Source organism: Monodelphis domestica, chromosome 2 (assembly GCF_027887165.1).
Source record: "Monodelphis domestica isolate mMonDom1 chromosome 2, mMonDom1.pri, whole genome shotgun sequence".
Taxonomy (NCBI): domain Eukaryota; kingdom Metazoa; phylum Chordata; class Mammalia; order Didelphimorphia; family Didelphidae; genus Monodelphis; species Monodelphis domestica.
The window spans coordinates 258,770,156-258,892,051 of NC_077228.1; the positions used below are offsets into that span (position 1 = coordinate 258,770,156).

The 121,896-nt window shown below is 41.7% G+C and overlaps 8 protein-coding genes and 2 non-coding genes across 15 annotated transcripts; 2 read left to right on the forward strand and 8 right to left on the reverse strand.

Moving 5' to 3' along the window:
- The first annotated feature begins 38,091 nt into the window (after window positions 1-38,091).
- On the forward strand, window positions 38,092-51,619 carry FXR2 (FMR1 autosomal homolog 2). 2 transcript variants are annotated; one of them, XM_001369597.3, is made up of 17 exons: window positions 38,092-38,551; window positions 43,998-44,050; window positions 44,393-44,486; window positions 45,000-45,071; window positions 45,197-45,345; window positions 45,535-45,628; window positions 46,261-46,377; window positions 48,045-48,215; window positions 48,413-48,491; window positions 48,843-48,952; window positions 49,146-49,232; window positions 49,503-49,713; window positions 49,843-50,040; window positions 50,156-50,356; window positions 50,442-50,537; window positions 50,628-50,731; window positions 50,931-51,619. In XM_001369597.3, exons 1-17 carry the CDS (start codon window positions 38,471-38,473, stop codon window positions 51,018-51,020), a joined length of 2,007 nt encoding a protein of 668 aa, XP_001369634.2. In that variant the 5' UTR covers window positions 38,092-38,470; the 3' UTR covers window positions 51,021-51,619. The 2 variants fall into 2 exon arrangements, with proteins under 2 accessions (XP_001369634.2, XP_007483237.1); XM_007483175.3 differs by lacking the exon at window positions 38,092-38,551 and adding an exon at window positions 39,559-39,613.
- Window positions 51,620-52,957: 1,338 nt separating this feature from the next.
- Window positions 52,958-61,092, reverse strand: MPDU1 (mannose-P-dolichol utilization defect 1). The gene is made up of 7 exons (XM_001369657.5): window positions 60,901-61,092; window positions 57,320-57,385; window positions 57,016-57,148; window positions 56,555-56,640; window positions 56,241-56,359; window positions 55,905-56,015; window positions 52,958-55,648 (listed from the first exon to the last, which is right to left on the reverse strand). Exons 1-7 carry the CDS (start codon window positions 61,061-61,063, stop codon window positions 55,520-55,522), a joined length of 807 nt encoding a protein of 268 aa, XP_001369694.4. The 5' UTR covers window positions 61,064-61,092; the 3' UTR covers window positions 52,958-55,519.
- SOX15 (SRY-box transcription factor 15) lies at window positions 53,070-53,634 on the forward strand (the record flags this gene model as incomplete). The annotated part of the gene is given in 2 exon segments (XM_056817595.1): window positions 53,070-53,458; window positions 53,460-53,634. Coding segments are annotated over 2 exon segments (564 nt in total), but the record flags the coding sequence as incomplete, so codon positions are not given.
- Window positions 61,093-63,500: 2,408 nt separating the features above from the next.
- CD68 (CD68 molecule) lies at window positions 63,501-66,230 on the reverse strand. Its single transcript, XM_001369724.4, has 6 exons — window positions 65,870-66,230; window positions 65,350-65,774; window positions 65,079-65,198; window positions 64,670-64,742; window positions 64,385-64,555; window positions 63,501-63,902 (listed from the first exon to the last, which is right to left on the reverse strand). Exons 1-6 carry the CDS (start codon window positions 65,916-65,918, stop codon window positions 63,769-63,771), a joined length of 972 nt encoding a protein of 323 aa, XP_001369761.1. The 5' UTR covers window positions 65,919-66,230; the 3' UTR covers window positions 63,501-63,768.
- Window positions 66,231-66,749: 519 nt separating this feature from the next.
- On the reverse strand, window positions 66,750-73,755 carry EIF4A1 (eukaryotic translation initiation factor 4A1). Its single transcript, XM_001369762.5, has 11 exons — window positions 73,543-73,755; window positions 72,009-72,057; window positions 71,492-71,624; window positions 71,052-71,191; window positions 69,977-70,145; window positions 69,583-69,692; window positions 69,024-69,167; window positions 68,789-68,926; window positions 68,110-68,199; window positions 67,753-67,832; window positions 66,750-67,435 (listed from the first exon to the last, which is right to left on the reverse strand). Exons 1-11 carry the CDS (start codon window positions 73,638-73,640, stop codon window positions 67,291-67,293), a joined length of 1,296 nt encoding a protein of 431 aa, XP_001369799.3. The 5' UTR covers window positions 73,641-73,755; the 3' UTR covers window positions 66,750-67,290.
- LOC130457827 (small nucleolar RNA SNORD10) lies at window positions 69,775-69,911 on the reverse strand. Its single transcript, XR_008917096.1, has one exon. It is a non-coding gene; the product is annotated as a small nucleolar RNA SNORD10 (small nucleolar RNA).
- On the reverse strand, window positions 70,565-70,708 carry LOC130457797 (small nucleolar RNA SNORA48). Its single transcript, XR_008917071.1, has one exon. It is a non-coding gene; the product is annotated as a small nucleolar RNA SNORA48 (small nucleolar RNA).
- An 839-nt stretch (window positions 73,756-74,594) lies between the features above and the next one.
- On the reverse strand, window positions 74,595-85,106 carry SENP3 (SUMO specific peptidase 3). 2 transcript variants are annotated; one of them, XM_007483179.2, is made up of 11 exons: window positions 84,841-85,106; window positions 82,041-82,763; window positions 80,942-81,181; window positions 80,698-80,809; window positions 79,447-79,594; window positions 79,097-79,144; window positions 76,679-76,756; window positions 76,075-76,212; window positions 75,639-75,722; window positions 75,501-75,551; window positions 74,595-75,190 (listed from the first exon to the last, which is right to left on the reverse strand). In XM_007483179.2, exons 1-11 carry the CDS (start codon window positions 84,878-84,880, stop codon window positions 75,080-75,082), a joined length of 1,773 nt encoding a protein of 590 aa, XP_007483241.1. In that variant the 5' UTR covers window positions 84,881-85,106; the 3' UTR covers window positions 74,595-75,079. The 2 variants fall into 2 exon arrangements, with proteins under 2 accessions (XP_007483241.1, XP_007483239.1); XM_007483177.3 differs by lacking the exon at window positions 84,841-85,106 and adding an exon at window positions 84,293-84,810.
- A 466-nt stretch (window positions 85,107-85,572) lies between these two features.
- On the reverse strand, window positions 85,573-90,494 carry TNFSF13 (TNF superfamily member 13). 2 transcript variants are annotated; one of them, XM_056814081.1, is made up of 6 exons: window positions 88,810-90,494; window positions 88,361-88,448; window positions 88,176-88,223; window positions 87,883-88,001; window positions 87,175-87,310; window positions 85,573-86,842 (listed from the first exon to the last, which is right to left on the reverse strand). In XM_056814081.1, the coding sequence occupies exons 1-6, from the start codon at window positions 89,053-89,055 to the stop codon at window positions 86,733-86,735; spliced, it is 747 nt and encodes a 248-aa protein (XP_056670059.1). In that variant the 5' UTR covers window positions 89,056-90,494; the 3' UTR covers window positions 85,573-86,732. The 2 variants fall into 2 exon arrangements, with proteins under 2 accessions (XP_056670059.1, NP_001192071.1); NM_001205142.1 differs by having other exon boundaries at window positions 86,733-86,842; window positions 88,361-88,445; window positions 88,810-89,062.
- Window positions 90,495-90,635: 141 nt separating this feature from the next.
- Window positions 90,636-101,657, reverse strand: TNFSF12 (TNF superfamily member 12). Of its 3 annotated transcripts, NM_001205141.1 has the most exons (8): window positions 101,404-101,562; window positions 101,157-101,195; window positions 100,964-100,984; window positions 100,485-100,554; window positions 100,180-100,233; window positions 100,044-100,079; window positions 91,858-91,982; window positions 91,395-91,643 (listed from the first exon to the last, which is right to left on the reverse strand). In NM_001205141.1, the coding sequence occupies exons 1-8, from the start codon at window positions 101,560-101,562 to the stop codon at window positions 91,395-91,397; spliced, it is 753 nt and encodes a 250-aa protein (NP_001192070.1). The 3 variants fall into 3 exon arrangements, with proteins under 3 accessions (XP_007483108.1, XP_056670058.1, NP_001192070.1); XM_007483046.3 differs by lacking the exon at window positions 100,964-100,984 and having other exon boundaries at window positions 90,636-91,643; window positions 100,491-100,554; window positions 101,151-101,195; window positions 101,404-101,654; XM_056814080.1 differs by lacking the exons at window positions 100,044-100,079; window positions 100,964-100,984 and having other exon boundaries at window positions 90,636-91,643; window positions 100,491-100,554; window positions 101,151-101,195; window positions 101,404-101,657.
- Between the last annotated feature and the right edge of the window lie 20,239 nt (window positions 101,658-121,896).

A 121,896-nucleotide genomic window follows, 5' to 3' on the forward strand; every position in this document is an offset into this window, starting at 1 on the left:
AGAGAGAGAAAGGGGAGAGAAGGGAATAGGGCTTAAATACCCCCTCTGTTTAGGCTGGGCCAAAAGGCCCAAGCCCTTAGATAGCTGAGGCAAAGAATAGAGATCAGTCCCTATCACTCACGTGACCAAAATGGAGAAAGAGTCTCAGGGGCCTCCACCTCCAGCCTCCTTCAGAGCAAGCTTCTCAGAGCACAACCTCTCAGAGCAAAACTTCTCCAACCACCTTCAGTCCTCAGACCCTGCTATCTTTAAGGACACCATCTCAGTTCCCTCCCCTCAGTTCTCATATCTACCAATCACTGTCTATGTCTTCCCTGTGCCAATGGTGGCTCTAGCTTAACCCAGGACCACCCAGAGGTCTGCCCCTTTGCACATGTCTGTTGAACATCATATTCTCAAATAATTAAATTTTGATCTATGCTGCAGCCCTTCCTAAATCCTGTTAGGACTGAGTAGGGTGGAGATTGTAAGTTCCAAGACCTGGTTCTGTCATTCCAAGTATCTCTATTGTATCAATTCTAAAATCAATCATGACTCAAAGAAATTCCTGTTTTATGCTTAAGCATAGGCCAAAGCCCTTTCCATTGTTCAGCAAAAGGTTTCTGTCCTAAAGTAATCTTAAGTAGGGAGGAGAAGGACCCTCCCATGCCAAGGGGGTTCACATTCCAATAGACTATCAGTAGGAAATTTTTCAAGTATGAAATTTCCCAATGGTGAAATTTCCAACATTTATAAGTCTAAGAAATTTTAAGGTTTACAATCCCCCCTGATGATCATTGGGAGACTAGTCTCCCCATTGATCATTTAACATAATCATTTTGTAGTTCTAAATGCACTTCTAACTATAGATATACACAATATTCAATTTTCTAAGAGAAATTAGAATAGTGAGAGAGGAAATAGAAAAGAAAAGAAAGCAAAACCAATGTTTTGCTAGGTGCATTGACAGAAAGCCAAGTTAGGGGCAGTCTCTTTTGGCATAAATGTGTACAATTACAATATATTTTCAATCAAAAGTTCAGTCCAATCAATCATATCCAAAGTTCATTATTGATCTTCTTGATGAAGTGTAGGTTTTTGGCATCTTTCTGCAACAGTTCATTCTCTGGATATAAAAGTTTCAAGCTTCTTTCTTGAAGATCTTTTCTCGAACAAAATAAAAATCTTTGATTTTTTATAATAGTAAAATCTTAAACAAAATTCAAAATTCTTGGATTTTTATAAAAATCCAATCTCAAACCAAAAAAAATTCAAAAATAAAAAAAATTCTTAGATTTTAAATTAAAATACAATCCCCCCTGAAGTAAGTATTAAAAAAAATCAAGTTTAGCTCAGAATGCAATGTTCAGTTATGGGGGTGTATGTGTCAATTATCAAAAGAATAGAAAAATAATCAAAAACATAAGAAAAATTCAAAATACGCCTTGTATAGGTCCAGTTTAAAGTAATTTCTATCCCACAAGTATGTAGGACAGAATGCAGTAATATTTCACTTAGCCATTTGTAGCCAAGACTACAGGAAGTTGCCATAATATAAGAAGAAAAGAATTAGAATTCTATTTTGATGGGGAAATGTCATTCCCTCGTCTGATTTTTTTTTTCATCAGGGATATAGGGAGCCAGCATGATAGTCAAGCTTTGTACTTGTTTGAGTACTTCGTAAAGAGTGTAGATACAAGGAAGTCCTACGACTTAAACATAAGTTAAGCGTCGCAACCTCGAGTCTCACTTTAATATTTCTTGTGTGCTCTATTGGCACTATTCAGGTTTAGTCTGTGCTCCTTGTTTTTATCCCTTTTCCTGGAATCAGACACAAACATTAATCACAGTCCTATAATATTTTATCAATAAATGGCAGGTTCCCATAGTTTAAAGCTTTTAGGCATATATTGATATTATAGCAAGAGTATATATATTAACTTGTATTACTGCAGGAAAAAAATAATATTAATATTAATTATGTGTACCTTCAGTACAAAAAATGAGAAAAAAATCAAATATTCTGATAAAAAAATAAAAGAAAAGAAATAAGAAAAATAAGGAAAAATCAGTAATTCAATATATTCTTGAAAAAACAGCATCCATTTGTCTATGGATTATTATCTCCAATTCATATGATAAGATATAGTCACAATTCATATGATAGGATACAGTCAATCAGTCTCAGTAGAAGATGCTTTCTTCATATGTGAGCAGTGAATCCAAGAGTCCCTTTCTCCAATCTTTATAGATGTTGGAGTAGTTAATAATATTCGGAATGGTCCTTCCCATGAAGGTTGAGTTGCTCCAGTTCGCTTGAAATTCTTGATATAAACTTTATCTCCTGGGTTCAGGTCATGCAGAGAAAAGTCTAATGGTCCGGCTTGTACTGCAGCTCCGGATTCATGAAGTTCACGTAGTGTGTGCTGTAACTCCTGTATATAGGAAGCAATAGTAATATCTCCCCCTAATAGCGATGTATAAGCCGGGGAGAAAGGCTTAGCCTGTATAGGCGGATGTCCAAAAAGCATCTCAAATGGTGAAATATGTAAGTCTCCTCTAGGCCTGCTTCTAAGATAAAATAGGGCCAGAGGGAGAATTTCAGGCCATTTTAAATGGGTCTCAGTACATAATTTGCCAATCATAGTCTTAAGTTCTTTATTCATCCTCTCCATTTGGCCTGAGCTCTGGGAGTGATATGGAACATGGAATTTTGGAGTTATCCCCAAGTAAGAATATATTTGGTTTAAGACAGAATCGGTAAAATGACTCCCTCTATCTGAGTCAATACATGCTGGCAGGCCAAAACGAGGAATAATTTCCTTTAAAAGTATCTTTGCAACAAAATCTGCTGTGGCTCGGGTTGTAGGAAATGCTTCTGGACATCTGGTTAGTTGATCTACAATTACTAGACAAAATTTATAACGTCCAGCCTTTGGCATCGTTATGAAATCTATCTGTAGATGTTCAAAAGGTGTGTAAGCCAGAGGACGTCCCCCAAAGGCTTTTCCACGATATGCATGTTGGTTATATGCCTGGCAAATGGAGCAGGCTGAACATACTTTAGAGGCTATAGTAGTTATACCAGGGGCTATCCATACTCTCTTGACAGAGTCCACGATGCCCTGAGTGCCAAAATGACCATTTTTATGAATAGATTGGCAAATTTCGTTATAGAAACTTCTAGGGAGCAGGGGTTTTCCTTCAGATGACACCCATACTCCATTAATCTGTTTTGCTTTAAATTTTTGTTTCCATTTTTCTACTTTATTTTCATTATAGGAAAGTGATAAATTTAAATTATCAGTGGTTGTTAATGTTAAAATTAATCCAGGTCCTTCTATGGCTGCTATTTTTGCAGCGGCATCTGCTCGGTCATTTCCTCTAGAGACAGGGTCAGAGCCACCTGTATGGACAGAGCAATGAACTACAGCTAGGGCTTTAGGCAGTTTGAGAGCAGAAAGAACTTCATTAATAATTTCTGCATTAGTTATGGATTTTCCAGGTGAGGTTAAAAATTCTCTCTGGAGCCATAGCATCCCGACTGAGTGACAAATGCCAAAAGCATATCTAGAATCCGTATAAATTGTTGCCTTTTTATCCTTGGCAATTATACAAGCATGCTTCAGAGCTATGAGTTCTGCTCCTTGAGCGCTAATGTTAGAAGGTAGTGAAGCTGACCATTCAGTGGCAAATTCTGAGACTACGGCAGCTCCAGTGTAACGTATGCCATCCCTCATAAAAGAGGAACCATCGGTAAATAAAATCAGATCTGCATTGTCTAAGGGAGTGTCCAAGAGATCATCTCGAGGCTTTTCTGCCATGGACACTAATGTTTCACAGTTATGTAATGGTTCTCCTGAAGTTGGTAAATCTGTAAGCAAGGTGGCAGGGTTAAGAGTTGAACAGCGTTTCAAGGTAATATTTTCACTATTTAATAAGGTTATTTCATACCTTGTAATTCTCTGATCCGAGAATGCCTGTGTTCTATGTTTTATCAATAATGCTTCTATCTCATGTGGGCACATTATTGTTAATGGACATCCCAATACTAAATCAACGGTTTTTGTTATTAGTAAGGCTGTAGCAGCTACTCCTCTAAGGCATGGTGGTGCTCCTGCTGCTACTGGGTCTAGTTGGGCAGAATAATAAGCAATTGGGCGCTGAGAAGGTCCCAAAGTCTGAGTTAACACGCCAGAGGCTACTCCTTTTCGCTCATGCACATATAAAGTAAATGGCTTGTTACAATCTGGGATGCCTAGAGCAGGGGCAGACATGATAGCCTTTTTTAGATCTGATAGAGCTGACAAGTGTTCTGGCTCTAATTTGAGGGGTTCAGGAACCGAATCCTTTGTTAATGCTATAAGGGGTTTAGTAATTTCCCCATAGCAAGGAATCCATTGTCTGCAAAACCCTGTTGCTCCTAAAATTGCTCTCAGCTGTTTCTTAGTGGTAGGAGCACTCAATTTTTGAATATTCTCAATTCGTTTTGGAGAAATATAAGGAGCACCCACAGTCAAGATGAATCCCAAATATTCTACTTTTTGGAGACACCACTGAACTTTATCCTTAGAGATTTTATAGTCCTCTTTTGTGCAATTCCAAAAGAAGGTGTTTGCTATCTTCTTGACATGTTTTTGCATCTGTTGAAGCTAAGAGTAGATCATCTACATATTTGATTAATTTGCTATTTTTAAATGTTATATTGTCTGTGTCTTGGCTCAAAATTTGCTCAAATAAGCTTAGACTTTCGACATAACCCTGTGGCAGCCAACTCCATGAATATTGTGAGCCCTTCCAGGTAAAAGCAAAAATATGCCTGGAGTTCTCATGTATTGGTATGGAAAAGAAAGCTGAACACAAGTCTACTACTGTAAAGTATGTAGCTGTGCTAGGAATAGATGAAATAATAGTATGTATGTTAGAAACTACGGAGTGCCTCTTTATAACGTGATTATTCACTGCCCTTAGATCCTGTACGAATCTATAGAGGTGCTTGCCATCGGGCCCTCTTTTTGGTTTTTTAATTGCAGGATGGGCGTGTTGTATTCAGATTTGCAAGGGATTATTATTCCCTGTTCTATTAATGAGTTAATAACTGGTGTAATACCCTCAATTGCCTCCTTTGAGAGGGGATACTGAGGGATAGAAGGAGGTGGGCTAGATTTAGTTTTTATCTGCACAGGAACAGCCGACTTAAGTAAACCTACATCGGAAGAAGATGTGGCCCAAAGAGACTCCGGTATAGCTTTAGGTATTGCAAAGACGGGATGCTCTTTTTTCTCCTGGCTCTCTGAGAGAAGAACAGGGAGTAAATTTAAAGATTCCTCTGGTACTTCTAATGATAATGAGCCATTTGGGGAGCAGGTTATTGTGGCTCTGAGTTTGCATAGAAGGTCCCTCCCCAGCAAATTTAAAGGGGAGTCAGGCATCAAAAGGAAGGAGTGTTGTACCTCTAGGGGTCCTACAGACACCATTCTAGGAGGAAGTCTTTTAACTCTTTGGGTTATTCCTGATACTCCCATTACATTCTCTGAGCCAACAGAATAACATTGTAAATCAGGTGTTCTCTTTAATACAGACCAGGAAGCTCCGGTGTCTAATAGACAATCATAATAGGTGTTACCCACCTTTAAGGTAACATGGGGTTCATTAGTATGGGGGTGCAGTGGATAGGGACAACGGGTAGTAGGACACCAGGGTCCGGGAAATCAAAGGTTGTATCCTCTGATTCCTGTGCCCCAGCCCTCCCCGGACACCATCATTGTGTTTGGGATATTCCTTGGGCACCCCCCTGAGGGTCATTAGTACCTCGAGTAATTTTTGGACGAGCGCCATTTCTCATATATTGTTGTTGTTCATTATCATTATAATTTTCTTCATTTGGAGCATTGTCATTATTTTCCCAATTCCTATTTCTATAATTCTGGTTTCTAAAGTTTTTATTTCTATATTCATTATAGTTATTTCCATAGTCATTATAATTTCTAGAATTCTGGTTTCTATAACCATTATCATCATTTCTATAGTTATTATTTCTAAAGCTATTATTAAACTGTGTATTCCTTCCAATCATCTTAAGAAAGGTTCTACATTCCATCATTTTGTGGCCCTTCTTCTCACAGAAGTGGCAAGTAATGGATTGATAATTGGATTTCTGGAGAGGGGCAATTGTCGTTGGTTCATTATCATGCCCACTTTCTAATTTAGTTATCCTATCTATTAAATATCTCATTTTTTTCTTCATTTCCTCCATGTCATCATTATTTTCTTCCTCCTTTTCTTTGTTTCCCTTTAAAACATATATAGCTGTTTTTCGTAATTCTTCAAGGTCCATGTCTGACCATCTTGGGCATTGTGTTCTAAAATAATTCTTAATTGCTTTGCAAGAGTTATTTACAAAGATCCTTTTAACTTGTCTTAAGCTACTCTCTTTAGTTAGGTCCCAATCTAAGTATCTGTCCCCAAACTTGATTATTCTATCCATAAATCTGGAGGGTGTTTCTTCTTCCTTTTGCTTAATTTTTTAAAGTTCCATCCACTTATCTGTTCTGTCTGCACATTCCTTCATTGCCGTGAGGATGGCCTCTCTACAACATTATAGTTGTAGATAATCCTCAGGATTGTTATAGTCCCATTCGGGATCCTGAGATGGCCAATGTGCTGCATTACGTCCCTGGGTTTTGTTGACATGAGCAATTATTTTATTTTTTTCACGTTCAATTAAAAAAGCCTGTAGCAAGTTCTCAACGTCCTTGTAAGATGGATTATACTGAAAAAATATGTCTCCCATCTTTTTTGCTACTAGAAAAGGATCTTGTTCATATGTGGGGATATTTCGTGTAAATTCATTTATTTCTTGGGGAGTAAATGGTATCCTATGTCTTAAAGTCACCACATCCTCATTCTGTCCTATTTCAGGTACTTCTCTTAGAGGAAACAGGCCTCTAGTTGAATTTTGTACCTGTGGGTCAGTTTGACAAGGACAAGTTTCTTTAGGAGGACAAGATCTCCTTTGTGTTGGAATTTGGTTTTCTATAGGAGAAGTAACATGAGAAACTGGGATTGCAGGGGAAGGGTTTTGGGGATTAAATTCAGTCAAGATTTGCACTGCACGAGAGAAGCAGTCTGTTAACTGGGCTATAGGGAAGGTGTTTTCCATCTCTATTTCAGGGAAGGAAATTTCCTCATTCAAAGGTTCAGAAACAGATCTGTTTCTGGTAGAGTGGGTGTTTGCCAATTGATCCTGTAAGAAACATTTTAGATCTTCTAATTGGGCTTGCATTTTATCCTCAATTTTTTCTATTTTATCCTCAATATTTTTTATTTTAGCATCTCTAAATATAGTATTGAGGAGTACAAAAATGACAGTACCTATTAATATAAAAATTTGGAGGTATCCTGCATTTCTCAATGCCCCTAATTCTTTAGCTGCCATATAAATGTCAAAGAATGTAGTACTCATTTATATATATATATATATATATATATATATACATATATGTATATATATATATATATATATATTTTGAAATTATTTCTCTAACAGTCTTCACAAAACACGTGGGGAGCAGGGCAAAGCAACAAACTTTCCACAGGGTTTTTTTTTTGTTTGTTTGTTTTTTTCTAATCTAGGAAGTTGTTCCTTAAGGGAAAGGATATTTAGAAACAGCTCTTCCAGCCAGGATTTTAGGGTCCTGTTGCTGAGATTTAAAACAGTTGTTTTCTATCTAACTATCAGAGTCACACAGCTAGGAAGTATCCGAGGTCTGATTTGAACCCAGGACCTTCTGTCTCTAGGCCTGGCTCTCAATCTACTGTCCCTTAAGATTAAAGGGAAGAAAAAGAAAAACTGCTGATTCCAATTTAACTTAAGGAGAAAAGAGAAGAGAGAAAAAGTTTTTTATACTCATGTGTTCTAGCAGCTGTGTCTTTAAGCCAAGTTTGCTGTTAAAAGGGACTAAGTGGTGAGAAGGTAGAGTAAAAAGGCAAGGAATTTCAGAAGTTTATTGAGAGAATTCTTTAGACTCCCGTGTGGTCAGCCACAATGTGACAAGGAAATCACTTTAAAAGACTGATATATATTAATTTAAGGTCGCCAAGGAATTCAGCTATGTAATTCCTAAATGAAAACTCAAGTCAGCAGTCAACCTTTTTATGGAGTTTAATTACAAACAGGAGGATGAAAGGTATTGAGAGAGAGAGAGAGAGAGAGAGAGAGAGAGAGAGAGAGAGAGAGGAGAGAGAGAAAGAGAGAGAGAGAGAGAGAAAGGGGAGAGAAGGGAATAGGGCTTAAATACCCCCTCTGTTTAGGCTGGGCCAAAAGGCCCAAGCCCTTAGATAGCTGAGGCAAAGAAAAGAGATCAGTCCCTATCACTCACGTGACCAAAATGGAGAAAGAGTCTCAGGGGCCTCCACCTCCAGCCTCCTTCAGAGCAAGCTTCTCAGAGCACAACCTCTCAGAGCAAAACCTCTCCAACCACCTTCAGTCCTCAGACCCTGCTATCTTTAAGGACACCATCTCAGTTCCCTCCCCTCAGTTCTCATATCTACCAATCACTGTCTATGTCTTCCCTGTGCCAATGGTGGCTCTAGCTTAACCCAGGACCGCCCAGAGGTCTGCCCCTTTGCACATGTCTATTGAACGTCATATTCTCAAATAATTAAATTTTGATCTATGCTGCAGCCCTTCCTAAATCCTGTTAGGACTGAGTAGGGTGGAGATTGTAAGTTCCAAGACCTGGTTCTGTCATTCCAAGCATCTCTATTGTATCAATTCTAAAATCAATCATGACTCAAAGAAATTCCTGTTTTATGCTTAAGCATAGGCCAAAGCCCTTTCCATTGTTCAGCAAAAGGTTTCTGTCCTAAAGTAATCTTAAGTAGGGAGGAGAAGGACCCTCCCATGCCAAGGGGGTTCACATTCCAATAGACTATCAGTAGGAAATTTTTCAAGTATGAAATTTCCCAATGGTGAAATTTCCAACATTTATAAGTCTAAGAAAATTTTAAGGTTTACAAAAATCATCTCCAAACCATTGTGGACAGGTTCTCCACCACAACAAAACTGTTTGGCCTGACTATCAGCCTCAGCAAAACAGAGGTGCTGTTCCAACCTGCACCAGGGAGGCCAACTAACCAGCCGTGCATTACAATCAACAGCACGCAGCTTTCTAACATCAACACTTTCAAGTACCTGGGCAGCACCATCGCCAATGACAGATCCGTAGACCATGAGATCAATGCCAGGATCCAAAAGGCCAGCCAGGCACTCGGGCGGCTGCGCTCCAAAGTCCTCCAACACAGAGGTGTAAGCACTGCGATGAAGCTCAAAGTGTATAACACAGTGGTCCTCAGCTCACTCCTGTACGGTTGTGAAACATGGACACTGTACCAGAAGCACATGAAACAGCTGGAGCAATTCCACCAACGCTCTCTCCAGTCAATCATGAGGATCTGATGGCAGGACCGAATCACCAATCAGGAAGTCCACGACAGAACCAACTCCACCAGCATCGAAGTCATGATCCTCAAAACCCAGCTACGATGGTCTGGACACGTCATCCGCATGGACCCATAGCGAATACCAAGACAGGTATTCTATGGTGAACTCTCAGCTGGACTCAGGAAAGAAGGCTGACCAAAGAAAAGATTCAAGGATCAGCTAAAGTCCAACTTGAAGTGGGCTGGCATTACACCAAAGCAACTAGAACTCGCTGCCTCTGACAGAAGCAGCTGGTGAACCTACATTAACCATGCCGCTGCCACCTTTGAAGATAAGTGATGTCGACGTCTTGCCGCTGCACGTGAATGCCGACACCAGGCCACAACCGCACCTCCCGTAACAACTGGCGTCCCATGCCCCATGTGCCACAAACTCTGTGCCTCAGTCTTTGGACTTCAAAGCCACATGAGGGTACATCAATAGATGATAATGCACAAAGACAATAGTCATTCTCAATCACCGAGAGACTACCACTATACTATACTATTGCTATCACTAGCATTTTTAATATTGCGTTAAATAATATTGGTGATAGTAGGCATTGGTGATAGAAGGCATGGCACTTCTGATCTTATTAAGAAGGTGTTTAGCTTATCACTGTTATAAATAATCCGTATGTAGGGTTTAAGGTAGATGTTTTTCTCTGTTGCTATAGAGAATATCCTCCTTCTCCCAGTCTTTCAGGTTCACAACCTGGAGTCTTTCTTGAATCCTTATGCTCTCCCTGTCATTTCCTACCCCAATTCAATCTGTTGCCAAGGCCTGTCCATTTTACCTTCACAACATCTCTTATATTCCCTCCCTTCTTTTCTTTGACACTACCACTACCCAGCTGCAGACCCTATCAACTCAGACCTGGATTGATCAATAAATAGCCCACTGGTTGGTCTACCTATCACAAGAACCCTACCCCCCAGTTCATTCTCCAAAATGAGCTGTCAAAGTGATCTAACCAAAATACAGGTCTTTTATGACCAAACAAGAGATAGAGAATATTATGAGATACAAAATGAATAATTTTTATTAAATTAAATATAAAAGTTTTGGTATAAGTAAAAACAACACAACCAAGATTAGAAGGGAAATAACAAACTGTTTAAAAATTTTTTTCAGCAAATTTCTCTAACAAAGTCTTCATTTCTCAAAAATATACAGCATTGAGTCAAATTTATAACATATCATTCCCCAATTGGCAAATAGTCAAAGGATATGAATAGTTTTCAGATAAAGAAATCAAAGCTATCAATAATCACATGAAAAAATGTTCTGAATCACTCTTGATTAGAAAAATGCAAATTAAACAACTCTGAGGGAACACTGCATATCTATCAGATTGGTTAATATACCAGTAAAGGAAAATTATAAATGTTGGCGGGAATGTAGCAAAATTGGGATATTAATGTTTTGTTGGTTGTGTTGTCAATTAATCCAACAATTCTGGAGGATAATTTGGAATTATGCCTAAAAGGCTATAAAACTGTGCAAACCCTTTGGTCCAATAATACCACTAATGGGTCTGTATCCCAAAGAGATTTTTAAAAATGGGAAAGGGACTGTTTGTACAAAAATATTTATAGCTGCTCTTTTTGTGGTGGCAAAGAATTGGAAACTAAAGGAATGTCCCTCAATTGGGGAATGGCTGAAAAAATTATGGATGGAATACTACTGTGTTGTAAGAAACAATGAAAAAGATGATTTCAAAAAGAGCTGGAGAGACCTACATGAGCTGATGCAGAGTGAAATAAGCAGAACCAGGAGAACTTTGTACATAGTAACAACAATATTGTGGAATGATCTCTCAAGCTATACAATGCTCCTGGACAATTCTGAGGGACTTATGAAAAAGAATACTATCTACCCCAGAGAAAGAACTGTTGGAGTAGGAATGCAGATCAAAACATACCTTTAAAAGAAAAAATACAGATCTAATCATGTCATCTCTCTATTCAATAAACTCTAGAGGCTCACTATCTGCTCCAGGATCAAATATAAAATCTTCAGGTTAGTGTTCAAAAGCCTTTTATAACCTGTCATTTAGCACATCATTTGTCATTTTCTGTCATTTTCCACATCACCCCTCTCCATATACTCCTTGATCCAATGACATAGGCTCATTGCTTTTTGAATTAGCATGTGAAGACTTCTCTGTGAACTTTAGATTACTCCACTTTACTTAGTCTAACAAAATCAGGAATGTCTACACCCATACTTAAGGACTAACTATCTAAGAGGATGGCCTATGACAGACATGTGCTAGCAAATGACAAATCAAAAACAGCTGACAGACCCTTCACCTGTCCTAAGTCAAGCTTAAGCTACCATTGGTACAGGTGAGATGCAGTAAAGTGATATAAAACTGTCTATATATTCCGCATCACTTCCTCTCTTTGGCCTTTTTTGCTGTGGAGAGGTGGCTGGTGGCAGCTATTGTCCAGTTTAGCGGTGAGTTTCCCCTGATACCATACTGGAAGAACCCTTGTAACCTAGTACAGGTGAGGCATCTTCTCTGAGCTCTCTTGGAGTTTAGGCTGATTTTTCCTCCTTTACCTTCCAAACACTATCCACTTAGAAGCCTCTAATCTTCTTCAGAAACGTTGTGGTGAAGGTCTTTGAACTCCCCCTGGCACAGGTCAGGCGGGTGAAATCCTATGCCCTTTCCGTCTCTCTTCTCCTTGATCTCTTCCCTCTATATTGATTAAACCACCATAGATTTCCAATCTGACTTGGGTATTTTATTTGGGATATCCCCTGGCGACCAAAAATGAAACTTAAATTAGGTCACAACCCTAAATTATCCTTACATCTCCCAGAGGAAGGGGTAGATGAAAACAATTTGTTCCAATGATCTGCTAAAGAAAGCACTGTGGAGTGCTTAGAGTTTGGTCAGACACTGAAGACACCAAAATAGTCCACTGCATCCTGGGTCATTTTCAGTTGTCCTGTCTTTTGTCTTGTTACTAAACTTTAATGACTCTGGAAGATAGTGAGGCTGGTGACTTTATTCAACTCTGTCTCACTTAAACACAACTCATGAGTAAATCAAGACATCATCTTTTGATGTCATTGGTCCTCTTTGATTTTTTTTTCTATATTGTTCATTTTTGTAAGTGAGTAATCTTGTAAAAACCAAAACCCCCAAATATAAACCCAAATAAACAATTGAAAAATCATATGGTTTCATCTATATTCTGACTTCAATAGTTCTTTCTCTGGAGGTGGATAAACATTCTTTGTTGTAAGTCCTTCAGAATTGTCCTGGATCATTATATTCCTATTATCATCTTTCCATAATATTGCTGTTACTGTGTACAATATTCTCCTGGTTTTGCTTATTTCACTCTGCATCAGTTCATGTAGGCCTTTTTAGCTCTTTCTGAAATCATCCTGTTCATCATTCCTTCAGCACAATAGTATTTCATCAACATTATATACCACAATTTGTTCAGTAATTCCCCAATTGATGGACGCCCCTTCAATTTTCATTGGTTCTCTTTGAAAGAAAGAATGTACAATGAAGCCCATCTCCTAAATCAGGGCATTTTTATTAATTGTCTCCCATGCTTGGGATACTTTCTACCTATCAAGTTCCTTCAAGTTATAGCTAAAATTCTACCTTTTATAGACCCCCTTAATTCTGGTCCTTTCTCTCTATTATTTCCTATTTATCCTGTATATGGTTTATTTATATATAGTTATTTACATGTTGTCTCCCATATTAAACTGTAACTCCCAGAGGGCAAAGGCTATCTTTTACCTTTCTTTGTATCACCAGTGCTTAGAACAATGCCTGGCACATGTTGTTATTTAGTGGTTTCAGTTGTGTCCTACTTTTCATGACCCCATTTGTAGTCTCTTGGCAAAGATCTGGAGTCATTTGACATTTTCTTCTCCATTTCATTTTACAGTTGAGGAAACTATAGCAAACAATGTTAAGTGACTTACCCAGGGTCACATAGCCATATGTCTGAGGCCAAATTTGAACTCAGGAAGATGAGTCCTCCTGACTCTAGGCCTGGCACTTTATCTACTGTACCACCTGGCTGTCTCTTCCTGGCACACAGTAAGTGCTAAATATATGTTTCTTGTCTGATGGACTTGGGCCACCACGGGGGTGGTATGGGATAGGATCAATACCTTCCAAGGTTCCCTCTGTTGTCCCCCCCCCCCACTATGGGCTAGGAAACTGTTGCAAAAACAGGGTTTGATTGCAAGGCCCAACCTATGCCTCCTTTAAGGCAGCTTCCTGGTGACCCCCTGGCAATTGTGAACCTTAAAAAAATTCTCATACCCTACTTCATAAGGTTTGGTTAAGGTCATCCCCCATTTAAACAATGAAGAGACTTAGATCAGGAATGTGAGACCTCTACTCCACCCCTACTTAAGCATACTTTAGGGGAAGAATCTCCTTGCTGAACAATGAAAAATACTTAAACCCATACTTATAGTAAGGCAAAAGTTCTTAAGCTGTGCCTATTTTTAGATCTAATACAAAAGGGTGCTAAGTACCTATAAAGGTCAGGCAACTTGTGAATTTACAAGGAGCAAAGAGGTGAGAACTTACGCAGAGGTTTTTTCAGGTGTGAATTTAATCAAAAGTTTAAGCCTACTTAGGTGTGAATTAAGAATGGTCTGTCCTTTGGAAAACGTCTACTGTGATTGGTAGATGTGAGAACTTAGGGGAAGTGCCATAGGAGAAAATTCCCTTTAAAAGGAGATGAAAAGCTGAGAGAAGGGACTGTCTCAAAAGTACTCTCTCTGGAGATGGAGCTGGCAAAGCTGAACTGGTGTCTCTCTGAACACTAGAATTTGAGCTGGCAGAGCTGAACTGGTGTCTCTCTGAACACTAGAATTTTGCTTGGGACAAATTTTGTGGTGAGTGGATTGAAGACTGACTGATCTCTCTCTCTTAAGGCTGGCCTAAGCTGGCCTAGCCTTTTTTCCTCATTATTCCCTTTTTTTTCCTCTCTCTCTCTCTCTCTCTCTCTCTCTCTCTCTCTCTCTCTCTCTCTCTCTCTCTCTCTTTCTTTAATTCCTCATTTGTATTAATTAAAATCTCTATAAAACCCAGCTGACTTGGGTATATTTCATATTTGGGAATTTTTCCCTGGTGACCACTTTATATTTTGATTTAAAACAAGACACTGTCTTGAAACCATATTTCTGCGGTCAAAATTTAAGCCAAACACTCTTTTATCTGCCACAGTTTATAACTCCCACTATTTTAATCATCACAGTTTATGGCAGACCACGAAGTTGGTGAGAAAACCCTCAAAAAGTTTCTGTGAAATCTCTTTCCTTTCTCTCTTTATTACTTGCTCTATCAGTCAGTTTTGTTTTTTTTTAACTTGGCTTGAAGAACACAGCTGCAAGAGCGGGTGAGTAAAAAACCTTTTTGATTCTCCTTAAATTAAATAGAATACAGCTGTTTTAGATCTTAGCAACAGGGCCCTAAGGTCCTGGCTAGGAGAGCTGACAACTGCCTAAATTAAGATTAAGACAAACCTAGGGAAAGTTTTGGCCTTGTCCTGCTCCCCACGTGTTTACTTTAGAAATATGTGGTTACAGCCAGTTCACAACATACTTAACAACTGGCTATTCAGCTCCATGACCAACCTTGTAAAATTCGCATTCATTGTCTCTCTGAAATTTCTCATACCATGGGGCTTATGGCAAAGTATTATCGACACAGTACTCCCCCTTGGAATTTTGATTGTTATAGCTGTAATATTGTATTTCCTTAAAAAACCCACTTCTCAGTCAAACCAACCGAATGTTCCTTCTACTACTCAACAAAATGTAGAACTAAATACTCGGCTTGAGCTTATAGAGGAAAGTCAGGGAGAGATTGTAGCTTTCATGAGAAACATTAAAAGAGAGTTAAGAACATTATCAGAATCTCTGTCCCAACTTGCTCTGGACAATAACCCTTCTAGTCAACCCACTGCTCCTCCTGCCAACTCTGCCTTGGAACCCCCTGCTCTTAACCAACCCACCCCTTCCCCTGCCCCATCAGCCTCAGAAAACCCTAAATCTAACCAAACCACCCCTCCCCCTGCCCCACCAGCCTCAGAAAACCCTAGTTCCAACCAACCCACTCCTCCCACTACTCATGCTTCTGACGCCACACCCTCTACTCTAAGTACACACCACACCCATGCTTCCAAACCTACACAATCCACTCTAAGTACACACCCCACCCATGCTTCTGATCCTAATGCCTCCACTTCACACCTTACTGATTCCTCCAATCCTAACACCTCTGTATCCTTTCACACATCTTCCTTTGCTCCTCCTTCCCACCCTGCTCAATTCAATTCTCAGATCTTTCCTACCTCTGATCTTTCTGGCACTATGGGACAACAACAAACCCTCTCCCTCAGTGTGCCCAACTCTTCTCTTTCTCATACTTACCCCATTGAGAATGGAGCAAGAAGCCTAGAAACAGGAATAGGAGTACCAACTAATTCACATGGGTTATTTCCTTTAAGGGAAGTACCCACTTGTAATAAAAACGGAAACTTGGTATCTGTAAGATATCATACACCTTTTAGCCCTGAGGATTTAAATAAATTTAAGGAAGATATGCCATCATTTGAGGAAGAACCAATATTAATTATAAAAAAATTAGAGAACATATTCAGGACTTTTGACCCCACTTGGATGGATGTTGAGAATTTATTAGAAGCATTATTGACAAAGAGAGAGAAAAATAATATCATCTCTCTGGCTAATCAAAAGCGAGGTAGAAGAGGACATTATTGGCCAACTGAAGATCCACATTGGAACCCCAATGTTGAACTAGATCACACAAAACTAAACCAGGCCAGAGAAGCATTATTGACAGCCATGAGAGCTTGCTCTGATAGACCTGAAAAATGGTCAAAATTTGAAAGAACCCGACAAGATATTGATGAAACACCCTCCCAGTTTATGGACAGACTTATTGACGTAGGGAATACATATATGGACCTTGATTTATCCAGAGAAAGAGACATTAGGCAAATACGTAGGCAATTCATTGAGAATTGTTGTTCAGTGGTAAAAAACTACTTTACAACTAGCTGTCCTAATTGGGACTCTATGGACCTTGAAGAATTGAGGAGAGTAGCAACCTATGTTTATAAGGGTCTTGTAAAAAGACCTGAGGAAGGCAATACATTAGTGGAAGATTTAAAGAAAGAAATTGAAATGTTAAAGAGACAATTGAAAAATAAGGGAGAGACTATAGCCCCTTTGTGAGAATTCACAAATAAATCAGTAACTTGCCACTTCTGTGAGTAGAAGGGCCACAAAATGATGGAATGTAGAACCTTTCTTAAGATGATTGGAAGGAATACACAGTTTAGTAACAACTTTTAAAATAATAACTATAGAAATTATGATAATGGTCATAGAAACCAAAATTTTAGAAATTATAATAATGATTATGGAAATAACTATAATGAATATATAAATAAGAACTTTAGAAACCAGAATTTTAGAAATAGGAATTGGGAAAATGATGACAATGCTCAAAATGAAGAAAATGATAATGGCCAACAACAATATATAAGAAATGGTGCTCGTCCAAAAAATAGTCGAGGTGCTAATGACCCTCAGAGGGGTGCCCTTCGGGGGGTGCCCAAGGAACATCCCAAACACAATGAAGGTGTCTGGGGGAGGCTGGGGCACAGGTATCAGAGGATACAACCTTTGATTTTCCGGACCCTGATGTCCTAGTACCCGTTGTCTCTATCCCTGCCCTCCCCATACTAATGAACCCCATGTTACCTGAAAGATGGGTAACACTTATTATGATTGTCTCTTAGACACTGGAGCTACCAGGTCTGTATTGAAGAATGTACCAGATTTAAATTGTTATTCCGTTGACTCACAAAGTATAGTGGGAGTATCAGGAATACCCCAAAGAGTTAAAAAACTTCCCCCTAGAATGGTGTCTGTAGGACCTCTAGAGGTACAACATTCTTTTCTTTTGATGCCTGACTCCCCTCTAAATTTACTGGGGAGAGACCTTCTATGCAAACTCAGAGCCACAATAACTTGCTCCCCAGATGGCTCCTTAACATTGGAAGTACCAGAGGAATCTTTAAATTTACTCCATGTTCTTCTCTCAGAGAGCCAGGAGGCAAAAGAGCCTTCCACTTTTGAAATACCTAAGGATATACTGGAGTCTCTTTGGGCCACATCTTCTTCCGATGTAGGCTTACTTAAATCTGCTGTTCCTGTGCAGATAAAAACTAAATCTAGCCCACCTCCTTCCATTCCTTAGTATCCCCTCTCAAAGGAGGCAATTGAGGGTATTACACCAGTTATTAACTCATTAATAGATCAAGGAATAATAATCCCTTGCAAATATGAATACAACACACCCATCCTGCCAATTAAAAAACCAAAAAGAGGACCTGATGGCAAGCACCTCTATAGATTTGTTCAGGATCTGAGGGTGGTGAATAATCACGTTATAAAGAGATACTCCATAGTTTCCAACATAAATACTATTATTTCCTCTATTCCTAGCACAGCTACATACTTTACAGTAGTAGACTTGTGTTCAGCTTTCTTTTCCATACCAATACATGAGAACTCCAGGCATATTTTTGCTTTTACCTGGAAGGGCTCACAATATTCATGGAGTTGGCTGCCACAGGGTTATGTCGAAAGTCTGAGCTTATTTGAGCAAATTTTGAGCCAAGACACAGACAATATAACATTTAAAAATAGCAAATTAATCAAATATGTAGATGATCTACTCTTGGCTTCAACAGACACAGAAACATGTCAAGAAGATAGTAAACACCTTCTTTTGGAATTGCACAAAAGAGGACATAAAATCTCAAAGGATAAGGTTCAGTGGTGTCTCCGTAAAGTTGAATATTTGGGATTCATCCTGACTGTGGGTGCTCGTTATATTTCTCCAAAAATAATTGAGAATATTCAAAATTTAAGCGCTCCTACTACTAAGAAACAGTTGAGAGCAATTTTAGGAGCAACAGAGTTTTGCAGACAATGGATCCCTTGCTATGGGGAAATTACTAAACCCCTTATAGCATTAACAAAGGATTCGGTTCCTGAACCCCTCAAATTAGAGCCTGAACACATGTCAACTCTATCAGATCTAAAAAAGGCTATCATGTCTGCCCCTGCTCTAGGCATCCCAGATTACAACAAGCCATTTACTTTGTATGTGCATGAGCGAAAAGGAGTAGCTTCTGGTGTTTTAACTCAGACTTTGGGACCTTCTCAGTGCCCAATTGCTTATTATTCTGCTCAACTGGACCCAGTAGCAGCAGGAGCACCACCATGTCTTAGAGGAGTAGCTTCTACAGCCTTACTAGTGACAAAAACTGTTAATCTAGTATTGGGATGTCCATTAACAATTATGTTCCCACATGAGGTAGAAGCATTGTTGATAAAGCATAGAACACAGGCATTCTCAGATTAGAGAATTACAAGATATGAAATAACATTGTTAAATAGCGAAAACATTACCTTAAAACACTGTACAACCCTTAACCCTGCCACCTTGCTTCCAGATTTACCAACTTCAGGAGAACCATTACATAATTGTGAAACATTAGTGTCCATGGCAGAAAAGCTTCGAGATAATCTCTTGGACACTCCCTTAGACAATGCAAATCTGATTTTATTTACCAATGGTTCCTCTTTTATGAGGGATGGCATACGCTACACTGGAGCTGCCGTAGTCTCAGAATTTGCCACTGAGTGGTCAGCTTCACTACCTTCTAACATTAGCGCTCAAGAAGCAGAACTCATAGCTCTGAAGCATGCTTGTATAATTGCCAAGGATAAAAAGGCAACAATTTATACGGATTCTAGATATGCTTTTGGCATTTGTCATTCAGTCGGAATGCTAGGGCTCCAAAGAGGATTTTTAACCTCAGCTGGAAAATCTATAGCTAATGCAGAAATTATTAATGAAGTTCTTTCTGCTCTACAGCTGCCTGAAGCCCTAGCTGTAGTTAATTGCTCTGCCCATACAGGTGGCACTGACCCTGTCTCTAGAGGAATTAGAATTTTGCTTGGGACAAATCTTATGGTGAGTGGATTGAAGACTGACTGATCTCTCTCTCTTAAGGCTGGCCTAAGCTGGCCTAGTCTTTTTTTCTCATTATTCCCATTCTCTCTCTCTCTCTCTCTCTCTCTCTCTCTCTCTCTCTCTCTCTCTCTCTCTCTCTCTCTCTCTCTCTCTCTCTCTCTCTCTCTGTTTTTCTTTAATTCTTCATTTGTATTAATTAAAATCTCTATAAAACCCAGCTGACTTGGGTATATTTCATATTTGGGAATTTTTCCCTGGTGACCACTTTATATTTTGATTTAAAACAAGACACTGTCTTGAAACCATATTTCTGTGGTCACAATTTAAGCCAAACACTCTTTTATCTGCCACAGTTTATAACTCCCACTATTTTAATCATCATACTATGCTGATGTAGTTTTCTGGTCACCAAGGAGCATAAAAGTTTCCTTACCAAGGGGAAAGTAGTAGGGTCAGATCCCTTCCAACCTGGTGGATGTCTGAATACTAGGAATTTGCTAACCCCACTAAACAAATATATCTTTCTATGGAAATGAGAGGCTGCCACAGCTACAGCAATTAAAAGCTACAATAACTTTGTTGTCTTTCTTTGATAAATTAGGGCTAAGTGAATTTTCTTTTGTTAACTATTAAATGGCATTTAAGTACCTTATCTGCTGTGTATTGGTTCTAAGACAGAAAAGTAGTAAGGGCTAGGCAATGGGGGTTAAGTGACTTGCCCAGGGTCACACAGCTGGGAAGTGTTTGAGGCCAGATTTGAGGCCAGGCCCTCCTGTCTCTAGACCTAGAGCTCTCAATCCACTGAGCTACCCAGCTGCCCCCTTCCTCCCATTATTGAACTAACCTCCCATTATTGAATTAACAGGCTTCCAATATCAGACCTCTCCTAACATCTCTCTTTGACCTGTGAATCTTGAAAATTTTCAAACTTGTAAACTTACAAGGAGCAAAGAGGAAAAAACTTACATGGGACTATTCCCCATTTTAAACAGTGAAGCTACTTAGATCTACAATGTGAGAACTCTACTTAGATCAGAAATGGGAAGACCTCTACTCCACCCATACTTAAGACTGCTTTAGGGGAGAAAACTCCTTGCTAAACAATGAAAGTACTTAAACCCATACTTATAATGAGGCAAAAAGTTCTTTAAGCCATGCCTATTTTTAGAATTAATACAATGCGGTGCTAAGTACCTATTAAAGGTCAGACAACTTGTAAACTTGCCAGGACAAAAAGGTGAAAAACTTACTAAAAGGATTAGTTGACTCAGCTGTGTTTTTTCTGGTTCAAACTTACTAAAGGGATTAGTCGACTCAGCTGTGAATTCAGAATGGTCTGTCCTTTGGAAAACGTCTACTGTGATTGGTAGATGGAAGAACTTAGGGGAGGTGACATAGGAGAAAACCCCCTATATAAGAAAAAGGAATCTCTTGAGAGAAGGATCTCTTGAGAAGGAGCTCTTGAGAGACAGGCTCTTTTGAGGACAATCTCTTGGAGAGAGCTCTTGAGGTCAATCTCTTGAAGATGATCTCTTGAGAAGAAGTCCCTTGGGACTGACTCTGGATGGAACTCCCTCTGGGGAAACTCTGTCCCCTTGAATCCTTGCTTGAACAGATCTTATGGTGAGTGATAACTGACTGACTGGTCTTTTCTTTTAGGACTTAGGCCTGAGTTGGCCAGGACTGCCCTGGGCCGGTCTATTCCTTTCTCATTTATTTCCTTATTCTCTCTCTCTCTCTTTCTTTAATTCCTCATTGTATTATTAATTAAATTAAAATCTCTATAAAACCCAGTTGACTTGGGTATATTCATAATTGGGAATATTTCCCTGGTGACCACCTTATATTTGATTTAAAACAAAACACTGTGGTGAAAACATATTTTCTGCGGTCACAATTTACTCACCCACTCTTATATCTATCACAATTTATATCTTCCACTATTTTAATCACTACAGTTTACAACCTCAACCATTTTAATTATTACAGTTTATGGCATCCACTCTTTTAAATGCTACAGACCCCTACCTGGAATTGCTGCAGGAAAATTTCTAAAAAGTTTTACAACTATCTTTTGTCTAGGTGAGTAACTGGGAACTCAGGGTGGCACATTCAGGATATACAATAGCTTTTATATCACCTCATAGAAAACACAGATGTTAGATGAAGCCCATCAACTCTCCTTACAAGGTGTGTGTGTGTGTGTGTGTGTGTGTGTGTGTGTTAATAAACCCTTACCTTCTGTCTTTGAATTAATACTAAGGATTCATTCCAAAATAGAAAAGTGGAAAGGGCCAGGCAACTGGGATTAAGTGACTTGCTCAGTGTCACACAGCTAGAAAATGTCTGAAGTCACATTTGAACCCAAGACTTCCCATCTCTGGATCTGCTGCTCCTTATAAGGTTTTAAACTTTGAGATGTCATTTGAGTAACCCATTCACATTTCATGGAGTCGCTCTTTTCCACAGTCCACTTAAGATTTGATACCACCTATCGGTTTAGACTTCCATCAATCAATAAGTACTTATTAAGGACCTCCAAATATGGCAGACACTGTCCTAAGCACTGTAAAAATGGAGACTTGAATCCAGGACTCCATTCCCCAGAAGTCCTTGCTCACTTCCCAAAATGCCTTGTAACTTCACCTGGGCCGAGAGCGAGATGGAGTATTTAACCTCGTTGTGCTCTCTTTCCTACTTCTGCTTCGGAGCAGATGAGTCTTTTCATGATGTAGGTGAGGTTGTCTAGGCCTCTCTGGGCCAAGACACGTGTTTTCTTATTCTGTATTTTTCTTTAATCCTTAACCTTTAATAAACCTCTAAAAATATAATACTCCTTGCAAAGAGAAACTAATTTCTACCTGCCTCAGTTCCTAAATTTTAATCATAACAGCACTGTGGATTGAAAAACAACCATTCCATAGACTCTGCCTTCAAGGAGCTTACATTCGAATAGAGAAGACAACATGTATATATGTAAGTGTAATTAAACACTTCCCATAGATCAGTCTCAGAATTGCCATTTCTGGTCCCAGGTGACCACATAGAATCTGGGAGCATGTGTGTGAGGGAGGGAGATGAGGGGCTTGCTTCTTGCCATGTAAGGCTCACTCATAGTTTTAGATTCATAAGAGCTTATGACCCAGTAGATGTACAAAAGTATTTGGTCCACTTCATCATTTTTTCTCTTCCTTTTTGGATTCTTTTTTCCTGTTCTTTTTATTTTATTTTTCTGGGTTATACATATATTACCATGCAAAATATATGCCCACATTACTAATTTTTATAAGTGAATCATCTTCTAAAATCAAAACCCCAAAGCACATACCCAAATAAAGAAGTGATAAATCATATTTTCATCCACATTCCTACTCCAACAGTTCTTTCTCTGGAGGTGGATAGCACTATTTGTCCTAAGTCCTTCAGAATGGTCCTGAATCATTGTATTGCTAAGAGTAGCTAAGTCTATCACATTTGATCATTCCACAATATTGCTGTTACTGTGTATAACTTTCACCTGGTTCTGCTTATTTCACTCTGTATCAGTTCATGTAGGTCTTTCCAGCTTTTTCTGAAATCATCCTATTCATCATTCCTTATAGTATAATAGTATTCCATCACCATTATATACCAATATTTTTTCAGCCATTCCCAAATTGAAGAATATCTCTTTAGTTTCCAATTCTTTGCCACCACAAAAAGTCCAGCTATAAATATTTTTGTACAAACAGGCCCTTTCTGATTTTTTTTATGTCTTTGGGATACAGATGTAGTAATGGTATTACTAGTGGAATATTTATAGGGAAAGATGGGGGGATTGAAGAAACAGGAGATACAGAAGATTTGTAGCAGGGAATGGAGGAGTTGAAGGGAGAGAGGGAATATGGCTGCTGGTGAGGCAAAGGAAAGAGATGCCCCCTGCCAATAGGCTATTTTTGAACAAAATGGGGTGTCCAAGAAATGAGCCTCTTATGATAGTCTGCTGGGATGTCTTCTCTATGGATTGATGCCAAAGATGCCCCAGAGCAGGTAAACATGGACCCTCCTGAGAGGCAAGCCTTTCCCCAGACTTTGGTTGCCCAGCAGGGGTCCAATAAGGACCATTTGTAGTTGGATGATTTAACTGAGGTTCAGCTCTCTCTATGCCCCAAAAAAGATAGTCCACTTATCTGACTGCAATATTCAAATAAGAGAAATTTTAATAATCAGTTTGGATTGGAGAGGTATCAGGGAAAAGGGAAGAGGGATGTCCCTAAATAAGGTTGGAGTCTTTCTCAGCTTTGGATCTGAGGCCAGGCCTCACAGGCTGGTGGAGGGTTTCTCTTATTCCTGTCTATACTATATCTGTGCTAGTTTTCTTAATTTCAAAATATTAGGAGTAGACAGCAAGCAACAAGAAAAGTTCTGACTTTCAGAGCTGGTTGGGCCTATCTCTTTGGGCTGAAGTAAATAGAGGCACTTCCATCCAGAGACTGGGAAGGACAAACTCCTCCCACTTCCCATGCCAGGAAGGAAGTGCCAGTCACAAGACCCACTGCCACTCCCAGTTACCCCTTCCCCCACCAACTATCAGTCTTGTCAATTTCTTCTCTCTCTAATAGTCCCACTGTTGCTTGTTTCAACACAGTGGCAGAAAGTCCAGAACTTGTTTTAGTTTCCTTTCCACACTGGATCAAAATGTAGGCATTCCTTTATAACCTTTCAGGCATAATTCCAAATTGCCCTCCAGAATGGTTGGATCAGTTCACAACTCCTCCCGCAATGTATTAGTGTCCGATTTTGCCACATTCCCTCTAATATTTATAATTTTCCTTTATTGTCATATTGGCCAATCTGATGGGTGTGAGGTGGTACCTCAGAGGTATTTTTCCTTTTTGGAATCTAATTATGCAGGACTGTTTCAAAATGTTTCCCAAGAGCCCAGTTAAAAAGGCGCATCTAATTCCACAAAGAAAGGGATTATTGGAATAAGATTGGAAGCAGATCCCACAAAGCTTTAGGAATCAGATCTCCAAGATCAGGAATGGAACTCTGAGCATACACCTCACTACATATATAGAAAGTATATAGAAAATAAACACAAAATGATTCTAGGGTAGTTTTGGGAGGGAAGGCCCTAGCGTGTGAGTGAATCAGGAAAAAGGCTTCATGTAGATGGTGGCATTTCATCTGACTATGGATATTACAATATAGAATTGGATCTGGTGGCCTGAATGGAATAGGGATCTATAGATAGTCCCAGCCCATATCTCAGCCAGATTGAAGTTACACTTTTGTGGGGAAGTGTAAACCTTAAAATTTCTTAGACTTATAAATGTTGGAAATTTCACCATTGGGAAATTTCATACTTGAAAAATTTCCTATTGATAGTGGGAACTCTATTGGAATGTGAACCCCATTGGCATGGGAGGTTCCTCCTCCTCCCTTCTTAAATTACTTTAGGACAGAAACCTTTTGCTGAACAATGGAAAGGGCTTTGACCTATGCTTAAGCATAGAACAGGAATTTCTTTGAGTCATGATTGATTTTAGAATTGATACAATAGAGGTACTTGGAATGACAGAACCAGGTCTTGGAAAATACAATTTCCACCCCACTCAGTCCTAACCGGATTTAGGAAGGGCTGCAGCAAAGGATCAAGATTTAATTATTTGAGAATATGACGTTCAACAGACATGTGCAAAGGGGCAGACCTCTGGGCGGTCCTGGGTTAAGCTAGAGCCACCATTGGCACAGGGAAGACATGGACAGTGATTGGTAGATGTGAGAACTGAGGGGAGGGAACTTGGATGGTTTCCTTAAAGATAGAGGGGTCTGAGGACTGGGGGTGGTTGGAGAGGTTTTTGCTCTGAGAGGTGGTGCTTTGAGAGTTGGCTCTGAAGGAAGCTGGAGGTGGAGGCCCCTGAGACTCTTTCTCCATTTTGGTCACATGAGTAATAGGGACTGATCTCTTTTCTTTGCCTCAGCTATCTAAGGGCTTGGGCCTTTTGGCCCAGCCTAAACAGAAGGGGTATTTAAGCCCTATTTCCCTTCTCTCTCCCTCTCTCTCTCTATCTCTAATTCCTTTCTTCCTCCTGTTTGTAATTAAACTGTATAAAAGGTTGACTGCTGACTTGAGTTTTCATTTAGGAATTACATAGCTGAATTCCTTGGCGACCTTAAATTAATATATATATCAGTCTTTTAAAGTGATTTCCTTGTCACAGAAGTAAGAGGATAGCTGTGGCTGGGTGATCATGACTTTGCTCTTCTGTCTTCTAAGAGGGGTACTGGGCTAGAATAGCAGAATCTGGGATACAGGAAAGAGAAGAAATTAAAACACTCAATGAGTTCATTCTTAGTCTCTGAAGTGTAAAGATGAATTTAGAGTTGTGACTTAAAATCTAGATTTAATTGGTCGCCAGAGGAAATCCCAAATAAAACCCCCAAAGTCAGTCTGGTATTTTATGGTAATTTAATTAATATAGAGGGAAAGAATTAAGGATAGGGAAAGAAGGGAATATAGGATTTCTCCCACCTGTCCTATGACGGGGGGGATTTAAAAATCCCTGCCTCTAGGTCTCTGAAGAAGATTAGAGGCTTCTAAGAGGATAAAGTTGGAAAGTAAAGGAGGAAAACTCAGCCAGAAACTCACCACCAAACCAGACAATAGCTTGTAGCCATGCTAAGATGCTGAAAGGCTCAGCATGCTCCTCTCAGTTAACTCTCCTCAGCCAATAAGGGGAAAGAAAGTGATTCCAATCAAGATCCTCTTGGAGACAGCAAGGGAGTCAAATATATAGACCTTTCACCCTTGTGTCTCCTCCTCTAAATGCCCATTCCTAGTTCTCGTCTTCTTTTGATTAGATTAATATCTTTAGAGCTACTTCACACTTCTTTGTTAAGTTCACCTTTTGTTAGTTACTTGACCTTTTTGTGATTAATTTAACCTTTATAGTTACTTAACACCTTTTTGTATTAGGATACTAAAAATAGACTTAGCTTAAAGTTCTAGCTTCACTATAAGGTGAGAACTAAGTACCTTCATTGTTCAATCAGGAGATTACAACACTATCTTCCCCTAAAGTAAGGTTTAAGTAAGGTGGAGTAATTTAAAGTTTACAGAGCATAGAGGCTCTAAGAACCAAGGGATATATATGTTTAACTGTCAGCTTTTCCCAACATGCCTGTGTTTGGGATTTACAATTGTAGTAGATAATTTTACTAGGGGAATTATGGTAATGGGGAAATGTTAGAGAGGTAACACCAGGAAGCAAGCCAGGGAAAAGACTGGATCTTGAGCCCCTCCCCTACACTACTGCCTGTTCCCTTTCAACTGTCTTAGAAATGTTCTTCTCACCAATGGTAAGCTTGAAAATTTCCCCTAATAACCAAATCCCACAATCAAATCCTTCAACTAAAAGGTCTTTTATTCTTTTGGGTTGAAGAGGTAAGGAGAAGGGGGAATAAAGAGGAAAATCATGACTCCCTAAATTTTCTAAGTTATCCTATTTATTGAAGATCTGAAAATATATTCAATTCAGGAAACAAAATTATCTTTCCCCAAGGGGAGATATTGACTGCAATGCTGACAGGTTTCTTCTGGGCTAAAACCCAAATGTCTTTTCAGCTCACAGTCTTATGAATAAGGCAATGGCTAGAGAATAGTCTATCTTCCATCTTCTGGTCAAACAGACAGACAAGGAATCCCTCTCAGCCAGTTGAAGCTTCTTAACTGCTTTTTCCCAAGGTTCCATGGGAACTGTCTCCCCATCTCAGTTGATTGGCATTTCACAAAGTTCTGAGCTCCTTTTCTTTTTGCAGATGCATTTGTCATTGCCCAATATCTTCATTTAACCATCCAAACTTTTGACCTTATGGAATATATAAAATACTTGAGAGCGTATGTGCTAAAATATGTAGGAACCATACAACTACAAAACACTCTGTATAGAAAAATATACCTAAATAATTGGAGAAATATTAATCATTAATGTGTAATAAACTGAGCCAATATAATTAAATGACCATACCAACTAAATTAATTTACTTATTCATTGTCATACCAAAGGATTAATTTCTACAACTAGAAAAAAATAAAAAATTAATAAGAAGGACCAAAAAAGTCAAGAATCTCAAAGGAAATAAGGGAAAAAAGGAGGAAGGAAGGGGACTTAGCAGTACTGTCTCAAACTTTACTACAAAACTATAATCATTAAAACAATTTTGTATTGGTTAATAAATAGAGAGATCAATCAGAGGAACAGATTGGACAATCAGAGGAACAGGACAAACACCATAGCCTTGTGTTCAACAACTCCAAAGACCCCAATTATTGGAGTAAGAACTCACTAATGAACAAAATCGTCTAGGAAAACTAGAAATAGTCTGGTAGAAATTAGGTCTAGACTAACACCTCACCCCTATACCAAGATTACTTCCAAATATATAGCTGATACAAAAAAGGGTGGACATCATAAAAACAAACAACAGCAAAAACCCATAGAATCAGAAAAAAAATTTTCATTCAAATAAAATTTTAGCAAGTTTTTCTGATAATGGTTTCATTTCCAAGACATATGAGGAACTCATTCAAATTTGTAGAATAAAATTCATTCTTCAAATGATAAATGATCAAAGAACAGTTTTCAAAGAAAGAAATTCAACCTATCTATAGCCAATAAGAAAGTGCTCTAAATCACTAATAATATACAGAACTACATAATCAAATTGAAGGTTCTCTCTTTTGGAGTCAGGGTCAAGGAAGGAATTTTTGCCAGTGTTCTACTTCATACCCATCTTTAGTAAAGTGACAAAAAAGGGAAATGACAAATTTTGGAAGAGCTAAGAGAAAACAGGCATATTGATGCACTATTGATGAAGCTGTGAATTACTATTTTGGAAGGCAGTTTGAAACTATGCTCCAAAAGTAACTAAAATATCTATGCCCTTTGACCCAGTGACACTAGGCCTACAGCCAAAAGAGATAAAAGAAAGCAAAAAAGATATCATATATATATATATATATTTTTTTTTTTTTTTAATTAGAGCAGCTCTTTTTGTAGTAGCAAAGAACAGGAAACCAAGGAGGTATCTACCAATTGGAGAATGGCTTAACAAATTGTGATATATAAATGTAATGGAATACTATTGTATTGTAAGAAATGATGTAAGGGATGGCTTCAGAGAATCCTGGAAGGACTTCTATGAAATGATGCAGAGTAAAGGGAGTAGAACCAGAGTGAAGGGAGCAGAAGGGAGGAGAAAAATTAATACAATAATAACATTCTAAAGATAAAACATTGTAAGACTTAAGAATTCTGATCAATGCAATGATCAACGATAATGCATGCTATCCATCTTCTGACTAAGGAGTGATGGTCAGCTCAGGATGCAAACTGAAATATATACTTTTTGGAAAGAGCCAATATAGGAACTTGTTTTGCTTAACAATTCATGCATGTTTGCTCTTAAGTAATAATATTGTTCTCTTGGGTTTGTTGAGTAAATCAAATGATAGGTGTAAAGTACTTTGCAAAGCTGACATGATATAAATATTAATTTTTTGTGCTTTCTCCCTCTCTTCTTCCAGTGTTTCTCTCCTAGCCAATCAGCAGTCAAGTCTCCCAGTGTGCATATAGTGTCCCTAGGCTATCTTTTGAGGGACTATCTTCCCATTTAGGAAATAAAACTGAAGAAAGAAGCCAGGAATTATGAGAGGTAGAAATGATGAAGATCATGGGGACCAAACAGGATAAAGTCTTGGAGATGAAGATGGGAACTGGAGTGTTTTATAGGTAAAGAACTGCAAATGAGCCAGAATACTGAATTGCAGAGTATGTGGAGGAGGGTAACATGTAAAAAGACTGAAAAAGACCTGAAAAAGTCCAGATTATGAAGAGCTTTAAATATTAGACAGATGCAATTATATTAGATCCTAAAAATAATAGGGAAGTTAACATTAGAGTTTATGGAGAATGGAATAGAGTCAAGGGAGGGTAGGAATGGGGGAGAAGTGACATGATCAGAACTGACTTTTAGGAAAATTGCTTTGGCAATACTGTGGTGGATTGACTGGAGTATTTTGATCCTGGAGATAGAAGGTATAAATAGTAAAGCCATTTCAATAGTCCAGGTGAGAGGGAATGAAGGCCTGAATTAAGTTGATGGCTTTGTGAATAGAGAGAAAAGGACATATGAAAGAGATGTTGTGGAGACAGAAATGTCAAGAACCAGAAACAGATTGGATATGTAAAGTGAATGAAAGTAAGGAGGAGAAGATAATCAAGAAGTTGTAAATGGAAATGTAGTGGTACTCTCAAGAATGACAAAGAAGTTTGGAAGAGGGATGGGTCTGTGGAAAACATGAGTTCTATTTTTCACATTGACTTTGAGATGTTAATGGGACACAATTCAAAATGACTGGAGCTCAGGAGATATAGTAGGGTTTTATAGATAAGTCTATGAGTCATTTGTCCAAAAATATTGACTGAATTCATGGTAACTAAAAGGAAGCATATTTTGTAGGGTAGGAGCTTACTGAACAAGTGGTCTCACTAGACCTACCTTGTTGGAATGATTCTGTGTTTTATGTTCCATACTTAATTTTCCACATAGCTAGGTTCAGAAATACTGAGCTACCCAAATTTGAGAGAATTATAGTGGTCACCTGGAGCATTAAAGCAGATGAGATCAGATTGGTAACTGCCATGAACCAGCTGCAATTAGCTTAAACAGGAGGTGCTGAACCCCCAATTTCCCCAAACCCAATCTTCTTGAGAATCAATGAGAACCCTTAAGCCATGGGGTAGCTGGATGGTGCAATGGATAAGAGCACTGGGTGTGGAGTCAGAAAGACCCGAGTTCAAATTTGACCTCAGATGCTTACTGGCTGTGTGACCTCTATTTGCCTCAGTTTCCTCATCTATAAAATAGGGATAATAATATCACCAATCTCCGAGAGGTGTTATGAGGTTCAAATGTGATAATAAGTGTAAAGTTGCTTAACACAATCCCTGGTATATATGTTAGCTGTTATTATTGTTATTGTTGTTATGAAAGCTTCATGGCCCAATTTCTTGCACTTCCCAAATATTAAAACTTCATTCTCTTATTATTTCTATAAGTGTGGGAGGAGGGGAATCAATTATGAAAAACAATTCCATTGCAGCTTGCTTTTTGAAAGTTTCATTATAATTTTGTTTGTGTAGCCTCAGTGGATGTGGATGCGTATTATGTATGTGCATGTATGTGTGTTTATGTGATTCTAAGGTTTTAATCCCAATTTCCCCTCACAATGATGTCAGGTCCTGTAATAGATGATTTTGGAGGGGGTATAATTGATGGATAAATGATAACTAATGGATCAGGTAGTTATCTTCTTTTGCCTACCCTCCTCCCTCTATATCGATGGTTCTCAACCTTTCTAATGCCGTGACCCCGCAATATAATCCTCATGTTGCGGTAACCCCAAACCAAAAAATTATTTTGGTGGCAACTTCAAAACTGTAATTTTGCTACAGTTATGATTTGGAATGTAAATACCTGATATGCATTATATATTCTCATTGCTACAAATCAAATATAATTTAAACACAGTGATTAATCACAAAAACAATATTTAATTATATGTTAAGAAATATTAATCCAGCAGGAGGCAGCCTGAGCACTGGGGCGGGAGGTAAGTCCTGCCTGGGGAGTGGGTCCACAGGCACTGCCTTCTTCTTCCTGTCGTCTCCCTCCAGCTCGAGCTGAGGCTTCACTTTGCTGGGGTTACTTGGCTCCATTATCTGCTCCAGGAGTTATCTGCTCCAGGACTTGTTCTTAACCCCTCCTGGGTCTCTGTTTGAGTCTGGTCTCCAGGCAACAGGGTAAATCCATCACCCCTCATAGGGGGAGGGCTGCTGATAGGTAACTAATATTAGTACAATGTGGGGGCAGCAGCGTCCCCATTCTTTCCGAGATCTTGCTGTAAAGTAGTGCGATTTCTCAGCGGTTAAAGCCATCGGAAATATGTATTTTCCGATGGCTTTAGGCGACCCCTGTGTTTTGGTCATTCGACCCCCGCCAGGGTCGCGACCCACAGTTTGAGAACCGCTGCTCTATATCTCCTTTTCTCCCTCTTCCAGTCTCTTCTTCTTTCCCTCCCCCTTTCTTCTTCAGCCTCCTTCTAAGTCACTCAGCGTGAGCTATGATGTTTCAGAGGAAATACTCTTTTCTCTTCTTTATCTCAAGTAGAGGTTTATTGGGGAAACAGGAAAAGATGGAGGATGGAGGTAAGAGGATTGGGGTTTTCCCTATTATCTACAGTGAGTCTTAGGTTGGAGGATATTGAGAGAAATGGCAATTCAGTCACTACCATGAAACAGAGAAAGTCAGAGAGAGATATATGGACTATTGTCCTTCTGCCTTCAAATCAGCCAGGTCACCTCCAACTTGATTATCCCAAGTCCCAGAGATAAACCCAGCTTCTTTCTTCAAAGTCACTATCATCAGCCAAGAAGCCCAGAAAATCAGTCAGCAGTTGGCTCTTGCCTTCAACTATTTCCCGGTAACATTCCAAATGGAATCTTCCTGTGATTGACAGCTGATCAACCTCCAACCATTGCTTCTTGTCTTTTTGCATGCCTTATAATTTCTCTTTTTCACAGTCCCCAAAGGGCAGTAAACTACATACATACTCCTCTCCCCTCAGTGTTCTATGGGGGTATCCCTGAGGGATTCAAGTATCTTTCTTTTGTGATTGGCTTAAACATCTATTACAATGTTTTCTCCCCAATATCAGCTGCCAATCTTGTCTTCTCAAGAGCTTGGTTGATCTTGATTAGCACTCTAATATCCATTAATGTAATTAACATTTACAAAGGAACATTTACTAAAAATTATAGAACAGGAGTCAGCTAGGTAGCTCAGTGGATTGAGAGTCCCAGGGCTAGAGACTGGAGGTCCTGGCTTCAAATATAACCTCAGTTACTTCTTAGTTGTGTGACCCTGGGCAAGTCACTTAACTCCAATTGCCTAGCCATTACCAGTCATCTGCCTTAGTATTGATGCTAAGACAGACTATAAGAGTTTTAAAATAATTTTTTAAGCGAATATTGTCCTAATTCCTTTGAATGAAATCAGGTGGTCACAAAAGAAGTGTATTGGTAATTTGGGGATATAGTTCAGGTCTTACCTGTTGATATTCACAAATATATGATGTTTATTATTGATGTGATCATTAATTTTGGAGAATTCAGACTAGTGGAAGGGGGTGAGTTTTCTCGTGTATAGTTGGAGCACCCACTGGTGGACAAATACATATACTACACCTCCAGCCATTGATGGACTCTGGATTGCAGAAAGCACAGAGGTACAATTTGGCATAGTTTTGGAATTAGCATCATTTGTAATCCTAGTCCACACCATTTGTCACATATCATTAGAAAACTAAAAGGCCTATGGTAAAATTCCACACCAATTAACATGAAAAATATTAAAATATGATTTTTCTTCAAGATAATAAAAAGTATCTACGCTAAATCAAAAGCAATTTAGGAACATCCACACTAAAAATAGATATAAAACAATGTTCACTTCTACTATTCTTTGACATAGTGTTGGAAATTTTAATAATTGCAAGAAGATTGGGACTTGTGAGATTAACAGTGGAAGCAAAGAAATCACTCTGATATAGTTAAACTCTTAGATTTTCTTAGAATTTAATAAATCAATATTTTCTCTATTTCTCTTTTTTCTCTATTTTTTCTAATGTTTCTCCATTTCTATTTTCTAATCTTTTGCATTGACATGTCCTCACCTTTGTCTCTTAGAATTTCTAAGCTCAGTTCTCCCTAGTCTCCTCACCCTCATTATATTGATTTTGTATAAATAAATGCTGACATATATGTACATATGACTTCCATTAAAATATAAGTTGTCAGAGTATTTTGTCTTTTGTCTTTGGGTTGCCAGCACCTATCAAAAATGCCTTTCAAATAGTTAGTGCTAAATAAATGCTTATAGACTAGTTGACTGAAATGACAAGAAAGGGCTTTAGTCTGTTAAAAAAATTTAAGATTTGAAAGAGGGTTTTCATAAAAAAAAAATCTTACTGGAAGAACCTTGAGCTTTCCTTCAAACAAGTTTTGAAGGCCTATGGGGGAGTGGACTTTGGATGTCTATGTGATGGTTTTCAAGTTTAGGAAGTGATAGGAATAGATTGTCAAAAATAGCCCTATGAAGAGGCAAATAAATGGATAAGCATGAGGAATATAAGAATTATGGGAAAAAAATTTATAAAATTCTGTAAAGTAAAAAAAATGTAGAATCAGTCAATAAGGTACACACTAAATGCCGATGTATAAAAAGATAAGTAAATGGGAATGAATGGACAGATAAATATGGTACTCTACTAGAGACTTAAAAGGAATTATTAAAATATACTTCATGTATCAAAATTTATTTACTTAAATGTACATAGCTAAAATCAAGTTTAGTGGGTCATACTAGTTTAATATTATCTACATTTTTTTTAAGAATGGAATGGGGGGACAGCTGGGTACCTCAGTGGATTGAGAACCAGACCCAGTCAAATGAGTGCCAGATATAGAGACCAGAGGTCCTAAGTTCAAATTTGACCTCAGACACTTCCTAGCGGTGTGACCCTGGGCAAGTCACTTTACCCCCATTGACTACCTCTTACCACTCTTCTGCCTTAGAACCAATACACAGTATTGATTCCAAGACAGAAGGTAAGAGTTCTTAAAAAAAAAAAGAATGGAATGGATATGGTGGATATGTAAGGGATCCATTACACCAAGAATTAAACTTCTTCCTGGAACCTCAGTTCCTTTCCATAGAACTGGCTCTCATCACCTTAGCCAGGATATTCATCTTTCTAATTCTCCCCTGATCATCATTTGGGATATCATATAACTCCAGAGCTTCCTCATTCTGTAAACCAGCTTGATGCTTTTAAATTCAGAGACCTGTCATTAATGCCTAATTACTTTCCTTCTGTTCTCATTTTAACTGAACACCTCTTATTACCACTCCCTTTCTCTACATAGCACAACAGGAGTGTATTTTCTAGATTTTTTTTTACAAGGATAAATTAAATGTACAAATTCAGAAACAATATATAAAGGAATCAGAAAACAAAAACAAACACCAAAAACTTGTTCGTTCCAGATTGGATAGAATGGAACTTCTAAGCTTTTCTCTCTCAATTTCTTCAATTCTTTTTTGGCCTTAAGTGATTTCCTCTAGGCTAGAACCTGCTAGGGTATCTAGGAGTACTAGGCCTGGAATCAGTAAGATTCATCTTTCAACTCTGGTCTCAGACACTTACTTTGTGATCCTGGACAGGTTACTTAATTTTGTTTGCCTGAAATGGGAAACTATTTCAGTATCTTTGCCAAGAAAACCACAAATGGGGCCCAAAGAAGGGGACATGACTAAACAACAACAACAAACAGACTCTATTGAGCCATTTCCCATTAGCCCCCAAATCAAAGTGTTCTACCTCCAAACAATGCCATGGATTTAAGTATTGGTCCATCTGAAGAACACTGTCCTTTTTTTTCCCTATGTATCCTTAGTACCAAGGGAAAATTCTGCCTTTTTACTGAAGGGGATATTTAAAAAATGCAACCCCTAATATAACTTGATGTCTCCTTCTTCTGAACCAAGGGAAAAGAATAAAATGGAATTTATTTATATTATCTTCTCAAAAATCAGAATAATTAAGCCTGACAGTTTTATCCTCAAAGTTAAAGAAAATACCTATTTTTATTCTAGGATAGAAGAAAAACTTTGCAGGAAAAACAAATAGGATTTGGTTATCACCCAGGTAAGGAATACAGGAATCATTGCTATATAAATAGGGTTACAGGGCAAAGGCCTATGTTTTTTGTCAATCCCCCCAAATGTTGTTAAATGACTCCTAGAGGTTTACTGATATTTCAAGACAATTTGCATGACCCAAGTGCTAGCTTTCATAGGGATGATGGGAGCTGAAATAAATTCACTTCTCCTAAACCAACTAGGATAAAAGGGAGAGGGTGGCAGGACAGGGAATGAAGGGAAAAAAAGATTTCTATATTTGCACCTGGGTGTCAAACAAGTATGGTCACCACACACAACTAAAGAACTGAAAATGTGTTTATTAATTCCTGGGCACTTTGGCTTGGTGGAGTCTCATTGAACAGCTACATTATCCCTCAAAGGAAGAAATTGTAGAAGATGATGGCAACTCTTTGGCAGAAATTAAGACAGTGGCAGCTTCAAGAGTGGTGGTTGCCTTGAAGGTCACTCTAACTGCATTTAAATCTTTCTTAAATAATGTCATCTGAGGAATTTTCCCACTAGTGCAGGAATCTGTGGGAGAATATCTTCCTTTGTACAAGGGAGTTGGAAAATTAATCTGCTACTTGGGTTTCTTTTGTTATTTACTTTACTATTCTTGCCTATTAAAATGATTTGCTCTTGCCTGGTACATAAGGCACTAAAGTTTGAACCTTTTTTTTACAATTATGATTATGGAAAACACTTTATATAAACTATACACTGAGAAGGTGGAGCACCAGTTTCAGATTAGAGTGGAATCTTTAAATACCCAGACAGACAAGTAGTTGGTTGGGCAGGAGCTGCCCTGACTAGTCAAGTGGCTCAGATGAAATGAAGCATTTGTAGCGCATTTAACAATTAGTTATAGCAGAAGGATATTTAAGGAGGATACAGTGTTGATTCAGCTGAGCAAAACTTTCCTACACCAAGTGGGTCAGCTTGGTCCAAGGTCAGAATGCAAAGGGAGGGGTGGAAGTTTCTACATCTGTCCCTTTTTGTACTCAGGCAACTAGGAAGCTACTACAAGTGGTCAGCGCCTTAGTCCAGAGCCAATTAATTCTCTGGGACAATTTCAATGCCTTTTAAGGAAAAGAACTACCCCCCTCCCCTTCTCCTGCCCCAGGCCTCCTTGGGAGAAAGGCAACAGTGTCTTTGTTGAATATAAGAGTCATAAGAGGGGACGAAAAACTTTGAGTCAAAAGTTTGGAACCTGTAAGAATTTGAGATTACCCTAGGCAGAAGGGCAAGAGGAATGAATTTTGGGGTAAATCCCACTAATTCCAATAGCACTTTAAATTCCTAGACACTTATTTCCAATTTTACATATCTGTAAGTAGGTCTAATCTCCTCTAAAAGATGTAATCTCCAAAAGACTAAGTTCCTTGAGGGTAAGACGAAGTATTACTCATGTAGACACTGTCGAGGAGAATGATTACTAAATGTAATTCAATTCAAATATTTAAGGGCCTACTGTGTGCCAGACACTAAACTAAGCCCTGGGGAGCCAAAAGCAAAAATGAAAAGTTCCTGCCCTCAAAACATCTATTTGAAGAAGGAAAGAATGTAATCTCACTCAACCTTTATTTTTAGACACTCCCTAGGGTGGCTTATTTGTTGCCAATCCTGGCCTCAGCCTTTTCACTCATTCCTTTCCAACAGAATCACGTTACTGACTTCTTTTTGTCTCTGAACATCCTGTTCTTTCTTCTCTCCCTTTGAATTTCCCCAGACCTCCAACCAGCGACTGGCCTACTCTAGCTTGCATTTCCTTTTTTTTTTTTGGTAGGGGAGAAAGGATTATGGCTGCTCCCGGGATTTCATTATTGTAGAAAATTCTAATAGTGCAAGGCGACAATTTCCTTGACACTATCAGAAAATTGCCTAGAGCATTAGTTTAGACTGGCCAGGCAGTCATTAAATGACTAGTCGGAGAGCCTACGGCCTGTATAATGCTTGTAGTAGAACTTGAATCCAAACCTTGCCTTCGGCGCCATCTTTCTATTTATTAACTGCATTTTACTTTTAACCAATTTAACCATAGAATTTAAATACATTTATACATACATAAATACATTAAAAAACAAAAGCAATAAATATTACATACATGTACTGGACATATATCCAATACAGTACAGTATCAGGCACATAGACGCTATATACATGTTTGATTGACGTGCGTTCTTCAAGGACAATGGAGTCTTCTACCCTTCCACAAACGTCGCCATGCCACTGACAACAAATAAATGCTAAGAAATGTTTTAAAAAGTGAAGATGAAGCAACAACAGCTTTGGTGCATGCGTATTAAGCAGGCACCTCTACATACTCCTTCCACCTTTTCAATCCAGCCCTGCTTCCTCTCCAAACTGCGAACCAGTGCAACAACATAGACAAAAGAGAAGTTGGGGGAAGAGGGAGAAAGTGACATAAGCAGGCGTTTCGCCCTTCGACACGCCCTTCGGGAGGGGTGAAGAGGGTGGGGTGGACCTATAGGTACCTTCTGCGCAAGCGTAGTTTAGGGTCTCCTGCGTGTGTGCGTGCGTGCGGGTAGCATTAGGGGTTAGGGTTAGGGTTAAAGACTCCTGCTCGGGTGCGCGCGCTAACTAGCCACGGTTACGCGCCCCTCGACGCCTGCGCTGTACCCTTTCTCCGGTCCCTCTGGGCGCTAGGCGGGCGGGTGCCGAGCGCGCCTGCGCGGTAAACCTCAGCGCCGGCGGCTGTAGGGGGAGGAGGGAAGGCTGGGGGGAGGTGGTAGAGGAGGAGGCGGAGGCGGTGGAGGTGGCGGCGGAGGCGGCGGTGGCTTCCCGGGATTGAGGCGGTGGCTGAGGAGACGGCGGCGGCCATTTCCCTCACAGTGGCGGAGACCGAGGCGGCAGCGGACGGGGAGCGGCCCGGCCCCGGCCCCCTGCTCATCGGCTGTGGCGGGGCCGGTGTGGGGCCTGCCCGGCTCCCGCCCCCTGCGGCGTCCCCGCCGGCTCCTCCTCCTCCCCCGGGGGGGCGGCGCAGGGGGCCCGGCCCGGCCCGAACTCAGGCCGCCGCCGCCGCCGCCGCCACCGCTGCCGCCGCCGCGGGAGGAGGGGGAGCTGCAGCAGCAGCCGCTGCAGGCGGCGGCGGCCCCTCCATGGGCGGCCTAGCTGCCGGCAGGGACATGGAGCCGGGGCTACCCGTCGAGGTGCGTGGCTCCAACGGAGCCTTCTACAAGGTGAGGCGGCGCGTCGGTCCGGGACACCCGCCCGTCCTGCAGGCTGGGGGAGCGCGGGGCTGCTGGGACTCCTTCTTGCCCATCCCCAGGCCTGCCCCCTACTCCCCCCACCCCACCCCCGGGAACTGCTTCTGGCCCCTCGTCTGCTTCTTGCCGAGGCAGAGGCAGTCACTCCTCCCAAAGGATCTCACCGCAGGAACACCCTTCTCGCTCATTCCACCGCTGACCTTCCCTTCTGTTCTCACCTAGGGCTGCTAAGACTTTTAGTCCTATCTTTGTGTAACCCTCCCCACCCCCATTTCTCGGAGAGACCTAAGGCAATTATCTCAGACAGAGTCCCTCCCACTTCGTGTTCCCAAACCGAGAGAGAAAATATGAAACCGACCTCTTAACCGCTATAGCACCCCCCTGACCTCTAGGAAGTCTGTGCTCTGCCATTCATTTTGCTTTCTCATTCGTCGATGGCTTCATTATATACAAGTTCTCTACCTCCATACCTCTACCTTCCAAGCAAGACCTACCTAGAATATTGTTTGACCCGGGTAAGGACCGTACTTACACCCTTAAGTTACTGATGTCATTCCCCAAGCGGAGCCTGTGTTCTCAAAGGGAACCTCAAGAGGACCCCTTTCCTAGGAGTGGAGACCCCTTCATGTTGTTTTTCCCTAAGGTATTTCTGTCTCTAGAATGTTCCCTAGTAACTTTCCCTATGTATGCACTCTCCTAAGCTCTTTTTTTAGGGATTCCCTTTGGACAACCCTTTTTCTGTACCCAGGCTCCCCTCTGAAGGCTTCATTTCTGCAGAGGTTCCCTCCCCATTGTCCACACCCTTTTCTACCCACCCCTAGTTCAGTTTCTGGGATATCCTTTATTAGGTAAAGTAGCTGGAGTTGAAGATTCTCCACTGCTTACCATTAATTTTCTTCTCCTTAATTCTCTAATATGGGGGGGCTGGGACGGGACATCCTTGTAACTTATACCCTGCCAACGTTTTTGTTCTACCTCCCAGGCCTGAGTTTGAACATATATTGTAGCCTATCCTACATCTGGAAGAACTAGAATGTAAGTTCCTTGAGGGCAGATTGTCATTTTTGTCTTTACCCAGTTCCTAGCAAATAGTTACTTAAATAAATGTTTGTTGACATGTGGGGAGAGATCCTGCCCTCCCTTTCCCCTTCTCCTTTACCCAGTAGACCCTTTTACCTTTGAGACTTTCTACTCCCTTTCTTCCCCAAAGCATATTTCACAGAATAACTAAAAAAGGATTTAGTATTTGCCATGAAGTACACTCTCTTTTCTCTTATCAAATAATGTTCATATCTGGTAACCTGGATCTCAACCCATTTTCTAATCTTAGTAGTTAACTTTATACTTAACATAAACAACCTAAATCTTTATTTCCAGAAAATTTAATCTTTCAACAGCAAAAAAAGAGGTTCTTTAGTTGATTCTTTGTGTCTTTCATTCCTAAACCCTGGTCTCCCCTTCCAGTTCTAGGTCATATGTTAACATAGAGTCTTCATAATAGCACCCCAGAATACACTCTTGTTTCCACCTGAACCCACACCCATACCAGAATTCCTATTTGCCTTGGCAAAAATTCCTCCATTCCTTGATTCCCTTGTGTCCGTAGCATATGCTTGACCTCAGCCTCTTTTCCGTTTATATTTCCATTTTTCCTCATTGACATACTTCAGATACCTACTTTATCCTGACTGGTCTTCTGCCCACCTTTTATGTCCTCTCCAAACCCCCATTCATAAACTCTGTGGATTCTGGAAGAAAGGGAGTTTGTCAGAGGTATTCTATAAAATGTTTCTCCTTCCTCAGTTAACTGGTATTTAGGGACAGCTTTTGGATAAGATTGGTCTCTAGTTAGAATCGTCTAGAAAAAGGAGGAGGTTTCTCCCCCTTTCATATACATAGGTAGAAAACCTTTTTTAAATCCTCAACTTCTATATTTTGTTAACTCTTTCTACTCTGTGTGAAGGTAGTAAAGGTGAGAATTTGATTTAGGGTAAGGATGTTGAAAAACAGGTCATATGGATTGATGTGCTCCATTTCTTTTAAATCCCATTTTTCCCATTTTGAAGACTAGAATACCTCAGAGTAATCTACATGCATCTCTCAATGCTAGATTTTTTAATATATATCCATTCTCTTCTGGGATCCTTAACCTTCTATATTTGAATACCCACCCTCCCATACTGTCATTAGACCAGTTTTCATGACTCAGCAGATGAAGGTTGTGGGTAAGGAGGGATATATTGTTTGAAAACTATATCCTCTGTTTAGGGTCCCCCCCCAAATCTCTCTTGGATATGGGAATCCCATCGTATGTCCTCTTCTTCTTTTTTTTTTTTTAATATATATAAACCCTTACCTTCTGTCTTGGAGTCAATACTGTGTATTGGCTCCAAGGCAGAAGAGTGGTAAGGGCTAGGCAATGGGGGTCAAGTGACTTGCCCAGGGTCACACAGCTAGGAAGTGGCTGAGGTCGGATTTGAACCTAAGACCTCCCGTCTCTAGGCCTGGTTCTCAATCCACTGAGCTACCCAGCTTGCCCCCCCCCCCCCATCCTCTTCTAAAAGAGAGTATACAAACAATATCCTTTAACAGGTATCTAGGAGGATCTTAGTCATCTTGCAGCTCTGAATTCCTCCAAGAGCCTACATATATTTCACTTGAGTCTTTAACTCTTTCAAATTTCATCCCTAATCCACTTCTAAGATAGCTCCTGATCTGCATTAGAGCTCTGACCTGGTCAATTCTCCCTTCCTTAGGGAGCCTGGTCTGCTCCTGATGCTCCCCAGAGCTCATCATATTGATACCATACTGGGACTCAGATCATCTTAGCCCCCTGCAGCTCCGAAATCTAGCTCAAGGTTCTGCCAGCCTTTCACCTCTCTAATAGTAAGGATTAAAGGGTCTGTACCGCTATGCACAGCCTCTTATACTCCAAGGAACCATTTATTTGACCCAGTCTTCCTTTTCAGTTCTCAGTAGATTCTGCTTCCTACTGAAACTATTCTTTGGGAAAGTTTCCTAATCAAAGTTAAATAGATCTTAGCTGCAATACTATGAAGAAGCTATCATACTTCCTTAATTAGATTGGCCCCAACTGGAGAGTGTGGAGAACTTCACACCCATGCCTTCCTTTTTCCTCAATTTCTTCAGACATTTACCTTGCCTTACTGAAGCAGGTGAGAGGGTTTTATTCACCTGGTTTTAAGTATTGGATGCTAGAAGGTAGACCTGAGGTAAGAGTCAATCCTTTGTATGGATTACTGAGCTAGGGAAATTGGGTAAGAACCTGAGGCTCTTTGCTATGTCTTCAGTCTTCTTGAACCAAAGACAGGAGATGCCAAAGGCAGTGAACCAAACTATCCTCTGGACAACTGAACTAGTTTCTCTGTCCTTCCCCTTGGCTTCCTCTGTTCATCTTCCCAAAGTGATCCTAGGTGAGGTCTGAGCAGACCTAGTAATTCAGCTTCCTTCACTGGAGTCCTTAAGAGAAGAAATGATTTCTAGGGGTGAGTTGGGTGAAATTAAGCAGCAGGGGGTCTGAATTCTCTGAAAAGAACTTCAGTTTCAAGGATTATGGTTAGAAAAATATTAGAGTGATAATGGCATTTCTTTCTACAGACCAGCTCTGAGTGGTCTGAGAATAATTGTTTATACCCAGAGATAAGCATAGCCTTTCTGAATAGCTTAGGAGCAGGAATCCATTTTTGAAAGGAGCAGGCAAGTGCCTATCTTCTGTCATGCCCTCTCATCCCCTTCCCCCCCTTTTCCCCTTAAAGAACTTTCCAGAACAGCTGACACTATCTTAATGAACTGTGGTGACAGAAGCTCAAAAGTATTTATATGTATTATAAGCCAAGGCAGGTGTGAAGTTCTAAAGGGTCTGGTGGAGGTATAAAAGAGTAGAATGGATGAAAGGGTTACTGAAATAGAGTATCATGGAAAGAACACATAAAGGAAGGATAACCAGAGGTGATGGACCTTTAGGAAAGGATTCTGGACTGAGAAAAGGGACTATCATATAACGGAAATTTTGTAAACCTTTAATATATATTATAAAATGTTAGATACTATTTTTATAGTATTTGTAACATTGACAGTAAAGTTCTGGGGGGAAGGTGGGAACTTCACTACTTGTCCTAAAAGGAAATTTAAAGTAGTATCTGTGATTGAACAATCAGAGATGGTGAGGGATGAGTAGGCAGAAAAAAGTGTTCCTAACACATACTAGCCCCCAGCCTCAATTTCTTTAAGGAAGGAAGGAAATTTTAAGCATTTACTAAATGCCTACTACATGCCAAGCACTATACTAGTAATAATAGTAGCTAACATTTATGTAGCTTCTACTACATGCCAAGCATTATGTATAGTAGCTAATATATGTGTGTGCCAAGCTTACAAATATTACTTCCATGGATCTTCCCAACAACCCTGGGGAATAGATACAATCATTATCTCCATTTTAAAGTTGAGGAAACTGAGGCACATAAAGGTTATGTATTTGTTAGCCTGGGTCACACAATTAGTGTGAACTAAGGTCTTCCTAAATCCAGCCTGTGTCAGCTTCTTAAAACTTCCACTGTACTTTCATTATGTGAGGCTGAAAAAAGTGGAAACAAAGAGTTGGATAAATGGTTATGGTCACCTCAGTTTAGAACATAATCTCTCCCTACCTATGTGAGATGGGGTAATTTATTTTACATTAGAAGCATAGCTCTTTAAAAATGTGTCTTTATGCTAAAACTCCAGCATCTTCATCATCACTTTTCTCTTGTTATCTTCTTTTAGTGCCTGGGTGTCCTACTTCTCCAAATCCTTACCCCTTCCCCAAGTAGTACCCTACCTTTCCCCCATATCCTCTTGGGATTTGGGTGGTCTGGGAATGTCAGGTTTCCTCCAAGTCTATTTTGCCACATAAAGGAAGCAGACCTTTGTCTCCTCTGGGCTCCGGGATATTGTCTCCTTGTCTTTGTGGATATTCATAGCTTTGGTTAATGCTTTTGGTATTTTAATTGGACAGTAGCAGGCTATAGAGCAAAAAAATGAAGAATTGGGGGAGGAGTAAAGAATTGGGGGAGGTCTCTAGGATCGAGAAGGAAGTAAGCTTCAGGTCCCCACATTTTTCCAGTCCCTTTGCCCCCTACTCCCTACCCCCCACCCCACTGCCAGACCCTACCTCTTTCTCTTGTTCTAGTGGTTTACCATTTGCCATGTGTTTCCCCAGCCCTTAAAATACAGACACACTTTTCTTAAAATATGGATGTGTCTCAGACCCCTTTTCTGACTTGCCTCACCCAGATTGCTTCTGTCCCCCAGAACAGAGGTTTCCAGCCTCCAGCCTGCCCCTTAATTCCCTTCTGGAGTTCTGAGCTGATCGTAAATCTCCATTTTCTTTCTCACCTTACTCCGCCACCCACTGTAGGGTTTTGTGAAGGATGTCCATGAAGACTCAGTCACCATCTTCTTTGAGAACAAGTAAGACTGGGGTTGAAAAGGGGGGAGGGATGACACCCAGTATATCTAGTTTTCAGGGAGAACTGGGAGGGGGGGGGGGCTAACAAAGGAAAACTGATCTTAAGAGGGTTGCTTTGGGGAGGAGAGCCAAGAGTTAAGTATGTAGTCCCAGGAAAAGAGCAGGGCTTAAAACTGCAGGGCAATGGAGAGGGGAATAATGGTACATAAATTTTAGGTTCTATTCGAGGGAATCAGGGACTACAGAATAGGATTTGAAAGTATAGTCGTCTAAGGGAAGGGAAAGCAGTAGGAATTGCTCTGGGAGAAAATGGAGAACTTCATCAACCTGAGGCCCATTTGCAGCTGGCAGAGTGAGAGGCAGATCCCCTTTGGGGACGTTCGGCTGCCACCCCCAGCTGACTACAGCAAGGAGATCACTGAAGGGGATGAGGTAGAGGTAAGAACACTGAAGTTCTTCTAGCCCAGAAGATATATACCCTCTCTCATCACCACCTTTCTTTTTGTCTCAGTTACTTTTTAGCTAAGATCATGAATACCCTTTTATTAGGTTTGTTCAAATTGTTCAACTCTTTTCCATTGCTAGTTAGGTGAAGAATGGTAGGGAAGAGTGTCTGTCTTGTTTGAGAAAAAATCTGCAAGGAAGAATCCTCACTCCCTCTGTGTTTTTAATTTCCTATCTTAAGTACTCCTACATGACTGGGCTCTTAATATTTCTTGTAGTTTTAACCTCTTCCTTTTTCTTGCTGTTGCAATTTGCCAAACTTCCAGAGAATACCTCTATTTCAGTAAAAAACTTCCAACTTCCTCCCTTTAAGATAATAGAGATAGGTATCAAAAATTTCATGACTTCTTGCTCATTCTGATTTAGCAGCAACCTTTTCCTTTTCTCTTGATTCAGAGGGACTCTACAGGTTATCTGGATCATCTCTTATTTCTTCCCTAACTCTAGGTTTATTCCCGAGCCAACGAACAAGAGCCTTGTGGTTGGTGGCTGGCAAGGGTTCGGATGATGAAGGGAGATGTGAGTGATCTTGGAGGGGTAGGGGAGTGGCATAAGATGATTTGGGGAATAGGATCTGAAGGAGGAAGCAGTTCGAGGATTTGATCCTAGTCATCTAAGATGGCTCTCTTCTTCTATCCCATCAGTTCTATGTCATAGAGTATGCAGCTTGTGATGCTACCTACAATGAGATTGTGACCCTGGAGCGACTCCGACCTGTCAATCCCAGTCCTCTGGCTACCAAAGGCAGTTTTTTCAAGGTCACCATGGCTGTTCCCGAGGATCTGAGAGAGGCGTGAGTTCCAAGGCTGTCCACAGGAGGGACCCCTTACACACCCCGGCCCCTCTTTTCCAGCTTCCCCTGTTTTTTCTCTTTCCCCTCTACATTTTCTACTTTATCCATATCTCATTACCCATATCTTCTTTCTCTCCCCTTGAACTTTTCCCTGAATCTGATATCTAAGCATTTTCCTCTTGTCCCTAGCTGCTCCAATGAGAATGTCCATAAAGAATTCAAGAAGGCTTTAGGGGCCAACTGTATCTTCCTCAACATCACTAATAGTGAGCTCTTCATTCTGGTAAGCATGTTTACCCTGTCTTCCACCTAGCCCTTCAGTCTTTCTCTCCTTTGTACTTTTGATCCTTAGCAAAGAAGGAGAGGGACCCAGGGGGGCTTTTATGTTTTATCAAAAGACAGAATACTCTGCTGCCTTACTTTTGGCTATGGGGGTTTTTTCCCCCTTTTCTGGAAACTGTGAGTCCAATATAACAGGGTGACAAAGGATATGTTTTCAGGGCTTGACAACCCATAATTTTCTTTGAATCTCCCAAGTATAACTTAAAATTTAGCTTTCATTCTTTTTCCTAATAAGACTGTCCTCTCTTATTCAATTTATTAAACATTTATTAAATGCTTACTATGTGCCAGGCATTGTGTTAGGTGCTAGGAACACAAACAATCCCTGTTTGTTAGTATAAGCATACTTTATATTCTTAATATTCCAAGTCCTAGAAAATTTATTTAATTCTCTTCCCATGCTTGGACCTTGAAGCTTATTTCTCCTATTTCCTCCATTTCTTTTAGGGACCCAGAGAGCCTCATAAACTCCACCTTCCAAGATAGCCACATATTCTGATTCTAAATCTTAATTATATGTGAAATGGAGGTGGGAGAATTGGGTTAACATCTCTCCTTTTGGTTTTTCTCTAGTCAACGACAGAAGCTCCTGTGAAACGAGCATCTTTGCTCGGTGACATGCATTTCCGAAGTCTCCGAACCAAACTGCTGCTGATGTCCCGAAATGAAGAGGCCACCAAGCATCTAGAGGTGAGTTCTGACCCCATTTCTTCTTCTATAGGAACCCTCTCTCAGTCTCACTGAGCAAGGGCAAATGGGTTTTCTTGATTTAATCAAACTGATTTTAAATGTCAGGCTCAATCACAAGTTGTAGCCTCAGTGACTAGTTTTGGAATGAAAAGAAATCACTTTCTTTTGGTTTCCTTTGTCTTCTCTATAATAATTACACCATGCATTTATTTGGCCTTTTATGCTTTCACATATATTATGTTTTATTTGTACTACCAATGTAGAAAGTATTCAAGACTGGCCATCTTTTTTTTATTACTGTTATTATTTTTAATTTTAAAAGAGATTTAGGCCTAGAGAAATTATAACATCAAAAATACTTAGTTTTATTGAAGTATTCTTTTCATTTTACTACATACTTTTTGCAAAATTAGATTGGATTATAATTATGTAGGAAATTAGCATTCTAATTTCTGTATTTGCTTCTCAAAGAAAACTTTAGGATCCTTTTTCCCTTTTCATTCAACACACTCATTCCTCTTAAACTTTCTTTCCTGGCTTCCTTGACACATTTTCTGTTAACTTTAGTAGTTTCCTCGATTTAGAGATTGCTTCAGATAATCTCTAAGCCATAGTATTCCTTGATCATCTTTGAGTTGGGGAGAGAACATCTCTGACTTCTGGATTCAGTTTTAGCTCCATATCTTGGTAAATTCCTTTAGGGGATTTGCAGTCCTCTTTTCAGGCCCTGGACACCTTACATACCTCTATTAGGTCTGCCTTTACTGCTTCTTAAGTTTCAATCCCTTTCCTGAGAAAATGAGACCTTTTGGAACCTCTCTGTTCAGAGAACCTTTTTCTTCTTATCTGTGTTTTACTCCCCCAGATTCTTTCCTATTTTTCTTCCTCAAGAATTGGGCAACATTACATGTCTAGCCCCAGATTGGGTTGCTTGTCAGCTCTAGGAGGGAACAATTTGAATTATATGACTTTGGAAAACATATGTGAAATGTTGTTATTAAAAAATAAAATATGAATTGGGCAACTAGGTGGCTTAGTAGGTGGAGAGCCAAGCCTGAAGATTGGAGGTCCTGAGTTTAGACACTTTTCTTGCCTTGTGACCTTGGCTTCAGTTGCCTAGCCCTTACCAGTCTTTTACTTTGGAATCAATACTCAGTATCAATTCTAAAACAGAAGGTAAGGGTTAAAAAAAAAAAAGACACTTGTCTCAGGACTAGATTAAGAATTGAACCAATTTTATTTATCTTGTGATCCCTCTAATCCTTGGCTTTCTTCCTCAAGAGAGGCCATATTGCTTGGAAAAGTATATATTTTTGAAGACTTCTCTTAGATAGGTGGGACAGCTGCGTTATGACCTCAAGCAGAGAAAGAATGTGATTTGTTCCAAGTTACACAGCTTATCAGTATCAGAACTTTTTAAACACTAGATTACTAGGTGTCTTTTACCATGAATCTCTGGGCTTTGGCAGGGAAATTGAGAAAGACTAACTTCTTCCAGTTTCCATATCAAGTGTCACAAGGGCCAGTGGCCATTAGAAGTTGTAGTTCCAGTCCTTCTAACATACTCTCTTCCTGTGTCCCCTTAATCACACAGAGGGAGAAACCCTGGGTCAAGTAGTATCTAAGGTTTAAAGATGTCCCAAGTGATTTCCAGCCTTTCTTTCCAGACAAGCAAGCAGCTAGCAGCAGCATTCCAAGAAGAATTTACAGTACGGGAAGACCTAATGGGATTAGCAATTGGAACTCATGGTGCCAATATCCAGCAGGCCCGAAAAGTGCCTGGGGTGACAGCCATTGAACTGGGCGAGGAGACTTGCACCTTCCGAATCTACGGGGAGGTCAGCATGGGGCTTCTAAGGGGAGGAAGAGTAAAACAGAAAATATGACAAATTCTTCCTGGTTCTCCTCCCAACCTTCCATTTTTGTGGTAGCACATACATTTCCTCAAAAAGAAGGTGGCGGGGAGGGGAAGCTTAGATTTGGGGGGGGCTCAGCCTCCCATGTCCCATACATCATCTCCCCACTCTTTCTCCAGACCCCTGAAGCATGCCGGCAGGCCCGAAGCTACCTTGAGTTCTCTGAAGACTCTGTCCAAGTGCCCCGGAACCTGGTTGGTGAGTCTATACAGATGGTGGTAAGGATGAAGCAGGAAGGAGGAGAGGGTATTGAAAAGGAGTGGAGTGGTGGGGACCAGTGGAAGTAGAAGTGGAGGATAGATGGAGTCCGGTGATAAACTGCTGGGTCTTTAAGAAAGAGGTTAGTTAGGTTTATATTGGGCTGAAAACTACCATCCTCTGAGGATTAGACAAAGGAAAACTGCCACAGGAATGAGTAGTAGACAATTCCTATGATATCTGGACTTTTTTTATATTTTTTGTCTATATTGTTATAGTCTGGGTAATGGATGAAATAAACCCATCTCCTTCATCTTTTAAATAACTTAATTTTTTCCTCCCCCAACCCAGGCAAAGTGATTGGGAAGAATGGGAAAGTGATCCAGGAGATTGTGGATAAATCTGGTGTGGTGAGGGTTCGAGTAGAAGGTGATAATGACAAGAAGAATCCAAGGGAGGAGGTATTATGTGGAAGGATTTATTTGGTTTCCCCAGGGAAATGGGGGGGGGGGGGGTAGTTCCTTAGGCTGAGAATTTTGGTGTGGTGGATGCCTGGGATGGATTTTGCTAAAGATAGGTCTTTGGTCTGAGCATATGTAAGGATTCTGAGGGAAATAGGTTTTGCTTCTTACTGACCCATCTCTTCCCTGCCAGGGAATGGTTCCTTTCATATTTGTTGGTACCCGGGAGAACATCAGCAATGCTCAGGCCCTATTGGAATATCACCTTTCTTACTTGCAGGTACCAAAGTTGTCTGCATGGGTGGGAAATGGGTACTGAGGGTCCTGAGAACTGGAACTTTGGGGAAAGTCCATGGAGACTGTCAATGAGAAGAAATGGCTGAAGGGCATCCAGCTATTGGCTTGTCCACATTCAAGATCTCCTCTTCTGTTTTAATTTTTGCTAGTCTTTGCTATATATTTTGCCTTTGGTTCTGTGAAGTTTCAGCTGAGGATTCTTAAATTTCTCTCCTTTCCCTGCCCCCAACTATTTTTATTTCCCCTCAACTAGGAAGTAGAACAGCTTCGATTAGAAAGACTACAGATTGATGAACAACTTCGACAGATTGGGCTGGGCTTTCGTACCCCTGGAAGTGGTCGAGGAAACAGTAGTGGTGACAAGACTGGCTACGCCACAGATGAAAGCTCTTCCTCTTCCCTCCATGCCACTAGAACCTATGGGGGTCGTGGCCGTGGCCGGAGGACAGGAAGTTCTGGCTATGGTGAGATAGTGATATATGGTCAGGGTGAAAGGTGATGAGTTATAAAAGGGGAACATTTTTCCTTGGGGATATATGGGAGATTATATAATATTTTCTGGGATTAAGGAACCAAATTGACTCCTTCCCTAGGCCCTGGTTCAGACCTGTCCACTGCTTCTGAAACCGAGTCTGAGAAACGAGAGGAGCCTGACCGGCCTGGACATGGTGACCAGGATACCTCTAGCCGTGGTGAAGAGGGTCGTAGGAGACCAATGGGGGGCAGAGGTCGAGGGTCTAATCCTGCACCTCGGCTTCCTAGCAAGTATACAACATCTTCCATTAGCTCAGGTACTGAGGAAATAGCCTGACGACTCACCTGGGTCTTTGAGGGAAATGGGGGGTAAAAGCTGAACTTGGAGAGCTGGAGACAGGATACCCAAAACCCTTTTTTTACCTTACCTAGTGCTGAAGGATCCTGACAGTAATCCCTACAGCCTACTGGACACATCAGAACCAGAGCCCCCAGTTGACTCTGAGCCCGGAGAGCCACCTCCAGCTAGTGCCCGTCGGCGACGGTCCCGCCGTCGCCGTACAGATGAGGATCGGACCATCATAGATGGAGGACTGGAATCTGATGGACCTAACCTGGCTGAAAATGGTCTGGGTGAGCAGGATTCTAAGAAAAATGAGACTTAGGAAGCTGGATGCCTCTGTTCTCTGAGTATCTTTCTCACTACCCTTCCCTACAGAAGAAGAATCAAAACCCCAACGACGCAACAGAAGCCGTAGACGACGTAACCGTGGTAACCGAGCAGATGGCTCCATCAGCAGAGATCGGCAGCCAGGTGAATAGTCTAGGTTCTTCTTAGATCTGAGAGAGTAAAACTCTAGGGGTGTGATGAAATAGGTTTGGGGCTGATCTCTTCTTCCCACAGTGACAGTGGCAGATTACATCTCCCGGGCAGAATCTCAGAGCAGACAGAGGCAGCCCCCTGAGCCCACTCATGTTCCTTCCGAGGACTCCCTCTCAGGACCAAAGGTAGATTTAACTTATTTTTCTTTTCTTCTGTCCCCCAAACCTCAACACGTTTTATCTATCTTATTGGACTGGAGAAGAGAAACTGGTTTTCTGGTAGAAGAGTGGGGAAGGACTTCTTTGGGAGTTGGGGCTTGGGGTAGTAAAAGGAAGTAGAAGATCCCCACTTATTCCCTCCCTTTTCTCTTCTTTCCCTCTTCAGGGTGTCAGCAAGCTTCCTAAGGGCCCCTCGGAAAATGGGGAGCTCTCTGCCTCCTTGGAGCTGGGCAGCTTGGTGAATGGGGTCTCATAAAAGTCCCTCCACCCTTCCCTGCTCTCCCCACCCCTTCTTGCTTGCTACCCAACAAGCCCTTCCTGACCCGCATTGGAGCTGCTCTTGTCTAAGGGGGGAGGGAACAGTGGCCACACTGTGGGTTCTTCCCCACTCCCCAGGGGCTGGGGGTGGTGGTGTGCTTGTTACAGGGTCACCCTCCCCTCTTCTTCCTCTGTCTACCCCACCCCATGGTGAGGGGAGCCTCCCCCCCCCATCAGACTGGATGTGCCTTTTATCCTCTAATGCCCCAATCTCTCCCTGGCCCCCTAATTCTCTCCCCGGCCTGTTTGTGGGGAGGGTCCTCCTGTACCCACCCAAATTAGATGGTTTGGGGGGTTCCCTTGGCACCCTTTCCTCTCATCCTGTCCCCCCCTCTCTGGGCCTCATCACTGTGGAAGATGGGGGGTGGTGTCATTGGGTGGGAGGCATGGGGAGGGGGGGTTTGGAGTAGGGGCAGGGGCCTATTAAAGGTCTCTGGGGGTGGGAGGTAGGGGTACAGACTTTGTCTGGCTAATGAGAAGGTGTATTTATTTTTCACTGTACAGTATTTAAAAAGAGAATAAAAAAATCCAAATGGCTCCCCCTTTCCTTCCCTGTCTTATTTCTCACATGTACATTAAATCATACTCACCTGAGAGCCATGATGCTCCTTTAGTCCCTCTGTCCGTTGTTGCAAGTCTTAGTTCCTGTACCCAGTTCAGCATTCCACAATTGTCTCTTGAGCCCTTCAACTATGGAAATGATGCTCTTCCACTTTTCCCCTCTCCCTCCACAAAGTCAGCATCTTGGTTCTTGCTATCCAGTGTCCCCACCTATCTTTGCTGCTGAATGAGTTGAGCCCCTCCTATACCTACCCTGCCTCTTGTGATGACTCAGGGATGCCCCACCCAAAGGTTTTAGATCTGGGACCAGGGCAGGCAGCCAGCTTAATCTGATTAGTTCATCTTGGGGTCCCCTAGGGCCAGGGTTGTGGTTGTGAGATGGGGCAACAAAGTGAGTCCTTTTCTGACAGGCCACCTGAGCATATTTTCTCTTTGGAGTCCTAGGCTTCCCCACCATCTTTCCCAACTATGTACGGCTCACTCCCTAGCCAAATCTCTCCCCAATTCCCCTAAGATTTGAGAACATAAAGGACCAGAAATGGCTCTGATAGGATTAGGATGCCTCGGCTCCCCAGAAGGCACAGCTCAGTACCTAAGGTAGTCACCTTAGGGAAGAGAAATTATCTTAAAACATAACTTCCCCCTCCAAATTTTTCCCTAGACAACCTGGGCTGGGGAACCAGAAACAAATGTTGTATGTACCCTTTTTCTGGGATTTACTTGACTGGCCTCCCATTTCTCCCTTTAAAGGAGGTTATTGACCTGGAATTGCTTAAAGGAAGGAAATAAATTATTACTAGGGGCTCTGAGAGGCCAGTCTCCTGAAACAGACCCTAGGGTTAGGGAGTGGAGCCCTGAGGAGAAAATCCGAAAAGTTAAACCTGAGAGTTCTGGGGGCAGGGAGATGAGATGGGGCAATCTCTCGCCTAGGGCAGGACCACTTTAAAAGCTTTATCCTGGCTCTGGTCTGCCTACCACTCTTGGCTCTTGGCCTCCACCCTGGGGTGACTGAAGCAAAAAAGTACCATTGGAAACCCAGCGACCCGAAGTACTGACTCCAGGAAGCAGTTCGTTCCTGGGCTGAAGTATACCTTCATATTGTTTTTCCCCCGCATTACTCCTTGGAAAATTGGGAGGGATAGAAACCCTGGATTTGGGGGAGATCCCAAAGGAAAGCTGTGGAGGAAGGGAACCCTTGGGGCTAGCTGCTGTTGGCCCTCAGCACTGAGGTTCTGACCCTGCAAGATATTTAAAAACTGCTGACTGGACCATATACCACCATAATAAAGACAACAGATTTGGGGAAAAGGTAGCAAAGATTGATACTGGACTTTATTGTGGAGGGCCAGGGGTAGTTGGAAGGGTTAGGTCCGTGAGGACCCTCAATTCTGAAGGAACCTTTGAGGAAAACCAGTTTGAAACCTAAAGAACCTGGATCTCCCAGGAAGCCCAACAGCTGCTTTCCTCAGCCTGCTCCCCACCTTCCTCTCCCAGGCTAATCAACTCCATAGTGCTACCCCAGTCTTTACCACTTCAAGCCTGGGCCTCGACACTCCCTGCTCCCACTGCCTTTGAATCTGCCACTTCCGGTCCCTGTCCCCGAGTCCCTCCAGGCATTCCAGAGGAGATAGCTGAGAAAGTTAAGGGGCCCATGAATGCATTCATGGTGTGGAGCTAGGGCCAGTATCACCAGATGGTGCAGCTTCACCCCGAGATGCACGACTCTGAAATCTCCAAGGGCTTGGGCGAGCAGTGGAAATGGCTGGGGGAGGCAGAGAAGCGGCCCTTCCTGGAAGAGGCAAAGAGGCTCCAAGCACGACTACCCCGCCTACAAGTACCGGCCTTGCTGCAAGACCAAAAATGCCACCCTGGGCCATGCAAATCTAGACCTGGCTGGGGCAAGCAGGGGCAGCAGCAACCACAGCGCTGGGCACAGGAAACAGGCTGTCAGCACTACCCTTCAAACCTGGCCAGAGGCTGCTGGTGAGTGACTGGGAAAGTGGGGAGAGGAGGGGCAGGATGTCCAGGAAGATGTCTCCCCAGATTTGAAACCAAGACTACTTTGGTCAGTCATCTCCCCACACATCCTAAGGAACAACTTTGGGCAGTCCTGTGGCCCAGGCCTTTGCATTTTTGCTAAATCGTTTCCTCATTGCCTTCACACCCCACCCATCTCAACTTTCCATTTTCAGTTCTGTTCTTTGGCTGACCCAAGTCCCATCCCTTTGGACAGGGAGATTATAAACCCGCCCTCCTTTGCCCTCTTGGAAAAACAGCTGGGAGTACACCTGCCAAATGATGCCAACATGCTCAGGCCACCAGAGGTCCCTGTCCCATAGAGAATACCAAGCAGGGCCTGGACATCTGTGCTATGGGCTGAATCAGAAATAAACTGCTCCTGCTCCTCCTCCCTACTCAGAACAGGTCTAACCCGAAAGTTAGGAAATGTGATTCGGGAAATCTACCCTGGCACACCCTCTCATGGGGAGAGACAAAAGAGGTAAACTGGATCTGAGAGAGAAAGCAGGCTCCAGGAGGGTCCTCAGATTATGCATACCTAAGAAGGATGATGGGGGGGAGAGGAGTAGGGGAGAGACAGATGCTCAAATTTATCTTCACAGAGCTATCACTGTAGGCCAGAAGCCTCTTTTTGTTCCCTTCCTCTTGGAGCCCCACTCCAAGGGGAGCTCTTAAACCCCTATAGGCCTTATCCCTCTAGCTCCAACTCCTATAATGCTCCTCTCCTGGGTCCTACCCCCAACCCACTTTAGGGGCCAGGGGCCATGAAATGCCAGGGGAAGAAGTTATACAGATGCCTCTCCCATTCTTACTCAGGCCCCTCCCTCAACACCAATATCCCCAACCACAAATGTACCACCCTCAGAAAACTGGGTACCTGAATTCTGAGGGACCTGCTTAAGGGAGAACATTGGATTATTTTTGTACTGAAGATACAAATTTTTATATATTATGTGTTTTGTAAGATTAAAGTCAGACTTTGAGTCCTTGTCCCACTTTTTGATTGCCTCCCCAGTTTCACCCACCAGAGGATCAACAGCTGGGCCCAAGTCTGTTTCTCCACTCCCTTATACCTAGGATCTGCCCAGTTGGGGAGGTAGGGAGAAGACAGGAAGGTCTGTGCTGATAGTCACCTTCAACCCTTCTCATCAGCTCTGGAGTCCTGTACAATGGGATGGAGATAGCCCTATGGTCAAAGGGCAGAGTCAGAAGAAGGGATCCCACCTGATAAAGACAGCTTTGGCTTAGGTTTTGGTCAGCTGTTCTCTCCACATCTTTGGCTATCACCTGTAGGTGTGACCTCCTTTTGTCTCCTAGGCCTGTACTCCTTTGAGTACCCTAAGGGGGAAGAGTGTTTGAAGAGGACTAGGCAAGAGGAGAAACCTTCTAGGATTCAGAAGAAGCGTATCTAGGAATCAAAAGAAAAGAGGAACAAAGCTCATTTTCAGCTCTGCCAAGAAGCCAAAGGTCCTATCTTGATGAATGATTAGCTAGTTAATTAACTAATGAGGTCCCATGTCTTCACTTGTTATCTTCCTCAAAAAACCCAGGTCACAACACCTTTTCAGCCCTGGATGCTCTGAGGGCTAAACCTTCTCTTTCAGTCTTCCCAACACAATGGAACAAAAAGCTGGGGGGTACAGAGGTGGAATGGGAGGACAGGGAAATCTGGGGATTACTGTTTAATCTAAAAAGTTACCACATCATTAGAGTGGAATAAAGAGACTGGGGGAGCACAGCTCCAAAAGAGCTTCAGTCTTCAGAAGTGGGAGTCAAGAAGGTTATCAAGGCAAAGGAATAAAGACCAAATTAGGGCCTTTAAGATACTGTTCTGGCTGGGAAGAAGCATCCCAAATGCTACTGATCCTTCTTTTTCCATTTGTGAGGAATCTTGACATTCCAGTAATAGAGGAGCTGGAAGGCAATGAGGCCATTGCAGATGGAGGAGACAATAAAAGTCACAGCCATCAGGGGGTCACCTGTTTCCTGAGGATAGAATAGAACCAAAAAATATCAGAGCTAGAGAATGAGCAGCTAGTTCAATCCATTTGTCATCCTGAAAGGACCTGGGAGATTTTATGTGATTTGCCAAGGCCCCAAAAGGCAGTAAGCTTTAGAAGCAAGTGGAATCTTGGTCCCCACTCAGAAGTTAAATTAATTCACCTCATTTTCAGGAATAAATTGACATTTAACCAGTAGGGTCTCTGAAAAGGTAAGGACTGTTCTCTGAGGGGACCCTCACCTGGATGGAGGTAAAGATTCGGGCAAGTGAACCAGCAAAGAGTAAGAAAACAGTGACTGCTGACAGGTGTCCTGTGTGACCATTTCTGAAGTTGGTGATTGCCTGGAGTAACTAAGGAGCATCAAAAAAACTCTTATTATGCTCATCAATCTCCTGGCCCTTCCCCATCCCGTTTTATTTCTCACTCCCACCTCTACCCACTACCCACTTCCTCTTCTCCACCTTCATCTTCCCCCATCCCATCATCTTCTTTTTGTTCCTCTTCATCCCCACCCCATAAACCTTCTTTCTCCTTGCTTTTCCTTCACATATGCATGAATATACAAATATACTCACCCTCCCCATGATCACAGCAGGCATGTTGGTGGCCTGAAGCAGGGTGACCATAACCTTGGGTATCAGGGGTGAGAGCAATACAAGCAGGGTCAGGACATAGATGCCTAGGAAGGTTACACCTGGAGTGGTGCCCAGGAAAGATCAATTGACAATACATTTGTGTATCTTCCAGATTGCCTATTTCCCCTGATTTGCTCCCACAGAAAGTCTCCACCCTTTTCCCCACAGAGGGCCTTAAGTTTTGGTCCTCCATGCCCCACCCATGCAGCATTTAGAGAACCTTCCCTACCTCTCCCTTGGGGAATGGGGTTTACCTCTCATGGTATGTCCCCTGTAGTGCAGAACCAGGAAGCAGATGGTAATAGTCTGTAGCATTAAGAACAAGGCCTCACCCCAAGAGCTGAAGGGGAGAGCCAAGACATGGGTCAGCACTGAACCTGATCTTCCTCTACTACCCCTCTGGTCCTATGACTTCCAAGGGGGTGCCTATCCAGAGTTCATGGGAGCTGCAGTTATAATTGTCTGATTCTCACAGCAGCCTAACACTATCATCTATCCATGAGCTGGGGGCCAGAACCCCAAAGCAGTCCTTCCCATACCTTCTGGCTCTGACTGGTCTGACTTCCTCAATTTCCAGAGATATTGAATATACAATATTTGAGGTATTTTTTTTAAGGTAGGGAATGGAGGGATGGGTAGAAAGAATTTCAATTCTTCAGAATCTTTGGGAAGTAGTTATCACATTCCCAAAGTCTGATCTGAGTCTGGAACTCACCTAAATGGGAAGCTATTAGTCACACTGTAGATGATGGTCCCAGTCAAAGCCACCAATTCCAGAAGAACTGCATGGAAACTTAGTCCTTCTGCACTCTTCACCCCCATAATTTTAAACACTTGAGGTAGTTTCACTGTGGGGAAGCAAGCAGATAACAATAAAAGCCACATTCAAAGAATATAGACCACTCTATTGTCAACTATGTATGCTTTTGAGGAAAAGGGGGCCCAAATTCACTTGAAGCCAAGTTAGTTACCCCTAAGGTGACCAAGGTGGACACCTCTAATTCCCAGTGGACACTTACCCAACAATGATCCAGCAACAATGCCAAGTCCCAGGCCTTTGCTGATTAGAATTTTGAGGCAGGGAACTGGAAGAGAGTGAGAAGGAGCAAAGAGAGGAAAGATATTAGGAAAGAAAGATACTAAGTACAAAGCCAAGTCTGGTGTCACCCAATCTCTGAAGGCAGAGGGCTATGTCTGCCCTCCAGTGCCAAGAAATGACATGGGTATTAAAGCCTAGAGACAGACAAGATGCCCTCCCTGCCTGATTCTCCTACCCTAGCTAACATCCCAGTTCTGCACACCACCATCAGATTTAGGAAAACTTTTAGATTTAAAGTTAAGAGGCCCGGATCTTCTCATTGTTACCTCTGTGACTTCAGGTAAATAAGTTAAACCTCTCTGAGTCTCAGTTTCTTCATCTGATCTAAAAAACTCCTGTACAACCCAACCCACTTCAAAGTGATTCTATGAAGTACTTTGAAAACCTCAAAACCCTATGTGATCCATTATTATGATCCTAAAGTACATGCCTAAAAACCTTCAAAAACTCTTCCCAATTTCATCAGTCATTCAAAGACCACCAGCAGAAACCCCTCTATTACACTGGGGTGGGCCTCAAGGCTTACTTTTCTCCACCACTTAACTACTTTTACTACTGCTGCCACCTAGAATATTCTCTCTAATCCCTACCCAAATTCTACTTGCTCTTCCAAACCCAAGCTATCCCCGACTATCTCTGGTCCAAAGTGATTTTGATCTTTGTTCCATTTTGATTCTCCTCCTAGCTGTCTGAGTGCTCCTCTTCACACTTGGCTTGTCATCTGTATTGCACCCCCTAACTGTGGAGATAACACAAAGACTCTGTTTTAAGCCTCTTTTCTTTCTTGGTGGCCTCATTAGTTCCCAAGGGTTTCTCTATGCATATGACTATCATAATGATCTTTATTTCCAGCCCTAACCTTTCTCTTGAACTCAGAACCCAACTCACTTAACTGCCTTACATATTTCTAAACAGATTTTCCATAGACAAGACAAACTCAACATATTCAAAGTAGAATTCATTATCTTCTCCCAAGACCCATCCATCTTCCCTATTACTACTCAGAGAACTACAACCCTTCTAGAGACTGAGATTGACAAGATGATGATAATCATGACAAAATATCTGGCATATATATACATATACATACATACATACATATATATATGTGTGCGTGTGTGTGTGTGTCACTTTTGGATCTGCAAAGTGCTTTACAATAATTTGATCCTCACAACAATCCTTTGAATTACCATTCCCAATTTTACAGACAAGGAAATGGGTACACTGGGAGATGAGTGATTTGTCTAGGGTCACACAGCTAATAAGTATGAGGCTAGATTTGAACTCAGACATTCCTGAGATTCTGAATCCACTAATCCTATGCTATCTAGCTGACTTGGTATCATTCTCAAATCTTCATATTCCCTCACCCTCAATAACCAATCGGTTGCTAAGTTTTGTCTCTTGTATCTTTGTTTCTCATTTCACATCCTCATGGCTCAAAAAGCCACTCCTGTTCAAGTCCTTAGCACTTGACTCCTGGACTACTGAAATAGTTTTCTAATCAGTCCTCCCTTGAGTTTCTTTACATCCAAATTCATCTTCCACATAGCTACCAAAGCAATTTTTCTTAAGTACATATACATCACTCCACATCGCTCCCCTAATCAATAAACTCAAGTGGCTCCTGATTACCTCTAGTATCAAAAAGAAATTCCTGGTGGCTCAATGGATTTAAAACCAGGCCCAGAGATGGGAGGTCCTGGGTTCAAATCTGACCTCAGACACTTCCTAGCTGTGTGACCCTGGGCAAGTCACTTAACCCCCATTGCCATGACCTTACCATTCTTCTGCCCTAGAACCAATATATAGTATTGATTCCAAGATGGGAAATAAGGGTTTAAAAAAGAAAAAAAATCCCTCCATCTGGTATTTTTAACTCTCACAAGCTGGCTCTCATCTACCTTTCCAGCTTTACTATGCCTTATTCTTCACATATGCAATAGCCCTGCCAAATCAGACTTCTTACTGGTCCTCTTAAGTGCCTTATGGACAGATTATCTATTAACTGTTCTCTTTCTTCACTTCCACCTCTTAAAATCCCCATTTCCTTTGGAACTCAGATTAAGGCCTACCTTCTTCATAAGATTTTTTGACTGCTCTCAATTTACCCTAAATGTACTTCGTATATATTCTTATATATACAGACATTATCTTTTCCAATAGAGTGTAAGGTCTTTGAGGACAGAAACTGTTTCATTACTGTCTTTGTTAGGGCCGGAAGTCCATAGAAAACACTTAATAAATGCTTGTTTAGTGATTGATCACCTTTAGCTCTTGCTGACTATATCACTCCTAACTAGTTCTATTCATGTTCTGTATTTACTGTGGAGCAGCAGAGTACAGTGGAAAGAGTGCTGGCTTAAGTCAGAAGACTTTGGTTCAAATTTCAACTGGACTTTTTTTATTTTATACAAATCACTTAACCTTACTCAATTATAAGACCCTCAAAGTCTATTCCAGGAGATCTATGATCCTATGATTTCTCTAGGCCTCAGTTCTTCATTATAAAAGATTAAACTAGATGATCTGTAAGGTTCCTTCCAGTTCTAAGTGATCCTATGATAGCTTTACACATACTGAGTTCCTAGAGGTCCTCTTATATTTACCCAAGTCTGGCATGCCACATTACAATCAGCTGCTCAGTAGAGATTATACATGGTATGTTTGAAAAACACTGTGCTAGAGGCCTGAATTATAGCATCATCAGCTCCTACAAATTCACCCTTTACTAAATCAATTTCAATTTCCTCCTGAAAAATAGTATTAATATCATCCACCTCTTCTAATGAGCAGTACACTTGGAGTCAAAGGACTCCAAAAGGAGACTCATTATTTTACAATTTATTGATCCTATAAAATAAGGAAGGAGGTAGCTCCCAACTTTAAGTCCTTTGAAATAGTACTTCATGGTGTTGTTTTTTAATACAGTATAAAACAACAGCGTGGAAGACAGACTGTTTTAGTGGGCAGAGCTCTGGACTCGGAAGTCAGAAAGCCAAGTTCAAATCCTAGCTCTTCTGTATGGCCTTGAACAAATTGCTTGCTTTCTTAAATCTTAATCTAGAAAATGGGAGTGAACAACCAAGTCTGCACTAACTGCACTTCTCACCTACATTGTGGAAATAAAATAATGGATTGAAGGCGCGCTAAATATCAGCTATCGTCATTATTACATCTTATGTTTTGCTGTACATATATCAGCTGGCAGTTCGGGTAACTACTCATTAACTTAGAAACTTATTAAGAGGAAGCAGTGCCTCTTACTGGACCTCATTCATCACGCCCACGCCTCTGCCCACAGCCCCAGAAAAAGGAAGTCGGCTTCCCTTCCCACGTGGGATCGAAGGAACTTCCGCTTTGCCCACATGGCCGCCCTCAGTCACTACCGCCCGAAAGGTCACGGCAGCGGCTGCCATGATCTCAAGGTTTGACACCCCTCCCCAAGCTAGCCCTGATCCTTGCGTTCTGAAGACCACGTGACGCTTAAGAGGGGCTCACCATTAAGCAAATCCAAGTTAACAAAAAACCGATCGTAGCATTTCTCAGGCAGAAGAAAGGGAACCAGAAGCTGCTTTAGAGGCCCTTCCGCTTCCTCCGCCATCTTGCAAATCGATCCCTTCCGCCTGCCCTGCCCTTCCCCCTTCCCCGCCCAGCCTGCCATTAAACGTCGTGGTCAGGCGCATGCGCACTTCCATACTTCCGACTCCTTTCTTCCTGTACACCTTCCCTTGTGCGTACACTGACGCTCTTCCTCACCGCGGAAGTGTTTGCTTTCCAGGCGCAAGCACTCATCTTACGCTTTTTTTTTTTTTTACTCTTTGCCTGGGGAAATGGGACGAGGTGTGGGGGGTGAGGACTTTTAAAAGGGAGATATACGCATGTGCTGATGGGGGGTTTTCGCGCAGGATTTGATGCTCCGTTTTCATGAATGAGATGGATCTTACTATCAGCAGTATTCCCTTGGCGCCATTTTGTGGAATGCCTTGCAATTTGGGTCCCTTTGTGAGACGCGGAGATAGAGAAGCCCAAATACTCTACCACTTTTGTTAAACTAAGACCCCGGGGAGAAGGCAGTAGGCAAGATACCTAAGTTATCCCACACCCCACTGTCACCCCCTAAGGAGGTAGTCCTGATGTGCTATAGGGTTTGAATTTCACCTGTTGGTTGAGTTTTTTATGGAAGTAACCCCCCCCCACCACCATACCCCAACAATTCAATTTTGTCTTTGTAATCCCAGTTCTTAGTAAAGTAACTTCCTAAATGTTCATCGAATTGAATTGATTAAATTCACGAATTAAATTATTGGCAAGTCTATTGCTGGCAGCCATCTCGAATTTTTGAATTTATAACCATTCCTTGTCTAGCTCTCCTCCATTTACTCCCTTCAACCAAAGTCCTCTATGACACTCAGATCTTATTATTGGCCAAGACCCCTTCTCAGAGTTTCTGGGACAATGTACCAAGGAAGGGCTTTGGTGAGTTTGAACAGTTAGTTCTATCTGGGAGAAGCCACCTAAACTTCCTGGCAGGACACTTTGCAGTGTAGAAATAAATGCAAACATATGCAGGGCCATCTTGTAGAAGTGAGCTTTCAGTCTGACCCTTTGAAGGCAAGTGGGTGTTATAAATATAGGACTGCATTTTGGTGTCTTCCATTCAATGGCCATAAAGGTCTCCTGTTGTAGCATCCCAAGCATATTCACATCTATGAAATATAAATGACTGTATTATTACTATGTCTCCAAGCATGAGGCTTTACCGATAAGCTTTGTGAAGGTAACCTTGACCTGATCACGAGACCTATTGCCCAACACAAATCCATTAACATGTTCGGAGACTTGCCCGGGAAAGCGCGGTTACCTCGTACACGCCCAAAAGGTGTTCCCTCCACTGTACCACCCAATCTTGATTGTCTAAGATATGTGATGTAATTGTTACGTGATTAGAGGCATCCCTCTGCCTCCTCATCAATAAAAGCAAGGCAACCCCTGGAATTTTCTCTTTTTAGGAAGGTTCTTTACCTAGATAGGATTACCCTTTCTCTCTCTCTCTTTCTCCTCCAAGTCCTTTCCTTCCCCGAGGCTGTGACCATCTCGGCCTGCATTCTCTATCTTAATCTCCTCAACCACCTTGTATTCCATTATCCTCATTTTCCGCCTTAAGGAAAATCATAGGGATTGCCTGCCCTATCCAACCACTGATTTGTCCGTGTCTTTCATTTCCACCCTGGTTCTCGGTTCCTACCTCTCCTCGGGTTCCATCACAAAGGTGAGCCCCTTCCCTTGTGGGACCCTGCTGGTCAGGGAAGTCCATTAAGGAAAACCCCACATCCTGTGACATGTAGTAGACAGCACTGGGATTGCTGAAGAATTATTATCACCTGTTATTCTATTACCTCCTATTATTATCACCACCTATTATCACCTCCCTCACAAATGTTGCTTTCTTTGCCCAACTAATGACTTAATACAGCTACTATTTGGCAGACATGGGCTCTTTGCATGTCCCCAGTTGGGTACCTGATTATGGGGAGCCATGATATTACAATTAAAGCTGATACTTTCTGGTGATCAGGGCTAGAGGCTTCTGAAAATAGATGTGGGGTGCCATCCCACCACTGATATTGGCAGGTTTTAAATCTGGTCCAGCAGGCATTCCAGACTAGAGGGCATATCATTTCCAAAGGCCTCTTAGGTAGGCCAAGGTAGCCACTTCTGCTATTCCTGATGTGATTTGGTAATGGGACAATGGAATCATTAATATGAGGTTAATAAAAGCAGTCCTTGATGTGGTGGTGGATGGCACCTTCTGAAGTAACTGATGAAAAGTACAAAACACTTTTGTATGATCATCACTACCTGCTAAACCCTGTACAGTATATTTGAGGATCAAGATGAGGGAGGTGCCAAGGGGACCAGGAAGATTCAGAGAACCTACACACACCACCACCACCACCACCACCCCCAGTCCCAAAGGAGGAGGAGAGGAAGTGGAATATACTGTGAAAGGCAACAGGGAAAATACACATACATACATACTCTTCTACTGCTCAGATTTCTTGAAAGTATATCAAGAACAAAGAACTAGACAAAAGATAAAGCAATTGTGATCTTTAATCATGGCAGGAGTGGAGAAGCTAAGGAAAATGTAAGTTTCATTGGTTCTAGGAAGGCACTTCTTTCAAATCCAATTAGGCTTTTCTTGCCTCCCACCCACAATGTCTCTCCTTTTGTCTTTTCAAGTCTTTCCCCCTAAGGTAGGGGGGACCTGCAGATCTATCCTAGCAATAACAAGGTGGAAAAAGAGGGTGAGAGAATGGTATAGGGATATCTCCAGCATGAAGGGAATCAAGGAATCAGGAGCTTTTAGAGAGGCTGGTAGGCTGGTGGGCGTCTTCGGGAGATACAGAAGGCACTAAGCACAAGGATGAGTAGAGTGAGGAGGACAAGACCCACCACAAGAGGCACTAGGATGTTGAGATCAGCAGAGCAGGAGAAAGCTAGGGGGGGAGAAAAAGGGATAAGTAATGTGAACATTGAGGGATCCAGGAATAGTCTATAGGGGGCATTAGCTGATGAAAAGGGTCTTTAGTCTACCCTCTAAGGTGGAATTTAGGGTCTATAGAATGGTCGAAGAGGAGGATATTATTCATAGGATTTAAAGCTGAAGGGGATCTTAGGGCTCATTTTGCCGATGAGAAAATTGAGGCCCAAATTGCTTATTACTCAACCAGGTTGCTAAATTTGTGTGTTAAATGGGACCAGAGATGCTGGGACAAGGAGGGCACCATTGGGTGGGACCAGGGAATATGCTTCTAGTCCAGTGGAAGAGGGAGGTAATTTGGGAAAACAGGAAAGAGAAATAGAGGAAGGATCTTCCCTGGAAAGGACAGTGCCTTGCACATAGTAAGCCTTAATGTTTAATTTAATTAATTGATGAAATGACTGGTGAGCTGCCCCTGCCCCCCTCCTCTCTTCTTACCTGCACCAAAGGCTCCACTTGAGGACAGCTGAGCTGCCTGTAGCTGCAGAGAGAGCAAGTCGAGGTGGATGTCTGGGGAGAGGGCTATACTTCTATTTCTACAGCTGAAGCTATGACCCAGTGGTGTTTGGAGATCCTGGAGTGATGAATTCTCTACTGAGAATATCCATCCTGATTTAAGGAGTGTTTAGAGAGTAAGAACATGAGAGTAAGAACTTCTTTTTCTTTCCCCTCCTTCCTTTTCCCTTCAATAAATTAAACATTGATATGTGGGAGTGTACTCACGGGTTGCAGATGGGAAGGACACATTGAACTCTGTGGCCAAGTGGCTAAGGTAGACAATTTTCTTGATTGAATCCTAGAAGGGGGTAGTGTTAAGGATTGAGGATAAGCATATCATTGTACTATAATATATCATCATATAACATATATGTTGTGGAGAAAGGAGGAGTTGGGGGTTGTCATTTGAAGGTGAAAAGTGTACCTACTTCAGGGGGTAGCTAAGTGGCTCAGTGGATTGAGAGACAGGTCCTTAGAGGGGAGGTGCTGAGTTCAAATTTGACTTCAGGCACTTCCTAACCTAGTGACCCTGGGCAAGTCACTTAACTCCCACTGCCAAGCCTTTACCTCAGAACCAATACACAGTGTTGATTCTAAGATGTAAGGATTTAAAAAGAAAAAGAAAAAACTGTACCTGCTTGAAACCAAAAATGAGTTTTCCATTAGGAAAAGAGAGAATCAGGCTGGAATGGTTGGCCTCACAGTTCCCCTGAGCCATTGTTCTGTTGGGGTTCAGTACAAAAATGCCCCAAAGCTTTAGGAAGAAACAAAATGGAGTCAGTTTATTGCACCATACGGTCTTCCCCTTCTGCTTTTTTCCCTTCTTCTCTATCTTCCCTTGCCTTAGCTTCCCACCCAGTCCCCACTTTATCAGACTCATGCTGTCCCCTCCCAGTGGACCTGACCTTTCCTCCACCGCTGGCCTGGTACAGGACTCTCATCTGGATCTGAGCCCGGAGATGAACACAGAGCTGGGAACCGTTGGCCCCAATGTAGTCTCCAACAGCCCCACTGGGGCTAGAAGTGGGCTGGGGGGAAGGTGGGACTGGCACAGACTGTGACGTGCTGGTGGTTGAGGTGTTTCTGGGGCTTGTGGTAGTTCCATGAGTGACAGCTGTTCCTTCACTTGTGGTTGAATAACTGGTAGCAGTGCTATTACTGTGGGGGGTAGTGGCAGCTGTGGAGGTCCTATAAGTCGTGGCTGTACTCCCAGAGCTTGTAGTGGTTTCTGGGCTGGTGGTACTCCTCTCTGTGGCTATGGTCGTCACCGTGAATGATGGCACCAGGGTAACAGACTTCTCTTGGGGACACTTATCTCCTGCCCCCTGCTCTTTGGGGGAAAAGAGTAAGGGCAGATCAACCCTGGAGGAAAATTGAGATAAGGACTACCCTAGCTTCCCCAACCCTAACACCCTTCCTCCATACCTGCCAGCAGCCCCAGCAAGATACCAGAAAGCAGCAGAGAGAGTCTCATGGTAGGATTGTCGATTAAGATCTTCCTTTCTCAGGACTTATCAGTTCTTCTCTGCACTTGGGACTGATTCACTTAACTGTCTGGTCTTTTAAAGGAGATAGGAAACCTACTTCCTGGTAACTCCTCCCCCATTCTGATTCAGGCACCTCAGGCTCACCAGACTCAGTGCTTAGTCAAAAATTTCTCAATCTTGAGTTTGCCTCAACCAATGTTGTCATGAGGATCCTTTTGGACCAAGAGGAAGTTGAAGGGATGTATGGGGGTGGCACAAAAAGTCAGGCCTAGGATTGTAATGAGAATTGGCTCAGGGGTGGGCAGATGGGGATTAAATTCCAATAATTGAGAAATGTGGTTGAGAAAATAAATACCATGGTGCTAAGGGATTTGTGTGGTTTTTCCTTTTTTTGCATCATATACCCTCCCACCTTCCTTTCTTCTGGTTTTGTAGATACAAGTCTTTCATCTCCAGATCAATGGTCATGCTTTAAGCGGTAAGGGATATTTGTAGGCTGAAGAACTGGGGCAACTAAGTGGCACAATGGACCATGACAGACCTGAAATCAGGCCTCACTAGCTGTGGGACCTTGGGCAAGTCCTTAATCGAAAAGGAAGCAGCAAATCACTCAAGAAAACCACAAACTGGGTTACAAAGAAGTCCAACATGGCTGAATAACAAAAAAGGGAAGAGCTAGGGTGGAAAATACTATGTGTAGATGACCCTAAACCCTGGGTAAAGAGTATGTATAACCTTGTAAAAGAGACACCCCTGTGAATACTACCCAGGATATGGGTTGAGGAAAGGGGAGATAAAAAAAATAAGAAGCCCAAACAGGCAGTTTCCAAGTAATTTTATTCAGAATTTCGTGGTTTCTTTTCCTGAATCAATAAATACTATACAAAACAACGTAAAAATGACTACTTTCTCTCCCCTGCTCCCTTTACCTGGGAGGGTGAGCCAACCCACTGAGCCATTCTAGCCTCATGGGGGGGAGAGGGGATAGTCTCCCAAATTTTGTCCAGGAACAGGGAGTGGGGTAGAATGGCTAATCATTGCCTCTCAACTACCTTTTTGGGAGAGAGGTATTTGGCTGCTGGGAATGGGGGACAGACTGGCTTGAAACAGTGATGGGTTGAATTAGTGTTTTGGAGTTAAGGGAGATGTCGGCGCCAAGGGCATAAACCTGCCCCAAAGAAAAGGGTGTCTAAAGGTTCACAGTTCCTTTTTGCCTCAAAAATTGACATTTATTCAAAGTCAAAAAAAAAAAGGAAAAAATGACAAAGGTGTCCATCCCTTGTTCCCCCCTCCCTTCCAGCTCCCCCTCCCCCCATCCCAGAGAACAGGGCCCTGGGTGAAATCAGGTGGGGAAGCCTCTCAGATGAGGTCAGCCACATTGAGAGGCATCTCCTCAATGGAGGTGTTGTAGAAGGTCTCAATGTCTCGAAGGATCCTCTTGTCTTCCTCTGTCACCATGTTGATGGCCACACCTTTACGACCAAATCGCCCTCCACGGCCAATTCTGGGGATAGTTTTTAAGAATATAAGAGCAAGCTGAGAAACCTTAGAATTGGAATAAATCAAAAGGCAATGACTGGTGGTGGGCAGCTAGGTGGCTCAAAGGATTGAGGGCCAGGCCTAGAGACAAGAAGTCCTGGATTCAGGCCATTTCCCTAGCTGTGTAACCCCGGGCTAGTCACTTAATACACCCCCACTGCCCATTGTCCAGCTCTTACCTTGGAGCCCAAATTGTTGTTTCATATAAAAAAATTTTTATCCCCAAAGATGTCATCTAGTTCAATACTCTTGAGGTGTTGGATAGTTTTCTGCCCTACTTACCTATGAATGTAATTCTCCCGGTTGGTGGGAAGGTCATAATTAATAACCAAAGATACTTGTTGAACATCAATGCCTCTAGCCTGAAGAAAAAAAATTTACAACTACATTACAAATAATTCTAGAACCATTATAGATCGTCTCTAACTAGGTCAGAATGACTTGAGTGCTCTCTAGCCTAGTTTGGATCAAGGATAATTTTAATTTGCAAAGGCAATCAATGGTCCTGTGCACAGATGGTGTCAAAAACATTCCCCACTGCCCTATTTCACCATAAGAAGTTACACTGTTAAGGCAAAGGACAGAAATCTCCTTGGGATTAAGTGAGCCCCTTTTGTCAAACTTTTCCTATATGCTCACCAATAGGTCAGTGGTAATAAGCACCCGACTGGAGCCTGAGCGAAATTCCCTCATGATAACATCACGTTCTTTTTGGTCCATGTCTCCATGCTGGGGAAAGAACAAAAAAGGTCAAGTAAGAATAGACTCAGGCGATTAGTAATAAAAGGATACTGGACAGATTTGTTTGGGGATCTGATTGTTTCATTTGTGGGGGAGTCTTAGGGGTCCTGAGAGCTGTCACAGGGGTTAATAACCAAGCATGTGCTCAGGAGAGGAATGAAGCTGTGGGGAGACAAAGATGAGATTTTTCTGTGGGCACAAAAGCCAAATAAATTAGATTTAGACTGCTGGTCCACCATTCATTCCATTCCACTCATACAGCTAGCTATATAAGCAGCAGCTTGACCCCCTGAGCTCTCAGTCTGTTCCTGGACAGAATGGAATGGTAGACAGGCAGTTGTCCTTCCCAAGGGCAAAATTGGTGACCAACTGTAAAGGAAGGGGGTAAAATCTCACATACCCCCTCCCTTCTGCATCCCTGGTCAGGTCCTGATTTCAGTGTCTCACTCAGTTTCCCCCTGTGGCAGCCCTCAGACTCCCAGAAATGGAAACAATTGCAGAACCTGCATACATCAAAAAATCAGCTCTCTCAAAGTCCAGTGGAAGTGATACCAAAAGGCAACACCTAGAAACTCACCATTGCAGAGACAGTAAAATCACGGGCATGCATTTTCTCAGTGAGCCAATCCACCTTTCGGCGGGTATTGATGAAGATAACAGCTTGGGTAATAGTCAGCGTTTCATACAGATCACACAAGGTATCTAGCTTCCACTCCTTTGGGGGAAGAAACCAGTCAGGGCCAGTGCTCCAGAATCTCGACAGAATCCTTCCCTCCCCTGGCTACACACCACCTTTCTCCATTGGGTCCCACCTCTCGTTCCACATTAATGTAAAACTGACGAATGCCTTCCAATGTCAATTCCTCCTTCTTGACTAGAATCCTGATAGGATCCCTCATAAACTTCTTGGTCACTTCCAACACATCTGAAGGCATGGTGGCTGACAGGAGTACCACCTTAAAAAAAAAAGAAATTTAAGTATTTTTCTGGTCTCTGCCCTGTTCTTGAAAATCACCAGGATCCTCTCTAATAACCCACACCTCACAATCCACACTAGCCTGTCATCATTTAGTGCCATTCCCCACTCCTCCCCCCCCCCTCACTTTTCTGTGTAGATCTCCAAATAGAAGAATCACATTGCAAAATAAGATCATTTCCCCCTTTCTCAAATAAAACTCAGGATTAAACAGAGTAATATGTACAGTTGTCATTCTTACTTAATGTGAACTTAAACAGATCTAAAACTTAGCTCTTTATCCCACAACCCAAGGGTAGTTTCACCATTTATAAAATGGGTGAGGCAAGAAGAACAATAGATTAAACAGCTTTTAACTGATTAAGGAAAGATACTTGGGAGTCTGTTCCCCATACCTGAGTATTGCCACTGAGTTTCTGGAATATGTCATAGATCTGGTCCTTAAAACCACGACTCAACATTTCATCTGCTTCATCCAGAACAAACATCTTGATGTATTTAGGAGCTGCAAGATAAACAAAGAAGGCTTCTGAAACTCTCCTTTTCCATAAACCCCAAGCCTCCATAATAATTTTCTGATACAATTTGCTCTCAGGGTTAAATTATGATCATGTGCCCAGAAGCCACTGCCAGCCCAGAGACCAGAGGGCAAAACACCCACTTGGAACTGAGAGATCAGGGGAAGCTGAGCTCAGATGACACGCATGGGGGATCATCACAGAGCAAATGGGAAATACACACCTTGAACTAGGAAACCTAGAAGGGGCATAAATGGTAAGTAATACTCACATAGGTATCTCCGATTAAGCATGTCAAAGACTCGGCCTGGGGTGCCCACAATGATGTGGGGAGCCTCCATCTGCAATTTCTGAACTTCAGCCCGAACGTTTGTGCCTCCAATACAGGCATGGCATGAGGCACCCATGTAGTCTCCCAATGCCATAACTACCTTCTGAATCTGGGTCCAAGAAAAAAAATCACAACATAATAATCTTCCCCAAATTAGTCTATGTTATCTATGTATTCTGTTCTCCTTAAAGAAAGAGATAAATACCACCTCCAAATGCAATTTTAAAATACATTGCCAAGTTAGAATTAGCCAGATTCCAGATGGAAGGCTAGTAGACAGGCCACACGGGGATTGGATTTATTTTGGCTTTCAGTGAATTACTACCTGGCATGAACAAAGCTATATTCCCTTTGACTGAAGGACATTACTTCACTTTCCCCATTTCCTTTAACTTCAAGTTTCACTGAAGTTACTTTATTGGTTCTAATGGAAGAAATCAATAACAGAACAGTAACCAAGAGTTGGACACTATCACTTTTCGGGTTCCCTCCTTTAAATAGAATTGGAAACCTAAGACTAAGAGATGGTTATGTGCCCAGGGCATGAACCAGCTATGACTACCAAGCAAAGCATCAAGCTGGGATGAACTTGGACTATACAGTTGCTATGCCCCTGACTGATATGAGAAGAACACCACCAACCAGGTGTCTCTCTACCCAGTGTCAGGGGTGTGGCGAAAAATGTGTATGGCCGGCAAGAAAATGGCCATCAAACCTGCCCAGCCAGACTGCCATGCTCCACCCAGAATGCTAACTCTCTTCTGAGTCAGGAAATTGGAGGCGTTGGTTGCTGGATTTAAGGCAGAAAAAAGGGGCCCTTAATTATGGGGGACAATTGAATTAAGAGAAGGAAGCACACCTGAAATAATCAGGATACCCAACTATCACCTTACCCATTACATCTTTTACTTAAAAAAATTTTTTTTGCCTACTAAGGCAAATTAATTCCTAAGGCAGAATAGGATTAAATTGAACAAGGACTGATCTACCTAACCTAACCTTGGAGAAGTCTTACCTGCTGAGCAAGCTCTCTAGTAGGTGCCAAAACCAAGGCCTGTGTAGCCTTTAAGTCCAGTTCAATCTGTTGCAAAATGGAAATGGCAAAGGTAGCAGTCTTCCCGGTCCCAGACTGGGCTTGAGCAATAACATCATAACCTAGAAGAACAGAATACAGAAATGGTTTTTAGGGAAAGCATTCACAACAGATATTAATAGGGTATCAGGGGGCACCTGGGTGGCTCAGTGGGTAGTCAGGCCCAGAGATGGGAGGTCCTGGGTTCAAATCAGCCATCAGACACTTCCCAGCTATGTGATCCTGGGCAAGTTAACTCCCATTGCCTAGTCCTTACCACTCTTCTGCCCCAAACCCAATACACAGTACAGTATTGACTCCAAGGTGAAAGGTAGGGGTTAAAAAAAAAGTTTCAAACTAGGAACAAGAGTTAGAAAATTTACCCTTGATACAAGGAAGAATTGCACGTTGCTGAATAGCAGATGGCTTCTCAAAACCATAGGCATATATACCACGAAGAAGAGATTCTGAGAGGTTCATATCATCAAAGCTATCCACAATCTCATTCCAGTTACTCTATTGTGGGAAAATCAGAACACAACACAGGAAATAAACCAATGAATAACGTTCCACGCCCTATAAAGTATATCAAAAATTTTCCTACTCCCAAAGGAACTGCATGTTTATTCAACAAAACTTTATCCTATGGGCCCTTATGTCTCAGATGACATAAGGTGCCAGTTAAGATGGGCAGTGAAAAGGCTATCTCCCTCCTCCCCCCCCAGAATATTATTGTTTAAAAACAAATCCCCCTTGAATTAAAAATTTGTTTAGGGGAATTTTAATAAGATGGGGGAGAAGAGAGAAAAGCAAAAATATGCCCCACACCCTGATGCCCTATGAGATAGTAAGAGCTAAGTTGTAGACAAAAGCAAAACACAATGTAGATAATCATATTACCTCGATGACTCCATCAGGGTCCATTCCATCAGGGCCATTGTCTCTGGATCTGGAGATGGAAGAATTATAGGCTGTCCCTAGGAGCCTTAGGGCCCAGCCTCTCCCCTAAAAGACCCCTCTCCTCTGCCCTCCCCAAGAGGAGAGGTAGGGGAATTTGTTTCTTCACTCAATCCACTGATTAGCTTTCCCCCCATCAAAAACAGGGCTTACAAGATCTTTCCCCAGGAACCACCTCCTGAGCTTAATGTTCTCTTAAGGCCTGATAAAATGGTGCCCCACCCCTACCCCATTTTCATTAGGAGGGGGGAAAAGCCGGGCAAGACAGAGCTCTTGCCCCCCCCCAGATCGCCCGGATGTGGCTGGGAAGGGCAGCCTCTGCACACGGCCTAGTCCACGTGCCCGGAGCCTGACTCCCCTCGCATGAGTACGTGTGGGAAGTCCCGCCCCGTCTTCCCACGTCATGACGCCCACATTCTTCCCTCCTAGACTCTACCCCCCTCCTTCCAACTCGGATTCGCCCAGACCCCTCCTCCCCTCCACCGCGCCGATCTGTGTGCCCGGATGTGGGAGGCCTCCGGCAGTAGCGGCCTCGCGCACAATGAAGCCAAGCTGGGTAAGGGGGGGAGGGGAGGAATTGCACAACCCTTAATAAATGGAAGGGGGAAGGCACAGAATGGGTCAAGAATTTCAGAGCAGCACATACTCGTCCCCTTCTATTGTATAAGCAAAGTCCTCGAATCCAAACTACCCAGCAGCCATTTCTCTCCCTCTGTACCACTGGGTGGAACGAGCCACATCCTGGGACCCCTTTTCGAAAAATGGTGTCGCCTGCCCACACCCCAATATGTTCCCCCAAAGAAAAGTGGAACAACTTCTCTGCAGTTCACCATTCCTCTTCTCAAAAGGCAAGAGGGATCCGCCCGCTGGGCACTAGACTCCGGGCAAACTCCCTCTACAAACTGCCCCTCCCAGTTTTTGGTACTAATCTTGGAATTCGGGAAAATGACCAGATCGAAGGTGGCATGTCCCTCAGAGTTAATGTAGTGCAGCGAACCTAATCCCCCCCCCCATCCCAACCAGAATGGTTTCACCCGAATTCCCCAGAGCCCAGAAATGACCCGCTCGGAATACTCCGCTCCGACTAGCAATCTGAATCGCAACCCGCACGGCTTTTACCAGGCCGGCACCTCCACACAATTTTTCCTGGCCTACTCATCGCTCAGGTCCTACTGCTTCTCTCCCCACACCGGCGTCCATAGCCGCAATGTCCCTAGCTCCACTCCGCCCGTCCACCATCCCCCGCCAACTCAGACCAGGGGTTTGGCTTTTTCCCTCCTGACCTCCTGCTGATCTCAGTGGTAGGGTCGCACGCTTCTCCCTATTCTCAAAATGGTATCGCCTAGCACGGTCTTTACCCCCCCCCCCACCTCAGTGGGCCCGAGACGGATGACGCCGGCTCCGCCCTCGCGAAGTTTCCGAATAGTATACACTAGGTCCATTGAACCCGAAAGCCACTAGACCTTCTTTAACTTACCGGGAATCCTGACTGGCAGACATGATCCTGGGAACTAGGGCGGAGGATCCGCCTCTCGACAACTTATAGAGCACCCAACCCCGCCCCAGCCATCGCATTGGCTCCGAGGCCCGGGCCCCGCCTGCCGCCACCCAGCAACGCGCCGTGACGCTATCCCGCGGACACCCTGCTGCGCAACTTCCATTGGTCTACCACGCTGCACATCAGACTAGAGACCCGCCCCGTACTTTCATTGGCCAGGAATGCCGCCCTTCTCATCCGCTCGGAAATGACGTTTAGGTGGTGAGCCTCGAGGCCGGGCGGCCATTTTGCCCCCCACGTGTGGCGGCAATAGTGTCCCGATCACGTGCCTACGTCCACTATCACGTGAGAAGAAGTTGATTCTCCAGTCCCCCGAGACTTCCGGTCTTCAGGATAATAACTACAATGCCTTGGTAGACCCCTGGCTTCATCAGGGTTCCAATGCACTGGCCCCAGACTCTGTTGCCCAGCTCTTGAGCTTTTCCCCAGGAAGGAATTAACGCAGTTACATTCCCTTCAACTTGCAACATTCCATTCCTTTCCCAAACACACACACTCATTTTAGAGTAGTTGAAAGTATTTGTATCTGATTATGTTAAAAAAATTATCCAACAACAGCTGCCAAAGGATATACAATGGCCCGATCCCCTCCTGGTAAACTAGAAGAGGCTGTAGACCATCTTGATCCCATTCAAAGTTATGTCTCTTTTTCTATCTTCAACTTAGGCCTTCGGCCAAACCCCACCTCACTTAATTCTCAAAATCCCTTTGAGGTTGATATCTTTCTCTGGGCTTTAAATGGGGAGTGTATATCAAGAAGGTGTTACATAAGATAGGCCTCTAAGGTTTGTTTTCTTGGGCAAAAGGAAGAAGCCAAGTCAATACTGTCTGAGAAAGAAACATCAAGGGTAAGGAAACACTTATAATTCCTGGACAGTCTGACCCTTTGCACCCTACTCTAGGAAGGTGAGGACAGAATGATCATTTGATCATTTAACCTGCTTCTAGCAAGACAACCACCACACACAATCTCCAAAGGATCCTTTATTGACCAGAGTAGGATCACTGTTTATATACATACATACATATATATATACACACACATATATATGTATATAAACAAACAAGCAAAGTTTGATGGCATGGCATTCAGGAATCCCTTAACCCACCACCCCACCACCCCGCCCTCCCTGGCAAAAACAAAACAAAACAAAAAACCCCCACAAAGTTCCATGAATATGGAAGGGGAAGGGCTCCTCATTCCCTCTTACCACACTCTCTTCAGGACAGAGGAAGGAAAAGGGGTTCCCAGTGCCAATCCTACCCCCCATAAATCAACAGGGATTCTTTTTAAAAAAAAAGAAAGAAAACAAGGGAAACATTTAAATATGAAAAACAAATATGTATATGGGGGAGTCACAGGGTTCAGGGAAAAAATGGAATAGGTTTTTGTAGGTCAGAGGGGAAAGATGTTCTCCAGCCTTCACACAGAGATGGGGGGCTTGGGGTCCAAGGCTCACACAGTGAGTTTGCAGTGACACAGCTCTTTGTAGATCTGCCGACGAAGTTTGGGCATGTCCTGCTGTGTGAAGCTGAAGGGCTGAGACAGGGCCAGGTACTTGCAATACTGGGTATGAAGTAAAAAAGGGACAGTAAGTGCAAGAGAGGGAAATACAGAGAAAAAGGGTAACAGGAAATAATTAATTGGGGGTTGGAGTCAGAGTTTACTTCTAATCCCAAAAACATTGGGACCAGATGTAAATGATATTCTAAATACTAAGGGAAACGAGAAGGCTATGGCTCAATGGACCAGAGCCCATCTAGCTTTATAGGGTGGTAGAAGTGCTCAGAGAAGGTCTGGTGTCACCCCCAGTATTTGAAATGACAAAATCCAGGGTAGAGGACAGTAATAAGGTCTGGTCTCCCTACTGACTCACCTGCAATACAAAGGCACCACAGTCACTGTCATTATTTTGTCTGGCTACATTCTGGTAGGGAGAAAAAAAACATGGGAGCTTTTGAATATCTGAGCTCTTCCCTCCCCATGCACTAGAAGTACCATACCGGTTACTTACCATCTTGAAGTAACCCTTCCATCCCTGGTGGAAATCTAGCCGATCCTTCTTCACTGCCTCAGCCTGTAGGTACTTAGCAATATGCTGGATTGGTGGAAGAATATTAGCAACAGTTATATGTTTTAAAGCTCTACAACAATTTACACATAACAACCTTATGACATAAGTGCCATGGGTATTTTTACCTCAATTTTATAGATAAGGAAATGGAAGCTAAGAGGTTATAAGATACGTAATACAGTAGAGTTACAAAGAAAGCTTTAAAAAAGAGAATACTCTAAATTTTCCTGTCCACTAACCATAACCATATCCTTGAAACTTTCACTATCAGAAGCCAGAGACTTTAGACTTTATACCCTGAAGTCTCTTTTCCTAGTTTTTGCCAAAAATTAGAGTTATGTCATATTTCCCTTACCTTACCACTTTAACTCCTCACCTTGGGACATCTTCGGTTAAGGGTACGCTGTGAGTCAAAATAGGTGATGGTCCGCTGTCTCACATCCACAGAAATGAGTGACCAGTGTACTTCCAGGTGGATAGGGATCAACAGGAGTTCCTTATTGAAGATATCCACCTAGGAAAAGGAAATGGAATATGAAATAAGGATTTAGAGATGCCTAACTCCACTTGAGTTTCAGAAACCAGGCTGAAGAAGAGCAAGCTGCCCTGGGAATTTCATAGTGAAGGGTTTGAGAACCTAGACATTTGGGATATATAAAGGAATATGAGCTCCCCTCCATCCCTGCCAGGCCGCGCCATGCCGCGTCCCCCCCCGCCGCACCCCCCCCCCCCATAAGCTACACCTCTCCTCCCCACAAGAGCAGGGGATTATTTTGCTGTGATATATCATTGATTTCAATGATAAACTGACACAAGAGTTGCTGGGACCAATGGTCCAATCTGCCAACCCTGGAATATATTTGGTCTTTGACAGGGAATCTTTGGGGAAGAATGGGAGAAAAGGATGATGGAAAACATAATTACTCTTTCTAAAAAAATTGAATATTGTTGATGAATAGAGAAAAGAATTCTAAACTCACATTTTTGGTCCACCTTTTCACTCCATCATAACCCTTGGTACGGAGTTTGTCATAGAAGAAACTGTTGAAGAAATGAACCTATTGCAATGACACAAGAGTCAGTTACCTGAAGTACCAAATACAGCCTAGGCCCCTAACAACTGATTCATTAAATAATCGTTACTTCTCTCATATACCTAAGCAATTGGTCCTTCAGTACTAAGTGTTCCTGTCCCCTTCTCTAGCATCCTATTCCCCCAACATCTTTACACTACTGTTCACCATGCTTTAATATGTTTTAGGAACTGGAAGGATTCCTAATCTCATCCTTACCCCTTAACTTGAAGTAGAGGAGGAAATAAAAATTGAATTTACCCTTTGTTCTCTTTCCTCTATTACTCCTTACTTATACTTTCTAATTCTTTTAAGGAAGGAATGGGGGAAGCTGCAAAGAACTGAGTGAAAATCAAAAGAAGAGAGGGGAAGTGGGAAGTATGGGAGCATCCTTAATTATTTCTGACCAAGGTACAAGAGAAAAAGAGGCAAATGTCTACCATGCGCATTTTCCCTAAATTAAAATGAGATCTCAGTGATTGACAGTTGTTCTTTGTAAAAACTTGCTTGCCCTTTATAGCCCTGAATAACTGACATACATACATATATACATATATGTATTATATATAATACAGCACTTTGGGTAGAATAAAAAGGACTTTTACATACATTATCTCTTTTGATCCTTATAACTCAGTGAGCTAAATCCAGGTATTATCCCCTTTTTTACAGATGGAAAAGCTGAGTTGCAGGGAGGTTAAATAACATCTACATTCACACAACTAGGAAGTATAAGAGATAGGATTTAAATCCAAATTCTAGTTGTTCATGCCATAATTCCAATAGTTCTCTTTTCCTACTATCCTATGCTCTCTTCCTTCAAAATGGAAGATTTAGGAAGTTTTCAGGCCAGATATCTGGAGGCTTCCTATTCCCCCAGATTTGTGGGTAGGTTTAAATCTAATCCCTTGCCAATGCTAGTTTCCTCCTCCTCTTCCCATAGCACACATTCTAGAACCTATAAGATCCTCAGAAGGGAAGGACAAGTGGTTGGCCTCTTATACAGCCTTAACAGAAGGGAGTCTTTTGCTGGCAGTGCATCTCTTCCTGTTCATCCATGAAAGAGGGCAAGGGATTTTCTGGGCTAAAGCACATCTCCTTCCTTTCCCCCTTCCCCCACCTTCCATTCTCTTTTTGAAGGGAGCTTTCTTACAATCAGGGCACCTGCTGCCAAGCAGGACCAAGGTGTTAGCTGATGTGCCACTATCTTCACTCCCTGAAGCTATTCCAGTCTGGCTTTGAGCCTCACATACCTCTAACTGCTCCTAAGCAATGGTAAAGGAACACTCTTTTGCCCTTCTTGAATTATACAGTAACCTTCATGTAGAGAAGGTAATTATTAGAGCTTAAAAATATACTGTAACAGGGCTTTTTAATTCAGCTATTTGGCACAGGGTAGAGCACTAGACTTAGATTTGGAGACTCCAAATTGAATCCTATCTCAAGATTCTTTACTAGCTGTTGTAACCCTAGGTAAAATCACTTAAACTCTCTCATCCTGTTTCCTCTTCTGCAAAATGTCAAGTAACAACACAAATCTAGAGTTGATGTAAGGACTGAGATGACCATATGTAAAGTAATTTGCAAACTTTAAAAGTGCCATGTAAACACAGACTATTAATGTTGTGCCACAATTCTCCCAGGTGATATGGAAATGCCTTAAATGGGCAGCAGGAGAACCAATGGAAGCCCTCTTGGAGGAACCAGTCCCAGACAATGAGGGATAACCTGTGACTGGGAAAGGGGGTACAGAAGAAGTAATCTTTTGGGGAAAGGAGTTTGAAAGGAAGAATTACCCTTATCTTCTAGTTTTACCTTCTCCTCAATTTCCTCAGACCCCTAAAAACCACCTTAGACCCTGTTTTCCCAAAAGCTCAGTAACTTTCCCAAAAGGATATCTGATCTTCACCACAGTTCCTGTAGCTACATTTTCTCCCATGCCCTTCCCCTTTCTAAGTAGCTTTTGGCAAGAGCTCAACTTTCAACTTAAGAAATTCTTAAAATGCTATAATTTAGGTTAAGGATGATAGCTAAGATTCAAATGGGAGATATATTGGCAGGGAGGTGTTATAGCCATTCCCTAATTAGGCCCTATTAAGCATGGATTTCATCAATCAGTTCTCTCCCAGTGCCTGACTTTCCCTCCAGATGAAGGAATCTAACTGCCCCAGTTTCACTCACAGACCACACTTCACACCTCTGGACCAGGAATTTTGAAAACATATTCCCAGAGCTGTATAGGAAAAAGGAATAGCCCCAAAATGAGGAAGTGTTAAGTGGAAGTGGAAGTGTTACTTAGAGCCTAAGGTGTCTGATAGATCCTACCTTCTCTGGGACAGTGTCCATTACTAGGTCTCCATACATATTCATCACCTTTGGGAAATAAGATTAAAGGGGAAAATGACTTTAGAAGAAATAAAATTGTCCAAGAAACAATGTCCTCCCTCCCCTTCTACAGTCAGAAGAAAGCTCAGTCTGGCCCTTCCCATTGTTCTACAGAAGATTCTATAGAAGGGACTGAAGTATCCTGTTGACTATTCCTTGACTTTACTCCCCTCAAAGATCACAGAATCTCAAGGCTGGACTAGACCTTAGAGATCATCTGACCCAACTTGTGTACCTAAACAAGATCCATATTATCCTGCCCCAGGTCCTCACCCAAATCTATCCCTCACCTGGTCATTAAGCCAGTTCTGCCCGTACAAGGTCCCCAGGTCATCCATGGTCAGCACGTGCCGCTTATAGGCCACACGAAAGCCTCTCACCATAGCGTTGCCTGGCATACGTTGGTATGACTGGATCAGCTGCTGAACTAACCCTTTTCTGGTAAGGTTTGGGAATTGGTGACACAAGAAGAATGAGACAGGCAGAGAAGTGCCAGACAACACAAGAATCCTGCTAAAGCATTATCTCTTCCCTTCCCACCACATCTCCCTTTCAACATTGTCTATAGGTTCCATTCCCTTTTGAGGGGTGGGGGGTGGGCCAAATATGCCATCCCCAGTCTGTTCCTGAGGACTAAGCATCACATTCCCCAGCCTTTGGTTCCCTCCCCATGGGCAAAAAACCAACAACTTTTCCCCTCTTCTAGTCCCTACCTAGAAACTGTGAAGATTGGATTTAGCTATCTCCTGATTCTAACAATGAAGGTACTTAGCTCTTACTTTATAGTGAAGCTAGAATTTTAAGCTACGATCTATTTTTAGATTTTAACTACAAAAAGCTGTTAAGTAACTACAAAGGGTGAACTTAACAAAAGAGGTGTTAAGTAACCCAAAAAGATAAAATCTAATCAAAGAAGGTGAGAACTAAAGAATAGGCAATCCTGGAGAAAAGTGTCTGCTGTGATTGGTAGATGTGAATTTTAGGGGAGGTGACACAAGAGAAAAAGATCTTTAAAAAGAGGACCAAAATCAGTCATTCGGATTCAGACAGTTAACCCAGGCTTGGAGTGAAGGATGGAGGAGCAACTGGAAGACCAAAACCCAGACTTCTTTTAGACTGTTACCATGAGTGAGTGAAAAGCTGACCCCTCCTTTCTGGAGGCATAAAGCCTCCAGGAAAGGCCCAACTTCTTGAGACTCTTTTCCCCTGGTTGGGTCTTAGAAATTCTAACTGATATAAGAAGCCAGAGTTTTTCTCTTTCTCTCCCATTCCTTAACATCTTCCTTCTATTGTAAATATTGTAAGTAAACTACCATAAATTCCATTTACTTTAGTAATTCATTTTGGGATTTAAAAATTAAATCCCTGGCAATCATTTAATTAATATTTATCAGTCCAACCACAATTAATTTTAACAAAATACAGCTGGTTAATCTGGAAGCATTAAAATTCTAGGTAGTGATATTACATAGGGTATCGCCACGCCACGCCACACCACGCCTCACCACACCACACCACCTTCCCCTTATCCTGAGACTCACCTAGAAGGTGTGGAGAACTCTTGCTGGAAAATATCTTCCAGTTTCTCTACTACTTCATCTGTGCTAAGAGGAATGAGGCTGCCATATGTCTGAAGAAATTCATCAAGGATGCCTGGGAAGGAAACGGGAGAAGGGACTAAACAGATTGGGCCTCTGGACTCCAATCTGAAAGGAACATGGAAAACACTGGAACTTGGAAGGGACCTCTTGGTCTAAATCCAAGGGTACCAGGGCATATCCTTACTCTGCACACAGGTCACATGTTCCTCCCGAAGGGGGCTATGCTGCCCTGCCTTCTCTCCTGGACGTTCCTGCTCCTCAGCAGCTCCTACTTCAGATCCTTGGAACAACTCCTGGGCAGTTCGTTCTCCAATGCTACATACATTACTGATGAGGATGCTAGCATCAGGAGGTGCCAGGCTCAGCTCCCCATCCACTCCAGATGTTCCCCCAAAGCCATTAGGCAGAGAACATTGAAGGAGACCTGCATGGTAAGGGAGAAAATTTGGGAAAGAAAGATAGGATTGGGCTAAACAGCAATAGGGAAAGCAGATGGATTAAGTGAGAAAAACTAACAAGTTACAGAATGGCAAAACAAGAAATTGACAGCAACCAATGAGAAAGAATGAGAAAAAAAAGGGGGGGGGGGAATAAAAAGAATTTGGAGAAAGCTGCAGGGAAACCCAAGGAGGGAAAATTGAGCTGAGAAAATCTCTCCTGTTAGGTGAAGGGGTATACAAAACCAGTTGCTCTTGTCAAAAATGGTGTTCTTGGGGGCAGTTGGCTTAGTAAATTGAGAGCCAGGGCCTAGAGATAGGAGGTCCTAGGTTCATATTTGGCCTCAGACACTTCCTAGCTGTGTGACCCTGGGCAAGTCACTTAACCCCCATTGCCTAGCTTTTACTGCTCACTCTTCTGCCTTGGATCCAATACCCAGTATTGATTCTAAGGAAAAAAGGTAAGGGTTTAAAAAAACATGTTCTTTCCTTCTATTCAAGAATGCATTTCCTTCTTAGGAAACTTGTTCAATAACCTCAATTTAACTACCCATGGACACAGTTCTGACTTTTCCCTAGTCTTGGGTTCCCAAGTATGACCCAAACAAAACATGAGATATTATTGCATTTCCTAATATTTTTTGACTCCTATGCTGGCATCCAGTTTTCCTACTCTCTAGGCTCCCTCCACTCTTATCACTCATCCAAGACTCAAGTGCTTAATACTTTTTCTTTCATTAAAACATCCTCTCCCTGAGGATCACCACTGCTGAGTGGTCATCCCAGGCATTCTGGTTCCCCAGCCCTTACATCTTACTCTGTTTAATCCTCTTCTGTCCTACCTACCTGCATCAGTTTCAAGAGGCTGGGGGGACCTCTGGACCCACTCATGTCCATCTTCCTCCTGAGATGACCCACTGGGCAATGTGGGAGATGCCCTAACCCCTTCTTCAGCCATCAGTGCCCCTAAAAGCCCCAGACCAGCTTGGGGAGGTCCCCTTGGTGAGTCAAGCCTGCAGCTGGGGGATGTGGCAGGAGGAGCTGCTCCTCCTTCCCGGGAAGGGAGGAGGTTCTTAGGATGTGGAGGACCTCGCCGACGGCCCCTTAGTCGACCCCACAGCTTCCAGTGGAATGTCAAGGAGGAGCTCTTAGAGTACAGCAGCATTCGAAAGGCTCTCATAGCTCGGCGACGCCGCTGCTGAGAACAAGCTCGACGGGGTGGAGGACGGGAAGGTCGGGGATGCTGAGGGGTTCCTAGCTGGCCCCAGCTTGGAGGAAGTCCCCAGGCCACCACCTCCTCTTCATCATCCTCTTCTTCTTCATCCTCATCATCTTCTTCACTGGCTGAAGCATCAAAGGAGGGTCGAGGGGTAGGGAGTCGATTGGCAGGGACTGTGGTCCCAGTCCCTGGGTCTGGCCCAAACCCCCCACCTGACTTTAACAGAGGTTTGGGAGGAGGAGGCCAACGGAGGCGTTCTCGACGGGGAGATGGAAAGACTGGGGATGTTCCAGGGGGATTTGGCCTCCAGGGCCGATTCCCTTGGAAGTTCTCTTTCATCTTCAAGTAACCTTTAGGAGGATAAAGAGAAAAAGTCACTATGAAGGTAATCTGCTATACATTACCTGGCTCTTTACCTCTCCTGGTTAACATTTCCTTCAAAGACAAAAATATCTGGTTCTATATAATAACAATATTTGAGTAGTGTTTTAAAACTTATAATAAAATACCTTCCTCATAATCCTGTAAGATAGGAAGCTGAGGAAAATCAAGAGCAATAAATATAGGAAGGAAAACGCCATCTATAATAAAATAGACAAAAGCCCTAGATTATCCTGTCTCTCCTGCTCCAAGACAGGCAATCTTTTACCTAGCTGTGAGATTGCTAATCAACATCCAAATTAATCTTTTTTTTTTATCCAGACTAATTGCAAATAGGAAAAATATTGTTCCAAAAAAGTGATGAAGGACATCACTACTCTACTGAAATAGCTTTCCCTTCTATCCAAGGTTTCTCCCTTCAATAGGGGTCTCTCCCCCTCTGGAACAAAGAACAAATTCCAATTTTTCCTCAAGAAAGATCCCACATTCAAAGCACTCCATCACAAAAGCCTTTCTACTTCAACTTTCCTACCCCTCAAATCTATCCTTTTAATTAAGTAGCTCAGGCCACTGAGGTGGGGGGTGTTAGATCTTAGGACTCTTAAAACAAGTTTCTCTGGTTGTTATAGCAATAAGGAATATTCTCTAAAGTATACTGGGAGAATCATTCATAGGTAGGACTAGAATTCTGAGAGAATGACCAAGCTGAAAAATTCTATCTCTGAGACTTTATGAGAAGGGAGTCAATGTCCTTAAAAAGATGAATAGAGGGGAGAACAAAGTTAACAGGTGACTACTAAATGAAGAAGCAAGGGTACAATGTGAAACTCTTTTGAAGAGATAAAATTACTTCTCTATGAGAAAGGGAAAGAGTTGGAGCCGAGATAAAATACTAAGATTTTTTTAATGAGAGGGAAATTTTGAATGATTTGGAAAAAAAGGAAATCGGGCCCTAAAAGTAGAAAATAATTAGAATTATCGGGGAGGGAATATCTAATTGAGCAGATAAAATACAAACGAGGTTGAATTAACAGCCTGAAGCCTCCCCAGTTTCTGCAATCACCCTTTCCCTTCCTCACTCTTTTCATCAACCTCTCTAAACCTCCAGTGTTGCATCTTCAAGGTCCATACCCGTCCAAGGTTTTCTAGCCGCCATCACCATCACCATCCCCCTCCCCCAGCTCCTAAAAAAAGGAGAAAAAACCCCCAACAATGCCTAAAAATGCTTCATTCTCTGGACACCGGGAGTCCCTAAAGGTCTGCTGTCTTGGGTGGGGGACCAGGAGAAAGAGGTGGGGGAGGGGCGGGGGGAAAGAGGGTAAGCTTGTTGAGCTCCACCTGAGGGGAGAGGTTTGGGGGTCCTTCCAGTGGGCTAAAGGAAAGGGAAGCGGTGGTGGTGGTGGGTCATTCAGGCCGTAGGGGCTGGCAAAGGAGAGGAAGGGGTCTTGTCCTCGATTGGAGGGGGGGATTCGCGCTCCACCTCGACCTCACATCTCACCCTGGAAAGAGGCAGAAGCCCCTCCAGCACGGGTGTGGTTAGAGCTGAGCATTCAGAGGGAACGGGTCTCGCAGCCGGGTCCTCACCGAGGGGAGCAGGAAGGGGAGCTGGAAGAGTAACGGGGAGGGAGAGGGGAGGTGGGCCCAGGCGTCTCAGGCTCCCCCGCTCATCCCGGCGGCAGCTCCTTCTTCTCCCTCCCGTCGCCTACGGGACTTAGCGCTTCGCCTCTTCTGCTCGAGCTCACGTTCCTCGGGCTTTGCAACCGCCACCGCCTCCTTCGCTCCTACCACCACTACCTTTCCCCTTTCCTTTTTTTCCCTTTTTTTTCCTCCTCCCACCCTCCTCTCCTCTCTTCTCCTCCCCTTACCTCCTCTCCTCTCCCCTCCCCTTCCCTCCCGCGAGCCCCAGGGCCACCGGGATTAAAGCGGCGCTGGATTAGTACGTCACCACCCGCAGGCGCGCAAGCGCAAAAGTCCCTCACTTCTCAAAAGCTACCCCGCCGGTCCTGAGGCCCTGTCCCGCCTCCTTCCCCACCAGCTCCCCCAGACCTGCAGCGGCCCACTCCCACGCCGCCACTCGAATGCGCATGCGCCACCCGGGCCCCGCCCACTTCTCCAACCTCCCCTCCCCTCCCCCACCCCAGTTGGGTCTCAACGGCCGATCCCTGGGAGCGGAGCGGAGCTGATGGAGCGAGGACGCCCCCGCCTCGTGACTCGAGCCTGAAATCCACCTCTGATTGGGTGTAGGAAAGTGCTGCCCAGCAGCTGCAGGGCTAGCCCCGGGGTCAGGTTGGGTCGGACGGTAATGAAGTGTGGCTGGGATGATGGAAGAGGATGAAGATGGAGGAAGGTGTAGAGATTACCTAAACCCTCCCTTTACTGGGCATGACATGTGGCATTGTGCCCACCAGCGCTGAACAATGTTTTATTTACTGAATTAGTGAATGAAGATGACCGGAAGAGGTCCTTCATAAGAACAAGGCTAGCCAGCTCTTGTGGGGAATTAAGGGGTCGACTATGAGATTATCCATTTCTACAGTCTTTTTCCAATTTTGACATCCAGTAATTTTATGAAGTATGCCTAGAAAGGGTTGTAGGGATGAGAATATATCTATAGGATCAAACTGTATGTAAAGCACTTTGCAGGATGCAGTGGACAATTAGGCATAATGAATAGAACATTGTGGTTGGCCAGGGATAAATAAAATAGTTGGGTGTAGGAGGCAAGAACAAGGGAGGCGGGTTTAAGAAAATCGAGGAACTGAGTTAGGAAGCACATGGTGCACTGGGAGAAATGATACTTTTATTTGATACATATTCAGGCTGAATTATAGATAAACAGAAAAAGAGTTCATCAGGGAAGGGCTGTGGAGCCCAGATAAGACTTGAGACTATGGTGTGAAGTCCACTCAGTTGTCTTCAGGTGTCAGGTAAAATCTGGTTTAAGAATATGGATGGCACATCATGCCAGAAGAGCAATAGAGACAATATGGGGCAACTGGATGGTCAATGAATTGAGAGCCAGGCCCAGTGAAATAAGTGCCAGACCTAGAGACCAGAGGTCTTAGGTTCAAATCTAGCCTCATACTGCCTAGCTGTGTGACCCTGGGCAAGTCACTTAACCCCCATTGCCTAGCCCTTACCATTCTTCTGCCTTGGAATCAATACACAGTATTAATTCTAAGACAGAAGGTAAGGGTTAACAAAAACAAAATAGTAAATGAATTACCAAAAACTAGGACTGCAAAATTGAAAGATAAAAGGGGAATACTATTTAGTTCTATGTAACCTTGAGTGGGTTACCTTGTCTTTGGATTTAAGTTTCTTCGTTTGTAAAATTTTACAGCTCTAAAATCTATAATTCTCTGACATCATCCAAGTGTATTATGCAAATAGATCTTAGGATCACAGATTTAGACATCCGATTCAGTTATTTCATTTTATAACTGAGAAAACAGATACAAAAGGTGTGACTGCTTAATAAATGCATTTATAATAAAGATGATGAAATATGGAGTGGAAATAAGGCATTATAGAATATATAAAAATGGACTGAAGTGAGGAATTTTGAAATATGGGATACTGTGAATATAGTTAATATTTTAGCATTGTGGAGTTAAAATGAACTGAGAGGTAATGTCTCTAACTTGCCACTAGATGGTACTGCTATTATGGAAGAATTCCAGTAATATATGATAAGTTGGAAAGTAGGCTGCTCTTAAGAATTAGGGTCCAGATGGTGATAAGGAAAAAATAAGGTCTCTTATCATTCAACCCCATTTTGACTATAGGAGTGGGGAGAAAAGAATGAAGAATAGAAGGAAAAGGGAAAAGAGAATTATTTCAAAACCAGGAATTAATCTATGTTCTAAAGTACCAGCCTCTGTCCAGTCTACCCTTTGGCTGTCTAGCATATATATGTCCACCCCTTTTCTCTATGCTCAAAGTTTCACCAGACCCAAGAAAGTACCATGGGGAGTAAGATCAAGTTTGGCTCCTGCCCGAGGAACTATGAGATTCAAAATGTCCCCTTGGTATAGCTGGAATACACCTGAGATGAGAGAAAAAAAAGAAAAGACAACACTTCAGAGAATCACACATCCCTTTCAAGCACCCAGTTAACCTGTTATCACATCTTCCTTAGTTCTTGGCTCTCTACATGCCTTTTTAAGGCATATCTCAGGACCTATTGGTCTTACCCCTTTTTTTTCCTACTTTTGCCGGGACTTTAATATAATCACCCCAATTCCTTAGCTTTCCTTCACACACCCCAGATATCCCCATTTTTCTATCAACAGCAGGCTTCCCTCCTCCCAAATCCCTCCTAAGATCCAGAAATTTTGCCCTAGCTCACCCTTCTGCACTTTCATCTTGCCTCCTCACCTGCAGTGTAGCAGCTGTTATAGGCCTGGTGGAGGTCAGAGGGCATGCTACAGACACATCGGGATAAGATCTCTTTTCCTTGGCCCTCTCGATACACCACCTGACCCATGGTGAAAGTTACATCATGAAACAGCACCTATCAGATAAGGGAATAGTAGGAAGACCAAAAGGGTCATTAAAGAGGGTAAGTAGTACTTTGTAGCTTCAGAGTCACCCAAGAAGGGAAAGCGCTAGATCTGCCACCGTGATAAGGGAAGTAGAAAAGAAAAGCCATCTAATTTTCTGATAGGAGCAGGGGATATATATATATATGTATGTATATATATATATGTATATATATATATAGAGAGAGAGAGAGAGAGAGAAAGACTAATCCCAAGGAAGCAAAGAACTTTCAGGAATATTATGTAGAATATGTGACTTTATAAGGCCCTGGATAAGGGAGTACCTAAAGCATTTATACCTTTAGGGAAGAGGTTATTAAACTGACACATTTAAGGGTCAATGAACTTAGATGGGAAAAAATTACATCTTTATTTCAATATATTTATATATATATATATTTATATATATATTTATATATAATTGGTTTCTTTAAACCATTCTGAGAAAGGCTTCTGAAGGCTTCACAAAATTGTGAAAGGGGTACATGATCCCAAAAAAAGATTAAGAACCCCTGCTATGGGATCAGAGTGTCTCAGAGTCTACCTGGCTGTACAGGAGATACATTCCAGTTTCACGGACTCCAACAACATGTCCTTGTGGTTCCAGACCTCCACCATGCCTCAGTGCAGGCTCCCATATTATCTCTGTCACATCAGAATCCTCTAGAGGTAAGGGGTGGTGTGGCTATCAGAAGGACTCCTCACTCTGTACCCTAAGATTTAATTCTGACTAAGGCCCATCCCACAGCTTCCAATTCCCCTTGTGGACCCATGGATCCATCCCCTAGACCCCAGTTTTCCCTGCTTCCTCAAGCCATCATCCAGAATGACACTCACCTCTGGAGGTACTGTTAATGGGAATAAGGTGCAGAACTGAATGTTTCCCTAAGAGAGAAAAAAAGGGATGCTTTCAGCTGTGTCCCCTACTCCTCTTTGTCCTGAACTCTAGCCCCACTCCTCCTAAACCTTAAAATGGGGGGGCCAGTCCCCATGGTCTTTGTTTCTTCCCCATGAGGTCTCACTCTTGTGCCGATGTTCTTGGATGATGACTGCTCTCTTCCTTCGAGATATTTCCTCATGCTTCAAAGCTTCCAGTTCATCAGTGTCCTGCTTATATAAAAACAATCCATATTAAACTGAGTTCCATAGGTCCTGTCCTATCAATTTTTACTTCCTCACCCCAAGGTAACCTACCCTTTGAACTACATCTCCTATACTCCTTTTCTAGCCCCAAATATTCAGCTTGATGACTACACTCCAGTATCTGCTAGAGTTGATAAGCATTTATTGAAAACCTGGACTTTCCCCTGGCTTTCAAACCAGAGTGCTTCCCCAATGCCCCACTTTAGGGCTAGGAGTTCAGGGTGTAATGGGCCATGAAAAGGCAGAGATTAGCCAACTGCCAAATATACAGGAATTAATTCAATTCACCCAGTCCCATTTTCCCAATGTCCCTCTTTCCCTCACTCACCTGCTTCTGGGGGAAGAGCAAGGGTTGCCTATGTCCCTTCTGGTGAGACCCTCCATTCCCTTTCAGCTGGGCCACCTCTCCCCTCAGGGTCTGGAGCTCTGCTTGCTGAGTTAGTAGTGCCACTGCACAAGCTGCCACCCCTAAGGCTGTCCCCCAACTCAACCAAAGGGAAACCGAAAGTGCTGGGTCCTGCCTTGGACCCCCTATTTGCCCAGGGAGGGCCCTGGGAGATAGCAAAGGAGACATGACTAGCCTAGGGACCCTTCCAGCAGCTGTGTATCACAACCAAGGGTGACTGAGTGAAGGGGGGTGGGAGGAGAGAGAGAAAGGAGGAAGAAAGTTACGTAAAGGAAAAGTAAAAGGGAACTTGAAAAAAAGAGGGAGGAGGAAAGAAGATATAGTCCTATTTCTCAGGTGCCCCCAAAGTTGGACCTTCTCCTAATCTTAAAATACCCCACCCCCACCCCCTTCACAAGCCCAGGAGTAGAAAGAATGGGTTCCAGTCTCCCAGGCAAAGAAAGCATGGCTGCTGACACATTACAACCAACAGGGGAATGAACCTACGGGGAATGAAACGAGGTGGGGGCAGTCCCAGAGTTGGGGGAGGGAGACTTAGAGATGGGGAATAGTTTTGTGGATGGATGGAATCCCTTGTTTGAGCAATGAAAAAACAGCTTTTATGGGTTAGGGGAAAAGATTAGGTGGGGAGAAATTAACCACATGGATGAAGGGGGAGGGAGGTCAGGACTTGGAAGCAGTAAACTGGCTGAAGCTCTGGGGTTATGGCTAGGACTGGGGTTTGTTGGAACATGGCCTGTTACTCCCTGTGCTGAACTTGGCAAGCAATTGACTTCCTGTTTCCAGAGAAAAGTTCTTACATGAAGTCACCAGAGACAAACAACACTGAAATAGCACGACAAAAATCTCCCTCCATGGACCCAGGTGATCAGTGTTCCTGAGGGCCCTCTTAAGGAATCTTGTTTACTGGTCTGAGTACCCCTAACCCCACCCACTCCCTGTCTCTGTTCTGTACCCCCCAAAACTCAGTCATTTCTTCTTCTTCTTTTAGTGCCCACACTTGTTGCATGTACTGGAAGCTGCCAGGAGGAAAGGGCCCCAGCCCCACCTACCCAAGGGATTCCCCCTTCAGAAGGAAGCTGAGACTTAAATGAAGCAAAGTTTTGTTGTACTGTGGTCAGAGGACTAATTCTCTCTCTTAGTTTGGGTTTAGTGTAATGGAAAGTACTCTGGATTTAGTCACGAGACCTGGGTTCAAATCTTTATCTCTGCCATTTGCTTCCTGGGTGATTCTAGAAAGTCATTTTTCTTCCTGGTTTCTTTATAAAATAGAGGAATTGGCCTAGATGATCTATAAGGTCCCTTTTACCTTTTTTATTTAACTCTTACCTTCTATCTTAGAATTGCTACTAAGGATCAATTCCAAGGCAGAAGAATGGTAAGAGCAAGGCTATTGGGGTTAAGTGATTTGCCCAGGGTTACATACCTAAATTTGAACCCAAAGCCTCCAATCTCTAGGTCTGGTACTCTTATCTACTGAGTCACCTAGCTGCCACTTCCCTTCTAACTCACAAGTCCTATGATCTTCACTTCAGGCAGCAGATTTCTGTTCCTGGAATTTAGAATTACCTAAAACCTATTCCTCCTCCAACCCTTCCAACCCCCAGGAACCTATATGTCCTACCCTCCAACCATTCTACCTCCTCCCTCCAAAGTACCCACTTTTCTTTCAATCCTTACTCCCTTCAAGTAATACTCTGGTCCCTAAATCTCCCCTCCAACCCCTACCCTGTCATAAAGATAGGCTGTCACTGTACCTTTTTAATAGCCATTGCCAACAATTCATTTCAATAATAATAATAATAATAGCTTTTTTTTTTAAATCCACAGGAATTTTAGCAGGGAAGAGAATAATCTTTATCTTCTACTCCTCAATTTTGGAACCCACCCTACCTCCCCACAATTCTCCTTAGCTTTCCCTCCCCCCTCAGTCTTCTGCTTTTCAGGTCCAGTACCCCGTGTGGAGAAGTAGGTACTTCCAAGGCCCTTTATCCAGGCATTTAAGCTTTACCAAGCACTTTTTTTTTTCCAGCAAGGAAGGTCAAGCAGGGTAAAAGTTTGAGGGATCCAGGACCGGAACTGAGCAGTAGGAGTATGAGATAGGGGTTGGGGTGCAGTTAGAGTTAGGTGGGAAACTGAAGACTAGAACTGAGCAGTAGGGGAATGGAAAGGAAGGTTTGGTCATGGAAATAGGGAAGCATAGTCACAGAGAGAAAAGCCAGGAGAGATCAAATGTTGGGAGGGCTTTGGGGACAACAATGGGAATACTTATACTTATAAGGGGATAAGAGCAAATTAATTCATGATAGCCTAGAGAAGGGAGGAGCTGAAATATAAGAAGTTAGGGTTAGAAGGAGCAGTGCTATCAGGAATTGGGGGAGCGTAAGACAAAGTTGCAGGGCCTGCTAAAAGGGAGGAACAACATTATTATGGGAAGGAGTGAGAAGAGGGATGGATAGAGCTTTGCCTGAAGTCTAGGAAAGAAGTCTTGGGGTCAAGGATCATCACTACACTTGGAAGAGTCCAAAATAAGTAAGAAAGGGAGCAGCCTTGAGGTGTGCGCAGGGAAGAGTTCGGATCTTCAGGGAAACTCCTGGTCGTAGGGGCAGTAGCCCTGACACTTGGCAGAGCCTGAGTTGGGTGCCTGGGGAACTGGCTGCTGTGGCTGAGAACTCTTCCAGGCAGCGCAGAGCCAAGGAACCATCCACAAGCAAGTCCAGCTTCAGGTATACAGCCTTTCCCTCATCAAAGTGCACCTAGGAGGGGATATAAGAGGGCAAAAGAGTGCAGATGGAATCTAGACCTTCAGTTTCCCATCAGCTCTTCCCCCACCTCAGAATCCTGGCAATTTGGACATTTATCCTTCCCAGCTTCCTCCTTCCACTCTTCTGTCTTTGGCTTCTTCCTTCCCTCCCCTGCCCACTCATTCCACCCAAACCCTTAAGTTTTGATTCCTTTCAGGGATCTCACCTGACAATACAGGTAGTAAAGGCCAGCTCTGGTAACCGTAAATTCTGCACTCTTGGCATCATAACTCAGTGGATTGGTGCTGTTGATCTTAGCCTCCTCCCAGCCACTCACAGTCCCATCCTCACCTGGATAAAGATATATATTGGTGGGTTGAGGGGAGGAGAGAGAAGATCCTTTCATAGGCTTCTCCATCTTTCTCTCATACTCCCAATTACAATTGAGAAGAAGTTCATATATCCCATATAAAAATCTTCATCCTTGGAATCTCAAAAACATTCATGTTCTTTGTGGAACTTACTCTGTAGTGGGGAAGTTAAAACATTTAGAGAGGAAAAAAAACATTTGGGGAAAATGACAAATACCAGTGTATCAGTAAGGATAAAATGCTGTAATTTTAATGCAAGATGAGTATATAGCAACAAAAAAAGAATTACCAGATATGTGACTAATTAGGGAAGGCTTCTTAAAGGATATAAATTTTGAACTGGCCTTGAAGGAGAGGAAGGACAAGATATAGACTAGTAGAAAAAGAGGAGGAATTGGGGTAGGATCTCAAAGTGGGGACTGAAATATTTTGATTGGATACCAACAGCAGTGTTCATGGGTATTTATTGATCACTTACTGGGTGTTTCACAGTGCTGCAGATAATAGAAATGAAAGAGGGGCCAGCTGGGTAGCTCAGTGGATTGAGAGCCAGTCCTAGAGATGGGAGGTCCTAGGTTCAAATCTGGCCTCAGATACTTCCCAGCTGTGTGACCCTGGGCAAGTCACTTGACCCCCATTGCCTAGCCCTTACCACTCTTCTGCCTTAGAATCAATACATAGTATTGACTCCAAGATGGAAGGTAAGGGTTTAAAAAAAAAAGAAAGAAAGAAATGAAAGACATGGAAAAGTGCCCTTGTGTACAAAAATACAACTCTTTTTTTAGGAGCTTCAAACAAGAAACAAAGGGTATGCCCACTTATTAGGGGGAAAATTACTAAACAAATTATGATATTTGAATGTGATGATATATTATTGTGCCATAAAAAATGATGAAATAAACTGTTCAGAGAAAACTGAATCCTCTGTGAACTGATGCAGAATAAAGAGATATCTAGAAGAATAGTTTGTATAAGGATAATAGCATTATAAAGAAAATGAACCAGTTTTGATCATGTTTAGTTTGACACTACAGGATAAGTCCAGTAGGCAGTTGGTAATATGGAATTGGAGCTCAAAAGAGAAACTAAGATTGGATATATAGATTTGTATAGAGTCATCAATATAGAGATGATAACTGAGCCCATGAAAACTTCTAAGACTCCCAAGTGAGAGAATATGGAAAGAATAAGAGGATCCAGAACAGGATTTTGTAGGACTCATATTGTTAGTTGCTTGGACTTGGTTGAAGATCCTGCAAAGGAGTCTGAGGAGTGATTACTATAGGTTATATATATAATATAAGACCAAGAAAGCACAATACAATGAAAAAAACCAGAGAGGAGAGGGTATCCAGGAGGAAAAGGTGAACAATTGTCAAATACTACAAAGAGGTCAAGAAGGAGGAAGATTGAGAAATGACCAGTGGATCTGGCAATAAAGGGATCATTGGTAACTTTTGAGAGAACAGTTTCAGTGAAATGATGAAGTCAGAAGCTAGATTGAGGAAGTCTTATAAGTGAAAAGAGAAAAGTAGAAGCACAGAGTACAAACAATTTTTTCCATTGAATTTAGCTGAGAATGGAAGGAAGGATAAAGCATAATAGTTAATAAGGATAGTAGGATTAATCAAGGTGTTTTTTTTAAAATCCTTACCTTCCATCTTGTAATCAAAACTAAGTATTAGTTCCAAGGGAGAAGAGGAGTAGGGAATTGGCAATAGGGAATAAGTGAATTGCCCAGGGTCACATAAGTAGGAAGTGTTTGGGGCCATATTTATTACTTTGCTACAATGAGGATCCAATAGGAGTCAAATGATATAAATTTGTTGTATACTCAATCAGTGTAGTTTCATGACTTTTTTAATTTAAAAAAACTCTTACCTTCTGTTTTAGACTAAATACTGAACCACTTTACTTTCCTATTTCATGACTTTTTAAAATAGTATATGACTAAAAGCAAAGGAGGCAGCTTTAGAAGTAATCCAGGGTTGGGATTTAGCAAGGCATGACAGAATGCAGACAAGGAGGCAAGGGATTTGAGAAAAGAGGATATGTAAAGTTGAACTGGATCACCAAGGGATTGAAATTGGGAAGATTATAGCCACTGTAGGGATGAAGGCCTGAAAGAATAAAGAAAGTAGAAGCATTAGAGGTCCTGGTAAGGATAAAGAAAATGGTTAGTAGTTATAAAGCATGAGGAGAGATAGAATGATTTTTAAAAATTCATGAACATGGAAGTGGAACATTTGTGGGTAATGGCAAGATCAAGGATATGTAGGGTAACTGAGGTAGAGTAGAGTAGGTCTGGGAACTGAATAGAACAAGGAGCTAGTGAAACGAGGAATTCTATCCAACTACCTAGGCAATTGTTAAAGTACACAATGGATAGAACCATGGACCTGGAGTCAGAAAGACCCGAGTTCAAATTTATTTTCAGATACTTACTAGTTGTGTGACCCTTGGGCAAGTCATTTAACCTCTGTCTGCCTCAGTTTTCTCATCTGAAAAATGGGAATAATAATAGCAACTATCTTCCAAGATTGTTACAATGCTAAAATAAAATAATATTTATAAATAAAGCAACTTGACTGGGAAATTAAGTTATTTGAGATAAAGTCAACATTTATGTTCAAGTTTCCTAGTGTGAGGGGCCTTGAAGGATAGGTGAGAGGGAGGGGAGGGAAGGAGGACAATCTAGGAAAGGAAAAAGCATGAGAAAAAGCTTAATATTGGTCATGAGAATGGTATATAAAGAGCAGCCTAAAAGATCTACCAAGCTGGAACAGTGGGCTCATGAGAAATCACTATGGATTCATGAGTGACATAATGGTAATTGTATATAAAGAAAGTTATTCTAATAATTGTATGTTTTCTTTTTTTTTATTATATTTTTTAAACCCTTACCTTCTGTCTCGGAATTAATACTACATATTGGTTCCAAGGCAGAAGAGTAGTAAGGGCTAGGCAATGGGGGTCAAGTGACTTGCTCAGGGTCACACACCTGGAAAGCATCTAGGATCTCCCATCACTAGGCCTGGCTCTCAATCCACTGAGCCACCCAGCTATCCCCATTAATTGTATGTTTTCAAGACACTTCATCATATCAAACTGGCATAAACATCTTTGTAACAGTACTCAATAGAGCAATCTTTATTAAAAAATGTTGTGTAAAGGCTGGGGCCCAGTGGATAGAGCCATATACTTGAAGTCAGAAGAAATGAGTTCAAATTTCCAGAGTTTTACCCTTTCCTTGTTAAATGTGAGCAAACCACTTAACTCCCAGAACCTCAAATTCTTCATTGATAAATTAGTACATTGATAAAATAGTGCAAGGTTTTTGAGAGAGTCAAATTGAAGTTATAGATGCAAAGTACTTTGTAAATATTTTTTTTAAACCCTTACCTTCCATCTTGGAGTCAATACTATGTATTGATTCTAAGGCAGAAGAGTGGTAAGGGCTAGGCAATGGGGGTCAAGTGATTTGCCCAGGGTCACACAGCTGGGAAGTATCTGAGGCCAGATTTGAACCTAGGACCTCCCATCTGGCTCTCAATCCACTGAGCCACCTAGCTGCCTCCACTTTGTAAATATTAAGGTGCTATATGTTTGTTATTATTGTTGTTCAGTCATTTTCAGTCACATCTGACTCTTCATGACTCCATTTGGGGTTTTCTTGGCAAAAGTGCTAGAGTGGTTTGCCATTTCTTTCTCCAGCTCATTTATACTTGAAGAAACTGAGGCTAACAGGCTTAGGTGGCTTGCCCAGAATCACACAGCAAGTAAAAGTCTGGGGTCAGATTTTAATTGAGGAAGAGTCCTTATTCCAGACCTGGCATTCTCTCTGCTGCACCACGCAGTTACCCCATTGTTATTATTACTAATATATATCATTGGCCATCCCCTCCAGTATCTGCCATTTCTTTCATGCTCCTCAACACCCTGGGCCTGTAGGAGGAATTGATCTTTTTTTAGCCCCTCATTGCCACTTCCATGCCTTTCTTTTGCCACCACCACTCAGCAACTTCTCCTTTGAAGTTCATGCCTTCTATATCTATCACCTAAAATAATTCCTTGTTCCAATAATTGATAATCTGTCTCCAAGACATTCTTTTTCTTTCTTTCTTTTTTTAAAAATCCTCACCTTCTGTCTTGGAGTTGATACTATATATTGGTTCCAAGGCAGAAGAACAGTAAGGGCTAGGCAATGGGGGTTAAGTGACTTGCCCAGGGTCACACAGCTGGAGGTGTCTGAAGCCAGATATGAACCTAGGACCTCCCATCTCTAGGCCTGACTCTCAATCCACTGAGACACCCAGTTGCCCCCTTCCTTTCTTTCTCAAGAAATTCAGTACCCAGTCCAGTCTTTCTCCCCACTTCAGACCTAGCTCTCAAACTTGGGGATTTCAATTTATATAGTAGTGTCCCCTTTAACATCTTGATTTCATCTTATTTCATCACCTTTGTTAGCTCCCATTACCTGTATCATCACTTTAACCACTCACAGAGACGGCTTCATTTTAGATTCCTTCTTGACTTTGAAATTCTTTTCTCTTATCCTAATCTGTTCTTCCATCTTCCATCCTGCTCCACTTCTTTAAAATCTATTCTTCATAATTCTATGACCTTTAGACTCTGTACTCCTTCCCATTCTGCCATTCCCTCTCCCCTGCTCTGGCCTCTTTCCTCCATTTTCAGATGTGGTCTGTGGTTAGCCAGCTTTAGGATACATTATTAGCTACTCTGGAATCCCTTGCCATCTTGGCCAGCTGCTGCTTACACCTTACCAAGCTCTACTCTTGGTTTACCTTATTCCAAATTATTCCAAACCTTCTCTTCTCTCCTCAAGTCCCCTGTACTACTCCATCTTTCTCAGCAGAAAACTTCCCCTCCTACTTTGCTGGATGGAAAAAAAAAGATAATTTACCATGAGCCCTCTCTCCTCACTAACTTCACATTTCAGGGAATGATACTTTTTTTTTTTAAACCCCTACTTTCCATCTTAGAATCAATACTGTGTATTGATTCCAAAGAGTACAACAGTAAGTTCTAGGCCCAGTGATGGGGAACCTTTTGCAACTTGTTAGGGACCCTGTGCCATGCCCCACCCCAACTGCAGGCACTGTATTTAGTTTTGCTCAGCCGTGCCCCCTCATTCTGGGATAGTGGAAGAAGACTAGAATGCCCCACCCACTTCCTTCAGGGGCAGGGCCAGGCTCCCAGTAGGCTAAGCCAGGGGCACACCATATGTGCCATCTTTGGCATGTGTGCCATAGATTCACCATCATGGGTTTAGGCAATAGGAGTTTAAGGGACTTGCCCAGGGTCACACAACTAGGAAGTATCTGGGTTCAAATTATTAACCCTAACCCTATCTTTGGGCCTGGTTGTCAATCCATAGTCACCTAACTGCCCCTTCCAGGAAATAACTGGATAGAAATTCTCCAAAGGGTCTCTCTTTTAGAGCACCATCCTTAGACTCAGGGCTTACCTGGGCTTGGTCTCTGGGAGGCAATGCTGAGATTGCCCCATATGTGTTCTGCCTTCTTTTCAACTTCTTTGACCTGTCTACTCCAGGAAATCTGCAGAACTCTAGAGAGATGGGGGCGGGGGGGGGGGAATCCTATATAATAATGGTGATATAGATTATAAATATTTGCATGAGAAAAAGATCAATGCGGTCTGGAAGAGGTGGAATTTGAGTTAAACTTCAAAGAACAGATAAGATTTGGCCAAACATTAGTGAGCATGAGTTACCTGATTACAGGAAGGATTTGTATTGGAAAATGGGATTAGAAACACAGGCAAATGCTGGGTTTGTACCCCAAAGAGATAATAAGGAAAAAGACTTGTACAAGAGTATTCATAGACACGCTGTTTGTAGTGGGAAAAAAATTGGAAAATGAGGGGATGCCCTTTAACTGGGGAATGGCTGAACAAATTGTGGTACTTGTTGGTGATGGAACACTATTGTGCTCAAAGAAATAATAAACTGGAGGAATTCCAGGTGAAGTGGAATGACCTCCAGGAATTGATGCAGAGTGAAAGGAGAAGAACCAGGAGAAGATTATACACAGAGATGGAAACACTGTGGTAAAATCAAATGTAATGGGACTTTTCTATTAGTAGCAATGCAATGATCCAGAACTATTCAGAGGGACATATGAGAAAGAACACTATTCACATTCAGAGAAAGAACTGTGGGAAAAGAAATACAGAAGAAAAACAACTGCTTGATCACATGGGTCAATGGGGCTATGACTGGGGAAGTAGATTCTAAAAGATCACCCTAGTGCAAATATTAATAATATGGAAATAGGTCTTGATCAATGACACATGTCAAGCCCAATGGAATTCTGGTCAGATATGGGAAGGGGGTGGGGGCAGGGGAGGGAAAGAACATGAATCTTTTAACCATGGGAAAATATTCTAAATCATCTAATTAAATAAAATTTTCAAAAAGAAAGAAACACAGGCAAAGGAGTTGCCTATATTTATTCCTCACTTAATTAAAACAAACAAACAAACAAACAAAAACACATCAAAAGATCCAGAGGAAAGATGTGACAAAATGAAAGTGAGGTTTAAGAAAGTGGCTGATAGGAATATACAGTATGGTTTAGAAGGTCAGCTTCCAGTAGGAGTAAGTCTCTTAATTGTTGTAATAAATTAGGTATGGGGCCTGGACTGGAGTTTGGACAGTCCAGCAGGATGGACATAAATAAAAGAAAACACTACAGGTAACTAACTAGATATGGAGGGATAAGAAGTTTTGAAAGATGAAAGTCCCTTCTCTGACCACAGTTTCCTGCCTTTCTATTTCTCCTGTTCCCACACTCTCTCAAACCAGCTTTTTGACTTCATTTCAACTTCCATTCTCTCACTGGCTTTTTTGGTTTTGTCTTTGACCTTTTCCTCTTCTCCCTCTGTCCTGAAATCTCATGCATTCTTTTTTCCCCTAATAATTTTACTTTATTTTATTTTCAGTTACAAATTTCCTCCCTTTCTCCTTTTCTCTCCAACCCAAGAAGGCAAAACAAACAAAACAAAACAAAACAAACCCTTACAAATATGTGTAACCATGCAAAAGAAATTCCCACATTAGCTATTTCCAAAAGTAGAAAAAGAAAGAGAAAATAGATTTTAATCTTCACTCTGAATCTGCTCTTTATCTGAATGGAAGTAGATAACATAAACCTTTCAGAATTGTGGTTGGTCATTGTTTAGTCTTGCTCTAACATATCCCCATATAGTCTTTGGAGTTGACTATCTTTACAATATTGTTGTTACTTTGTAAATTGTTCTGATTATGCACACCTAACTTTGCATCAGTTTATAAAAGTCTTATGGGATTTTTCTGAACCCATCCCTTTCACATTTCTTATATATAATCTGATTTATTCTTATAGTTTTATGTATATATTTTCTAAATCTTCATCTCTAGTCCAACTTTATTTCTAAACTGCAAATACGAATTTTCCAACTATCTACTGAATATCTCTCTTTGGTGTCTAGCAAGCACCTCAAAATCAGTGTATCTAGCATGATCTGATCTCCCACAAACTGGCTTTCTGACTTTTCTATTAGCACCATTATTCTCCCAGGCACTAGTTAAAACCTTGGAGGCACTTTCTACCTACAACCAATCAGTTTCTGAGTTTTGAGAATAAAGGAAATATGGACAGGCAATATGCTTCCTTTTCAGAATTCAGTACTTGACAGCACTTTGGCTATTTTTTTCCCCCTTCACTCTCCAGCCCTCTGCCATTCATCCATCCTGTCCATTTCTAAGGCTATTGCCCTATTACAAACTACATAGCACGGCATTCAAGGCCTTCCACAAAGAAGTAGAGGCTAAGAGTTTAGGGGAATTGGGCAGAAAGCCAAAAACTGAAAGGAGATTGATCCTGTATAGTTCAGCTCTTCACCCAGGCCTGACCAGTTCTTAACCTATTCACCAGTCCCTGTTCCCTGATCAGGACACATTGTTCTTTTCTCTTGATACCTTCAAGAAACAGCATAGAAAGTAGAGTCCAACACTTACCAGCCTGAGCTCTATCCACCCCTGCTTTTGCACGAACTGCAAAACACAGAAATATTGTAACTTAAGGAGAATTCTTGGTTCAGGTTCCCCAACACTACTACCAACTTAGGTGGGCCCTTTCCACTGTTCATCTCACCTTCATAGTGGGCTGCATTCACTTTTCGAGCCCGAGCTCTTTGACTCTTCACAGCTAAAAATGAAAGAAAAGACAGGTGATATGCCAAGATATTTTTTCTGGGTACCCACAGGTCTGACTTACCTAGGTTCTACTATCTTTCCTGAATTCAGCCCTTTGCCCGACTCCCCCCTCCTCCCCCCCAGCAGCTCTTATCCTTATTCCCAAATCTGGACACACTATTCTTTTCTCATTCTTTCTCCTACCACCTCCCTATCTTGTTCATAGTCAAGATCTGGTAAGAAGCAAGGATGGAAGGGTGGGACACTCACCTCGGGGTAGTCGTGCTCCCCTCTTCAGGGCAGGAACTAGATTCTGGCTTTGGGGAATCATTTGCTAGGGGAAGTAAGAAAAGATTTGAACCATAACCTTGGCCTATATAGCACCAGCCTAACATCTAACAAAAGAGATACACAGGTTAAGAAAAACAGATACTATGAGAGAAACCTACAAAGTTTGTATCTAAGAGAAGAGTATAGAGATAATGAGAGATAAAGCCAGGGACAAACATAGCAACAGAATTTCAGAGCTATTGGGGAAAATGAGACATATTATCTAATAGCTTATTTTACAGATGAGCAAACTGAGGCCAAGAAAGGGAAAATTAACTTCCTAAAGGTCATTCAGAAAGTGAGCTTGGACTTAGAAACCAATGTTTTCCTTAAGCTGTTCCTACTTTAGGAAAGACTTAGTCTCTCACGTTTAAAAAAAATGTGGCTTGAGGTAAAGAGTATATAAGAAAAACTGGGTCCACTTCCAGGCTTTCCTGTCTTTCCAGGACCCTTAAGTGTGTGCCTCAGAGGAATCCAGAAATGTCCCCTTAAGCCAGATTCAAGGCAGCAGAGACACTCAGAGAGAATGAGTCACAGAGACAGGCTAGAACAAATAAAGACACCCAAGGAGACGCATCTCACACAAATAAACATACTCACCACCACAGCCTCAGCCTCCTCCACCATCTCTTGCTGGGCTGGGACCTATAGAGGGGAACAGGGGAGGACATGACATGGGAAACACACCCTCTCCCCCCTCCACCTGATTCCTCACCCTTTGGCTCCTCACTTCCTGCCAACTAAAAGTTCAATGCCTCATTTTCCTCCTGTGTCTATTCCACCAGTTCTCTCTAGAATGCTCACTCTGGCTCTTCCAAGCACTCCACTATTTCCAGAGCAAAAGGGATCTCACCTGGGAAAATGGGGATGCCTGGGTCCCCAAGCTGATAACCACTAGCAAAAGGCCGAGACAGGCAAGAGAGAGGCCCAGGGCCAGGACCAGGGTGGGTAGCAGGGCGGTGCCCAGCTCCCCCCTTCTCCCTTTCCGCCTCTGGCTCCTACGGGTGGCCATGGGGGTGGGGGGCTGTGCTTCAAAGCCCCCCCCATAAGGACCGGAGGGAATGGGGGAGGGGTAAGTGGGAGGGAGCAGGCTGAAAAGAGGGAGGGGCAAGGGAAACGGGAGGGAGGAGGGGGATGAGGGACAGGAAGCGGACATGTGTTAAAAACGGAGAAAGATTGTTAGAGATTTCTTGTTTTTATGTGAAATGGAACTCAGTACATGGTTTGGGGGCTTTTTTTTTTTTTATCCCTGATTACAGAATGTATAAAACAATGATGAATATAAAACGAAGAATACTTTCTGTGTTACTGTGAAACCCACAGAGAGCATAAATCTGATTGGAGCATGTATAAAACAGAGTTGAATTTGTTTGTTAAACAGAAACAAGTATGTGACAAACAGACATGAGAGGGTATGTTTGGGAAGTAGAGTGATTAGTCTATGACTTTGAGATCCCCCTGGAACTCATTCCCCCTGAGGAATTACTAATTTAAGACTCCAAGGATGACCACTAGGCAACTGTTTCCACTTCTGCTTATCTTTTCCCAGACCTGATTATTTTGCCTTGATGCCCCCATGATTGCTTAGATTAACGTGTGTTTGAATCCTCTATGTCTTACATTCCAAGTTAGGGCTCAGCACATACCGTTTGCGATCAGGACAGTTCAATTCTTCAAACATGATGAAGCTCCAACAAGGCACTGGATCAGGTGCCGGGATAGAAAGATGCCCAAAAGAACTCCACAAAGCCTACCCTTGGTCAGGTAGTGGGCAGACCTTCTATGTAAACAAAAGGAAGGAAGGTACACATTAGAATATCTTGGGGGCAAAGAAGGATTGCACTGGGAGAAAGGAGTCATCACCATCATCATAGCTGGAATTCATTAAGCACTTTACCTATGTTACCGCTTTTGATCTCCCCAGAACTCAGGGAGGTAGGTCCTAATATTCTCTCCATTTTATAGAAGAGGAAACTGAGGCAAACTAAGATCTCCTAACTGGGTCTCCTTGCTCTATTCAGGGTTCTACTTAGCTTCCAGAATGATATACCAGGCATGGGGACAGGCCATCTATTTGAGTGCACAAGGGCTGAAAAGGGGCAAGATGAAACTGAGGAGCGGTTAGCTAGTAAGTCCTTATGACTGCCTAGGGACAGTATTAAAGGAACTAGTTATGAAATAAAATAAAAAGGATAGTTTGGAACAACATTATAGAGGGCTTTCAGGGTGTATTTTATCCTGATAAGGTAAGAGGCAACCACTGAAGGTTTTGAGCAGTGGTGGCATAATCAGATATAATTAGAAATGTAAAAAAGTAGGAGGCTTATCTGGGATGGAAAGGAGAGAAAGACACAGAGACAGAGAAAGAGCTCCTTAGCGGAAGATGGGAATGACCGTGGGGCCCAGGCAAAGACTCAACTAAGGGGAGGGAGGTCATTCAATTGTCCTCTTATCAAGGCTATAGAGTTATTTTTATCTGTCACATGGGATGATAGTAATAGTACCCCCTCCCAGGACTGTTATGAAGCTCAAATGAGATGTCATGTATATAAAATGCTTTGCAAATTTCAAAGCAGATATTTTTTTCTGTCTAAATCAGCCTCTTCATTTAACAGATTGGTAAACAGGCTTAGAGAAAGTGACTTAGTCATACACAGAGTTTTAAGCAGAAGAGCCAAAATTTGAACCCTTGTCCATCTCCATATCCAGTGTTCTTTCTACCACAGCATCATGCTTCTTCACAGACTGGGTGAGCACATGAACTTGGAAGAGCCCCAAATAGGCCTTAAGCTAGAACTAGCCAGTTTTAATGATTAAAAAGGCAGTATTCAGAGGAAGAAGTCCAAGTTATCAATAACCATATTAAAAAATGCCCTAAATCACTAATAGATAAATGTAAATTAAATTATTCTGAGTGCCATCTCATACTCTTCAGATTGGCAAAGTTGACAGAAAAGGAAAATGGCAAGTGCTCAGGGTCTAGTCATTATAAAAAGCAATTTGGAATTATGCCCTAAAAGCTATGCATACTCTTTGATACAGTGATAAGCTACCTGATAAAGAAATTAAAGAAAGAAGAAAAAGAACCATGCTTATGGCAGCTCTTTTTGTGTTGACAGAGAATTGAAAAATGAGGAAATGCTCATCAATTAGGGAATGTCTGATCAATTAATGTTATCTGAATGTGATAGAATACTATTATACTTTAAGAAATGATGAAGGGTGGGTAGGGGAGTGCAGCTGGATGGCAGCTCAGTGGATTGAGAGTCAGGCCTAGAGGCAGAATGTCCTGGGTTCAAATCTGCCCTCAGAGACTTCTTAGCTGTGTGTCTCTGGGCAAATCATTTAACCCCCACTGCCTAACCCTTACTGCTCTTCTGCCTTAGAACCAATACACAGCATTGATTTTTTAAAAACAGTTTTTTTTTAACCCTTACCTTCTGCCTTAGAGTCAATACTGTGTATTGGCTCCAAGGCAGAAGAGTGGTATCGGCTAGGCAATGGGGGTTAAATGATTTGCTCAGAGTCATACAGCTGGGAAGTGTCTGAGGCCAGGTTTGATCCTAGGATCTCCCGTCTCTAGGCCTGGCTCTCAATCCACTGAGCTACTCAGCTGCTCCCCCCCCCCCCCCCATTGATTCTAAGGCAAGAATTGTGTGGATTTAAGGCAGGGGTCTACTTTAAAATGTAATAGCCTCCCTCCCCCCATTAACATGGAATCTAGAAACCCCAAACTTGTGGCCTAGGGGGATCTGGTGAACCCCAGATTTCAGGACTAGCTTGTAGGTTGGAAACCCCAAAGTTTGTACTTGTTCCCTGTGTTGTGGGGTGCAGAGGTGTACCCCTGGGGTTTGGGAAGGATACCTTTTGCAAGAATGCAAGACTCCAAGCTTAACTTAAAAGTAAAGAGAGATTTATTAGTAATGTTGCATTTATGGCAAGTAAGACAGCTGAATGCCTCAGTTCTGGGGTTTTTATATTCAATGAAGATTTGACTCTGGGGCAAGGGGTTTTGCCTGAAGGCATGGAGGTGGTTCTCATGATTTGGATCAATGGGACAATCAAAGGAGGATAATCCTCTCAGGGTGAGATGTTTTGGGTTGGGAGTCAGAAGGTATAAGGGAGCAAAGGATAATAGTTTGTCTGAGTTTCTGGGCCTATAGGAATCCACCCTGAAGGGAATCCCAAGCTATCAGTTTCAGACTGAGTGGAGGACCCTGAATGACAATTCTAGTTAGGTGGGACTAAGCATAAGCTAAGGACCCTCTTTGTCTTAGGTAGTCTCCCCTATTGTATCAGAGACCCTTTCCCAAGAAGATCCACACCGGGGCAGGAACCATCCTTTAGTATCCATTGTAAGCAGCCCCTTCTCTTATGCCTTAACCTCTAGCTATGATTCCCTTCCCAAGCTTGATTGTATCCTGTCAGTATAGTTTGAACACTCTCATTTTCTCTGTAGCTATGTCAATCATCTTTTCCCCGCCACTGGATTTCCTCAAATAGTAGGTTCCCCAAATTCTTTTGTTCCTTGGAGTCTTCATCTAGCTTGGTGCTACTCCCAGGTGTTAGTGACCAGAGCAGCCAGAGTTCAACACTTGGACTTTGTGCAGTCATGTGGCATGCAGCTCTCTGTCGAGGTCTCCTATTGCACTGAACCCCTTTCCCTTGATTAAAGAGTGATTTTGACTATTTAATAGTTCTGGGTTTTTTCCCTGTCAACATTTTGGAGGTCCCACTGTGAATTTTAAAACTACTCCACCCTACTCAGACCATAGCTTAGAAGATTTGATTTAGCTATTTCCTGATTGTAACAATGGAGATACTTGATCAGGAATGTCTTGGGAACTTTACATTGCTCCACCCTACTTAGTCTAACAAGGTCAAGGAAGTCTGTACCCATACTTAAGGATTAAGAATCTAGGAGGATGGCCTTTGATAGACATGTGCAGAAACAGCTGACAGACCCCTGGGCTGTCCTAAATCAAGCTAAGCTACCATTGGTACAGATAAGATGCAGGAAAGTGACATAAAACTGTCTATATAGGGCGTGTCACTTCCTCTCTTCACTCTCTTTACCAGGAGAGGTGGATCTGGCTGATCATTTCCTGTGAGCAGTCTGGGTGCCAGTTCAATCCTGGAACTCAGCCTGGAAGAGCTCACTCAGACAGCTTCCTTGAGAAGGTCTCCTGGTGAGTGATAAGACTGACTTCCTTTTCCCTTGGGCTCAGGGAGGCCCCTTTGGTCAAGGCCTTTAACTCCTGCCTGACTCAGCCCGAGCCAGAGCACTTTAAATTAACTCTTTCTTCACTCTCTATTCTCCTTAATTTCTTCTCTTTTTATTAATTAAAATCACCATAATTTCCAAGTGACTTGGGTATTTAATTATTTGGGATTTTCCCTGGCGATGAATTAATTTAGATTTTTAAGTCACAACACTAAAATTATCTTTTACACCATCGAGATCCGAAGTCCCAGCTGCCTGAGTCTCCCTGCTAAGGAGGACCCCGAGACTTAAAGTACCCACACATCCTGTTTGGGGTTGAGTCAGGAGTCTGGTTAGCAGATGGGTCAGGTAAGTGGCTCTTGGAGGAAGGACTTGTATATTTGGGAGTGACAGCTGGGAGAGACTTCTGGAGACTTAGAAGAATCACACAACTTTAGCTTGGGCTTCTGTCTGAAGTGGATTGTGGATTCTCACAAGAACAGGAAACAAGTACAAACTTTAGGGTCTCCAACCTACAAGCTAGTCCTGAAACATGCTGTTCACCAGATCCCACTAGGCCACAAGTTTGGGCTTTCTAGATAACATGTTGACACCCAAAAAAAAGGTTAAGACCACCAGGAGACACAAGATACACTTTTACACATTTAATCTGCATTATTAACATTTTCTCCATCACTTTCTTAAGTCTAGGCAATCAACAAAACCCCAATTTGTAACATTTGTCCACTTTGTAAGTGTGAATGCTCACACTAAAAGTTTAACAATCTCTAGGGAACCTGTTGGAATTTGGGTTAATAACAAGCCATGGATTTTCTTTGTTTTTGTTCTTTTGGATTGTTTATGGAAAAAAGCTCTCTGTGGCAGGTTGTGGCAACCTCTTGGTAAGGATGATGCTGGGCTATCTTATGGGACTGTAAACTAAAAGCAGAAAAATAGTAGCCAAAAGTAACTGGTGTCTCAGTGTTATGGGTGGGAAAAATCCCTTTGGGGTTCAGGAAGGATACCTTTTGCAGATGCAAGACTCCAAAACTTAGCTTAAAAACAAAAAGAAATTTATTAATTTAGAAAGTAATGCTGAGAATGGCCAGGAGGATAGCAAGGTGGAACAGCAAGATGGGGAGCAGTTCCTGGGAGGACAGCATGAAAGGAAAGGCTGTTCCTCCATGGGGACAGCATGGATGGAAAGGCTGTGCCCCAGACCACATCAGTTCTGGGGTTTATATACTCTTTAGATGCTATGTCCTGGTGTGGACACGACCTAGAGTATTAGTCCCTCAGGCATTTGGTGGGGTGAGGTGGTCATCTGACTGGGCCTGCCCGGAGGCATAAAGATTCATTTCTTTGTCCACCTTAAATCTAGAGGACAAAAGAGGGTAAACATCTCAGGACCCTGGGTGGGGTCATTGGGTGTTTCTAGGTTAAGAGTCACAAGGATGCAAAGGCAAGGGAGTTGCCCATGTCATCAAGATCCTGGATATAAGTAGCAGCTTTACTCCTATCCCCATTGTCAATTAGAAAAAACACAAAACTATTAAATAGTCAAAATCACTCTTTAATTAAGGGAAAAGGGGTTAGTGCTACTAATAAGACAACAGAGCTGCTTCCCATGACTGCACAGAGTCAAGACGCCCTGGTCACTAGCCCCTGGGAGTGCCACCGACTCAGGATGGACTCCGGGGAACAAAAGAACTTGGGGAACCTATATACCCTTTGGAAATCCAGGGGCAGGGAAAGATGATTGACATCACTATGGCTACAAGGAAAATGGGAGTGTTTAAACTACACTGACAAGATACAATCAAGCTAGAAACTAGGGTGCAGGAGAAGGGGGCTGCTTACAAAGTTACTTACTAAAGGATGGTTCATGCCCAGGTCTGACCTTCCTGAGAAAGGTTCTAATATGATAGCGGACTCTACCTAAAACAAAGAAAGTCCTTAGCATATGCTAATCTCACCCGACCAGGATTATCATTTCCCTTCAGGGTAGATTCTCATGGGGGGGACCGGGGAACAAGTACAAACTTTTGGGGTCTCCAATCTACTAGCTAAATCTAAAATTGGGGTTCATCAGATCCCACTAGGTAACAAATTTGAGATTCCTAGATCCCATGTTGACACCATGAAAGTTAGAATTTCTTTAGAATGTTTTGAGACTTGTCTTCCAGACTTCCTTGGCTCAGGCCTGAAGGCACAGACCCTCAATATCTTACCTCCTCACTCCAATACAAAATAGCCAAACAAAGTTTTTGATCCACTCCCTGATATTTGGCAGGTGGAAAATGAAGGGCAACTCTATCAAGAACACTTTACTCAACAGAATCAATGTCCTCAATGCATCTCCTTGTTAAATATCGTTTTCCTTTTATGGCCAAATAACTCCTTTTAGTAACTGCTGAATGACCGATGATTGTCTCATTTGGTACAATGTTGACTCTAATTTACTTTGAATCAGGCCCTGTTGCAGGCAAACAACTGGCATAGTTTTACAGGAATGAAACATAATGAACTTATTAAATGGGGGAATAGGCAGTGTAAAGGAACTGTGAGCCTGGTGGAGATTTTGGTTGCTGACTGAAAGGCACTTCTTGGGAGATGAGATGGTAAACTATCTGTGACCATTCAGCAAGAAGAGAGTAATATGAAAAGGCGGCATGTCCTTAAGAAAGACCTTGAAGGTAATTGTCATAAATTATCCCTTAGCTATGCTGGACCTTCTATCTTGGTGATGTAAGCCTCCTTCAGGTTCTACTAGGGAATTTCCTCAGAACTCAGATTTACCTTCAAAGCAGCTGGAAGGAATGAAATTTTGAGGGGTGGAAAGTGGTAATTTTTCACTTCACTAAAAAGGAAATAAAGAACCAGTGGGACTCTGCCTTGGCTAGGAAAGGATGCTTTTATATTGCTGGTAGACATTATCACCATATTGCTTCTTGGGAGGCCACTGAAAAAGGCTTTTCCTCCTTTTAAGAGACTCATATTTGAGTATGAATGAGAAAGAACTGATTGGTTTTGAATGACTTTTTGGAAATGACAATCCTCAATTCTATACTCACATATTTATATAGCCAGCCTTAAATGGAATGAAGGATCCCAACCATGAAAAAAAATCAAGACTAGAATTTTTTAATTGTCCAAACTCTGTGCTGAAGAAACTGAAATTTGTTTGGTTTTTTAAAATTTGGAATTTGAGAGGCAAACCAGAAATTTGTCACATGGATTTTGGTTTGAGTCTTTGGTAAAAAAGACAATGCTAAATTCTCCCCTAGAGCTCAAAAACCCTTCTGGAATCAGACTTAAACAAAAGTAGGGACTGCACCCTCAGTGAGTATGACAGTTTAAAAATTTACACTCAAATAATATATGTATAACCCAGTGGAACTGCTTGTCAACTCCGTGAGTGAGGGGGGAGGGAAGAGGTGAGGGAGACAAGAAGAATCATGTGTCAATTGAGTCTTTGGGGGACCCCAAGTTTGCCTTGGTCCCCTGAGAACTAACCCCAGGGAAGTCTCAGACCAACCCGTTTCAGACAGAACAATAGACCTTAAAGTACTAGATGATCCCAGTTTAGGTGGAACTAACTGATCTAATTAAATGTTAAGTACCCTTTTGTCCTAGTAGTTTCTCCCATTGTATCAGAGTCCTCTCTCTGGTAGCCCAGCCCTTGGCTGGACCCTTCCCTTTTGTAGCCATTGTAAAGCACCTGCCTCTCCCAGATAATCTCAGTCTTGGACTTCTCTTTCGCGTGTAGCCATAGTAAAGCCAATCACTCATACTTCCCTGTCCTGAGTTCCCTAAAAGGTATACAAGACCTCCAAATTCTATTATTCTTTGGAGAGTCATCTCACAAGGTCATTCTCCCTGAGATACTATTCCCAGAGTTCCAGAGCCCTCTGCTTTGTGTTTTAGTGCTTGACTCTATGGCAGTCAAATATTGAACACTATCGCTTTCCTGATTAAAGATGTGGTTTTGCTGACTTTAGTAGTTCTGTGTTTTTCTAAGTTGATATATGTAACCATGGAAAAAACATTTAAATAAATACTTACACTCACCCCCAAACTGTGAACTCTGAACTGTAACTTTGGAACTTACATTAAAGGGTCCCTGCAGAGTTGAGAGCTCAGGCCCACAGAACATATTCCTAACTCCTGCAGAAATGTCTCCTTTGGATGTGGCCAAAAAGGCCTGTGTGCTGGCCCAGTGGAACCTCTGCCTTTGTTGCTTTTTTGTGTTGCTTTGTGCTTTACTCTTTTAGCATAGGAAGGCACAGTGAGGCCTTGTCTGTGGCAGGGAAATAGTGCCTGGGCCTAAGAAACAGTGCTCAGGCCTACAGGCCTAAGAAACAGTGCTCAGGCCTACAATATTCTGTCCTAGCATACAGAAGAGTTTAGGCCCTAGTGGTGGTATTTGTTCAACCCCAACTCAGGGGGTAGCAGTTGACATTGGCAGAGATGAAGGCCCTAGCAGCAGCAGACAGCAGTGATCACAGATGTAGGCCTATGAGGAGCAGGCTTCCTTGGTTGGGGGAACAAAGGCCCAGCCTGTTGATATTCTCAATACCGGAGTAGAAAATAATAGTAGTAGTAGTAGTCGTCTCTCGGTAACAGAGAATGACGATTGTCTTTGTGTATTTTCATCTATGGTGCACCCTCATGTGGCTTGAAGAGGGTGGATGGGGTTGGGATAGATAAGTGTGCACAAAGACACTTGTGCGTGAAGGAGATTTAAGTAGAAAAGTCGATGCACAGAGATAGCCCCACTCTCGGCGTTGGAAGCCTGGGTCCAGTAGCACAAAAAGTCATTACACCTGGAGACTTCCTCAGCTGCATTGGATGGCAGTGTTGTCCTTTGTGCTCCAACACGCCCTAAGCACTCCACAGTGCTTTGCTGCGTCGCCCTCTCAGCCATTGAACCTTCTTATTGGTTTCTTCCACCTCTTCTGCCGAAGCAGTCTTCACATGCCGGGTGAGCAAAGCCCTGGTTCACCAGGGGTGTATGACCCGATGGCTACCCTCACAAGGTTTAGCTGGACTGTCAAAGTCGTTGCCTGGGGTGTGGCGGCTGCCACATGCTAGCACCGAGTAGAAAATAGCCACAAGGAAATCTACTGGCAATTCTACTATGGCTAAATAAATCACAAACTATTGAAAGAATACGAATCTTATTTCCTTTCAATTTTGAACACAAACTACTAGAGAACTGGCCTGAGTCTAGCCCAGTCAAGAACAGAACCTTAGGACAAAGTTTTTTTATTTTGTTTTCATGTGCATGTGTGTGTTTACCATTTACCCAAGAATATCATAGCCAAAATCCAGAGTTTATACATCAAAGAAAAAATATCACAAACACTGAGAAAGAAGGGAATTAAAGTACAAAGGAGTCATAATTTAGAATACATAAGACCTGGAAACTTCTACTGTAAAAAAAGAGAGCTTGGAATACAGTATTCTAAGACAAAAGATGTGGCTTTCAACAAAGAATAACTTGGCCCCCAAAGATGAGAATAATCTTATGGGGAAAAGTGAATAATAATAATAATAATAATAGAATAAGAGGACTTTCAAACATTTCTGATGAACTTTGGAAGAAAACCATAAGAACCTAGAAAGGCAAATTTATTTAAGTAATCAGTTATATAATGATATGCTAACATTCTTTTTTCCTTTTTAAAACCCTTACCTTTAGTCTTAGAGTTAATACAGTGTATTGGTTCCAAGGCAAAAGAGTAGTAAAGGGTTAGGCCAAATGAAGGGTTATGTGACTTGCTCAGGGTCACCCAGTTAGGAAGTATTTGAGAGGAGCTTTGTACCCAGCACCTACAATATCTATGCCTGGATCTTCCTAGCTGTGTGACCTTGGACAAGTCACTTAACCCTCATTGCCTAGCCCTTAACACTCTTCAGCCTTGGAACCAATACAAAGTATTGATTCTAAGATGGAAGGTAAGGGTTTTAAAATAAATAAATAAAATAAAAAATAAAAGACTTGAGAATTGTGATCAAAACAAGAACGAACAACATTTCTGGAGATCCTAGAATAGAGCATATTATACTTCTACTGGAGAGGTGATGAACTGAAGATGCAAAAAAAAAAAAAGACATAGTTTTGGATATGGCTTTGTTTGACTAGGCCTATTTTTTTCTTTCTGTTTTTAATTGGAGTGTGTTACAAGGGAATCACTTTAAAAGACTGATATATATTAATTTAAGGTCGCCAAGGAATCAGCTATGTAATTCCTAAATGAAAAACTCAAGTCAGCCGTCAGCCTTTTTTGGAGTTTAATTACAATAGGAGCAAGAAAGGAATTAGAGATATATATATAGAGAGAAAGGGGAGAGAAGGGAATAGGGCTTAAATACCCCTTCTGTTTAGGCTGGGCCAAAAGGCCCAAGCCCTTAGATAGCTGGGGCAAAGAAAAGAGATCAGTCCCTATTACTCACGTGTCCAAAATGGAGAAACAGTCTCAGAGGCCCCCACCTTCAGCTTCCTTCAGAGCAAGCTTCCTCCGAGCCCAGGAACAACACCGACCCAAAAATCCAAATCTCCCTCTCTCTCCAGACCCTCCTATCTTTAAGGACACCATCCAAGTTGCCTCCCCTCAGTCCTCACATCTACCAATCACTCTTCATCAATTTCCCTGTCAATGGAGGCTCTCGCTTAACCCAGGACCGCCCAGAGGTTTCTGGCTTTTGCACATGTCTTTTGAAGGTCATATTTTTCAAATGATTAAATCTATACTCCTTTGCTACAGCCCTTTCTAAATCCTGTTAACTTGAGTATGGTAGAGATTAGAATAATTAAATTTTGATCTAGGCTGCAGCCCTTACTCAATCCTATTAGGACTGAATAGGGTGGAGATTGATTCCAAGTATCTCCATTGTATCAATTCTAAATCAATCAAGACTCAAAGAAATTCCTGTTCTATGCTTAAGCATAGGTCAAAGTCCTTTCCATTGTTCAGCAAAGGGTTTCTGTCCTAAAGTAATCTTAAGAAGGGAAGAGAAGGAACCTCCCATGCCAATGGAGTTCCCATTCCAATAGACTATCAGTAAGAAATTTTCCAAGTATGAAATATCCCAATGGTGAAATTTTCAACAATTATAAGTCTAAGGAAATTTGAGGTTTACAATCCCCCCTGATGATCATTGGGAGACTAGTCTCCCCATTGATCATTTAACATAATCATTTTGTAGTTCTAAATTCACTTCTAACTAAAGATATACACAATATTCAATTTTCTAAGAGAAATTAGAATAGTGAGAGAGGAAATAGAAAAGAAAAGAAAGCAAAACCAATGTTTGCTAGGCGCATTGACAGAAAGCCAAATTAGGGGCAGTCCCTTTTGGCATAAATGTTACAATAAATGTTCAATCAAAAATTCAGTCCAATCAATCACATCCAAAGTTCATTCTTGATCTTCTTGATGAAGTGTAGGTTTTTGGCATCTTTCTGCAACAGTTCATTCTCTGGATATAAAAGTTTCAAGCTTCTTTCTTGAAGATCTTTTCTTGAACAAAATCAAAATCTTTGAATTTTTTATAAAAGTAAAATCTTAAACAAAAGTCTTGGATTTTTATAAAAATAAAATCTCAAACAAAAAAAATTCAAAAATTCTTAGATTTTAAATTAAAATACAAGTGAGAGATTGAAGTGAAGTTAGCAATAGTGATACCCTCCAAAAAGAGGGTCATTGAAGCATTTTTTAAAATTCCCAGAAGGAAGTTCAAAAGTAAACACAAATGGGACTTAAAAAACTCTTATTGATATTTTCTGTTTCTTTCATCATCATAGTATCCCATATATCCTTCCCTCTCCCCTTCTCCAAGAGTCATACCATATGACAATTACTATTTTCTCTAAGGAAGAAGAGTCAACAGTTATAAGACAGTTTATTTGTTTTACTTAATGTTTTCCTTTGATTATTTTTAAATTTTAACAATTTTTATTTTTCCACGTTTACATGATTTATTTTCTTTCCTTTCCCTCTTTCATCCCCCCCTCCCAGAGCCAACAAACAATTCCACTGGGTTGTACAAATGTTATCACTTGATACCTATTTCCATATTATTCATTTTTGCTATAGAGCGATCTTTTAAAGCCTAAACCCCAAATCACATCCCCATATATACATGTGATAAGTGATGTCATATGTTCTGCTTTGCATTTCAACTCTCATAGTTCTTTCTATCAATGTGGATAGCATTTTTTCTCCCATAAGTCCTTCAGGAGTGTCCTGGCTTGTTGCATTGTTCCATTGGATTGTTCCACAATTATAGGACAGTTTAACATTATTTTTTCCAATAGCAAAATCTATTTTCTTTCTCTCTCAACCCCTCCCCCACTGATAAAATGAAAAACATAAGCAAATAATCCTAATAATACTATTCAAGCAAAATAAATTTCTGCATTGCCAAGTACAAAAAAACATACAGCTCAATCTGTTCCTTGAGTTCATCATTTTTCTGTTTTAGGAGTTGAGCAGATGTTTCAGCATTGGTCCTCTGTAATCATAGTTTGTCATTATGTTGATCAGAGTTCTTAAATCTTTCAAATTTTTTTTGTCTCTACAATGTAGTTGTTATAGAAATTTTTTCTTCTGGTTCTGTTGCTATCATTCTCTATTCAGTTTATAAGGTTTCCTGCTTTCTCTGAATTTGTCTCCTTTGTGACTTCTTCCAGTATAATAATATTCCATCATATTTTATATGCCATAATTATTTGTTCAACCATTCCACATTAGGTGGGGCACCTCCTTAACTTCTAGTTCTTTGCCACTACAAAAATAGATGTTACAAATATTTTGGTACATCTGAGGCCTTTTTCTTTTCCTTTCATCTCTTTGAGGTGGCAGGGCTGTTTTGAAAGTATCATGTGGAATTTTTTATAATCTTTTTTCATGCAAACAGTATGAAACAGAGACTTCTGGTTTGATATATAATCCTTTTTTCATCTTCTGCTATATAAGGCAATTCACTTTTTTTGGTTCAAGTTTAGTAAAGAAAAAATGCAAAATACAAAAATATAAAGAATGTGAACAAGCAGTTCTCAAAAGACAAAATGCAAACTAATCAAAGCCATGGAAAAGTATAGGCTATAATTAATAATAAAAGAAACAAAATAGTTCTGTTTTCACCTAAACAAAGATGACCAAAAAAAATGCCAGAGGGTTTGTAAAAAGGCAAGTACACCAATATATTGTTGATAGAGTTGTGAATTATTGTAAGCCTTCTGGAAAACAAGCATACAAATAAAATGTCTATGCCTGTTGTTAGGAATATGTCTCAAGGAGGTCAGAAAGGCTCCAAACACACCAAAATATGGATCTTTAATGGGACAGAGAATTTCCAGATATTTCTGAAAAAAAGACCAGAACTGAGAAGACATTTGAAAATAGAAATGCAGGCATCAAGAAAACAAAGAAAGGCACACAAATTTGTATAACTGAAAAAGAATCTGAGATGATGAATTGTTCCCATGTCTTCTCAGAAGGTTAAAGGACCATTGAAAAAAGTTAAAAGGATAGAAGGTGCTTGGGTGGTTTTGTTCTATTTTAATGATCTTAGGAGAAGACAAAGATAGGAAAGACAGTACAGTGGTACCTTAGTACATGAGCACCTTAAGTCAGGAGCAATTTGAGATAAGAGCAGTCATGGTCCTGATTTTTGCTTTAAGTCAGGAGCAGATATTTGAATGATGAGCTTCCATCCTGGGGGGAGCCCAAGGTGGATGAGGTAATCAGTAAATGCAAGATTACGGAAATGTTGAGAATTTGGGAAAAAAATAAACAGCTTATTGAAAAGACACACCCAGAAAAAGTTGCAACAGGTTGGTTGTGCATTGGATTCACACATTATTGAACTGTTCTGAAAGGGAGGAAGAAACAAACTTCCATGGAAAGGTTTTTGTTGAAAGGCCTCTAAGTGAAATCAAGGAAAATGTGGCAAAACAGCCAAAATTCAATGAAGAAAATGATAAGTAAAGTAAAAAAAAATAGCAATTAATTTTAGCAATAAAGTTACATATCACAAGTAATGTGTAAGGTCAATTTTGCATTAAAATGTAGCATTACTTGTGTGGAGAATAAGTTATGTTAAGTGATAGCATTCGAAATGACCTTGAAGGTAAATAATATTTTTCATGAGCAAGTTTATTTCTTTACATTCTTTCTTATTTTCTATAAACATTTATTTGTTATTTCATGTGGTTGGAGGGGGGGCTAGAATGGATTAATTGCATTTCCATTAATGTAAGTGGGGAAATTCCATTTGACACATGAGCAAATTGAGTTATGAGCTTGTCCATGGAACAAATTAAACTTGTGTGTCAAGGTACCTCTGCAATTAATACTGAAGATGACAGAAGGAAGAAGAGACAGGAAATTGCTATTGCATTAAAAAAAAAACCCAAACACATAAGATATAGAGTATATAGCCATGGAAGAATAGGTCAAAGGAGTAGGTCGTCCATAAACAACATTTTTGTCTGATTTAAAAGAAGATTGAATACAATTATATACAAGCATACATACACATATTCATTCCCATAAAGATGTCCACATAGAAATACATTCAACTCAAAATAGAAATAGAAGGGGACTGAGACTTGGAAGAGTTCATAAAGAGGGTCTAATAGAGGGTAAGAGAGATAAAGGAATAGTCATAAACAAAAACTCATGAATAATAGATGAAAATGAAAGAAAAATTAAAAGAAAAGGAAAAAGATGGTAAAATCTGAGATTGGAACAGGGTAAGAACAAAAGAAGAGCCGAAAGAAAGAGGAAACAAACTGTTTTACTAATAAAATCAGAAGTACAAAGCAAATTCCCTTTCTTCTCTCACTTTCCTTTTTATAAAGAGAGCAAACATACTATAGAGAAAAAAGGAAAAAAGAACAAGATGAAGGAAAATGCACAACTTATCATAACCGTGAATGTGAACAAGGAGTTCAGATGAGGGACTAGAACAAAATTTGTGATTCTTCAATTGGACTCAGAGAAGCAGGAGTAGCTATCATTATTTCAGAGAGGGCTATCGTAAATATAGACAAGATTTTTTAAAAAATGAACAAGTATATTATATTCAAAGGCTCCACAGTTAATGAATCACTATCAATACCTAATTAAAAAAAACATTTAAAGGAATAGAATTTGAGGGAAAAATAAACTATGATAATGGGAATCTTAATTTACTCTTTTCATATCTAAACAAATTTAATGATAAAATAAAAGAAAACAATTTGATACTTGATTAGAACTTTAGAAAAAATAGAGATGATAGTTCTCTGGTGATTCATGAATGATTATAGAAAATAATTTACTTATTTCTCAGGTGCACATGACACCTTTATGAAAATTGACCATGTATTGAAGCATAAAGACCTCACAGAAATGTTGAAAAGTAGAAATATTAAATGTCATTTACTAATCATAAGTGTAAATGCCAAAATTGTAAGGATAATTTTAGTGTTTTGACTTAAAATCTAAATAAGTGATTGACATGGGAAATTTCCAAATATGAAAATACCCAAGTCATCTGGGGATTTATGGAGATTTTAATTAATATAAATGAAGGAATTAAGGGAAGGGGAGAGAGAGAGAGGAAGAGGGAGAGAATTAATCTAAACTGCTCTGGCTCAGGCTGAGCCAAGTAGTAGTTAAAGGCCTTGGCCAAAGTGGCCTCCCTGAGCCTAAGGGAGAGGGAGTCAGTCTTATTACTCACCACAAGACCGTCTCCAAGCAAGCTCCAGTCCTTCACTGAATCTCTTGAACTGAGTTCAGAATCTAACTCAATTCAACTCAATTCTCAATTTCTCAACTGACTTTTTACCCCTTCCTTTTAAAGAAATTTTCTCTTATGTCACCTCCCCTAAATTTTCACATCTACCAATCACAGTAGATGCTTTTTTCCAGGACTTGCCCATTCTTAGTTCTCATCTTCTTTGGTTCTCACTTTCTCTGGTTAGATTATATCTTCTGAGTACTTCACACCTCTTTGTTAAGCTTGCCTTTTGTAAGTTACTTGACCTTTTTAGGTACTAATTTAACTTTTACAGGTACTTAACATCTTTTTGTATTAGATCTAAAAATAGACCTATCTTAAGGTTCTAGCTTTACTATAAGGTATGAGTTAGGGACTTTCATTGTTCAATCAGGAGTTTACAACTTTATCTTCCCCTAAGGCACAGGCTGAGTAGGGTGGAATAATTTTAAAGTTCCCAAGACATTCCTGATTCTTGTTAGACCAAGTATCTCCATTGTTACATTTGGAAATAGCTAAACCAAATCTTCTAAGGTACAGTCTGAATAGTTTTTAAGATTCACATAAGTCAATAAAGAGACCTGAAAGGAAGAATTAAAAATTGGATACTAAATAAAATGAGTCTAAAGAAGTAGAGAATCAAAAAACAGATGATAGAAACAATAGAAAATTATAACATGAAAGTGACAATAATGAGATAACATACCAAAACTGATTAGGTCAAGAAATAGCAGTCCTGAGTGGAAATCTTATAAGATATACTTCTAACTGCTTTCATTAGTGAAAAAAAAAACCAATGAATCAAGGTTAAAGTTTTTTTAAAAATTGAAGAATACCAAATTTAAAAGTCCCCAACTAAATAAGAATAAATGAAACTAGACAATATTTTAGAAAAATAAAATATTCAGATTAACAAAAGAGGAAATAGATGCAAGTGCTAGGTATGTCCTGTCCCCCCTCCACACAGGGGAGGGAGGAAGCACTCCCAATGTGCTGCTGGACAGAGGGGTGGGTGAAGTGAGGAATGTCCTCAGAGTGTAGAGAAGGGGAGGGGAGGGGCCCTGAGCACTCTGTTCCCCTCCAGCTCTGCTACCTGTAAGCCTCCCACCTTACCCCTATCTGCTCCCATTGGCTGCTGGGCAGAGGGGCAGGGAATGTGAAAAAAAAATATCATCAGGCTGAGTAGAGACGCTTCACCCAAGTCCCAAACTGGGGCAGTGGCAGCATGCCAACAGAGAAGGCTCTGCATGCCATTTTTGGCACCTGTGCCATAGGTTCACCATCATTGACCTAGAGCTTGATCAGACATCAAAGATGCCTAAGTGATCCACTACATCTTCACATCACCAGTCATTCTGACTTTTGTCTTGCCACTGGACTTTGATGACTCTGGAAGAGAGAGTGAGTCTGATGACTGTCTAATTCTGCCTTACTTAAATCCAATTCACAGTGATTGGTCCTCTTCTAAAAGACTAACAACATTCTGAAGAAACTTGTCTAAAGGAAGAACTAACAACATTCTGAAGAAATTTGTCTAAAGAAGGACTAACCACATTCTGAAGAAATTTGTCTAAAAGTCAAGCTTTTCTCATAATTACATCCACTCTTCTCTATAGCCTCAGTCTTTTGAGTCTCAATTCTATTATTTTAATTTGTGTATCCACTTTGGTATTGCCCACCTTTGAAACCTCACCTACCACTCATTTAACTAAAATTCAAGTTGATTTAATCAAAGCTTTTGCAGACAATAGACTAATCCTATATGCTAAGGACTACCCCCATATCTCAAGAAAGCAGTAATGGGGAAGAGCTGAGGTGACATGCCTCCTCATTAAAATAATTAATTAAGTTAAAATAATGTAGTCAGGCCAATAAGAAGGAAGATACAGATAGGTTTTAAAAGACCCTGTCAGGTCTCACTCAAGAGTCTGTAAACCTCAAAATTTCTTAGACTTATAAATGTTGGAAATTTCACCATTGGGAAATTTCATACTTGAAAAATTTCCTATTGATAGTGGGTCTTGACTATTGGAATGTGAACCCCATTGGCATGGGAGGTTCCTTCTCTTCCCTTCTTAAGATTACTTTAGGACAGAAACCTTTTGCTGAACAATGGAAAGGACTTTGACCTATGCTTAAGCATAGAACAGGAATTTCTTTGAGTCATGATTGATTTTAGAATTGATACAATGGAGATACTTGGAATCAATCTCCACCCTATTCAGTCCTAACAGGATTGAGTAAGGGCTGCAGCCTAGATCAAAATTTAATTATTCCAATCTCTACCCTACTCAGGTTAACAGGATTTAGAAAGGGCTGTAGCAAAGGATCAAAGATTTAATTATTTGAAAATATGACCTTCAACAGACATGTGCAAAGCCAGAGACCTCTGGGTGGTCCTGGGTTAAGCTAGGGCCTCCATTGGCACAGGGAAATTGATGGACAGGTGATTGGTAGATGTGAGGACTGAGGGGAGGGAACTTGGATGGTTTCCTTAAAGAAAGAGGGGTCTGAAGACTCGGGGTGGTGGTTGAGGAGTTGGTCGGAGTGGTTGCGGTGTGCTCTGAGAAGCTTGCTCTGAAGGAAGCTGAAGGTGGGGTCCCGGAGACTGTTTCTCCATTTTTGGTCACGTGAGTAATAGGGACTGATCTCCTTTCATTGCCCCAGCTATCTAAGGGCTTGGGCCTTTTGGCCCAGCCTAAACAGAAGGGGTATTTAAGCCCTATTCCCTTCTCTCCCCTTTCTCTCTCCCTCTATCTCTCTATCTCTAATTCCTTTCTTCCTCCTGTTTGTAATTAAAACTCCATAAAAGGTTGACCGCTGACTCGAGTTTTCATTAAGGAATTACATAGCTGAATTCCTTGGCGACCTTAAATTAATATATATCAGTCTTTTAAAAGTGATTTCCTTGTCACAAGTCTTTGGTCACTGAAAGAAACCATTGACCCAATCTATTGGTTACTGCTATCAACTAACTAATGGTAGCTAGGGGGCCAATGGATAGAGTAATGGGCCTGGAGTCAAGAAGACCCTCTTCCTGAGTTCAAATGTGACTTCAGATATTTATTAGCTGGGTGACTCTGAGCAAGTTACTTAACCCTGTTGGTTTTAGTTAACTCATCTGTAAAATGAGCTGGAGAAGAAAATGGAAAACTATTTTTTTTCTAAGAAAACCCCAAATGGGGGGTGGGGGGGGGGACAGCTGGGTGGCTCAATGGACTGAGAAACAGGCCTGGAGATGGGAGGTCCTAGGTTCAAATCTGGCCTCAGATACTTCTTAGTTATGTGGCCCTGGGGAAAGTCACTTAATCCCCATTTTGCCTAGCCCTTACCACACTTCTGCCTTGGAACACACTTAGTACTTATTCTAAGACAGAAGGTAAGGTTTTATAAAAAAAAAAAAAAACCCAAATGAGGTCATGAAGTATCAAACACAACTGAAAACTGAACAACAACAAAGCCTAACAAATTATGCTCAAAATTTTGTCTCTTGGTTTACTTTAATTTTCATGTGTAATATTGTTATACAATATAAAAATAATAAGAAAAGAATGCAACCATTCATAGTCATTCTATATTACAAATATGTTCTTAATACACAAACCAAGGAGAGTCAAAGCAGAAAAAGAAAAAATAAATATTCCTAATGAATATTGATGCAAATATTATAAATAAAAATACTATTAATTAGGTTACAATAATATATTTGAAATGTTATGTACTCTGACCACATTGAGCTTATACTAGGAATTTAGGGTTGATGTGACATAAAGAAGATTACAAATAAGATTAAATCATGTCAATAATACACAGAATAAAAAACACATGACTATATCAATAGATGCTGAAAAGGCTTTTGACAAAATCCAATACTCATTTCTGTTAAAAGAAAAACTCTAGAATATTTTAAAAAATGGATCTTTTCATTATATGCTAAATAAATATTTGTCAAAATCCAAGAGCAACCATTCTATATGTTGTAGAAAAGTTAGAAGCCTTTTCAATAATATCAGGAATAAAGCCCATTATCACCACTTCTATTAAATTGAGTGCTAAGAATGCAAATCATAACAATAAGATAAGAAAACTAAATTAAAGAAAAAGAAAAAAGAGAAAACAAAATTATTACATTTTGCTGATGATACTGATGGTGTATTTGAGAACATTAAGGCCATCTAAAATTAGTTAAAATAATCATTTCTGCAAAGTTGCAGGATAACAAGATAAATCAACATAAATTATCAACATGCCTATAAGTAACCAATAAAGCCTGGCAAGGAGAACTCAAAATAGAAATTCTATTAAAATAACTTTAGAAGCTACAAAACACTTCAGAATGTGTCTTTCAAGATTCATCCAGGGACTATG

Excerpts from the sequence above, each read along its gene's own strand:
- EIF4A1 (XM_001369762.5), bottom strand. The coding sequence starts at position 73,640 with ATGCGATGGCTGGGGCGGGGTTGGGTGCTCTATAAGTTGTCGAGAGGC. Across the intron at positions 70,146-71,051 it reads CTAGAGAGCTTGCTCAGCAG|ATTCAGAAGGTAGTTATGGC; the intron begins GTAAGACTTCTC and ends TCTTGGACCCAG. Across the intron at positions 69,693-69,976 it reads GCTTAATCGGAGATACCTAT|CTCCTAAATACATCAAGATG; the intron begins GTGAGTATTACT and ends TTTATCTTGCAG.
- CD68 (XM_001369724.4), bottom strand. The coding sequence starts at position 65,918 with ATGAGACTCTCTCTGCTGCTTTCTGGTATCTTGCTGGGGCTGCTGGCA. Across the intron at positions 65,775-65,869 it reads CTTGCTGGGGCTGCTGGCAG|AGCAGGGGGCAGGAGATAAG; the intron begins GTATGGAGGAAG and ends TTTCCCCCAAAG. Across the intron at positions 64,743-65,078 it reads TCATTTTTGGTTTCAAGCAG|GATTCAATCAAGAAAATTGT; the intron begins GTACAGTTTTTT and ends ACCCCCTTCTAG.
- TNFSF12 (NM_001205141.1), bottom strand. The coding sequence starts at position 101,562 with ATGGCCACCCGTAGGAGCCAGAGGCGGAAAGGGAGAAGGGGGGAGCTG. Across the intron at positions 100,555-100,963 it reads AAAGCCTGGAAGTGGACCCA|CAAATGATTCCCCAAAGCCA; the intron begins GTTTTTCTTATA and ends TACTTCCCCTAG. Across the intron at positions 100,234-100,484 it reads ACGACTACCCCGAGGTGAGT|CTGTGAAGAGTCAAAGAGCT; the intron begins GTCCCACCCTTC and ends TTTCATTTTTAG.
- SENP3 (XM_007483177.3), bottom strand. The coding sequence starts at position 84,344 with ATGCTCAGCTCTAACCACACCCGTGCTGGAGGGGCTTCTGCCTCTTTC. Across the intron at positions 82,764-84,292 it reads GGCTTCTGCCTCTTTCCAGG|GTTACTTGAAGATGAAAGAG; the intron begins GTGAGATGTGAG and ends ATCCTCCTAAAG. Across the intron at positions 79,595-80,697 it reads GAGTTCTCCACACCTTCTAG|AAAAGGGTTAGTTCAGCAGC; the intron begins GTGAGTCTCAGG and ends AAACCTTACCAG.
- MPDU1 (XM_001369657.5), bottom strand. The coding sequence starts at position 61,063 with ATGGCAGGCTGGGCGGGGAAGGGGGAAGGGCAGGGCAGGCGGAAGGGA. Across the intron at positions 57,386-60,900 it reads TAACTTGGATTTGCTTAATG|TTCCCTGCCTCAAAATTCTA; the intron begins GTGAGCCCCTCT and ends ACTCTCTTCCAG. Across the intron at positions 56,360-56,554 it reads CAGGGGACATACCATGAGAG|GTGTAACCTTCCTAGGCATC; the intron begins GTAAACCCCATT and ends GCACCACTCCAG.
- TNFSF13 (XM_056814081.1), bottom strand. The coding sequence starts at position 89,055 with ATGTCTCCTTTGCTATCTCCCAGGGCCCTCCCTGGGCAAATAGGGGGT. Across the intron at positions 88,224-88,360 it reads CCAAGAACATCGGCACAAGA|GGAAACATTCAGTTCTGCAC; the intron begins GTGAGACCTCAT and ends TTTCTCTCTTAG. Across the intron at positions 88,002-88,175 it reads CATTAACAGTACCTCCAGAG|AGGATTCTGATGTGACAGAG; the intron begins GTGAGTGTCATT and ends CCTTACCTCTAG.
- FXR2 (XM_001369597.3), top strand. The coding sequence starts at position 38,471 with ATGGGCGGCCTAGCTGCCGGCAGGGACATGGAGCCGGGGCTACCCGTC. Across the intron at positions 38,552-43,997 it reads CCAACGGAGCCTTCTACAAG|GGTTTTGTGAAGGATGTCCA; the intron begins GTGAGGCGGCGC and ends CACCCACTGTAG. Across the intron at positions 48,953-49,145 it reads AGAAGAATCCAAGGGAGGAG|GGAATGGTTCCTTTCATATT; the intron begins GTATTATGTGGA and ends CTTCCCTGCCAG.